A 144,179-nucleotide genomic window follows, 5' to 3' on the forward strand; every position below is an offset into this window, starting at 1 on the left:
CGATTTAATGTCATGACGTTAAATGAATTAGTGTCGCTACATCAAATAATTAAGGTCGTGTAGTAATTCGAATTACTACACTACGTAAATAATTACGTAGTGTAGTAATTCCAATTACTACACTACCTAAATAATTACGTCGTGTAGTAAATAATTACTACACGACGTAATTCCGAATTACTGCTCAACGATTTAACGTCATGACGTTAAATTTAACGTCATGACGTTAAATGAATTAGTGTAGTGACGTTAAATCAACCAATGAGACCGTTCGTTATATGAGCGCAATGCGAAGAGCTGAGACTACAGAGTATTGTACAGGAACGTACCGACAGGAAGTTAGTTGGATGTTCGACATTTGATATTCAAACTGTGAAGTTGGTTTGATATTCAGGTTCGATATTCAAACGCCTGTGAAGCTGGACCAACATTTGATATTCAGATATATTCAGGGGTTTTGAAAGCTAAGGGGTTTTACAGGTGCAACACGTCTCGGGCAACCATAACAACACTGGCGTGCCCAAGTACGAGGACATTTAGGGGACAAACGTCAGTGAATAAAAGGGCAAGAATTTTTTTTTCGAGGGGCCCCCAGGGATACCCCGACGGCCTAGCCGGGGTAACGAGTATCCTAACTTGTAGAACTTGACTCGGGCAACCATATAAACACTAGTTTGACCCGGTGCATGCACATTTAGGGGGCTGAAATTAACAAAATTAAAGGAATAAAGGTCTATTTATCGCATTTTGTTTATTTTTTTTCCAAGGGGCCCCCAGGAATATCCCGACGGCCTATCCGGGGTAACCACCTACCCTAACTTGTAGAACTTGACTCGGTTACCCGGCGCATGCACATTAACGGGGGGCTAAAATTAACAAAACGGAATATTTCAAGCATCGGGAACCACGTTCCTGACTAATCTCTTGGTGCCGCCAGTGGATAGAGTAAAAAAAAAACAAGGAAAGAGAGAATACATAATAGGAGAGAAAGAAGCGAAAGGGGGAGATTGGAAAGAAAAGGAAGGGGAACGGGAGAGAAAGAGAAGGGAGAACGGAGGGGTCATATCATTGTATGAACAGGATGTTTTATGATTGTGCCCGAGCATTATAGGGCGAAGCTCAATGCGTGATAAGAACAAAAAGAGGGGGCACACAATGGCGCATGCAGCAAAAATTTGCTTCGTAATAAGTCTCGAGCCAGCGAGAAAAAAACACACCTTTAACTTTGAGATTGATTTTGACATGGTATGCATAAAATAACGTATCTTTCATCCTTCGTTCCTTTCTTTCCTTTTATCATTTCCTATTGTTCTCAGTTGTAGAACATTTTTTTTTTTGGGGGGGGCAGTACTATGCGGATCGGGTCCGTGGCAATGACGGACTCGAATATTGGTCAAGCTTCACAGGAGTTTGAATATCGAACCTGAATATCAAACCAACTTCACAGTTTGAATATCAAATGTCGAACATCCAACTAACTTCCTGCCGGTACGTTCCTGTACATTACTCTGTAGTCTCAGCTCTTCGCATTGCGCTCATATAACGAACGGTCTCATTGGTTGATTTAACGTCACTACACTAATTCATTTAACGTCATGACGTTAAATCGTTGAGCAGTAATTCGGAATTACGTCGTGTAGTAATTATTTACTACACGACGTAATTATTTAGGTAGTGTAGTAATTGGAATTACTACACTACGTAATTATTTACGTAGTGTAGTAATTCGAATTACTACACGACCTTAATTATTTGATGTAGCGACACTAATTCATTTAACGTCATGACATTAAATCGTTGGGCAGTAATTCGGAATTGCGTCGTGTAGTAATTCGAATTACTACACTACGTAATTATTTACGTCGTGTGGTAATTCGAATTGCTACACTACGTAATTATTTACGTCGTGTAGTAAATTGAATTACGACACGACGTATATCCGTGTTTTTGACGGTCTCCTGCTTCCATACATTGACTAGCGATCACGAGGGAGACAATAGAAAGTGTCAGGGGGGGGTACAGGAGATTGGCTAAATGGAGGGTTCCGTGACGTTTGCTCCGGCGACAATTGCTCCATTAGTATACATGCACGTTCAGACAGACATAAAATCTAACATAAAAAACTACTAATAAACCTATCTTCATTTTTATATTAGTCTGAACTGACCAAAAACTCTATTACAATCCTAACTCTTCTAACCCTCTCAGATACTGAACCCGGAGCAAATGTCGCAGGAGCAATTGTCGTGTCACCAAATCGAGAGAGGCGTAGTGTAAGGCAGAGGGGGTGACTGACCGAGAGAATATAGAATCGAAAGAGGGTAGACTACGAGAGGGGGCATGGAGCGAGGGGGAGTGGCTAAGAAAAAATATGTAACAAGCAATATACTTGAAGATCGATGTGGATTCCCGGGTGTGAATTCTGTTAAAATATTTTGGAGGATCATTGGAAACAAAATTGAGTTGTTGTTTTTTTTACAGACTTGTATCAATTGGATACGATTATCTGCGTCTGGGCCAATCCCGAGGGGGGGGGCACTTACATTGACGAGTGGATACCATGCGCGACCAAAAAAAAACGTAGAAAGGATGGTTTTTTTTCAAGATAGGGCACGTTACGTACGTAACGTGATAAGGTTGTCAAAAACACAAAAATAATGAAAAAAGGGTATCTATTTTGCTAGGAAAGTTACATGTTTAGGGTCAAATTTGCGGGGATGATAAAACAAAATTAAAATGTTTTATAAAGGATATCCTTTTTGCCCCAACACTACTCCGATTTGCGCGAGGTGTGGAAGGTGCATGGGGTCGTACTAAACCAAATGATGTGTTAAGGTAAAACCGACGACTGAAGGACCCGTGACATAACAATAAAATATTCCTGTACCTTTTCAGGGGTTCATTTCAGGGAATAATTGCCAAGAATATCGTTTTGTTTCCAATACTTGTTAAGGGTACATACGAGTACTTCACGTTCTCAGCCGATCGAAACCGAACGACGCTGGTATTGTCAGAGCTGAGAACTCGGTCAGTACTGACAACTTTTAGTCCATGTAGCGACCAACAAATACTTTCACTTTGCTCATACTCGTTATTACGTAATATATTTTTGGTTCTGGGATTCCCCTCTCTCTTCCAGGTCGATATCAATGACGTCATTGAAAGGGATGGTTAGAAAGCTTTATAGTGCACCGACAATGCTTCTGTATTATGGGAACATGTCAAATGACACGTAAACATTTTGGTGTGATCCGGGGGGGGGGGGGGCAGTCAAATGTATTGCTGTACACGTGCGTTACTAAATTCTAAATTATTTCCATACACCCCCTAAACTAGTTTTTCTATGTGTGCAAAATAAACCGCTAAACAAGTTTTTCGTGGGCTTTATTTCCACATTTTGGCCCCTAAGCAGGTTGTCGCCAGAATATGACCCCGGAAAAAAGCTTGGGGAAAAAAACATAACCTAAACACGTATGAATAGTCTAAGAAAAAAAAAACTTTGGAAAAAATAAAACATACCCTAAATACGTTTGACCCTGCGATTTACCACTGACCAGTCTTTCAAAACCAAGCTTTAAAAAAATCGGAGTTTTGATGCGAGGCCCTCGTCCAAAACTGAAAAACACCCCTTTAAACGCGCTTTTTGGTCACGCATGTTTACAGCAATACATTTGACTGCCCCCCCCCGCGGTTTTGACAGAGGGGGTTCTGCATGCGTTAATTTTCATTCAAACATTTTTCTTCTTCAAAATTTACGCAGATCCTTGATTCAAACAGGGGCTGATTCACCTTTCAAAGTACCGAGATAAGGAAGAAAGCGAAAAATGATATGAATATCTAGTTTCGTTATTGATTTTTTTTACATTTAGAAAATAACTTCATATCTTATCCATTTTCCTTGATTTCATTATCTTTTTTTTATGGGGGGGGGCTAGAAGACTTTCGCCCCCCCCCCCCCCATCTATACGCCAGTGTCTTACATTATATAAGCAGGCATCAGTATTACCAGTGAACCTATATAAAGTGCTTCACTGTCATTTATTACCTTACTCTAAAGGGGTATCCAGGGCACTGGGAACGATTTTTTTCAGTGGGGGTGCTGAATTCTCTCCTCATAGGTGGGGACAAAATTGGGTTTTCTATTGTTGTTTTACATACACACACAAAAACACAATATATATATATGTACATACACATGAGCAAGGCATTGAATCTACAATGTACTTTCATCCTGCTCAAATAAATAAAAATGTGATATATGCATTATTGGTAACTAGGTGTGCACTTGTTTAAATAAAAAAAACCCACTGAACTAATTGATCTAAGGATTGTTTCCCTAGGAAATATATATAATGCCAGTCACTTTTTATATGGATTTTTCATATATTCTGTCCTGAAAATTGAACATTTGGAGCAATGTTTGTAATCCTGAACAGATGCATAATTTATGTATCATGAATGAAAAAATGAAACAACTCTCATTCCATGTAGATTTAGATTAGATTTGGATTTATTTATTTCCGTTCAACACAATTTTCAAAATGTAAACAAAGTAACAAAGCATATTCAATAATAAATAATTCAGTGTAATAACATTTTAAAAATGGATAGTGGGGATGGGACACCATCAACTCACCTATTAAATATTCATGACGACGTGCATATTAGTGATTTCACAAAATATCAAATTAAACATTGAAATTAAATAACTTCACTATTTGTTATCAGATTTTGATAAAAATTTTCAGCATTTTGCTTGTGAATTTTCTCTATTTATTTAGATATAAATATTTTCAGCCCAAGGTGACCCTCTAAATAATGATAATAAAGAAATCAAGCTGCCAATCTGAATAAACATGTATGTTCTTCTTTAAATCTGGGCATTCTAACTACATTTTTTGTTATTAAAATCAATAAAGCGAGCGCGATGTGCGAGCTAAAAAAAATGATATTCCGATCTGAAAAAAGGTTGCATTTAAACAGTATTTTAAGTAATGTGAAGGAAAATTCTGAAGGGGGGGTTCCTACAAAACGTGTTTCATTTTATTACATTTTTGTCATTTATTATCCATACCAGATTTCCAGGGGTGCTGCCTATAGAAAAAAAAACACACGCAGCACCCCAATGAATTTTTTGGAGTGCTTCAGCACCTCCGCTTCCCAGGGCAATATCTATGACATACATTGGCGGCGGAAGCCAAACAATTTAGGGGGTGTCCACCTGAAATTTTGGGATGGACACAGGTAAAAAATTTGAAAGGTTATCAACCGAAATTATATGAGTTGCTAAGCCAAAAATTTCTGACAAGCAAAAAAAAAAGTCATCAACCTAAATTTTGGGGGGGGGACAACACAAGTTTCAGGGGGGGTCCACGTGAATTTAGGGGAAGACGCAGGAAAAAAAGTTGACAAGCAAAAAAAAAAAAAAAAAAAAAAGGTTATCAAAAAAAATTTAGGGGGGACCGTCCCCCCCACCTAAAATTTAGGGTGGGCGGACACGTCCCCCCCCCCGCTTCCGCCGCCTATGATGACATATATATTAAAAAAAAAACCTTACCTATCATATCATTCACAGCCTGTCGTTCTTGACGGTTTCACATCCTCCTCACAGTCATTAAGTTGTGGAGTGGACCTACCGCAGGGCTCTGTAGGCGGGCGGACCTTTTTTAAATTTACATACGCGGTCTCCGCCATATTTTTTCAAAATCGCCCTGTTCATTACCATATTTATGCCGATGATATGCAGGTTTTTGTCTCTTTTCCACCGGACCAAATTCAAGCTTCCTAAGCTTTGCGCACTTTGGAAAATTGCGTTTTTGCTATTGATACCTTGATGAAATCGAATTCACTGCAACTGAACCACAGTAAATGTGAGTTCATGCTTTTTGGCTCCAATTTTCTCAATTAAGTAAACTTAACATAGACTCGATTTTCATTGCCGGTAATCATATTACTCTCTCTGATTCATGCCGCAATCTTGGTGTCATTTTCGATTCCCAAATGTCAATGTCAAATCAGGTCACAAGTATTTGTTAATCTGTCCCCTATCAACTGTGTAACATTGGTTTCGTTCGAAAATATGTAATTCGTTCTGCAACAGAGAAAGGTGTGCACGTCTTGACTTTGGTAATACTCTTTTCGTTAATATACCTAACTCTAAAATTACCCAACATCAAAATTCAGCACCTCGCATTGTTTCTCTGTCAAATAAACACGATCACATCACTCATGTTCTTAAAGACTTCCATTGGTTGACCATAATGGATCGCATGGTTTTCAAAATTCTAATTTTGGTATATCATATCATAAATGGATCCGCACCCGATTCCCTTACAACTAGTCTCTTATACACCACTTTCAACCTGCACGCACACTGCAATCTGTGATCATCTCAATCTAGTCTCTTACATATTCCACTATCCAAAAAAAAATCCTGGGGCGATCGAGCCTTTGCTCATGCCGGACAAGCCCTGTGGAATTCACTACCACAGGAGCTGAAGAACAACTAAATTTGCACTTGTTCGCAAAGACAGACATTTTTCCTCATGTAATTTACCTTTCTTGTAGCGCCTATGGCATTTAATCAAAATTGAAAAGACGCTTTATAAATCATATGTATTATTAGTTATGCATATTTATGCTTAACCAAAGCCCTTTGCTGAAAACCTTCCAATTAAGTGAAATATTATGCCTACATAGGCTGCTTGAGTAAAACCTAAGGTATTCACACAAACATGCGGAAACAAAAACTTCATATATCAAAACCTCATCAAAAAAAATTATATGATAAACAAAACTTTATGCATCAATGAAAACCCTTGACTAAAAACCTTTTACTTGACCAAAGCCCTATGCTAAAAACCTTATCTATGAGCAAAACATTGTCTACAAACTTGACCACAAGTTTACGTTCAAAAACTTCATAATTAACCAAAACTTTATGCTAAAAAACCTTATGCTAAAAACCCTTATACCTGAGCTAACCCTAATACTAAAAACATTATGCGTAAAACCTCATGGAACCTTGTACTTAAAACCTTATGTTTGACCAAAACATAATGCCTGACCAAACATTTACTTACAAACCTTATGCTTGTAAAAAAAATAACTTAAAAAAACTTGTGCTAAAAACCTTATACCTAAACCAAAACCTTATGCTTGTCCAAACTTTGTGCTAAAAAAAACCTAATGCTAAAAAAACCTTATACCTGAACACAGTCTTATGCTTGATCAGCATCTTATGCTGAAAATCCTTATGCTCAACCGAAACCTTATGCTTAAAAACCTTATACTCAACCAAAACCTTATGCTTAAAAACCTTATACTCAACCGAAACCTTATGCTTAAAAACCTTATGCTCAACCGAAACCTTATGCTTAAAAACCTTATACTCAACCGAAACCTTATGCTTAAAAACCTTATACTCAACCGAAACCTTATGCTTAAAAACCTTATGCTCAACCGAAACCTTATGCTTAAAAACCTTATATTCAACCGAAACCTTATGCTTAAAAACCTTATACTCAACCGAAACCTTATGCTTAAAAACCTTATACTCAACCGAAACCTTATGCTTAAAAACCTTATACTCAACCGAAACCTTATGCTTAAAAACCTTATACTAAACCAATACTTTATGCATGACAATACTTTATATGCTTAAAAATCTTATACATTACAAGACCTTATGCTTAAAACCCTTGGGTGTTATTCTGAAATCTCAATTAGTCTGAAATCTCAATTAGCAATCAATTAGCGTTTTGGTATATCGGCTTTTTTACTACTGTAAACAGAAAGCTGATTCTGCATCGGCAATTTGCGCGCATTTTTATTCCTTTTCCATTATACGGATCTAGCGTTGTCTTTGTTATGACGTATATTGTTGGTGCGCGGATCATTCTAGGTGTTTGCCACGCGAGCTGTGGCAACGTGTAAAACGAGGTGCAAGATAAACCAAAAGCCGATTCTGCATCGGATTTTGGTCCAAAGAACAATCCCCCTGGAAAAGAAATGCAATTTTTCAAAATTAAATACCCTTTTTGAAGTAAAATTCAATGAAGTCAATTGAGCGTTAATAGAGCTTTCAGAATACGAACGTGGAGGTCCATTGGCGCTTCATTAAATGGGGGACTAACGAGGAAAGTTATGAGGAGACTTTTTAGAAGGCCCCCCCCCCTCCCCCGCATGCCTAAAACTCATGCTTAAGCATATTGAAGCAAAATGTTTTGGTATAAGAACCTTGAACTTAACCAAAACCTCGAGCTTCATAAAGCCATATGCGTAAAACTTGATGTTTCCATACAATCGTAAGCTTATGAAAACCTTGAAAACCTTAACTAAATATATACCATACACTCAGGCAAGGCATTAAGTTTAATGTTATGCCTTAAAACTTTCTTAACTTATGGTAAAAATATGATGGGTAACAAAAAACCCATGCATAAAAACCTTATGCTTAAAAGCCTTATGCTGAAACGAAAACATCATGCTTTATTAAGCCGTGTGTATAAAATGATGTTTGCATATAACATTAGGTCTACTAAAACCTTATGCTTAACTAAAATCACACACTCAACCAAGACATTAAGTTAAAAAAAATATGCTAGAAAACTACCTTAACTTAAAAAAACCCTTGTGCTGGCTAAAAATACAGTTAACACTCTTAACATTCTTTGCTATCAAACCATATGCTTTTTGCTATGTATCGTTATAACAGAAACACTATGCTTAAATCTTTCCACTCTAAGATTTTCTTACCATGCTTACTGTTCATTGATCCTGACCACCAAATTATGGAAATGCTGCGAAAATTTGCTCTAAGGTAGTGTGAGATGCAATCTTAAATTTACTAGAATATGAAATAATAACTCAATAGCTTTTAATTAAGATGATCAACCTACTCCTACTAATCCTATGTAAAATATAAATCCAAAATGTTCAAAGGCGAGGAAGTGAAATTACCGCGCTGCTCAGTATAGGGGAATGTTTTTTAGCAGTAAAATTAATGAAGACATCTATACCCCCCCCCCCCGCTGCGTTCGGCTAAGAAAAATTCATATTGCTACTTGTCTAAACTCATGATATAAATATCCATAACACCGAATAAAGAATCACTGAAAAAGGCTAGGTCAAATAATTTATATGTTATAAAATGAATAGCGTCATCAATCGTTAGTAAAGGGCATAGGACAATAATTGTGAATGTGCTCATAAGGTGCAGATTTTTTTTTTAAGACGTCTGTTAGTTTTGGATTTTTCGGGCATCCTTTTTCATCTTAACATGCATTCTCATCCTGGCACGTTATGGCCATCCCCTTAAAAAATGACATGCTTTCAAGTTACAAAAAAGACATTCAGGGTCGAGCCTACTGAACTAAATAAGTGGGATTTACCACAAGAGCATGTACGCGTCAGGTTGGGTTTTGACTACATCTATGTGCATCTTGTATATATATGCGATACGCATTGAAAGAAAAATCTGTTCTAGGGGAAAACAGTCCAAAATTTGATACCACTTGCACTGCTGGAAATGGCAGAAAGTAATGGAAAGTATAAGGATATTATTTAAGATAGCAGTACAGATTGAATATCAGTTGAAGGGACAGATTGAAAATTTTAAGAGTATTTTACGTAGTCTACCAGTCTTAGTCGTGAATGATGAATTAAAATTTTGACGGAAAATAATGTTTAAAAAATAAGAAAAAATGTAACACATACAATCAAAGAGTTTACTTAAATATTTGAATGTCTCATATATAGCAAGGTACCTGAATTTGTTTTGAAAGTGTGCGTGTGTATGTGTGTGTGTTTGTGTGCGTGTAGGGGGGGTGCTGAGCCAAATGTGGGTGGCTGATCATGCAAACAAATCAAGTCCAACTAAGTCCAACCAATGGAATAGTCTTCTACCTGAACCTCAAAACATAAACTCCCATTGGCGGCGGAAACCAAAAAATTTAGGGGGAGTCCACCTGAAATTTTGGGATGGACACAGGTAAAGCCCCCCCCCCAAAAAAAAAGGTTTATTAACCTAGATTTTAGGAGTGGCTAACCAAATTTTTTTGACAACAAAAAAAAGAAAAGGTCCTCAACCATAATTTTAGGGGGGATAACACACGTTTCAGGGGGGTCCACGTGAATTTACGGGGGGACGCAGGAAACAAAATTGACAAGTAAAAAAAAAAGGGTTATCAAAATAAAATTTTGGGGGGACCATCCCCCCCACCTAAAATTTAGTGGGGGGCGTGTCCCATCCCCCGCTTCCGCCGCCTATGTAAACTCCTTATCAATTATTAATAAATAATTAAAATATAACCTTTAAGTCCAACTGCAGCTTTAGTTTCCAATAGTAAATATCTCCGATGTCAATATAAATCATTATGTTCTTTGTATGTATATTCCCTTCTTTCTAATGATGTGCGTACATTAATGGGGGTACCCCGGGTAGAAAGTATAAACAGAGTAAAATTAACCAAGCAGAATGCTAGGAAAGTGAAAATTTCATCAAAATCTTATAACTTTAAAGAATTTATTGAATTTTAAAACTAAGCAGTATTTTGTGAAAACAGTTACATGCACGTAGTCATTAATAGGCCTATCCATTAGGTGGGATGGTGCTGTCGCATCCCCACTTTCCCTTTTCTTAAGCCATTACACGAAATCATAATTATTTCATGAATGATATGTTTCCCTTATAAGTTGCAGCAATTAATATAAGATTCATCAAATCAATTGCTAATCCAACTTCTTTATTTTTTGGAGGAAAAACTTTGAATAAACACAATTTCATACAATGAAGTAAAAAAGAACATAAGTTTGCTTATTGGATATTCATGAAGACATGCACAGAATATTGTTTCAGCGAAATAATGCAAATCTTTAAAATGTCAAAAATTGGTTATACCTTTTCCGATTTTGATCAATTTTTTTTTAGTGTTCTATTCATCTAAAAAAAAAATTATATTCCAATTTAGGGGGATCCCGCCCCCCTAAATTTGAGGTTAGCGATGGACCAATCTTTTTATTTTGGGCTTTTCTAATATTTTACCCGTGTCCATTCCACAATTTCAGGTGGACCCTCCTAAAAATTTTGGGCTTCCGCCGCCAATGTCCCGGCATCTTTCATTTTCCAGGTAATACTCAGGCTTAATGCTCACGATCGTCACCAAGTCAAGACCGGACCAATGTGCCCCCCAAAAAAGTAGAAAAATGATAAATTATTTAAGGACAAAAGTTAACGATTAAGGCACTTTTCTGCCTAAAAATTGTCATTGTCAAAAATGAAAAAAAAAATCGCTCCTGACGGGGCAATTACATAATCATATTAAGCCTCGCGTCTTTTGTTTCTTCTAAATAATGTTACATAATGTACATTAATGTACATAATGTACATTATGAACTTCGGTAGTTTGTTAATTAGTTCATGATTACAAATGAATATTTCCTGGAATTTGATGTTCAGAAAATATATAAAGAAAAAAGAAGATTTTGAAGGAGTCATCCAAAAGTAATTCCCAGCCATACAAAACATGCAAAAGGAGACACATAAATCGAGTAATGTTTTAAACTTTTAATGATTTTCAGAAAAGTTTTAAATTGTTAGACAATTAAGCTTGTCATATTTCTTTTTCCTCCAGTTACAAAATGTGAAACGTATTGCCTATGCATGGATAATCAGGGACTATCTCTTACGCTGATGTCAGAAATGATTTGCATAGAATGGGGATTTAAGTGCTTATCGACGTCTGCCACGTCAGAACAGTAATGACTTTTTTGAATTTGAAAAGACATTCATTAAAATTTCTTTTGTTCCTGTTGCTACGGTTCTTCTGCTTAATACACTTCTTGTTCTGACAGGAATTTCTTGAAACTTATGATGATTGTGCTCTCTCGCGTTGTCCGTGTATGTAAATGTACATAAATAAATGTTTCTGAAAGGATATTGCATGAAAAATGTAATTTCTGGTATTTTGAGTCAATATAAATGTAAAACGTAATATTGATCAGACATGAAAACCACATTCCGAATCGATCGTTTTGCACGTAGACTTCATAAATTCTGAGTATAGTCTTTCGTATAGTGAAACTGAAACTAAAACTGAAAGTGTTCTGGCATGCCTGGTAGTAGAAGTAGTAGTAGTAGACTAGTAGTATAGTAGTAGTAGTAGTAGTAGTAGTAGTAGTAGTAGTAGTAGTAGTAGTAGTAGTAGTAGTAGTAGTAGTAGTAGTAGTAGTAGTAATATAGTAGTAGTAGTGGTGGTGGTGGTGGTGATGATGATGGGTAGGCTATGCATGTAGGTGCCGCGAAACCGCGGCACCTACTTTTTTCCAAAACCATGCACAAAAACGCAAAAATGACCATACGATTGTGATTTTTTTGCATGGTCAGCCCCCCCCCCCCCCCTTTGAAAACCGTTCCGCGGTCCCTGGCATGGTAGTGTAGGTGTATATAGTGGTGGTAATAGTAGTAGTGGTGGTAGCCTGAGTAGTAGAAACGATAATGCTAAGCTTTTCCCCCTTCCATTTGGACGTTTCGGCGATACTATAAGCTAGAAACAACGTGCACATTTCCACTCAGGTCTCAGCTCCATATCGAGTTCAACATGACGGAGATTTAACTTTATTTTCAGCAGAGTTCGTTATCTCAGGTATTCTGAATAAAGTCTTTGTCATCATAGGTGAAGGAAGTTTAGTATCATTTTAATTTAAGAACATAATTCCTAAATGATTATTGTACTGTCGAATATTTTGATCTAATCAATGTTGTTAAATTGTTTCTTGCTCGTGTGTTGTTCAGGTTTATATATTCAGTCCCACACACCCAACTTCGTGTGAGCTATTCTAACTTGGAGAAAGAGACGCATAAAACTTCGCTATTCAATTCATGACATGTATTCGCGTGGTTACTCTCTAAAGTCAGACCATTGAGAGAATACTTAGGAGATCACTTGGATGCACTCATTCAATGAATAAGGCTAACATTGTTCATTCAGCCAAAGTTATCCTGAAATAAGACAGTCTCCTCTTTTCTCGTGTGGGTGTGATCACTCTAGGCGACACCCCAATACTTACCCGGGCCGTGTTAAAAAACTGAGACTCCACTAACGCGCGTTTGGGCCGCTCTAGCTTAGAACTAAGTGATTTTTGCGATTTTTTTTTTAATTGTATACATTTATAAGATAGGTGTGAATAGTAAAATAATGTTTAATCGGTACTCACCGGTTCTTTTGTTGCATTTCCAGACCACTTCTCACAATTCTTGGCAAATAGTTGCGGTAAATTCAGCCGCCATAGACAGGCTAGTCATCCATCTTTATTTATAAATGGAGCGCCCTTTACGATAGTTGTTAATGCCGCGGAGAAATCGTTAGGCATTTTGGCCTGTGTTCAAGGCGTTCTTTCTGTTCTATTTTTTATATTGGAGATTGTGCATTTGTTGAATAGCGCCGTCTACGTCAGGTATGAGATCGAGCGTATACATCTCTATGAGTGTATTACACTCTTCCAAAATAATTATGATTCCGACCTAGAATCACGGCCGTCACTAAAATGAAGGGAGGTACAAGTAATCCCCCCGTAACGGACCGTGACCCGGACGAGACAAAGCGTTGGGGGGGGGGGGACAGCAATGTCTGTGAAATGCTGTGCCCCCCATGCTTTCTCTCCTCCGGGTCACGGTTCGCCACTTAATCCCCCCCTCCATGGCCTAAATGCCCAAGGAGATGCGTCTCTTTATAAAAATTGTAGGGGGTACAATATCAAATATCCCCTACTATTTTTGGTATTTTATTATTGAAAGAAATACATAAATCTAAATTTGAATGAAACATGTATTTTGCACCAGACGACCTGACTATGGGGTGATAAACCTTTTTCTAGCCTCTGGCCCCCCTTTGGGCAGAGTTTTCTGCCCTTTCGCCCTTTTTCTCCCACTATTCTGGATTTTGTCGGTTAATTTGCGCGGCCGTCGGGGGCTGGGGATTAGGAAAAGCGATGAGACGAGAAAAAAAATCGAAGAGAAAATAGGACAGAAAGGAGGTAGAGAAAGAAGAAAAGAGAGTAAAGAGAGCAAGCAAATAAAAAAATAATAGAAAATTTAAGGAAGGAGAAAATAGTGAGAAAGGTATTGGGGTTGGTGAGATTGTCTGTATCCGTGTAAAAGAAATACTGAGTATGAGATGTTGTCCGTTTCAGCAAATTAATGTCTGCCTGTTTTACAAGAGCGGGGTTTGTTGGACTGTTCGCAAAAAATGACAAGCTGATGGAATCGGAAAATGTTCCAATTACTTCATGTTACCGATAGTGATAGCGGTTGAAGGTAAGTCGCACTCTGACGCTCTAAAACCAGCGGGGGTGGGGTGGGGGACCTGCCCCCTAAATTTGATTGGGGACGATCGCGCTAATTTTTTTGTTGATAACATTTTGCTGTTGCTTGTCAAAAATTATCGGTCCCAACCCCCTGTAAAGCCTTCTTTTGCTTGTACAAAATTTTTGGTGGTCCCCTAATTTTGTTGGCTTCGTCCGAAAATAAATTGTGTTCTTTAATTGTCTTTTATATTCATTTTAGGAAAAGAATCCCAAATTTTCAATTAATAAATTGTCTATGTAGTTATCCTGTTTATAAAAAATACTTAGAATCTGCGTTTCTCTTTATATGACTTAAGACATTGTATATTATAAAGGTTATAGGATAGACCCTGTCTATGTATGCTCGCATAAGTCGGTTAATTTCATATCCATTTTGTTATTGATATAAAAAAAAAGTCGGAAAACGTAATTTTTTTAGCTCGCGCGTCGAGCTGGTATAATTTTATCTGTGATATATATTTTAAATGATATTCATTCTATTTTACGCTTCACAGCAATATATTAAACGTTGCAGCACGCGCTGCGCGCCCGCATGAATTAATGATATTTATCTTGTTTATTGGATAGTTCTGGTTATCAGGTGAATGATTTAAATTACCGTTACACACTGAAATTGTTTTGCAAGTGAAAGGGGATTTTTTACCCTGATAATTTTTTTTTTTACTAAGAAAAATCATTAAAAAATCAGAGGTTTTATTTGAACAAAATTAGAGTTAATAAATTTTCGTATGCTTGATTTCTGTCGTCATAAACGAGCTAATGCTCTATATTTTCCAATTTTAATGATCTCTAATGACTCACCTTTTTCTTTTTGGAACGGATATGAAGTTCTATTGATATATTGAAGGTACAGTGAATGTCATTAGCATGTATTTATAGAAAATGACATTTCCTTTATTTTTTTAAACATTAATTGTTTCCGATTTGAAGGAAAAGTGCTCGCATATATAGGCCTACGTCATCACTCAATTATCACTTTTTTTATTTTCTTTTGGTCAGGAATGGATTTTCCTTAATGCATACCAATTTCTTATACCATTGTTTATGCTATTTTCATAATAAAGTTTTAATGAATTCAAATTTGCACTACTTATTTTATTAAAAGACAAAATAACAAAACAACATCTAGTCATCATCATCATCATCATCATCAACGTCATTATCATGGCCATTACAACCATCATTATTCCGCCACCATCACCATCATCACCATAACCACCATCATCATCATTGTAATCAATCAACTTAATACAAACAATAAAAACACGTTAGTCAATTTCATGTGCTTCTTTCGTTGCAGTGGTCTGCTGTTATGGCTTGCGTTCGAGCAACAATGCTTTTCTGCAATTCACTATTTTTAATCCAATTTTATTTATGAAAACAAAGTTTTCAGTTCAAATTGTGCTCTCTTTAATGATTTGCAAAAATAATACAGACCTTTAAACTATTACTCAGCATTTTTAAAAGTATTTTGTACATTAGAAATACATGGAAAAAAATCGCAGACATAACAACGAACGACACAGTGTTGCTTGGATCAAAAAATAATATGCATCAACATGATTACACACATTTTTTTTCCTCATTATGCAAATAAAACACCTTTTCTTTAAATTGGGTTGAGAAGAATAATTGCTCTTTTAATATGCGTACATTAGGCAAAATTTCATAACATAAGATCCTCTTGAAAACTAATCTGAACCCTTACAAAAATATAATTTTTATTTAGACTTTTTTCATCCAGTGTCGATGATATACGTGCTAGGTAATCCAAATTGTGACAGTAACAACACATTGTACGGAATTGAAAGAAATGCGGGGAGGCAAAATAATTATGTGCATAAAGAAATGATTAACCCAAATGACGCATGAATATAAAATTCAAAAGAGAAATCACAGCACAAAATATATTTACTTCATAATTATGTCCACATCAGAGTTCATTTAAATCTTTGTGTTCGTGTCAATGTACTCTAAAATATAATTCACCTACATATGCTTTAATATTAATCTGTTAGGGCCTATATGAAGTAGGAAATAAATGTGAATAGAATAACAGCATATCCACGAAATTGGAATTAATTATTAAAAACATTTTTATTTCAGAAACACCATAGAATAATGTTTTATTATTAAAAGGTCAAGTCCACCTCAGAAAAATGTTGATTTTAATCAAATAGAGAAAGTCAGTCAGGCAAAATGCTGAAAATTTCATCAATATCGGATTTGAAATAAAAAGTTATGACATTTCAAAGTTTCCCTTATTTTTAACAAAATAGTTATATAAACATGCTAAATGAGAGAGTCGATGATGTCACTCTCTCACCATCTCTGTACTTTTTTATTGTTGGAATTATACAATATTTCAATTTACGATTAGGACCTCCTTGCCTGAACCACAAAATGTTAAAATAATGGAATTTCACGTGTTCAGGGATAAATGAAACTTCATTTCACATGACAATGTCGAGAAAACAAAAATATTTCATCTTTCATAAAATTAGATACAAAAGAAATAGTGAGTGAGTGATGTCATCAGTTCCTCATTTGCACACCGACCGAGATGTTCATATAACTGTTTTGTGAAATGAAACGAACTGTTAAAATGCCATAACTTTCTTATTTTACATTCGATGTTGATGAAATTTTAAGTGTTATGCTTGTTGAATTTTTCTCTTTTTATTCTTTTATACTTGTCCTTTAAGGGGGATACTCTAATCGAAACTCTTAACACTTTATCTTAAAATCGCATTTTTTTGTAAACTTTGTGAACAACGCAAAATTCATAATTATCTCACTTTATAAAGACAAAATGTAACAGCCCATGCAATTTTAAGCATATACATAAGGCATTTTTATATACATGAAGCATAAAAGTAGCACCCATAAAATGTTTCACCGTATTATGCACAATGAAAAATTGTGGCTAATCATATTCCAGGTGCTAAGGCAGTGCTTCACACAAAAGAAAAGTCTGCGTTCACCATTTTCAATCCTTAAAGGGGTAGTACGTTTCACATAGTTTTACTCTAGCAGGGACGATATAACACAAACTTTCTTATCATGTGGATATGAATTAAATTCAACAGTCTGGGTAATTAAACTGTTTTTGGTAGAAGTTGTCCTTTGTAACTCTGTCAAGTAGAATACCGCATGATTATTTGATATAGAAGAGGAAATATCTAAACATAATTACGTCTGAACCCGCTGGGCGGAAACAAGGGCCATCAAGGCCAGAAGTTTTTTACTTAACAGTGTTAGGGTTAATTGTTCATTATCGGGTAAAGACTTAATGTAGTTCAAAACAATTGACACATCCCACATACTACTGTACCTAGGCTTAGGGGGATTTTCATTGAATATCCCTTCCATTAAACGTACGACAAAAGGGTGTTGACCCACTGAATGCATCCCAATGGGTGGAATGGCAGAAGATAAAGCAGATCTGTAAGAATTAATTGTGGAATAAGCTTTGCCTGAAGAATGTTCATGGGCAAGGAAGTTAAGTGAACAGGGATCAATTTGTTGTTTACAACACCAATCACACCATTGATTCCATGCAGATTGATATTGTTTAGACGTTCCTTGTCTCCAAGATCGGGCGAGTAAGTTGGCAGCTGATTTTGAAATGCCTGCTGCATTCCATTGTCTGCCGAGAGTATCCAAGCGGCTAGGTGCAGACTTACTGGATAGTTGTTGGGGCGACGTAGTTTATTGGGAGAAGAAGGGGTTGGGCAACCAGCATGTGGAGAAGAGAAGGGAACCAGGGTTGTGCTCTCCACATCGGGGCTATGACGAGGGCCAGTCTTGTTTGGTCTGCTCGAAGTTTGAGAAGGATTCTAGGGATAAGGCAAAAGGATGGAAAAATGTAAGGAGAAAAGAATTCCCACGAAATGGAAAAAGCATCAATAATATATGCAAATGGGTCGTACTTCCAAGAAGCATATTTTGGAAGTTGTTTATTTTCAGATGATGCAAACAAAGCAATGTCAGGGGCAAACGTGGTATTGATAATGCTATTAAAAATACAGGGGAGCAGGCTTAATTCCTTGTTCATGTCCCTCCTTGAAAGGACATCAGCAAATGAATTATCTTTCCCTGCCACGTGAGAGGCGGAAATCCAAATTCCTTATTTAATGCACCAAAACCAAATGCGTAACGCTATGTCATTTAAAAAGGGTACATTACCTCCCATCTTATTAACATAAGCGACCGAAGTGCTATTGTCAGAGAAAATACGAATATGGATATCCTGACATTGGCTACATAAGGTATGTAGTGCTTGTTCTATTGCTAGCAATTCAAGAGCATTGATATGCAAATCTTGTAACCCAGAAGACCAAAAACCTTGAAAGAATTATCTGAATGACGCACAGCTCCCCAACCTGATGTGCTTGCATCAGTGGATATTGTTATGGAAATCATAAGTCTCACGGGCGGGATTGAAAAGCTCAAAGGGCCGGATCCGGCCCGCGGGCCGTAGTTTGAGAACTCCTGTCCTATACACAGTCGAGCACTATTAGATATTGCAGTATATCACTACCTACTTGCTTACCTATATATATATATATATATATTCATATATATTCTATTTCAATCTGATAAGCGGATATTTTGAGCAGGATTAAAGAACGAGTTATGTATCGCTATCATGCTTGCTGATTTTTGTGTGTCATTGCAATCATATTTTATTTTTGCACATGCTGAATTATGGGGGGGGGGCAAAACGATATCCCCCCAATATTGCTAGGGCGATCGCCCCTGCCGCCCCCATGATCGACACCTCTGAATATTCTATTGTATATCACCATGAATGACGAACACATAGACCCCAACCAAATTATGTTTGATAAACATTCAACCTTTAACCTTAAATTAGTAATCCCTGTCAGCAGGTTCAAAGTTATATAGCAGGGTGAAAACATTTAGTGCGAGATGCCATGGTGAAGTAATTTAAGATTTCATATATATAAGTGGGTGGGCACCATGCAAGTAAAAAGTAAAGTTTCATAAATTATGACAAATATTTTCTTATGTAATAATTATGTGACGCAAATTTTTCTTATCCCAATATGTTTCTCTCCCTCTTCTCATTTCCCCTAGTGTTTTTTTGACACCCAATTCTTTCTAATTTTTTAATAAAAAGGGTGAAAAAAAGAACACGAGCAAGACGAAAATTGGGGGAATTGGCGAGGACAAGTAGCTGAGGGACCCCCCCCTCTCTCTGTAGTATGACACTCGCATACACAATGTTTCCACTCTTCCCGAAATTCAGAAAATTTCAAGTTCATGAAATTTTTGCTTTTTCCAGGAAAGGTTCGGGAAACGAAAAAATTCCAGGAAATTTCGGGAAATCAGAAAATTACAACCAAACAACAATTAAACGTAGAAACTATCAATTTCAGGTAACATTTACGTAGCTCAAAATTTTCCGCTCTCGCTCCGCGTTGGCATTTGTAATAGATGATTTTTTAAAGAGGACGTGAACAAAAAATAATGCTAAATAACTTGATTTGGGCAACCTAGGCCGAAATTAGGCTCGCTGTATTAGTGCCCGATTTTTGTTTAAAATCAAACTTGAAAATTCCAGGAAATATTTATGAATGTGAGCAAATTTTGGCTTAAGTTTCGGGAAATTTATTTTGGAGTTGTGGAAATACTGCATATACAAGAGAAGAATCTTACTCATCAAAATATTGCGTGCTCAAAGCGCAAGCTGACATTGTTTAATAAAAAAAGAGACACGAATTAATTAATCTTATTAATCATTCCTGAACTTACCAATCAAATCATAGTGGGAATTCATTAACAGCATAAAATGCTATCTCAGCATTATAAAATAAGGCGAGCGCAGCGCACCGAGCTAAAACTTTGTTTATCCCGATAAAAAACTTGAACATTTTAAACCATTTTCGGTAATCATGAAAAACATTGAAATTTCATGGGAGTTCAACCGGGGAGCTAAAATCCAGACAATGAATATTTTTTTATTAATAGACTTTAAAAAATGTAAACCCCATTTGATATTCGATTGAAATTCTCGTTAAACAGCTAGTAAAAGCGGGAAAATAAAGTACTTTGTTTTCTCTACCATCATAATTCTCTTTCTCTTTAAATCTTCCTTTTTGGGGAGAGTATTTTGGTAAAAGAAAAAGATAATTGCTGGCTAGTGGGTGGCGAAATTTGAAACGTTGTTAGTCGAAAAATTCAAGCTGGCGCTGTTTAACTTCAATTTCTTTCACCTAAATTCGCGATGAATACTAGCACTATCAAATATATAATTATTAACGTCTGGCGAAAAGAATAACAAACCGATCAGGTGACGAGAACGCGTATCACTTGATCTATATTCAGCTGCGATCGTGCGTCAGAAGGGAAGAGCACCTGCCAAGAAAATCAGGAAAAAGTCGTCAAAATGTAAGTTTCCCTTAATATCTTTAATTTCATTGTTGTTGGGATCAAACTATTAACAATTCTGAATTATAATTTGAAAGAAAATTGTTTACAGAGAGCGTACTTGTCAAATAATATCGAAATATAGTGTGAGTCAAAGATTTCTAACCCCGCATTTCCACTGATGTCGCCTATGAGGTCCATACATGTAATGTTTGGACCTCATTGGTACTAGGAGTGGGTGTGATCACTCTCACTCTAGGCGACACCGCAATACTTACCCGTGTTAAGAAACTGGGACTCCACTCACGCGCATTTGGGCAGCCCTAGCTTAGAACTAAGCTTTCTTTCCGTAAAAAATCTTTATTCTTATGATTCAATAAACGTTAATGAATATATAATTACTCTTAAATCGGTACTCACGTTCACCGGTTCTTTTCTTGAATTTTCTGCCAAATTCCCACGCTTCTGGCAACAATTCTGCCTACGATTCTGTCGCCATAGACAGCTGTTCATGCAACTCTATTTATAAATGGAGCGCCCCTTACGAGAGTTGTTAATGCCGCGGAGAAATCGTTAGGCATTTTGGCCTGTGATCAAGGCTTAGCTGTTCTATTTTTTTTCATATGTGTGAGATCGAAATCACAGAGAGTAAACACTCTTCCATATGGAAGAGTGTATACTCGCTGTGATATGATCCCGATAGGGAGGCGCAACACCCCCACCCACATGGGTGCAAATCCCAGGGCCGGGGGACATGTACCCCTCACCCAAAATAGTAGGGGGCACATTATGAAATATCCCCCTACTATTTTTGGTCATTTCATTCAAAATCGAAATAAAACATTTGGAAGAGACGATCTTACTTTTGGGATGCCCCCCTTTTTTTGCTTGTTTGCTTGTCAAATTTCTTTTGGTTAAGATGAATGACCTTCTTTAGGGGGTGATAAACCTTTTTTTTTTTTTTTTTGTTTGTTTGTCAAATTTTCCAGCCCCTGGTCCCCCTACCTTTGGGGAGAGATTTCCGCCCTTGCAAGTAGACATACTCTTGATATTGTTTGCGAATCTGCACGGGCGTCGGAGGCTGGGGGATGAGGAAAAGCGGTGAGACGAGAACAAAAATAGAAGCGGAAAAGAGGACAGAAAAAAGTGAAAGAAAGAAAAATTAATGGAAAATAAAAGGGAAGAGAAAATAGGGAGAAATGTGATGGGTAAAAAAAATTGGGGAAAGAAGACAGAAAAAAGTGAACGAAAGAAAAATTAATGGAAAATAAAAGGGAGGAGAAAATAGGGAGAAATGTGATGGGTTACGTCGAGATTTATGTGCCCGTGCAAAAAGAAATGAGCAGAGGTCGAGATGTTGTCAGTTTGGGCAAATGCCTGTCTGTTTCTCGGACTGGTGCCCGTGTTGCAAAAATTATTACCGTAAGCTGATGGAATCACTGCTTCATACCGACAGTGACAGGATTTAGCGGTTGTAGGTATAAATCGCGCTCTAACACTCTAAAACTGTGTTCTTTATCAAAAAGCTGTCCTTCATATTCATTTTCGCAAAAGAATATAAAGTTAATTTAAATCATTGTCTGTAGTTATCCTGTTTATATTTAAAATACTTAGAAATTGGGTTAGGTTATAAGGTTACCAAATTATCAGGGCAGAAAATATATATTTTTTCTGATTTTGCGCGTCGAGCTGGCATTATTTGATCTGTGAGATTATGTTTTTGATGACATTCATTGTGTTCACAGCAATAATTATTAAACATTGCGCACGCCCGCCGTGCGCCGCATGAATTATGTAGATCAGTGAATAACTTACCGCTACACACGAGCAGTTGCATAATATATACAGAGCAACTGCCCATGTTTAATGGTCCATAATATACCGACTTTTTCTTTTTTGGAAAGAGTATGAAGTTATCTACTGATATACTGAATGTACAATAAAAGTCATTATCATGTATTTCTTGACATTTCATTTACTTTTTTTCCATCCCATAGCTGCTCGCATAGACCTACGCCGTCACAAATAACAAAACAAAATCTCACTTTTTTTTCTTTTTTGGTGGGGGATGGATTTTCCACTGGATACGCAACGGTACAATTTTTCAAATTATTTTTTTCTGCTATTTTCATAATAAACTTTAAATGATTTCGCCTGTGCACTATTATTTTTTTTAAGACAACTTAACAAAATTACATCTCGTCATCATCATCATAGCATCGTCACCAACTTCATTCTCATCTTCATCACCACTACCACCATCATTATCATCATCATCACCGCCACCATCACCACCACTATCATCTTCACCAAGATAATTTTCATCATCATCATCATTGCCATCATCGTCTTTCTTTTTTTCTTATTTTTTCCCCTTCCCTTCTTTTTTTCCTTTCTATTTTCCTCCTTTTTTAGAGGGGCATACCACCACGCCCCCTCACTGGATATCGGCCTCTAAATATGTTTGTTGTTGTATATAAGTTGGCGGATGCCTCATGAAATGAAATAAGAGAAAATAAGGAAAAGGAAACTAAGAAAAAAAAAGAAATGAGAAGAAAAAAGAAAGCCAAACAAACAAGAAAAAACAATATCAAAATTTTGTTGTAAAGTCTTCTACGTCAGTTTAATAATTATGTTTTCAGTGAAATGAGAACATAAAAGAATTGAAACAAGTAAGAAGGGCTATACATCGTAGCAAAGAAATAGAGGGAAGCTCCGAGACAATAAAAAGGGTGAGAAAAAGAAGACTTTGAAAACCTCACAACACGTACGAGCATAATAAAAAAACTGGAATAAGCGAGGACAAGTAGCTGAGGGACCCTCCCCCTCTCTCTCTATTTATTTATCTATCAAACTCGCATATACAAGAACTTCTTACTAATCAAAATATTGCGAGCAAAAAGCACGAGCTGACATTTTTTTTTAAATATTCAAAACTTATAGAGAGACGCATTTTAAACATTATTCATGAAACTTATTAATCATTCATTTCCAATCATTCGATTGCGACAAATGATCTGAGAATTTAGTGTTTTTAGGAATTCATTAAAAGCATAAAGTTGTATCTCAACATTAAAATTATTAAGGCCTACGCCGTCACAAAAAAACCCGGGGGGGGGGGGCCACTTACATTGACGAGTGGATACCATGCGCGACCAAAAAAAACGTAAAAAGGATGTCCTTTTCACGATAGGGCACGTTACCTACGTAACGTGATAAGGGTGTCAAAAACACAAAAATAACGAAAAAAGGGTATCTATTAATTCGCTAGGAAAACCGTCGTGTTTAGGGTCTAATTTGCGGGGATGATAAAACAAAATCAAAATGTTTTATAAAGGATGTCCTTTTTGCTCCAACACTTCGTGTTTAGAGTCCGATTTGCGCGAGGTGTAGAAGGTGGGGTCGTACTAAACCAAATAAGGTAAAGCCGACGACCGAAGGACCCGTAACAATAAAACATTCCTGTACTTGTTTAGGGGTTCATTTCAGGGAATATTTGCCAAGAGTATCGTTTTGTTTCCAATACTTGTTAAGGGTAGGGTTTCACACGCCAATACTTGTTAAGGGGTGCATTTTCAGAATATGGAAATTACGTGTTTAGGGTGCTTTTCGAGACCCCATGGTCGCGCATGGTATCCACTCGTGAATGGAAGTGGCCCCCCCCCCGGGCAAAAAAAAATCTTACCTTTGAAAAAGATTGGTGGGGGATGGATTTTCCTCGAACGCATACCAATTTTTTTTCTGCTATTTTCATAATAAACTTTAAATGAATTCAACTTTGCACTACTTAATTTTTTCAAAGACAAAATAACAAAATTACATCTCATCATCATCATCACCACTATCATATATCACCATCATCATCACCACAACCGTCACCACAACCATCATCATCACCAAGATAATTTTCATCATCGTCATTGCCATCATCATCTTTTTTTTTCTTTATTTTTTCCCCATCCCTTCTTTTTTTTTCTTCCAATATTCCTCCTTTTTTTTTAGAGCGGCACACCGTCATGCTCCCTCACTGATTATCCGCCTCTATATGCTTGGTGTTGTATAAATTGGCGGATACCTGAATGAAATACTGAAGAGAAAATAAGGAAAGGGAAAAAGTAAGAAGAAAAAGAAGATGAGGAGAAGAAAAAAAGAAAGCCAAACAAATGAAACAAAACAATGTCAAAATTTCGTAATAAAGTCTTCTACGTCAGTTTAATAATGATGTTTTCATTGAAATGAGAACAAAAAAGAATTGAAACCATAGGCGGCGGAAGCGGGGACGTTCCCCCCTAAATTTGTTGTTGACCTTTTTTTTTTTGCTTGTCAATTTATTTTCCTACGTCCCCCCTAAAATGTTTGGGTTGAGAGCCTTTTTTTTTTTGCTTGTCAAATTTTTTTAGGTTGTCCCCTCCTAAAATTTGGGGCTTCCGCCGCCAATGATTGAAACAATGAGGTAAAAAGGACTACATTATATAGTGTAAAGAAATAGAGGGAAGCTCCGAGACAATAAAAAGGTTGAAAAAGAAAAAAATGTGAAAACACAAAGCTCTCACAACATGAGCATAATAACAAATAATAACAAATAAGCGAGGACAAGTAGCTGAGGGACCCCCCCCCCAACTCTCTCTCTCTAGTTATCTATCTATCCGACTCGATTATATAAGAGAAGAATTTACTAATCAAAATATTATGAGCAAAAAGCACGAGCTGATATTTTTTATGAATATTCAAAACTGATAGAGAGACGCAATCGAATTATTCGATTGCGACAAAATTGATGATCTGAGAATTTATTGTTTTTAGGAATTCATTAAAAGCATAAAGTTGATCAGCATTAAAATATGGCAGGCGCAACGCATGAGCTAAAGCTTTATAGGCATACACCGATAAAAAATTTTAAGTATTTTTGGTAATCATGAAAAAAATTGATATTTCATGAAAGAAAGCTCAAATCCCGAGGAGGAATATTCTTATGAATTGACTTTAAAAAAAACTGTGGTAAGCCCCATTTAATATTTGATTATAAGTCGAATAAAACAGTAAAAGCTGAAAAACGTTCGCGTGATATTTGGCAACCTCCCCCCCAAAAAAAAAAAAAAATAAATAAATAAAAAATAAAAAAAAGTTTTTAACTATAATAATGATCGAAGGTAATTTTGTCTCGCGTAGAACTGGACAAATGAAAAAAAGATTGTCACTAAAGAAATGAAGGTAATTTTGACCCACGTAAAATTTGGCGAGCCCCCCCCCCAAAAAAAAAGGAAAAAAGGTTTTAACAAGCAAAAAAAGGCTAAAAAAGAGAAAGAAGAGACAAGAATAATTATGAACGAAATATCCCCATTACAAATAATGCTGTGATCATCATAAGGGAGGGGTCGCATAACTAGTATGAACAACGTATTTAATTCCAAAATATTTACTACAAATCTCAATAGGGGGATCGGGCAGAAATGCTCACCCCCACCCCCACCCCCCCGATCCGCCACTGATTCCAATCAATAATGACATTTATCTGCAATACTGATACTTTGGAATCAAGATACTGAAGATTGATACGCTTTACATAAATTATGAACGTCTGACAAAAAGATAATCTACCGATCACCTGACCGATCAGCTGACCAGTTCGCGTATCACTTCGGAGTTGATCACTCGTCGCAGCTGTGTGGAACGCTCACCGAAAATCAACAAAAAGGGCCTGAAATGTAAGTTTAATGATAATCTATTTTAATTTGAACTACTTAATTAATACTTTTAATGTCTCCCCACCAAATGAAAGTCATATCACTTAACTCCAGTTTGTATTAAGGCGTACATTTACCAAAGTCTTGGGTTGGAAATCAGAACAGCATTGTCTAACCCATATTTTTGGGTAATGTCGCCTATGAGGTCCATACATGTTAATGTTTGGACCTCATTGGTACTAGGAGTGGGTGTGACGTGTGTGCGCTCAGTTATTGTGTACAAAGTCAATGGGAGATGAAAGAAGTCGCTGACGAAACGAATGGTAATGAATGGAGTGGTGACTTAAACCAGGATAATGCTCATTGTTCGCTGTTACTATTCCCTGTGTGACAAAGCATTACAAAATGCCCTCTGACTTAAAAAAAATAGAATTGAAAATGATATATGGTAAACAAAAATTGGAAATTTACGTTCTACCAGAAGCTTGTTTTTTGCCCCCCAAAATATCGGGCACATAAAGTTGTGCAAGGCGATCAATTTCGGCAATTTGAATCATGCTTATTGCTTGATTGTTGAGAATAAAACTTGTATCAGCTGGGCAAATGCTGATTTTTATTATCAATAATTATAAAGTAAGCAGTAAATAATAATTTACTTACCAAACGGACCTCTGTCTGCTCTAAACGTCCGACATCTTTGCTCAGCGTCAAAAACGAAATAGTCAATAGGGCGAAATGTTTGATGTTTGGGAGAGTGCCATATTTGGAAAGGTGTCAAATGTCCTCCCTTGGGGAACCCCTGCCGCATCCAATCTTGCGAAAGATTGAACATTTGTGATCTCACCGGCAATATTTCTGGTGGAAATCACTTCCCCTTACAACTTACAAGATTTTTTGGGTCACTGATCTTTTGGAGTCCATAATTAGCGAGGGTCATAAGAATCTGTGAAAGTTGAAATCGTAGATTTTATCCCTGGAATATTATTTTTGAGCAGCAACCTGGATCTACTGTGCGTGCAGTTCAATAGCAGGTATGTTCATGTATCTCATGCATGCAAGACCCCTGAAAGTGCGGGTCCCTGTAGTTGTTGGGAGGGAGTTGAAGTCATTTTCGTCCGATATTTGGAACCGTCTGATGTTTGGGGGTTTTACTCTAACAGTGAACAAATGCTTGGATGTAGAAATGACTATAAACAATAGCAAAGTGTATGGCCAGCTCATGGTAGCTACCGCCTGGGGGGTCACTTAGCACAGTGGCAAATTTACAGATCGGATAGCATAGCATTCAGTGCTTGTAGGTGTGTACACTTATTACATGACATTGTCCAGCCACTGCCACGAGCCAATTGATGAAAATATAGTAAGCATGTGCAGTGCAAGCCCTCCAGACTGCCCCACACAGTATTCCATCAAAACAAGTGTGCAATTCTCTATCACCTCGTACCAAAATCGACCTAGATTTTCACTTTCCTAGTAATACATGTAAGCACTTCAGATGCGCGAGCGAAAGTGCGGGCAGATCAGCTAGGCATAGATACTTGTTTTGCAGTGAATGGCGAGTGCATGTTGTTAACACGCAGTTCGAATGACCTTCCTCCGATCATCTCTTCGGCCGGGTGCTGGAGCGGCATTCAGAATAGCTTGAGAAAACTGAATCAGTTTCTTTGTTTATTTCACTGATTTTGATTGTTAAAAAATTCTGTTGGCTGCTTCGTACTTCTTTGGCAAACATCAAAAACATACGACCATAGTTTCACTTACCATCAGGTGATGGAAAGACGTCATGTTACAGTAACACTGCTTCTAATATTGGCTGGCTCCTCCAATGCGTCTTTGAATGTCTTTCACAGATATATTGCGCTATACAAATGCAGTGCATCATCGTCATCATCTCCTTCACTTGAAATTGCCTACTCTTAATCATCGGATCTTACCAAAACTCAGTGAGGAATGGAATTGTATTGGCGACTCCAAACGAACATCAATTTTTTGGGGGGGTCCTTTTCTGACACCACACTCTGTTCAGTGTCAAGTTTCATGTCACTTACTCATAGAGAATACACCTGTCTTTCATTTCATGATGCTTGTTGAATAAAGTCATCTTATATAAAAAAAAAAGTTTTAGGAGTACATTATTTCAGTGAACGCATGTAATACTTCCGTGTTTCGAGCCTCTCCGCAGAAGTACTTCCAGGTTGTAACAGCCTCCACTTCCAGGGTCATTTCGCGGCAAGTTTTGAATCGCACAACAAGCAAGATGGCTTACAACAAAGGTAAAAATATTTCTGACATTTTTATATAAAAATTTGATTTTTAAGACATGTTTTGTTCTATTTTATGCGTTGTTCTAAATTAACACCTTTTTGCCTAATACTTAGTTTCATAAAAGTTCCACAGCAAGTTTTCACATTATTAGGATAATTTAATTGTAAAACTAAAGCAAAAAGAATAAAGTCTCTTCTCTATTTTACTACAGGTACAGGTCAGCAAATAAGGAAGAGGAACAATTTGAGGACTTTTTTCTGATTGGACGCTTATTAAAGATGTCTAGACTGCAGGAACTATGCATGTATAGAGGTTTCTTGGAACAGTCAGTCTATCAAGTTGCTCAACCGTAAAGAAGTCTTTCTGGTATGGAATCACTGAGATCATTCATTAATGAGATCAAGTTTGATAGATATGATAAGTTATGAAAGTACTTGATGTGAGACATGATCTTAGGTGCTAAGTGAGCTACTTAGGGAAAGTGTGGCACAAGGAAGGTCACTAGTCGTGCGTAAAGTCTTGCGTAACTTTACGAACAGCTTTATAAAACAACCACTAGGTATGCGCATTATATTCATAAACATGAAGAAAGGCATATAAGTATGAAGTCAAATAAATACTAGATCTACTTATATCCCTTAAGTCCATAGTAAGATGCAGACATACCAACTGTTCCATTTTTAGAGTATTTGTTCCTCTGTTTTTGTTATAAATACACCAATACTTTTTTTTGTATGATTTGTTACTTTGAGTCCATAAGATGGATAATGTAAAGTAACAACCGAGTGATCCTTTTAAGCTTGTATACTTCATACAAGTTACACAAGCTTCAATGCAGAGGTATAAATATGAGATGTCTTACATCTCATTTGCATGATATATTCAGATATGCATAATTGATTGTCAGCAATTATGTGCATATTTAATAATATCAAATAAGCAGTGTATATGATCACCAAAGTGATTTTATCATCACTGCATAACTTAATGAATTCATCCAATCTACGTAACAAATCCCCTGAATATAACATTAACGAACATGTACTGGAAATGCATAAATGTGTGTTGTTAATACATGTATGGCCAATCAAAAAGTGATTCATTTGCTAATTTGCATAATTAACTTGAGGTAACGACTGTAATACGGAGAAATGCCACTTGGAGATTCCCAAAATTTGCAAATTTCATTAAAGTAACCAGGAAAAAGATATATTATGTAGATATCTAATTGGTTTGAATTCCTCCAGTAATCGAGTAGAAAAGATATTGAAATTTGCCTAATTAATTGTATGCTAATTTGCATATCCATGAGAAATTCACACAAAAAATTATCAGATGGAGAAATGCATAAGCTTCAAAATGAGTACAAACATGTATGTCCTTTTATGAAAAAATAAAAATCATGCATTGCTAATTGTATATTTGAGAGCATTTTGTGAAAGTTTCTATAAATTCGGATAATAAGAGCCAGCAATTATGAATTTCAATTTTGAGTGTTGTGAGGTGTTTGCAAATCTGACTCGCCGATCGAGCAGGGTTGTCTTGACCGTACAAGGAGCTGTGAATGACGTGATGGGCGTCAAGATTAGTCTGGGTATTCAGACACATTGGGTTTCATTTGTTGTTATTTTATAATCACGATTTGAGCTCTGTTATTTATGAAATTTTAATTGTTATTTAAAAATTATTTTGTAGAATTTGTGTGAAATAACTATTAAGAGCAAAACTGAGTAAAATACAAGAATTTTTTTGATAAGGGATTTTTTATTTAAATGTGTCTGAATGTCTAGAATATGGTATTGTTAATGGAAGTCATATTTTCTAAATGGCACAGAAATACATGTTTGAGATATGTTACATAAATTTGATATCTGATAATGGACCTTTTTAATGGTGTTAATTATTATTTTGAAGATATATTTCATGAAATTATGAGAAAACAGATGATCGAAATCAGTTTCTTTTTTTTGTCCAATAATCCTAAGAATATTATTTTGATTCTCTTTGATTTCAAATTTTATTAAAAAAATTGACAAATATTAATGTCATTGAAGTTGTTATATTCCTTTTTTTAATGTTTCCTTATATAAAATTCAAATTTATTTATTTCACCGACCTATCAGTAGGTCTACATCTTATTTTTTTATTTTTTTACATCCAATGACTTTCAGTATTTTTATGATTTTTACTTTTGACTTGAATTATTGTTTTCCTACTCAGGTTCAGAACCCTCTTGTCTTTGGCTTACATTACAAGTTACTTTGGGAACTGACGCCGGTCGTGAAGACTTGCTGTTGACATGCAGAACGAGGATACAGATTTACAACTTGAGGCTGTCCGTGATGGCGGTGGAACTCCACATCTGCCATCAACGTCATCGTCTGATTCATCATCCGTTCAAGGTATGCTATACATTTTTTACCTTCTCATTATGACTCCTCTCTCACATTTTTTTTATTGCATGTATTGTATTTTGAGTCTTGATTACTATAATTTTTCTCTCATTTTTTGTTCGGAATGCAGCTCCTCAGTTGGCAACCCCAATTCAGCCTGACTCTCCACATGATGAAGAATACAAGGGTGATCATGAAGCAGTCGATGGCATACAACATAGAGCAGTCGATGATACAACTCAACATCATGCCTCAACATCATTCTCGCATCCATCACCCCTTCAAGGTATGTTATGTTTTCTTCTCATTATGACTTTTTTCATAAGTGTTCAGTAGTCTGTTTTTATTTTCCCCTTTTAGCAGTGATTTCATTTTTGTCTCACCTGCATAGCAGAGTGAGACTATAGGCGCCGCTTTTCCGACGGCAGCGATGGCGGCGGCGGTGGCGGCGTCAACATCAAATCTTAACCTGAGGTTAAGTTTTTGAAATGACATCATAACTTAGAAAGTATATGGACCTAGTTCATGAAACTTGGCCATAAGGTTAATCAAGTATTACTGAACATCCTATTAGAGTTTCATGTCACATGACCAAGGTCAAAGGTCATTTAGGGTCAATGAACTTCATGTTGGAGGAATCAACATCAAAATCTTAACCTGAGGTTAAGTTTTTGAAATGACGTCATAACTTAGAAAGTTTATGGATCTGATTCATGAAACTTGGACATAATAGTAATCAAGCATCGCTGAACATTTTGTGCAAGTTTCAGGTCTCATGATTAAGGTCAAAGGTCATTTAGGGTCAATGAACTTTGGCCGAATTGGGGGTATCTGTTGAATTACCATCATAACTTTGAAAGTTTATGGATCTGATTCATGAAACTTGGACATTAGAGTAATCAAGTATCACTGAACATCCTGTGCGCATTTCAGGTCACATGACCAAGGTCAAAGGTCAATGAACATTGGCCGAATTGGGTGTATCTGTTGAATTACCATCATAACTTTGAAAGTTTATGGATCTGATTCATGAAACTTGGACATTAGAGTAATCAAGTATCACTGAACATCCTGTGCGCATTTCAGGTCACATGACCAAGGTCAAAGGTCAATGAACATTGGCCAAATTGGAGGTATCTGTTGAATTACCATCATAACTTTGAAAGTTTATGGATCTGATTCATGAAACTTGGACATAAGAGTAATCAAGTATCACTGAACATCCTGTGCGAGTTTCAGGTCACATGATCAAGGTCAAAGGTCATGTAAGGTCAATGAACTTTGGCCATGTGGGTTTTTTTGTTGAATAACCATCATATCTCTGTAAGTTTATTGGTCTAGTTCATAAAAAGTGGACATAATAGTAACCATGTATCACTGAACATCTTGTGCGAGTTAGAGTAGTTTTCAAAGTCAGCACTGCTGCTATATTGAACTGCGTGATGCAGGCGAGACTGCCAGAGGCATTCCACTTGTATTTTTTATATGCCCGTCCTAAACGGGACGTATTATGGTATTATGCTCGGTGTCTGTCTGTCAGTCCGTCCGTCCATCTGTTAACTTTTCCTTGTAACTTGATAACTTCCATTTAACTTAACCTAGGCTCATATAATTTGGCGTGTATAATACTAGCATGGATCCCCGGAAGCCCCTTGCAGAGCTGCCAAGTAGTACGATTTTTCCGTATTTCATACGGAAATCAATTTAAAATACGGCAGTACGCTTTTTCATGATAAAATACGGAAAAAAAATTGTTCGCCCTACTATAGCATCTGGGAGCTTTCGGGCGGAGATGAAAAAATGGCAGCCGTGTGTTGCTGCCCTCTACGTTCAATGAGTTATGCTTTCATCAAGGCTTTCCGATTAGAATTTTCGATATCCTGGCGAATCAATGCGGGTGACAAGTTCCGAGCGCATGCTCGTAGCTAGTTTACAAGCGCAAAGCAGCGGCTCAAATCGCGATATTTTGCGACTGGTAAATACGTCTGTAAGGATGATGACGTCATCCAAGATGGCAACTTACGTTGACCGACGGAAGGATCGAAGATGACGATGTTTCGATCATAATTTGAAACGAATTAGCAGTAACTGCGGTCTAAGGTACGATATTTCTGAATTTCATACATTTTTCCGTAAATATGGATGCAATTTCTTTTTCATAATGTGACATTTTATGATTTTATGTGCAAAAAAAGATCGGAAAAAAATCAGATTTCCGTCGAATGTTCGATCTAACGTTACTGCTAATACGTTGTCTGTACGTACGGGCCTCCAAATTCTTCAGTCTATGCATTGGTGAGTGAGCCAACGCAGTTCAGCGGAACAACCAAAATCTAGACTGAAGCTTTCGGTCTCGTGTGCGACGGTGTGGGGCGCAAAATAATGTAAGAAGTGATCGAACTTTGCCATTATGCATGCATATTTATCTCATGGTAAAAATACGGATTTTTTTGTCAAAATACTGATTTTGGGGGATAAGAATACTGAAAATGCAAAATACAACTTGGCAGCTCTGCCCTGGATCTTGAAGTCAAAAGGTTGAAGGTCAAGGTCATAATTACATGCTTTATCTTACCCTTCTGCAATCTTTGTAAACGCGACAACTTAAGTTAAACTTATCCTAGGCTCATATGGTTGGTGTTTATTATACTAGCATGGATCCCAGAAATTCTTTTGATTTTGAGGTCAGAAGTACAAAGGTGAACTCGCTACCTTCCACTTTCCTTGCTTGACCAATAACTCAATTTTCCGCAATACAGGCGGGCGTACTATGTGCTCGCCTTAGCGACACTCTTGTTTGTCTTATTAAATTTATTTCCTTGTATTTTCTGAATGTAGGTCCCCAGTTGTTAACCCCACACCAGCCTGACACTCCACAGGGTGATCATGAAGCAGTCGATGGCATGCAGCAACAAGCAGGCACCAGTTCACAACAAGAGGATGAATCCAATAAAAGTAAATTTGCTTAACATTTTCAAAACCATATAAGCAAAAATGAATTCTCAATCACAGTACTCGTAATATATTTTTGCCATATGAGGTGCTTCTTATCAAATCAAATCATTTATTTCCACAATAATATAAAAACACTACCAATATGTACAAAATAAGGAAACAAACATAATTGAAAATGAAAGTGAACCGAGTTATTCAAACATATTACAAAGAAATGTACATTATTGTGGGGGAAGCCAAAGAAGTCAAAATTGGTCTTAAAATCAGGCCCCCAACATAAGATAAACAGATATATCAAAGATACAGCTTAAATCATTTTTTTTTACCAAAAAAAAAACTACGTTAATTAATGCAAGAAAAAATCTTTAAACACGTGATGAAAGTGATGTGATGTGATTTTCCAATACTTTATTTCATTTTTTAAAAATAATTTATCTTTCTCATTTTTGATTTGTGCAGGCATCGGTCCATATTCCACATCAGCTGGCATTTACAAGACGACTCTTGAAGCGGATCCCCAACATGTACCCGTAGTCGGAAAGATAAAAAATGGAGTGATTATCGAACTTTACTTGTACATGACTATGACTCTTAAATTATCTAAGAGTGCATTAGCGAAAAACGTTGTTTTGTTATCAGGATGTAACACAGTTAAATATCAAAATGTGTCAGCTTTGATATATAAACTAGTACAGGCATACAGGAAGGTGAAGAGGAATTCGAAAGGAGATCGACAGAGACGTGAACTGGATCAACTTTTGAACAAAGAATTTCTTCTTGTCCGATCAAGAGGACCGAAGACCCCAGACACACCAAGAGAGCAAAGGCTGAGAGAGACTGTGTCTAATTTGAAAAAGCAGACCAAAGGTATGAAAAGGAAGCTTGGCATACAAGAAACTCGTATTGCGGATTTGGAGACATCTGTGGTGCGAAAAGATGCCCTTGTAGAAAGACTTGTTGAGGAAGTTTCCGAACAGCAGGCTGCTGAAAGTGGAAAACTTGTTCTAAAAGCTCAACTGAAAGAGCTTGAAGGGAGTCACCAGCCACTGCTCGAGAGCCTGCAAGCTATCACCATGAAGTTTAACCCAACCAAGGATGAGCTCACCAAGTACAAACAAAAGGATGACGATGCTAAGAAGCAACATGAAGCGACTGAGGAAAAAATGATGAAAGTGAAGAGCAGAGTAAACCAGTCAGAACATCGGAACCTCAATAAGAAGCTTAAACGAAGAGACGAGAGCTTGGGGAAATATCGGGGTGAAGCGCAGAGAGCGCAAGAAACTATAGAAGATCTGAAAGATGAAATTGAAACCACAAAAGCTCAACTACAACTCAGCAGAAAATCTTTTGAGGACCTGGAGACAAAATGTGAAAAACTTGAGACCCAAAAGAGAAAGCACTACAAAAGTTTGTGGAAAACAAAAAGAAATCTTGGTAAATGCGAGGAACAAGCTAACCAACTGGAAATGGACAATCTCCATGAGAGAATCCATTTTCTTGAACAGAAAAATATAGAGTTGCAGCAGTTGATGAACCTCATGCATAATGACAAGATCCAGACATTTGCAGATGGAAGATTCAACGACTCTGTACATCTTACCATCATGGAGCTACTTGCATGCAATGTTTCCATCAGCAAAATCGACACAGTGATACGAACTGTTCTTAAAAATCTTGCCGGGAAAGAGGTGGATCGCCTCCCCTCAATGGAAACAAAGTCCAGGATCCTATCAGAAGCAAGGCACCTGGCTGATGTGGAAGTAGCCAGTGCTATGAATGCTAATAGGCCAGGAGATGCCATAGGTAACTGCATCCACGGTGACGGAACGACAAAATACCTCAAACAGAACCAGGAGTTGCAGGTTACCTTACCCGATGGAACTTCAAGAACCATGAGCCTGTGTGAGATGGCAGGTAGGGACACCTCAGTTGTGTCCGATTCGTTCACAGCCCAGGTGCAAGAACTGGCAGATAGTATTTCTACAGAAGCATCAGAATCAACAAATATTACCCAAAAAATAATGACAACTCTAAAGAGTACAATAGCCAACCAAGGTCCCACCGTGCCGCAATTAAGCGACAAGCTCCGTTTATTGAAAGAGGAGCTCCTGCCGTCAGTTTTTCGTAAATGGGATTTGCTGGAGCAGGAAGAGAAGGCAACGTGCCAGCAGTTCGCCACTTTATACTGCAAGATGCATCCTTTGATAAATTTTGACGAAGAGGTTGACAAGATACTCAAAGCGTATGAAGACATAGCATCTGGTGGGAAAACCATGCACACACTTCTGACAGGAGAATCTGGGGTGCGGCGCCTTATCAGAACCGGGAGTAAGGCCTTCCACCATCGGGGATGCGAGGAATCTGGAGTCGAGGACTCTTTCTCCTCCTACATTCGTCATGAGTTTGACTCTGACAATCTTTTGGTCGACTATGTAGGCAATAGGGCTTACATTTTGTTCGAGGGAGCTGCGGTAACGTTTTACCATCTCCAGCACTTTCAGAACTTCGTGTCCATTCTCCCAGAGCCAAACAACCTCCTTCGAGCAGTGGCAGAAGATGCGGCAGACAGAGTTTATGAAGCAGAGATGCGTGCTCTTGGGATTGTACACAAGATCATCACTGAGCCCTTCTGGACTGCTGTGAAGAAAGCAAGGAACATCCTCGAGCTGAGTGATGTTCTGCATCATCTCCAACTTAAGTTAACAGCATGGAAGGATGATGGTGGTGACATGTTGTCTGGTGAGTCAGCGGTGACAGGCATCTCTCCAGTGAAGGACTCTGTCTACGAGAAGCTCTTCATTGACAAAGAGGATGCAGACAAGCATGCCATCTGTGTCCAGGCCTTGGAGCTGATCTGCTGTGCAATCCTGCAAAAATTGGAACGACAGTGCAAGGATCACCTACCAGGGGGCAAATACTGGAAGCCGTCCGCATCTTTCGAACAGGCGTTCTTCAAAGTACCATCAACAAATCTAATAGGAGAGAGAGATTTTGCCATCTTAGACATACTGGTCAGGCAGAAGCCATCAGCAAGAGTGATTAGCCTTGAAGCCCTGATAATATGGACCAACAATAAGACGGCAGCATGGTTGGAGGATTTGGATGAAGAAAGACGGACGGAGCTCATGACCGAAGCCAGGGCAAGAGCTCCAGCTGTACTAAAGAAGTACAAAGAAAGGATGGTCTCAATAAAGAGTGAGAAGTGGAGGCTTCTCCAAGAGAAGCAGAAAAAGAAAGAAGAGAAGACTAGAAAGCAGGTGTCTGAAAGAGTGGCTCTTGTCGACACTGTCATCAGCCAAGGTGGTATTTGGAAGAACAAGGAGAAAATTGAGGAGGAGCTTGAGAAGATGAAAGATGAAGATGAGGAAAGTGTTCGAAGGGCCATCTACATTCAGCTCTGCTTCCATCAAAGAGTGCTCCGTTTGAAGGGACAGCCTGAGATTTTTCAACTCACTACGACTGTGGATGGGGGAAAAAAGACATTTACAACCCAAGAAATGAAGGAGCATCTCCTCATGGTTGTCGAAGGAAATGACGTTTCTTCTTCAGATCCTGATCTGTTGGTGAGTCAACTTACAGACGACAATCAGTCTCCTTCGCATCAAAGAAATCCAAAGTTTCTTGCCTTGAAGGGAAAACTTTACCACAAAATGGAGTCGGACACGAAAAAACGGGAAATCAAAGCTTCAAAGGAGCTCTTGGAATCCTTCCTTCGCAATCCCGTTTCACTTGTAGGGAAAAGGATCAAACACAAGTGCTGGAATGAAGATCGTACTGAAAGCATGTGGTATGCTGGAGTAGTGAAGAGCATTGTTTGTGAGGATGTAAATCCTTTGAATACAGAATATGCTGTAGAATATGATAAACCAGATGATGATGAAGAGGATGAGGAAGAGCAAGATTGGGTGTTTGACCTACTGCAAGACCTAGAAAAGAATGACTTGATAGTAATGTGATTGTAATACAACGTTTAGTACAAGCCATGTTCATTAAAGGTAAAAGACAGTACATGTAGTTGCAGCAAACACATATTTTCTTGGAAAGTCTTTTGAATCAAGGTTCATTGTCAAAATATTATGCATTTAGATCTAGTACAATAATGTAAACTTATCTTTCAATAATTCTGATGACAGAAAAAAGCATACGTGGGACAGTGTATTAATACTGCTTCAAAAAATACCTGACGTTTGATGGAATTCCTTGCTTACATGTATTTTGCTAATTTTTCAGCAATTAGTCATTTACTTCCAGAGCTAGTTGGCACATCTTTTTTATTCATACTTACAAACACTTTGGTGGTAATTTCATTGGTCGAACTCATTTTGAGATCATTACCACAACTGGTATTTATCTTTTATCCACTGGTATTGATTCTTGTAATGTGAAACTTGGGAGTTGAGAATATTTTTATTCCACAGATCAAACTTTAAAAAAAATATAATTGCTAATTCCAGTAATGATGATATAGGTGAAGATAAATAATAAAAAAGATATTAACTAATCAACTCAAATCATTTCTGTAAGTCACAGGACCTTTTGAATTAATACCATGCATGTACATTTACATTGCACTTGTATATATTCATCAAAGTTTACATGTATTAACGGTTCATTGAAAACTCTCATTGCCTTGTTTATCATATTAAAGCAGAAACTATTTTTATTGGCTGAGGCCCGTATTCTGAAGGCAGGTTTAACTTAGACCACAGTGTAACTCTGAACTAAAATTATGGGAGCCATAATTCAAAAATTCTGTTTTTGTTGTATAATATGTATTATGTCTTATGTTTCTTATGTTTGCTATTTTGTTTCCTTTTGCTTTCATAATTAAGAAAAATACTTCAGTTATCATACCCAGACAATTAGAAACAATTTGGGTGTCATATGAGTTGATAAATTGAATATGTACTGTTAGGGATTTGTGCCCCTAGGGCTCTCCATAGTTAAACCACAAATCTTTAAACCAGGGTTTGATTTAAACCTGGGTTCAGAATATGGGCCTTAATGTCCAGTGAAACAACATAGAGAAAAGCAGAAAATCAAAATTTTCTTAGAACATTGACATCGTTTTCTGTTCTCACATGATTGTCATGACATTTTACGGATTATGAATGTTTTTTATTCAGATTTCAAGTTCCATTATTCAGATTTCAAGTTCCAGTTATAACTTTCTGTTTGTTAAAACTTGTGTAAAGGACTGGTCCCACTGGCCGACGGACACAATGTATTCATAACGGATACAAGGTACAAGCAAAATTTCAGGGTGGCTCCATCCGTTTTCATCCGCCCCAGACAATGGACAAAATGGTCGAGCAATGAAATCACAGTGGATGGATGCTCAATGGATATAGAGCGTATGAAACACGTATGCAAAGAGTACACAACGGATACGAAACGTTTTCCAATGGATGGCAAGATTCTTTTCCGTTTTACGTCCTCTCTGCATCTGTAAAGTGCAGTGGTACCAAGCCTTAAGGGTGAAAAAGCACTTCACATTGGAAAAAAGGAAACAATATAATTGTGAGCATATGTAAATTAAATCTTCATTACATATCATATATCATAACGCATCTTGTATGGATTCAGAGGTATGACCTTATAAGCATGAAGCTGAGAGTGATTTGAGAGAAGAGAATATTATTGAGATGTGATGAATGTATTTGTTTTATTGTTATTTTATTACTTTTGCCATTCCATTGATGCTAGGACTCACCAAGTAGTTCATTATAATTGGAGTAGACTGTAATGTACAGTCTTAAATGATCACATATAAGACTTCATAACATGAATTGGCACATGTATTTACATATTTTTATGAGGTGACAGGGGCAGCGGAACGGCTTTGAAAGGGGGGGGGGTGACCATGCAAAAAAAATCATAATTGGATTTTACATTCCCCCCACAAACACACACACTTCTGCGACCCTTTGGGTGATGTGTTCTGTACAATGGATTTCCATAGCAAGGTATTATGACAAGATATTTGCCGGAATACCTCATTATGATGGGATAGATTGTAATTAATAGGATTATTTGTGTGGAATGAAGCAGTGATTGATGAAGTGACTTTGAAAAGGTGTAACATATCGTGGCTGATATGTCATTCAGGTTCTTAGGCTACTGCTAACAAAAGGAGAAAAAGGTTATTCAGAAGTTACTTTCTTGTTTTTATTTGGTAAATTAGTGTATTAAACATCTTTTTGAATTAATTAATAATAAACATTCATGAATATTGATTGATAATTTAATTTCTAATATTCAAGCAAAAGAAATCAGTCATGTTTTCCATGTGCACAAGTACCACATGACAATTACCCCCGAAATAGGGTTAGGGGTAGATTTTTGGATAGGGGAAGTTGCCCTAGAACCAGAGAAAATCTATGCCAAATCAGTCTGAATACTTTAGCCCCCCCCCCCCCATTCCCCATTTTTCTTAATTCGCTCATCAAATTTGAAAAATTACATTAAAAGGCCATTTCTTTTGTCTTCATTAATGATTAGTAATTTTGAATATCAAAAATTTGTAGACAAGTATCACAATGATGAACAATGACTGTTACAAGTCATGTCTATCTATCTATGCCAGTGACCCAACTCTTTTGTCTTGGTCATGAATCTTTTCCTTTGTCCATAGTAATGCAGTGCAGTTGGCTATTAGCACATTTCCATTTGTGTGTTTCATACCTTACATAACTCAGTGTTAGGCAGCTTTAAATAGACTCTCTTCCAAGTTCTAAATTCTGATCCCTATTCAATGCTAGGATGATTCAGAGGTTTCTTGCAAAGTTTTTGTTAAAAGCAGGTGAATGCAATATTTAAGGAGCTTGGGTTTAGATTGGAATTTTTGTATGGGAGGAACCCGAGTTAGATTTGATAGTTGTCACTTGAAGCTTAGGAATCGGGGAGGCAAGACCTCCGAGTTCTCTCTAAGAGCAGCCACAGCAGTTAGCCTGCTAGGGTTTGGTAGCATCAGCTAGGCCGACAGGGTCGGGCGACGACAGCATTTTTAGGCTGTTCATATAGAGACGAGGCGTGGCAGTTTCTTATATTTTTCTACCTATGTTGCACCACATTTGTCTGTACTGGACATGGGCTGCTCCGGTCATCCAAGCTTTCTTGTCACCAGTTAAACTATGGCGAGAGGTTTAAACCCGATGTAAACTACAGTATGATGTAAAGTCTACACTAGTCAAGTTGAGTCAGTCAAGGCGAACGTCGAAGGACTTCGGCCATGTTAGACGGTCAACGAGTTGATTCCAATATTCCAAAGGAGTTCTTCAGATCAGGTTCCATATTTTAAAGAAATGAAGATATAGAAGTAAAAGAACTTTTGGACTTTAAGTAAGCAGTAACAAATTAAACTGTTTGGTTATATTTGGATATATTGATCATTTATATAATGAATCAATCAGGAATAGTTAATGGTTGCATTACTGAATTGTATTGCAAGGTATGATCTCCGTTGAATTTGATGATTGTTTTATATTGAATTCTTTTCCATATTTTATGTTTTGAAGTAATGTAATTGTTGTTCCAAGGAACACTTGACCTTGAAGATTGAAATTAAATTTAATTTCCTTAAAATATTGTCTCCATTGTTACTTTGAGTTCTGTATTTAAGAAGTTGCCACTGGACCAACAAGTCATCACACCCTCCCCATGGCTGTGACAGACTAAGTAGACAATATGTCAAAATCATTGCACAAAAAGACTTTCAAAGATTTCCGGTAAATGAAAAGCATGTACATTCCCCATAAGCTAGGTATGGTATTATTCATGTGCCATGCTCAAAACAAAGAAAATAATAAGATTATGTAATTGTCGTGTCCACAAAAAGCCCTGATTTTATATCACAAAGATGACAATAACTCGACTTCTGGGTGTCGGAATTTGAACATTCAAACAGTTTTGTGAATCATTGTGAGCATATAAAACATCCTGGAAAAGCCTTTCCTAATTTTCACCTGAAGTGTGAATTATGAAAGGTATTCTCAGAGGATCTGTTTTCTCACTGATACCGCACAGGTAGGCAAATTTTGATTACTTCTTGCTTTTCCGTCAAAATCTTACGAAGTAGCGTTGATGTGGCATCGTGTTCGTTGGAGTTTGTAGAATCTATCGGAACATGCACAAAGTCAATTGATTTTCGGGTTTCGGAGCATTGCGTGAATATGCATGAAATTGCTTATTCTTGGTAATTTTTTTACTTATACTGGAGCGATACTATCACAAGCGAAAACCATTAGTAGAAAAGTAGGCTGGATATCGTTATCGCTATTGATACTTTCGGATCTGGATTATTTTTGTGACCACTTTATCTGCGCAATGAACCAATCAGTGGTCTCCAAAACACTGCTGTGAGCTGTGTAGAGCTTGGCTGTGTGTCACACAGTCAATGGGCAACCTTTCGATGTGTGCTGTGGTCGTGACCCCCATTTTCAACCAAAATTTCTGTTTCAGAGCATCACCAATTTAGACAGTTGTAGAAATTCGTTTTTTCCCCTGTTCCAGAGACTAAAATTTGTGGTTTTCAAGGAACAGTGCCCGCTCATACTTGGCGCAGCCCAGTGGCAAATTGCCACCAACTTCCAATAACAGCAAAAGCACTGCGGGCGATTCGGACGCAGCAGATTGGTTCATCACGCAGAAACATCATGGCCAATATCATGCCTATTCATGCAACGCTCTGAAACACAGAATTGACATGTATGCCATTCCGGAGCATTGCATTTTTAGGAATTGTTACTACTAGAGCAGTTCAGGAGACCCCCATTTTAAGACCAAAGTTAAGATCCAGAGCTCCCAATTTTTGTTTTTTGGTGCGGCACATACATATCATTTTATAATTCGGTTACCCCAACCCCCTTCTCTGTCGCACTAGAGAGGCTAATGTAGTTTTGCACCGGCAGACTTCAAGCAAATTTCTCCACCAGAAAATTGCAGAAAAGTAACATATACCAAGTGGTCGCATACAAGAATAGACGAAGGTATGCCCCAAACCTGGGGCCCGTTTCATACATTTCATCAAAAGAAAGTGTTTTGGCACAAATTGACTCAGTATAAACTGTATAAACTATTTCTAAATTTGTACTTTTTATTTCCTTTATTAAAAGGTATATTCTGACAATACAAGTGAGCCAGTCACACACCACTCAGCGTTCCCATAGGAAGAAGTAAAGAATATGTCAGTGAGAGAGATTCCTAGTAAACGTGTTGACTCTGTGAGGTTTAGCACGTACAGCAGTGAAGACCTGAAGCAGTTGAGTGTGAAAGAATTAACTAATCCAAGATCTTTTGATGACCTCGGACACCCAACCTTAGGAGGCCTCTATGATCCTGCTCTTGGTAAGTCCACAAAGTCTCTGTATGGTTTAGCATGTAAAGCAGTGAAGGCCTAAAGCAGTTGAGTGTGAAAGAATCAATCTAAGATCTTTTGATGACCTTGGTCAACCAACCTTAAGAGGCCTCTATGATCCTGCTCTGGGTAATTCCACAAAGTCTCTGTATGGTTTTGCATGTAAAGCCGTGAAGACCTGAAGTAGTTGAGTGTGAAAGAATTAACGAAACCAAGATCTTTTGATGACATTGGACACCATCCTGCACTAAGTAAGTCCCTTTAGTCTCAAAGACTGAGGTATGGCATTCAAAGCAGTTCTTAAGATCTGAAGCAGTTGAGTGTGAAATATTTTAATTCAAAATCTTTTGATAACCTTTGACACCCAATCTTAGCCTCAATGATCCTGCACTAGGTAAATTTATGAAGGGTCAAAGACCTGAAGCGGAAGGAAAGAGATTGCAATGCCACATGATTTATAATACTTTCTACCTGTGTGTAATTTGATCCAAAATAACTCTTTTCTGCCGAAACACTAGAACATGATGAATATGTTCAGTATCTCATTGATATACGTCTTTAATCGGCAGTGACGGATATGATCATGCATGCTTATACAGTGGCAGTCAGCAATCTTTGGGTGTAATTTCTTTCGAATCTACACTCGTGCCCAGAACAATAGAGTGATGAAGCCAGAACAGTGGATTCTCTGGACCATTCCTTAGCTGGCTCAAGTGTAAAAATATGTGCCTGTGTAGCGATATCCGACTTGAGTGAAATGCTCCGGGGGGGGGGGGGCCTTTTCCATTGACGAGTGGATACCATGCGCAACCATAGGCTCTCGAAAAGCACCCTAAACACCTATTTTCCATATTCTGAAAATGCACCCGTTAACAAGTATTGGCATGTGAACCCTACCCTCAATAAGTATTGGAAACAAGACGATTCTATTGGCAAGTATTCCCTGAATTGAACCCCTAAATGAGTACAGCGATATTTCAATTGTGTCATGAACGGACCAGTCGTCGGTTTTACCTTTACCTACATCATTGGGTTTAGTACAGCTCCACCTCGCACAAATAGTACACGTATTGTTGGCTCTTGGGGCAAAAAGTACATCCTTTATAAAACATTTTATTCTTGATTTTTTATACCCTCGCAAATTTGATCTTAAACACGTAGCTTTCCTGGCAAAAATAGATACCCTTTTTTCATTATTTTAGCGTTTTTGACACTCTTATTATGTTACATACGTAACATGCCCTATCTTGAAAAAGACATTCTATTTATGTGTTTTGTTGGTAGCGCATGGTATCCACTCGTCAATGTAAGTGGCCCCCGCCCCCGGGGAAATGCTCCTATTCTCTGTCGTCTTCTGCTGCATTCACTTTGAATCTTTCACCTGTGTCTTATAGGTCCAAGCGATCGAGATGAGCTTTGTGGAACATGCAGCTTGGGTCAGTTCCATTGTCCAGGTCACATGGGTCATGTGACCCTGCCACTTCCTGTCTTCAATCCGCTCTTCTTTCCACTTGTCCGTCAGGTAAGCATGCATTCAACCACTCACCTGTGTCATTTACATAGACTTTGTGTAGGGAATATTCAAAGGTAGAAGGCAATGGGTTAATCTGTTGACTTCAGTTTCAAAGATTCAATTTTTAAAATTTATTATCAAAATCCACACATGTATTTTTGCCGGATTTTTTTTTTTGTTGTTGGATGGTTATATTTACTGGATTGGTACAATGTAGTCAATTTCAAGGGCTAGATCTAGTCAAAACTATATTTTAACTTACGCTCATGGCCTTTGTGTTCGCACAAATGCACCTCTGTCATACTTCATTGCAATATGTAAATTCCGGAATTCCAGGGCGCGCAAGTCGATTGGATGGAAAGTTGCACCACTTGTAATTGGGAGTTGCAGTGCAGTGACCAGTGTGAAGATGTTGGATTGGATATCATTTTTTCCCGAAATTTTGTGTTTTTTGTAACATGCGTTTGTCCGTCTTTATGGCAAATACATGTAAATTGTAAGTAACAGATCGCGAGAGAAAGTGTCAACGATGCGAATGATAATGTCTATCCCCGAGATTATTCTTCACTCAAAGATGAAGCCCTATATCGGGCGCCACGTGCGCAGCATTATCATTCTGCCTTGGTCATGTACGTTTTCACTGAAATGAGTCAGTATGTGTCTTTTATTCATGAAGTTACAGTGATTTAAGTGTGCATTTTTCTTCTAAAGGTGCTCTCAAAATACGACTTTTGGACATGATTTTTTGAAAAAGTCCTTGCCGTGGGAGGGGGTATCCCCCCTCCCACACCCTCCCCCCGCTAGGTCGCTTCGCTCCCTCGCCGCTGGCTCCCCCCTATTTCAAAATTCTGGATCCGCCCCTGTTTTCAATTTTACAAAACAAACACTAATTTTGAAAATTACAGTGAGACACAAAGTTACAGGTCCAGTATATAATATATAAATAAATATAAATACGAAATACAGAGAAAAAGATATAACGATAGAAATATAGTGGACCCCTTACAGATAATAGTAAAGAAACATTAAAGGAGAATTAAACCATTTGAACAAGATAGCTTGTGTGAAAACAGAAAAATCAAAGGAACAGATCAACAAAAGTTTGAGAAAAATCGGACAAATAATGAGAAAGTTATGAGCATTTGAATAGTGCGATCACTAATGCTATGGAGATAGCAAATTGGCAATGCGACAAAGATGTGTGAAGTCACTTGTGAACAACTCTCCCCATTACTTTAGTATATATTTCACTTGAATTGCCTCTTTTATCACATCTATTCATAGATCATGTGTTCTTTCTACATGAGGGCATGTAATACATATTTTTTAAGAATACATCATGGATAAAGAGTTTGCATCATCATAAGAAAAAGCAAAAAGAAACATTTTGAGGGTATTTTATAATCCACCAAAGGGAAAGTTGTTCATCAGTGACATCACACATCCTTGTCGCATTGCCAATGGGAGGATCTCCATAGCATTAGTGATTGCAATATTCAAATGCTCATAACTTTCTCATTATTTGTCCGATTTTTCTCAAACTTTCTTTATTCTTATTCTTTGATTTTTCTGTTTCTACACAAGCCTATTTGTTCCAAAGGTTTCATTCCCCTTTAAAATACTAAGGTCACATTCTTGAAAAAATTATGGTTAACAATTTTCATGTTGAACCCTAAAACATATTTGATACATATTCAAAACAATAATTGACCTCTTATAGCATAGGTAAATTATGTGTTTTTTTTGTCCTTTGAAAGTTTCTTTACACGATGTTTAGATATGTAAATTATACAAGGCTCAAGTGAATTTAATATAATTAAATAAAGCAGCCTATCAAAAGGATGATGGTTATCACGATGATTATCTCCTCTCCCTCCACCCTGCCTTCATCTCTCTCTCTTCTCTTTCCCACTTCCTCTGACCTCTCTCTCTCTCTCCCTCCTTCCCTGTAGCTCCTTCATGGTAGTTGTTTAGAATGTAATCACCTGCTCGCCCCTCGGTGGACCCTGTGTCTGGTAGTCCACCAGCTCCGTTGCTTGGATCACGGTTTGTTGGGCAGCGTAGGAGACCTTGCTGAAGTGGCCAGTCAGGTCATCTCTGAATCGGATGATGAAGGATTGGCTGATGAGATGGAGACGACTCTAAGAGAATATGTGGATAAGATCCTATCTGGTAAGCACTTTGTGATATGATGATGATGATGATGATGGTGATGATGATTATGATGATGATAATGATGATGATGATGATGATCATGATGATGATGATGATGATGATGATGATGATGATGATGATGATGATGATGATGATGATGATGATGATGATGATGATGATGAAGAAGACGATGATGCTGATGATGTTGATGATGTTGATGATGAATCAGATAAAGAATTGGCCGATGAGCTTGAAACACCTTTCAAAGAATATGTAATAAGATCCTTTCTGGTAAGCTCTTTGTGATGATGATAACGTTGGTAATGATGATAATGATAAAAATTATGATGATGGTCCTACATTTCCACACCTCCATTGAATGTATCCCTTATCATTCTTATCCCATAGAATTAAAGAAAGACGAACCCTGTGAAGCACGTCATATTGAGGAGTGTCGACGTCAGGTCATCCAGTCCTTCATACGTCAGCACATAGCGTCACGCGGTAGGAAGTGTCCTCTGTGCAAGAAACCGGTCCGTGAGATCCGTCCTCTCCATAATAGCGTTATCCTGACCAAGGTGAACAGTGGTACTGGTCAGGGGCTTCAGATGGTCTATCTGTCTCCTCATGAAGCTAGGAAACATCTCAGGAAACTGATGCAAAATGATGGTAAGGAGTCAGTTACATTCTTCAATAAATACAATGGCAGCAGGCTTATGTTGTCTTAAAGGTAAAAAAGAGAGTAGTTGCAGCAGACAATTATTTCTTAGTCTTTTAAATTAAGGTTGTCAAAATATTATCATCCATCTAGATCTGGTACGTAAATGTAAACTTTGTTAAATCATGAAATCTTAGCTCAAAATTGATAATTCTGATGATCACTAACACAGAAAAGCATATATGGGACAGTGTATTAATATTGCTTAAAAAGTACCTAACATTTGATGGAATTCCGTGCTATTTTTGCTAATTTCTTCCAGAGCTATTTGGCAAATATTTTTTATTTATACATACATTATTATTACTTGTTATTTGTACTGCGCTTTTCCCATTAGGCCCAAAGCGCTTACAATGAATAAGATGTAATATTCTAAAAACTACAAAGTATTAAAGAGATGAGTTTTTAATAACTTTTTGAAGATTGCTAATGATGGAGACTGTCTAATTATTAGTGGCAGGTTGTTCCAGGATTTTGAGGCCGACACCGTAAAGGTTCTATCACCAGCTAATGTACGAGTTAATGAATATGTGAGGCGAAGGTGATCACTGGCCGATCTAAGAGCTCTAGTTGGTCTATATAGATTAAGGCAGTTACTTAAATACTGTGGAGCCTGTTTATTCAGTGTTTTGTAGACAATCACCAGTAATTTGAACGTAATTCTCTGTTTAAAAGGAAGCCAGTGAAGCGAATTAAAGAGTGGTTGGGAAGGATGATCCCGGGAAACTTGTAGAATTAATCGTGCTGCCCAATTTTGTAATCGTTGAACACGGACTAATTGATTAGAGGGAATTGTAGAAAGGAGCCCATTGCAATAATCAATACGAGACAGAACCAATGAACGAACAGCATTGTGACAGGCAGACTGGTCAATAAACCTTCTGATTCTAGAAATGTTCCTTAAATAAAAAGTGACTGTGCTACAGATATGAGAGATATGGTACGACATTGACATGCGGGAATCAAATATGACACCAAGGTTTCGTATTTTTTCTGATGGTCTAATGAGTGTACCATCAACATCAAGTTGAACATTTGGAAGATTGCGCAAGTTATAAGTAGAGGCCGCAACAAAAAATTCAGTTTTATTATCATTAAGTTTCAGTTTATTCACTATCATCCACTGTCTTATGTCTGATATACAATTCTGGAGTTTAACCAGTGCATTATTGAGAGCTCCAGGAGTCTTCGGATCAAAAGAAACATATAATTGTATGTCATCAGCGTAAAAATGATAATTGATACAGTGATTTCGGATGATATCACCAACTGGAAGGGTATATATTGAGTAGCCTATGGGTCCGACTATTGACCCCTGAGGGAGTCCAAATTCTAGAGTTATGGGATTTGACAATGTGCCATCAATATCAACTTGCGAAGTCCATCCAGACAGGTATGATTGAAACCAGGATAAGACTGTGGACCTAATGCCTATTCTATTGAATAACCGGGATATGAAAATGTTATGATCTATTGTATCAAACGCGGCAGATAAATCTAACAGCACCATGAAAACTACATTATTAGAGTCGAGAGAAAACATGATGTCATTTTTTACTTTGATCAGAGCAGACTCGGTGCTGTGACCTGGCCTATGAAATGGCCTATAGGCAGATTGGAGAGGATCAAGGATCAAGAATATTATTAGTTTCAATATGATCAGTATGATACATACACTTTGAGGGTAATTTCATTGGATTCTGTTCGAAATCATTTCCAGATCATTACCACAACTGAAATTTATCCTTATACAAATCCCCTAATCTACAGAGATCTCTAAAGGCAATATTAGGTTGTCCCATGTTTCATAACTCTAGAAATAAGCCTTTTCTGATATATCAATATTTTTACAATTTGAGACACAAAGTTTTAACAGCCGAGTGACCATATGCGGTAAGCAGTAAAACCTTATCTCCTTGTTTGTTTGTTTCTAGGTAAAGTATTACGTCATATTTTTGGAGTTCTTGATCTGCCTAGCATGCATGGTGAAGACTCTACCATAGATCAGTTCTTCCTAGAAGCACTTCCAGTCATTCCCTCAAAGTTTAGACCGGTAAGATCTATCTCTTCTCTTCGTAATGGTGGTAATTTGTATACGCCCGTCCTAGACGGGACTTTTATGGTATCATGCTCGGTGTCCGTCCATTAACTTTTCCTTCTAAATCAGGGTTGGCGGATTTAAATCACGTTGATTTAAATCGTGATTTAAATCGCGATTTAAATCACCATGATTTTTTTTTTTTAAATCATTGATTTAAATCACTTCCATTGAAAAATGTACAAATCATGGACAAAGTATTTGTTCAATGCAGTTTTAATTCTTCAAGTCAACTGAAAAACTTTGAATTAACTTTATATCAATAAAAGATCAACAAAGTCTTCATATCTACTTAAAACAAATTAAAATCAAATTAATAAAATCAGGTAATTCCTTAAAAACTACAGATGTATGTTGTCAATAGGTACTCATTTTTTGTAAATTATGTCGAGTTTTTCTTCTGAAATTTTACATTCTTTGTCAGTTATTATTAGTCAATTTCTTTCTTAACATAAAGTTTTTTCATAATCCAAAGACTTTCAGAGAGCAGTTTGTAAAAGAAAATATATAATATATAAAAGTCAATGAGAAAAGGTTTGTTGGCAGTTTTCCAGTTTTGATCCTTCGCCTACACACAACTACTTTTGTCATGTAAATACCTGCATGTAATCAACATATTTAACATGCCTCTTATTTTGTATTGTTACATTTATCATACATTTGATGTTTTAAATAACATAATTATAAAAATCACAATAACATAATGTAGTACAGTCATAATTTGACTGTTGAGAAAAGCTTTCTCTTATAAACCGTTTAAGTCACTGCAGCCCATTTTATGTTCAGTGCTACAAATAATGGAAGTTTTGTATCTGCATGTAATAATGGAAAGAGCTCTATAACAACAATTTGCAAAACTCAGAATAAACATTTAACACTGCATTTTAATGTTAAGATGCAGGTACTTCAGTTACAATCATTGGCAGTTGTAAGCTGTGTCTCATTTAAAATAAAATACTTCTTTTTGTAATACATATGTTGTAATTTAAGCAGTTTTGCAGTTTCTATCCTTTAAGTTAAAAGTAAGTAGATTTTTTTTCATACTTCATGGATCAAACAGATTTTTTTGTAGAGAATATGGGAATAAAAATTGTAGATTAATGTAAAAAAATCACAGTAACAGAATGTAGTATAGTCACCCTTTGACAGTTTGACTAAGCTATCTCCTATATTGTTCTCCAAAACTGAGAGTTTTGCATCTATATCTGTAGCAAGAGAAGAGCTTTTTATCAAACTAAAAAGATCCTAAACATATACAGTTGTAGTCTCTCTTTGACTATTGTAAAGCTGTGACTAATTGAAAAAAAAATCATTGATTTGAATTATTTCTCTTACAATATACATGAATACTAGTAATTGGCAAAGGGTTTGTTGGCAGTTTTGATAAGGGATTTTTTTCTCTTGGATTTTTTAAATATTTGAATGAAAAATCCCAGAGGGGAATTTTCTCTACTCACTGGGAATTCCCTATGGAATATTCCTTCATAGGCCTATGTATGATAGAATTAAGTTCAGATACATGATTCCTCAAATTTATTTTTAATTGTCCATTTTTACTGGATTTTAATTACAAAATATGTGGTTAAGAACAATATTAGGGGTGAAATGTATAACATCAATATTGATGTCATTGTAAGAGTAAGGGGGGGGGATAATTACCCTTTTTTTCGAAGGAACTTTAAAAAAATAAAAAAAATCTGATTTAAATAAAAAAAATCTGATTTAAATCAAATAAATCCGATTTTTTTTATTTTTTTAAAAAAATAAAAAAAATCGCCAACCCTGTTCTAAATGTGATAACTTCAGTTTGACTTAACCTAGGCTCATATAATTTGGTGTATGTGATACTAGCATGTATCCTAGGAAGCCTATTGATTTTGAAGTCAAAAGGTCAACGATCAAGGTCACACTGACATGTTTTCATCTTACCCTTCTGACGTCCTTGTAAACGTGATAAATTTAGTTTAAACTAATGTAGGCTCATATAATTTGGTGTGTATGATTCTAGCACAGATCCAAGGAAGCCTATTGATTTTGAGGTCAAAAGGTCAAAATCACATTGACATGTTTTCATGTTACCCTTCTGAAGTCCTTGTAAACGCGATTACTTCAGTTTAACTTAACCTAGGCTCATATAATTTGGTGTATATGATATTAGCATAGATCCTGTTGATTTTGAAGTGAGAAGTTCAGAGGTGAAGTCACCATCTTCCACTTTTTCCTTGACCAATAACTCCATTTTCCGCATTATAGACGGTCGTATTATGTGCTTGCCTTAGTGACACTCTTGTTATTTATGATGTCAGTAAAATCTGTTCTAGGTTTATCTTTATCTTACTTTGCGAACATTCCAGATTATGCTTGTGACTCTAGGGATTTTTAGCCTGAGATGTCAATGATGATGATGATAATCCACACCATGTATATTGCGCCATACTTGTTTTAGAAATATCCATATGTGCAGGCTCATCCAAGTTAGCTAACTACTGCACATATGCTGAAATATATGAATCTTGAGGGGAAGATTTGAAGAGTTCAATGGAACACAACACAGCAACCTGTGATTGATAATTGCAATCTAACACATAATTCAATTATCAACACTTTGATTCCCACATTCCTAGTACGTGAAATATGATAATTATTAGACAAAGAAAGTGATTAACAAATGCATAGTGATATTTGTGGGGGTTTTATGCCTTGTTTTTCGAGTCGTTGTTTCCGGTCGTTACATTATGATGTCATTCTGCTCAGTGCGGGACGGCATATACATTTACAACTGACATCTTGGGGTGATTACTCTTACAGAGTTGTGGTTCTAAATATGGTATGCTTTGTCTGCAGTCACCCAATTTAATCTGTGGGACTCTGAGCCCACATTACATGCAGTTGGATTTTATTGAAACATGTGTCATAGCAAAATCAGTCTTCAAAAGTTGAAATAATCAATCCTTGTTCATTTCCAGGTATCTACTGCGGGAGACAAGACCTTTGAAAACCCACAGACAGGTAACCTCTCCAAGGTCCTCAAGGATTGCCACGTATTGCGTCTCTTGCTGCGGGCCATGAGGCAATCTACCGGCCAGGAAGGATCCCTCAATGAGGCCGTCAAGACTGAATTTGAGGTCGACTCAAGAGACAAGGAGAATGAAGATCAGGTGATCCAGTCAAACTATTTCTTTAGCTCGTTTATTTTTGCAGAAATGGTTTACGGTGGGTGCGCTGTGGTCTAGTGGTTCTGACTCTCGCCTTTGATACAGAGGGTCGTGGGTTCGAGTCCTAGCCATGGTGTGTTTTCCTTCAGCAAGAAATTTATCCACACTGTGCTGAACTGGACCCAGCTGAGGTGAATTGCTATGGCAGGATTACGTCCTTGCATGCACTGAGCACAGGTGATGGTAGCTCAAGCTCAAAGCCGGGTTAATGATAGCAGCGCTTTGCTTCCTCAAGCAAAAATCACCTTATAAATGCAGCTATTATTATTATTATCATTATGGTACGCCATGTGAAAAGTCCTGGAATGGACTAAGAGAAAGTGGATAGAGGTGGAAATGCACTAGATAGGCGAGAAAGTAGGTTAGAAATCAAGAATATTTTTTCAAAATGAGTGTAAACCTTAAGACGACTGTAAACCAAAAAAACTAGTAGACTGTAAAACTAAAAAAAAGTAGTGAGCAAGATAAGGGGCTTGAGTCGGAGGCTTGCTGAAGTTGAAGAGATGAGAGAAGATTGCCTGGAGTCGGCAAGTATAGTAGTGGAGTAGAGCAGGAGCCGGAGAGAGACTAGGCATTTTGGGCAGGTCTTATACCTTTCTAGGACTTACCACATATTGTATAATGAAGTGACCATAATTTGCACACATTTTTAAATTTATCATGAAGTTGATTTACAATTTTTTTTTAAATACGGCATTTTACACAAAATTAATTAAATCATGAATACCAACGGAAAGCCAGCTCCTAGAGTCATAATCACTTGACAGAATTCAAAAGCTGGTATCACGATCTTATATTACTACATGGCGATTGACAAGTACAGGCTCGGCTGAAAGAATGTCATAAAAAAGTGTGACCTTAATTTGAACACCATAGTTTTGCCAAGCTTTAGAACAGAAATCAAACAGATAAGGTAATATAATTGTATCAGATGGAGGTTAAATTGCCATAAAATTGGTTGGTATCACATTTTACTTGATAGACGATCTCTGCACGCAAAATGGTGATTTCTTGTCTGGAAGTCTGGATCTTCTCGGAACAGTCGCAAAAGATGATAAAATTTGTTTTGCCAATATTTTCACAAATGCAGACCTTGCAACTTCATCTCATTTATTTCATTAGTCTTATCTGGGGGCCGTCTTACAAAGAGTTGCAATTGATCCAATCAATCACAAATGTTTTGCCAATATTTTCACAAATGCAGACCTTCCAACTTCATCTCATTTATTTCATTAGTCTTATCTGGGGCCGCGTCTTACAAAGAGTTGCAATTGATCCAATCAATCGCAATTCTTGAAAGCCAGCAAAGTCAACATTACATGTTTGTTCGAAATATTTCAAATATATGAAGTATATTTATACATTTGTTGTTTTCTTGACTATTCAGTGTGCTTCATTTTGTTTTCAAAGGACATATTGTGCAAATTTCCTGAAGAAAAAATGTCATTGATGGATTTACATAAACAAGAGATTGATCGTATCAATCGTAACTCTTTGAAGATGGGGGGCCCTGCTCTGATCAAGACGGTAATTATGAGTAATGGTAATTATTTTTTTTTTTTATTAGAGCATCTTGAGTGCTGTTCCAGGGAAGACTCTACCGGAGAAACTTCAGAATGCTCTGACCCAACTTCAGACCCATGTTAACTGTGTCATTGACAGTGACCTTGACAAGGTTTCTACTGATAAAGCACCAGGCATCAAGCAGGTCTGTTAGATGATGATAGTGGTGGTGGTGGTGATGATGATGATGGTGATGACGATGGTGATGGTGATAATGATGATGATGATTATGATGATGATGATTATGATGACGATGATGATGATGATGACGATGATGATGATGATGGTGATGGCGACATTGATGATGATGATGGTGATGATGATGGTGACATTGATGATGATGATGATGATGATGATGACAATATTGATAAAGGAGGTGATGGTGATGATGAGGGTGATAGTGATAATAATGATGATGTTGTCGATGATGATGATGATGATGACGAGTTTCGGCTTATTTGATGCTGACTATATTCCCTCTCTCTCTCTTTCTCTCATGATCCTCAGCTTCTTGAGAGGAAAGAGGGTCTCTTCAGGAAGCACATGATGGGCAAACGAGTCAACTACGCAGCCCGTTCCGTCATCTCACCCGATCCTTACATCAACACGGATGAGATTGGTATCCCGGAGGTCATTGCAAAGCGCCTGACGTACCCCCAACCCGTGACTGACTGGAACGCCCAGGAACTCAGACAGATGGTGATGAATGGACCTGATGTTCATCCTGGGTAAATGATCATTTGATATTGACTTACTATTATGAAGACACTACATACACTGCATCCCCTCCCCCTCCAAAAAAAAAAAAAACAGGAAACAGGATTGCCAGTTATTTTTTTTAACAGACCCAAACAATTTCTGGTCTTTCATGTACATCATCATAAAGTTTAGCTTTTCCTCTTTCTTTTGATACCAAATATGATGTGGATATTCGAACACACAACCTTCTTCTGTTTACAAGGCGAGAGTCAGAACCACTGCACCACGGCTCCTCCATGCACCCCTCATAGAAGAGGGGTGTATGAATATTATGGGCCCTCATCATACAGCTGAACATTTACAGGGTCATTGTGACATATTTTGTCTCGAGTTAATCAATTTAAAGACAGAATGCACCACTATATGGTGGAAGAGCCGTGGTGTAGTGGTTCTGACTCTCGCCTTTTAAACAGAGGGTCGTGTGTTCGAATCCCACCGCGGTCTAGCGTCCTTTGGCAAGGCGTTAATCCACACTTTGCCACTCTTGACCCAGATGCTAAATGGGTACCCGGTAGGATGCGAAAGATATTGTATGTTTGATTTTGCCAGCGCCATAATGTGGCTGCGATGAATGCAAGGAATGCTCCCCAGGGAGTGGAAATTTTGCACTTTTCGTGCTTGATTGAAATGAATCCAATGACCGGGGTAATAATATGCTGTAACGCGCTTTGGGCCATTCTTGGAAAAGCGCTTTATAAAAATTGGCTATTATAATTATTATTATTATTATATACATAACAAAAAAAGGAGGTCCCCCCCTGAACAAACATCCATAATTTTTTAACTAGGAGAAATTAAGAAAATCTGATTACATGTACATGAAGGTCATTTTATTGGCTACCACATGAAAGAATATGAGAGAAAATGTTTGTCATGCTTGAGTGAACACAGTAAGAAGGCAAAAATGTCACTTTTCAAAAGTCACAAGATTGATATGACTTTGTTACCATGTTTTCGGAACGAATTCGAGATTCTCAATATGGGAAATGTTAAAACGGCTTGAAAAGGGTGCTTTCTATCATACGAAACCACTGGGGTTGAACTTCACGGTTGAATGAGCACGAAGCTAAATTTGCCAAAATTGCATTTATCACATAGTTCTTTTGATCAAAATGATCAAATATGGTGACGTTTATTTTTTAGAAAGGTATCTTCAACAATATTCACAATTTCAGGGTTCAATGAACACGTTATGACAACAAAAAATTGCATTTTTCAAATTTGTTGTCAAATATCTTTCATTTTGCACACTAAAAAATATCGTATTAACACTTAATGTTATGTTTATGACGAATCAACATGTTTCAATAATTCTACGGCATTTGATTAATCATTCACGCTTCATTGAATACGTGGAATGTGAAAAACATTTTCTCGTTTTCGGATTAAAATTCAATTGCTTACTTCGGATTTCTGTCACAGATGTTTTTGTCTCACCTGCGAAGCAGAGTGAGACTATAGGCGCCGCTTTTCCGACGGCGGCGGCGACGGCGGCGGCGGCGGCGGCGGCGGCGTCAACATCAAATCTTAACCTGAGGTTAAGTTTTTGAAATGACATCATAACTTAGAAAGTATATGGACCTAGTTCATGAAACTTGGCCATAAGGTTAATCAAGTATTACTGAACATCCTATTAAAGTTTCATGTCACATGACCAAGGTCAAAGGTCATTTAGGGTCAATGAACTTAGACCATGTTGGAGGAATCAACATCGAAATCTTAACCTGAGGTTAAGTTTTTGAAATGTCATCATAACTTGGAAAATATATGGACCTAGTTCATGAAACTTGGACATAAGGTCAATCAAGTATCACTGAATATCCTGTATGAGTTTCACGTCACATGACCAAGGTCAAAGGTCATTTAGGGTCAATGAACTTTGGCCGAATTGGGGATATCTGTTGAATTCCCATCATAACTTTGAAAGTTTATGGATATGATTCATGAAACTTGGACATAATAGTAATCAAGCATCACTGAATATTTTGTGCAAGTTTCAGGTCTCATGATTAAGGTCAAAGGTCATTTAGGGTCAATGAACTTTGGCCGAATCGGGGGTATCTGTTGAATTACCATCATAACTTTGAAAGTTTATTAGTCTAGTTCATTAAACTTGGACATATGAGTAATCAAATATCACTGAACATCCTGTGCGCGTTTCAGGTCACATGACGAAGGTCAAAGGTCAATGAACTTTGGCCGAATTGGGTTTATCTGTTGAATTACCATCAAAACTATGAAAGTTAATGGATTTTATTCATGAAACTTGTACATAAGAGTAATCAAGTATCACTGAACATCCTGTGCGAGTTTCAGGTCACATGATCAAGGTCAAAGGTCATGTATGGTCAATGAACTTTGGCCATGTTGGGGTTTTTTGTTGAATAACCATCATATCTCTGTAAGTTTATTGGTCTCGTTCATAAAAAGTGGACATAAGAGTAACCATGTATCACTGAACATCTTGTGCGAGTTAGAGTAGTATTCAAAGTCAGCACTGCTGCTATATTGAACCGCGTGATGCAGGTGAGACGGCCAGAGGCATTCCACTTGTTTGTATAATTCATTTGATTTGATTTTTATGAAAATCTCTACGTGTAATGCTTCAACGAGCACAAAATCTTTGAAAATTATGTAAATGAGAACAAAGTTCAAGGCCTTTGCCCCACTTTGTGCGATATCAAATTAGCAATAATCATCCATGAAACAAAGCCTCATTTCACTATTGTTAAGAATTTGTTTTTTCTCCCATAGACATTGTGTACAATCTTGTGGCACATGTTTAAGGATAGGTAACCACTTGTTCAAGATGCCGTAACTTTTTTGTTAACGCGTTTTGAGAAATGATATATGGCAGTAATGTTTGATAACCTTTTAACGTAATTCTGAGGAAAAAAAAATTTGATCCGTTAATTTATGGATGAGTGAGCACACTTGAAAGGAATCTTGCCATTGCCAAAGGCACGTTGTGAGGGGTTTTAAAACGGAAATTGGGATGAATTCCATTTAAGGTGTAAGATGATCGTTACCACACACACGCAAACATCCCTATACACAATCTGCACCCTTTTCACATTTTCATGGTTGAGCAAGCATACTTGAAAACTTCGAAATAAAGCAAGAAATGATAACAACAACTGATATGGCATTAATGCATTCTTTATTTACTGACAACTTATCAGTTGATTTTAATATCGTGTGTAACCCCCACGACTGTTGATGACGGCTTGGCACCTTCTCCTCATGCTGTCTAGCAGCCCGGTGACACGCTGTTGTGGGATCGCAGCCCATTCTTCCTGGACAATCAACGAGAGAACAGCGAGTGTTGTGTTGTCATTGACCCGGGCGTAAACTCTTCTATTGAGTTGATCCCAAAGATGCTCAATTGGATTCAGGTCGGGAGAGTTAGCGGGCCACACCATCCTTTCGATTCCCTGCTCTCGGAAGAAGTCGTTCACCGCCCTTGCTCCGTGTGGACGTGCATTGTCATCCACTTCTTGGCAGATCTTGTACCTCGCCAGTTTCTTCACATTTCTCCCTAAGCTTTCGAATGGCTTTTGGAGTAACATGTACTCTCCTTTGCCACTTCCTTGACAGGGGTTCCTGCTTGCAGAAGGCCTATAGCTATGGCAGGATGTTGGTTAGAGAGACGAGGCATCTTTCTTATAGGAAATTTAAGCAGGCCTAGTGTTAAGCTTAAAATCTTGTGTAAGAGATCAGCTTGCTATGAACATTGTAAGGTATTGGGGATCGGGGACTTGTAAAATTTCTGAAAAGAATAATAGGAAACAAAACGAGTGCAATGTTTTCTCTAAAAGATGTTTGCATTTTACCTGGGAAATATGCTTGAAATTGGAAACATAAGAAAAAGGGCTTAGTGGCGTTTCCTATCAAATGTGATTACAAAGAATCAGATGGATTATTCGTGATAGAAGACAATGGAGACATGCTGTTCGGCATTTAAAACAGTGGCGGATCCAGGATTTGCAAATCGACAAGGGGAGGGAAGACTCCAAAAAAGGAAATTGCTAACATTTTCCACTTTTAACTGAATGGTTTCCAACTCACAGAGAGGGTGCTTCCTCAGGTCGCTATTACGATTTGCCACTGATAATAAATGTGATCATTCAACCATGAAAGCGGGTTATCAACATTTTTGACAGGTAGGTCAACTCATAGACTGTAAAAAACACAATCACCAAGAAAGACACCAGAAACACATTGTTCCCAACTTTGTGCACTTACACACCCCCGAAATGACTCTTGTGACTTTTGAAAATGGTCATTTTGAGTTTAATCTTTGATCACTCATGCATGCCTCAACCGATCAATCTCATTTTTCCACAGTAGTTGCGTAATAAGTGTTAAATTTTACCCCTGAAATTTCATGTCGAAAAACTATTTAGTTAAAAAGTTAAAGCATTTTGTTTGGGGGGACTTACTTTTTTTGTTGTGTATATTTAGAGGCCCCGTCTTACAAAGAGTTACGATTGATCCGATCAATTGCAACTATGGACGGCCAGCAACGTCAACATCTACATGTATTACGCATGTTTGTTCAAAATATTTTCTAACTGTGATGTATTTTTATGCATTAATTGTTTTCTTGAAAATTCACTTCTCTTTGCATACAGAGGACATTGTGCATACTTTTCGTAGAAATTCACCTGATGGATTTCCGTAGAGTTATGATTGATTGGATCAATTGTACATGTAACTCTTTCTAAGACAGGGCCCAGGTAGTAATTTAGATTAATGTTGTTTTTTGCAGAGCTTTACTGATTGAGAATGAGGATGGGTCGCAGGTCAAACTACGAGCAGATAACCAATCGCAGAGAGAATCGGTTGCTAAGAGATTGCTTACACCGAGTAACATCAATAAACAAAACATTGGATCAAAGAAGGTATGTATGTCTTTTAGCATTTAATCAATATAGAAAAGAAGCTACATATATCATGTGTATTTTTAATCATATGTATTATATGTATTGATGACACCTTGTTCATTTTTTTTTATAGTCCTCATACTAAGAATGATGCCATCGGATTGGTTAAAAGTTAATCATGTGATAGAGCTTAGTTCACTTGCGGGGATGGAACTTCTGTGGGTGTCTTTTTCATTACTATAGCCGAAAGAGTCTCAACACATTATGGATAAGAATGAGTTTGTTTTTTTTTTTTATATTTTCCAAATTTTATTGGTTTTCAAGATTTTTTTGTAACATTCCAAAACAACAATCATACAGGAATTACATAATTGTATAACATGCCTCAGTTGTTATGTTTATTTAAAAAACAACATTTAGATGGTACATATAAATGGGCAGTTAGAGTTAACCGATGGGGGTGTAAACAAACAAAAAAACCTACAAAGATGAGATTTGCAACTGTAGCTGATGAAGAATCTGAATGAACACCCAAGATTAGGTCACCATTTGTGTGTAAAATCATGCTCAATTTACAAACGGCTTTATAAAAATACCAATCAGGTGGGTGTTTCATAAAGCTTTTCGTAAGTAAAGAGCGACTTTAAGAATGACTGGTGAACTTTTCTTACGTGTTAAATAATCACCAATGAATGTTAAATGGTGAATATCATTTACCACAACAAAGGATCACAAGTCATTCTTAAAGTTGCTCTTAACTTACAAACAGCTTTATGAAATAGCCCCCAGGTCTGATAAATTCTTTTTCCTGGCATACAGGTGACTCTCCACATTAGACTTTCATTCATATTTTATCATTTCCAAATGTTTTTGATAGTGACCATAATTACATTTATAATTAAGTAATGTTTTTATTAATTCTACTTCAGTTTTGCTTTATCATTTGATATTTTTTTCACCATAGGTTCATAGACACCTTCAGACTGGTGATATAGTGTTATTGAATCGTCAGCCAACACTACACAAACCAGGCATCATGGCTCATAAGGTAATTATGACAGCTCAATTCAATCAGAATTTGCTTCAACCTTCATTTTGTACTCTGTTGGAATTGTTAACTTTTAGTTTTAAAATTATCTTGTTGGAGCAATATCTAAAGAATTCTTTCAAAATTCAATGTCAAACTTGGATTATGTATACATATGTATATATTGGAGTGGCAATGATCAGATTAGAGTTTTGAGTATAAAGGTGAAAGGTCAAATCGGTTGTTAGAAAAATATTTTGTATGAAGAGTTATGAGAGGGTTGAACTTCAAACTTGATTCATGTACCCATATGAAAGAGATGATCGGGGGAGTGCAAAATTTAATTATGACTTGAATGCCTATTTGCATGCGTTAAAAAAGGCAAGAGGACACGCACTCCTGCGTATTGATCAATACGATTGCGTGTTGCATATCATGTTCACATCTGCATTTAAGTGTGACTCTGTGTTATACTTAAATCTTTGTGAAACACCCCCAGATTAGATTCTGGGGTCATAAGGTCAAAGGTCACAGAGGTTGTTGCATAGATTGTCTAATCTTGTTCGTAGGATAATTTAAGTGTATGAGAGTTCAACTCAAACTTTGGTGCATTGGCTCATATGTGACAATGATCTGAAGAGTATTGGGTCACAAAGTTGGACAATACAGAGATTATTCTTTCAGGCTCTTAGAAGTTCTGTGCGTAATACTTCTTTTATCTGAACATGAAGGTGGCGTAAATTAAACTAAAACTATTTTTTCATTGACCAAGCATCATTTATAACCTGTTGACCATCCTGAATATATCTCAAAGTAAATTTACCCTGTGTGCTTCTTGCTATCCTGTACCTTCAACTCGACAAAAGAATGGTTGCGGAAGGTCTGGTTTGGAAATCACATAAAAGCAGGTGTACCTCAGGGATCATATATGTCTCCATAGCTATTTGCTACTGTATTTGATGTACCATCCATTGCTCATATCCACAGGTCAGAGTTCTTCCTGGGGAGAAGACGCTGCGTTTACACTACTCGTCATGTAAGACGTATAACGCTGACTTTGATGGAGACGAGATGAACGTTCACTTTCCTCAGAACGAACTAGGCAGAGCAGAGGCACTCACTATAGGTAGGGCTTTTAACTTTGTTAGTTTATGTACTGTGTAAATGCACAATTTACAATTATTATGGCAAGTTGTTGTGAAAATTAGTGAAGTTTAGGCCACAAGCAGTGCTTTGACCATTATCACATTGCTCATTGCCATTCTTATCATGTTTTAAGCCATGTACCTTCAAATGGATAGACATTTGTTGGTTAGTAAATGAATTAATTAACATGAACTGTCATTGTTATTTGAATACCATTCTCTTTATATTGTTTACTTTTCTCCTATGATGGACACCATCAACTAGGCCATGGTTTAAAAGAAGCTATCCGATATATTATGCATAGATATTTGCAAATTGTATGCATAGAAAATAATAAATGATTCAAATCCTGGAAAATCAATGTGCAGTTCCGGTTTACTATTGGTAATCCTGGGTGCATGTGTTTTATTTGCGACAATATATGCATATTTCAATTAAGAGGCTATAATGTGATTATCATTTATAATCCCTCTCTGTCTTCTTTTTGGACCCATCTCACGGCTGGCGAGAGGGGTGTACTTATTCATCATAGTGGAAATGGTGCTTTTGAAATATGTTTCATTATTTTTTCTGTATTTTGACTATTACCCTATTGCAGTGAGCACCAATCATCAGTATCTTGTTCCTAAGGATGGTACCCCTCTTGGAGGTCTTATCCAGGATCATATCGTCGCGGGAGTTAGGATGACTGTCAGAGGTAGATTCTTTACAAGGTAAAAAACATCATTTATTTATTTAAAGGTATAGGTTAACATTTACAAATGTCGTACAAGTATTAGAAATAAATCCTGAATTTTGATGTGTGTTGTCTATAATTTTGTTCATATGGATTTAAAAAAAAACAGGAAGAAAGTTAATTAAATTTGTGCAGACACTTTCAAGACATCTGACTGAAAATCACCATTTAATTCATCACCCGAGGAGTATATGGCATAAAATTGAGATGGTGTTTCTGGTCACTTTTTTTTTTCACTTTGTAAAGCACTTGATTATGATTTTCCAATGAAATTTTCAGGGCTTTATTTTTACAACTCATCACAGACACAGGGGCCAAATAGAGCTTGCAGCTCTGATTTAAAATTTAAATAAGTGTTAACCAATGCCTCAATTCATATATGAAAGTTTCATTCATTCTTTCATTCACTCATTCATTCATTCATTTTGTTCTTTCACTTGATTAATTCATTTATTTTATTCAATTCATTCATTCACCCATAAGTGGATAATTGGTTGTACTTGCATTTATTCTTGCTGTACAATAATTACAGAGTATTATCACCTGTATCAGACATCTGAGCTTGTCATTTACAAAACCGTATTGCCCTACATTTTCTGAATATCGGGAAGGGTAGGTATATTGTTTGTATTTTCCTCGGTCTCAATGCGCGTATTTACTTTGCATGCAGAGACGAAGCAAAATATACCTTTGTATTTTCCCTGGTCTCACATCCGGGCATTTGTGGATGCGTATAAAGAGATACGCTTCATAAGGATCTGCCCACCAACAATATACGTCATAATAAAGACAACGCTGAATCCGAGCGCTTGCAAGTACGTCATAATGGTTAAGTGCAGAGCCTAGACCGATATTAACATGACACAATAGAACTCTATTTTTAAAAGAAATATCCCCATTATCATGATTTTTGCTCTAGATATCTGATTTGGATGATAATAAAAATATTGACTGGCTCTTCTTTCGGGGAACATCAAATATATTGCCCTTAAATGACCCATATTGCCCTCGTCTAAAGACTCGGGCCAATATGATTCATTTGCTGGCAATATATTTGATGTTCCCCGAAAGAAGAGCCAGTCAATATTATATAAATATTCCACCATTGATAATGAAATGAACATAATATACAGATATATTTGTTCAACTATCATGGTACCCACTGGTTTGAGCTGGTCACCAGTGGTTCAAAGTTATTTCCTGATAAAAAAACAAACAAACATTTTCAAGGCAACTAGTTCAAGGCATTAGGATGTGTAAATTTAAAAGAACACAAGATAAAACAAATATTGACTAATTTGACAAAAAAAGCAAGGGGTACTAAAAATTGAAAAAGAAAGAAAACTGCTAATTTGATTGTGTCTTTTCATCCTCTATAAGTATGTTGATTGACTTAAAAACAAATATAAACAAATTATTCTTGACAAAGCATTATTGGTTTTTTTCTGTAAAGGCTTGAATACCAACAGCTTGTTTACTGCTCACTCACTGATAAAGAAGGTCCTGTCAAGTGTCTTCCTCCGTGTATGATAAAGCCTGCCCTCTTGTGGTCCGGGAAGCAACTGATCTCTACCATCATCATCAATACCATACCAGAGGGATGTAAACCGCTTGACTTTGTTGGGAAATCCAAGATCACAAATAAGGTTTGTATTTTTTTAATTTTCGTATGTAAAATGATACATACAAATACATGCACAAAATAGTAGTGGTCAAAGGTACAATACATTATGAAGTAGTAAGGATAAAGGAGTGAGAAAATAGTTGAAAGCTTTTCTCTTTCAACCAGAAATGCCTATCAAATTTGAGAAGTGAAATTATTCCCTGCTAAAAAGAGCGGGAGGGGGGAGAAGGAAAGGGAGAAGGAGGAGAAGGCACTATCATGGTGGTTTTAGTACCATATTATTTCTCATTTCTATAGACTATTGCTAATAACATACATGTATACCCATACTTTTCCCCAATTCATTGTTTTGCAGGCCTGGATAAAAGGCAAGCCGCACAAACCCAAAGCTGGTGGTAGTGCCCTTGTTGGTCTCGACATGTGCGAGTCTGAGGTCATCGTAAGAGCAGGGGAGCTTCTCTCTGGTGTGCTGGACAAGGGTAACTATGGACCTACACCGTATGGCCTGGTCCACTGTATTTATGAGGTAAGGCAAGCTAGAGATGATGATAAACGTTTGGATGAAGGCAAAGTAAAGGGGATATCTCCCTTTAAATATTGGTTAGTTGCAGAGACCTCTTGACAATGTCTCTAGGCAAGGTGATGAATGCTTTGCCCGACAGTCGAGCGGATGTTGCTGCAAAGTCTCCTAGTAGCCACTGCAACATATTTGAAACACCTTGCAGATGTTGCTGCAACTAAGCAAAGTCTGCAGGATGTTGCACCATCTACTTGGAGCAATATCCCTGCGACTGTCTGGCAAAGTGCTTGTCACCTAGCCTGAAGACATCACAGAGATGTCTCTGAGGTGTTGCAGAGACGTCTCTTTGGTTAAACTGAAGAAAAGTTTACGTTGGAGACGTCTCCTTAACTGTAGTCTGAGTCATCTCCTTTGGTGAGATCAGGCCTTAATAGAGTACATATCTGTCTAATGAATTTGCTTATTTTTTATTTATCGAAAGCAAATCACTTGTTGATCTGGCATTTTTGTCAGATGACCAATGCTGAATGGTGAAAAACCATGAAATGCTCTCCTGCAGAGCTTTTTGTAAAAGTATTTATCAAACCTTTCATCCAAAGTCTGTTTTATCTTACAGTTACCACAGTAACAGTGCTTCTCAGCCAATAGAAATGAAGGGAAGTTGTCAGATGTGACAAAAATGTTTATGAAATGCTTTCCTTGCTTCCTTTACAGCTTTATGGAGGTCACATAGCTGGTAAACTACTGAGCCATTTTGGACGTCTCTTTACAACATTCTTACAACAGCACACCGGATTTACTCTCGGACCAGAGGATATCATTGTCACAGAAAAGGTATGAAAAGTCAAAAATTATTATTTTTATCCTAAGATAGATATAACATTTGATGATTTGACCATTGGGCCAATTAATTACATCTGTAATAAAAGCATGACGTGGTAAAGCGAAAATATAAAGAAGCAACATACAAAATACAATTTAAAAGATATCAATTAACAGTTCAACAAAAAATAATAAAAGCTGCAGTTATTGGATGTGGGACCATCAAAGGCTAGAGGCCTATCAAAACTAATCCCCTTAATAATGAAAAAAATGATAAAAACTATACATCTATGTGTAATAGACCCCCCCCAAAAAAAATAGTCTATTGAATGAATGATTTTACTTCTGATTTTAAATTATTCCATATAAAAATGGCATTCATTGGTATTCTTAAGCGCAGACAGATAAAGAAGTAAAAGGGTTCAGAAATTACTAATACTGCAGGTTTTTGCTGCAACTTTTACCTTTAAAAATATGAAAACATGTTTAGTAAAACAGCAATGCAGTATGTAACTTGTGTAAAACTTTCACATAATCATAAATTAAATACAAGACATTTCGCAATGCCAAACTTTGTTGTGCCAAAGGACAAGTAGGATAAGAAGAGAACCATTTGGAGAAACATTCGCTCATTTGCAGGAAGGCATAAAGAAATTTAAAGTGATTCTCAATTGTGTTTATGCATCATGAAATTATGTCAATGCATCTTACCATTGTGGTCGTTGATTAGATTTTGATGTTGCTTTATAACAGGCTGATGAGGACCGTCGTGAAACACTGGATAAAGCTAAAGACTGTGGATCAGAGGCCGTTGCAAAGGCATTGGGTGTAGAGGACTTTGCCGGTTTCCATGCCAACAGACTCGCAAAGAAATATGAAGATGCCCACAGGTAATTCTGTCATTATTAATTTGATTGTTTTGTGTCAAGAATCTTAAATTATCGTCATATCAATGCATATTATTAAACCAGTCTCCTTGTAATTAGCGAATTGCTATATTAGCTGTGGTTGATTTGTCCATGATGGGTGGCGGGGCCAGTCACTCCTAGGTACATCACTGGAGCAGTTGCTAAAGTTTCTGCACTTGTTAAATATATAAAATGTCACAAACGAGTTCAATAATCATCCAGTTGTTAATTCAGCTACAACGGTTCCATGACAATAACTCCGTTGGAAAATCTGCGTGCGAAGCCAAACGTAACTATATAAACCCTGATCCTAATCTTTACATTATTCTGAATCAAAAACACTGACAATCCTAACTCCAACCCCATGCCCTGTGAGATATTAAGACCGGAGCATGTCATGTCGCCACTACACCACCATTTTGCTGATATGACCGGGTGTATTGATTGTCGTCATGATTGTTGCTTGATTTGTACAAGTTGTGTTTTTGTTTATCACCATCGAGCATCGAAATTTCCATTTATTGGACAATAAATCGAATGTAATCTCATCTAGTAAAAAAACATTGATCAAGATTTTGATTTGGGAGATTAATTGCTATATGTGTTTCAGAAAGCCTGATGGGAATGATTTGAAGGAGATTGATAGAGAGATGAAAACGAAGACGGACCATTTCAGTAATCATGTCGGAAATACCTGCCTGGGGTCTGGGCTGCTCAAGCATTTCCCTGATAACAATCTTCAGCTGGTGGTCCTGTCTGGTGCTAAGGGATCTGTGGTAAGTAGGTGGGATGAGGAATAAGTGATGATGGTGGTGGTGGTGATGATGATGATTGATGATGAACAAGATGATGATGATGATGGTGATGCCGATGATGACAATGATGACTACGATGATGACTACGATGATGATGATGATGATGCTGATGATGACGATGATGACTACGATGATGACTACGATGATGATGATGATGATGATGATGATGATGGCAATGACGGTGATAATGATATGTTTCCTTGGAAACGCTTCACTGAATATCATCTTGCCTCTCCAGGTAAACTGTCTTCAGATCTCCTGTCTGCTTGGTCAGATTGAGTTGGAAGGCCGTCGTCCACCCCTGATGGTCAGCGGTCGTTCTTTACCATCCTTCCTCCCGTATGATACCAGTCCTAGGTCCGGTGGTTACGTGGCCGGTCGGTTCCTGACAGGGATCAAACCTCAGGAGTACTTCTTCCATTGCATGGCCGGTAGAGAGGTGAGGATATCTTCTTGTCCTTCATTTTGTAACCTGTCACCCCAAAACTAAAACCCCCATTCCACGGAGAGCAAGACCTCTGAAAGACTGCTCTAAGACCATGAAACTTGCTTGATCTTACAAAGGTCTTTCAGTGAACTTTCAAAGATCTCGTAGGTCTTTCATGATTCCTGATAGATCTTTCCATGGTCTTCGTGGTCCTCTTGAGTCCCAAACTTTTTTAAAGGTTCACAACAGTCTTTCAGGAAAAGTGGTCTTCTGGTGGTCTTGTAGCTGTCTTTCAGGGGTCTTTGAGGGGTCTTTCTGAGCGACTCCACAGAGATTACAAATTTCAGTGATCTTGGAGACTGCTGTAAGACCTTGCCAATTTTTTATCTTTCAAAGGTCCTTCAAAGTTCTCCCCTCTGTGTGATGGGGGCCTGCCAGGGAAGGTTCTCTGAAAATAGCCAAAATAACATAAGGTAATGTGGTACCCCATAAGCCCAATATACAAATATGATAAGGGCTTTTGATATTAATCTTGGAAATATCTTCTACCAATTTCAGTGATTAGTCTAAATGGCCTTATGTGGGTAGCAAAAGCCTATGAACTATGCCTAGTAAAAGAGTTTGAAAACCCTTTTTGGAATCCTCCTCCTCAGGAAGTAGAGAAAGTGTAATACATTTTGATGTATTGAGCATTATATATGAGTAGAATATCAATTTGTTATTATTTGGATTCTCTCAAGCCGAATGCTGTATTGTTTTTATTACTTCTAGGGTCTGGTAGATACAGCAGTTAAGACTAGCCGGAGTGGATACCTACAGAGGTGTATCATCAAACATCTTGAAGGATTGGTCGTCAATTATGATCAAACAGTAAGTTACATCATTCAACAGATATTCAAATACATTTGTTTTGGTTATCAATCATGATCAAAGTAAATTCAATTCATTCATTTATTTCAGATGTAACAACATAAAATGTACAAGGTTGAAAAAACAGATAGCACCTCAAAAAAGCTTACCCTTGTGCAAGGTGCTCCCTTACAAATAATTGTTAGCTACAAGTTTCTCCCTTACAAACAATTGTTAGCTACATCTGCACGCAGACAATTCAATACATTTTTTGTTATCGAAACGATAACGAAAACATTCTGCAAAGAATTGTTCAGCCATGATGATATGGCATCCCATAGTCTAACTGAAACTGAAATAAAAATGGCATTCATTAACCCATTCTCAGCTTTCATAAGGCCATGAATAATTTGCTTTTGTTCCTCAAATTGGCAATGATTTTTGTCTTGAATTTATAGAGGAAGCAAGACATGGGTGCCACTTTTCATCCTGTGGCAATGGCGGTTTTGTCAGCTTTGAAATCTTGACCAATATCAAGTTTTGAAATTTCATCAGAACTATAAAAATATAAGGACCTGTTGCATGAAATTTTGACAAAATGGTAATGAGTTTCACTGATTATTTTTAAAAAGTGTCAAGTCACATGATCAAGTTCAATGTCATTAACAGTCACTGAAATATAACCTTGTTTTGGTATCTACACCAAAAACTTAACCAAGGTTATGATTTGGAATGCCTCTATCAGTTTCACCTGCATTACGCTACTCAGTAACAGCAGTGCTGACCTAGAAAAGAACTAAGACAAATAATTTTTTTAATGTTTATTTGATGGTAAAATGCTTTGAACTTCTTCAAGATACAATGAAAAACTGTTGATTTCAAGTGAAATGTCTGGTGCACTGTATAAAACTTTTATCATACTTCCTATACCTGTTCCATTCTAGGTAAGAGATAGTGATGGCAGTATAGTCCAGTTCCAGTATGGTGAAGATGGTCTAGATATATCCAGGACTCCATTCCTACACAAGGAACAGTTCCCGTTCCTTTTACAGAACTCCAAAGCACATCTCCCATCAAGGTCAAAGAACTCTGCACTGTCCAGTGACCCAAGTCAAGCTGAGAAACTCTTCAGAAAGGTTAGTCCAATTGAGATTATAGAAAAAGGAATTAGGTCATGGTGTTTCAATTCAATGCAATCAAGACTTATTGTAAGTTGCAGTTGATCATGAATATAATAATAATAAAATTTGTTCGTAATTGAGCAGTAGTGTGGTAAATATTGGTAGCATTTGGGGTCAGGTCAGGTCTGAATCCTTGTCAAAGGGTGGTGGGTTCTAATTAGCATATACCCTTATTGTGCTGCACTCAACCCAGGTGAGGTAAATGGGAACCTGGCAGGAATTTATTCCTTGAAACATGGGACGCACAACAGGTGCTGTGCTAAAGCCTGGGAAATTATGCTGCATTACATAGCGTGTAGAGGCTTCTAATCAAGTATTAATGATTATTTTACCTCCATAAAGGATGCTTCAAGGTAAGGTATGATTTTGATTTCCAATTTGGTACATTTTTTTACCAGATCAAGAGATGGAAAGAGAAGCATTCCCACCGTCTCCGATCCGAAAGAAGATCTCCATTCCTAGAGTTCTGCAATAAGGAATATGCAGCCATCTTAGAACAGATTCAGTCTGATGAAGACGATGTATTGAAGGCTTATAACAAGGCTAAGAAAGAGATCATTAGGAGATGGAGGGAGGTCACTGATAGGCATAGGTGAGTTCATTTATCAAATGAAAATAATGCATTGAAGACTTGTAACAAGGCTAAGAAATAGATCACTTACTGGGCGTTGTGATGTGCGCCTGTAATCCAAGCTATGGGGAAGTTACAAATTGATGCAGAGGTTCGAGCCCTGGTCACGTCTTTCGGATGGTGACGTTAAAGGTCGGTCCCAGACATAAATAATCATATCTGATTGATACACGTCTGACAAAACTCAAACACACCCACCCACTTGCATACTAGTAGGCCTATATAACATATTTTCAGTAAAAGCCCTGATGTTAAATTATGAGACACACCTACTCGACTTTAAATCCTAGTAGATATCCTATATAATAAAAGACATATCAAAGAAAAAGAAAAAAGAAAAAAATATTTTAATTTTTGTTTTAAAGAAAAACGTTAATAATATAATATGATGGCGAAAGTAGTCAAATTGACTGGTTGCCAAATAAAAAGAAGAACCCCCCCCCAGAGATGGAGAGAAGTCACTGATGAGCATAGGTGAGTTCATATATCTGATGAAAGTAATGTATTGAAGGCTTGTAACAAGGCTAAGAAAGAGATCATTAAGAGATGAGAAGTCACTGACAAGCATAGACAAATTCATTTATCTGATGGAATTAATGTATTGAAGGCTTGTAACAAGGCTAAGAAAGAGATCTTGAAGTGATGGAGAAAATTCACTGATAAGCATAGATGACTTCATTTGCAACTGAAGTGGCGACCCTTGGTAAACTATGATACTTCTATTATCATCATCATTATTGTTATTAATACTATCCTTGACCTTTGTATTGCTTCACAGGTATGAGAAGAAGACGGCTCCTTGTCCCGACCCTGTAAGTACTCAGATGAGACCAGACAGACATCTCGGTGCAATCTCAGAGAAACTAGAGTCTCTCATCCATGACTATCTAGACTCCAGGTTACCGACATCAAAGGATATAGATGGGACTGAAGATGAAACCAAACTGAAGAGTTTGATGTATAGCAAGTATCAGAGAGCGCTCTGTGAGCCGGGGGAAGCTGTGGGTCTCCTTGCAGCCCAGGTTAGTAGTAGCACTGAGGACTAGAGGTGTTAAAGAGTATCAGCATGCATATAGCTACAGTTTGATCTTATGTTGTGTTGCAAGATTCTTGCAATTAATTTTAGTTGCAAGTCAAAGTTGGGTCACAAAATGAGTCACAAACCTGGCAATTGATTAGAAATTTGTGCGTGATTGCTTGTCTGTTTCTTGCCTCAAAAAGAAAAAAAATTGTTACAGTTGATGGTAATTATTATTGATTATTAATGATTATTATATTATTTTATCATTATTATTATGATCATTAATGATTAGAATATTATTATTAATGATTGTTAATGGTGTTGTTACAATTGATAATATCAATTATAAATTAGAAACAAATTTTTTTCAATTGATTTGAATTATTTCTTGCAACACCCCAAAGTAAGAAGAACAAGCTTATTAAACATCTCCTGTTAAGATTCCATCATGAATTGGCACATGTGGGACTGACAAAGAAAGTATGATGCAAGAGTGAATGATCAGAAATAGAAATTATTTGATATACTTTCTTTAGAAATTAATACAGAAATAGAAGTCGTTTGATATACTTTCTTTAGAAATTAAGGTGGTATGAGGATCAAGAATGCTACTTATTTGCCGCTAAAGTAAGAACAATAACAATGTACCTCAGAATATTTCTAGAGATTCAGCGCTATGTAATGTAAATTATTATTAGATTATTGTTAAATTATTATCATTATTTTTATTCTAGATGTCGGGAGACAGTCTTTTGGTTTCTGTAATCATAATGCACTATTAACCAACAAACTAGAAGATGATATCTATTAAGAATTTTATTATTCCTCATCTAAGTTTTATGATTTCAAGGGTTCTAGCAACAACACTTTGTAAATCTTATCATAATCATTCATTTTGACTCTTCTTATTTTGTTTTCTATAGTCCATTGGAGAGCCTTCAACTCAGATGACACTGAATACGTTTCATTTTGCTGGTCGTGGTGACATGAACGTAACACTGGGTATTCCCAGACTCAGGTGGGCATTATGTTTTATTTCGTTTAGCCTTTTCCCTAATACAAAATTGGTAGCAATATTCACACATGATTATAAGGTGTTTATTCTCAAGGATTGGTAACCTTACAGCCCATATTCTGAAGTTGGGTTTAATTCAAATTCTGGTTTAAAGTTGTGGTTTATCTATGACAGCCAATAGTTGCATAAATCTCTAACAATATAGTATAAATGTATCAGCTCATTTTTTGCTCGAATCATTCTTAACTCTTTTGGAAAGATAAATAAGATAACTTTGTTCACCATTCAAGAGTTAGGAAAGAGCACAGTAAGCATAAGAAAAAAATGCAATGTAAGGAAAATTTTGACATGTTTGGCTTTCCATAATTTTAGACCAGTTAGACCATGGTCTAAGTTAAACCTGATTTCAGAATACGGGCCCACAAATTTAAACCCTGATGGCTAATTCCCGAGTCTGGTTCACACAGACTTGCTGAAAAGCATTGTGAATAAATAAATTCTATTGTAGCCAATTTCATCTTTGAATCATTGTAGCCACTGTAAGCAATTTTATTAAATTCAACTTTATTTACACAATTAAGCAATCATAAATAATTTATTGGTTGGATTGCTTAACTAAGCTAGTCATACAGACTTTAGTGCCATTCAGAGATGGCACTACGTATGGATTATGGCCTAGCTGAATTACCGAGAATTATACTCACCTTAAAGAGAAATTCCAGTAGTTGCAGTAAACACTGATTTTTTTTCATGAGAAAGTCTGTAAAACAAGGCTTAATTGTCAGTATATGATCGAGGATCTAGATCTGGTACAGTTACATTAACTGAACTTTGTGAAATCTTGAAATCTACGCTGAAAAATGTTCACACCTAAGATCCCCAACACAGATAAGCGCACGTGGGACAATGTATAATTATTGCTTAGAGCGTCGGGCCAGATGCTCTTCCCAAATCCTGTGCTTATTTGCCGATTTCTCAGCAATCACACAATTTCTTCCAGAATCCTTTGGCACATGCATTTTATTCATACAAACAGACACTTTGGTGGTCATTTCATTTGATTCTGTACGAAATCATTTTGATATTGTTACCAAAACTAGCATTTACCTTTAATCCTGGGTCAGTCAGTCTTACAGAGACAAGATTGAAGACTCAGATTAACTGTCTATTTTGGACTCGGTGATGGTAGCAGAACTTGGTATCTTGGGATCGTCGTATGAACTTGACTGTATGTATATGCGTGATGAGTGGTTGCGAAGAGAAGTGAACTGTAGAAGCGGTGAACATGTGAATCGTCTTGTTGCGGGTTGATCTGTGCGTGTGGAGGGTTTTTTGGGGGGGGCATGGTGCGCGCACGGTTGAGCGTAGCTTTCGAGCGAAAGGTGTATTGTCGCACTTCGCATGGGCGACCAAGCTCCCCATATTCCCCCCACCGTAAAAATAAAGGGGAGATTAATTATTGACTCCTATATACAGATATATGTATGAGGAATGGAACAAAAAAGGTAACATTAAACCATTACATGTAGCGCCATCCCTTCAGAAATAGATTTTTCATCTTTATTAATCAAAAGAAGTTATACATTCAACCCCAGGTCCATGGTGTAGGACTATAACAATATAATCATTATGTCATTGGCAGGGTGTAATACATAGACGATACATACATGACATACATACAATAATAATACCATACAAAGATGCATACATGAAATAGAAAATGAAACTTTTAAAAATCTAATTTGAATAAGAGAGTACGTTCTATAACAATAACGGTATATAATGATATTTTAACATACTAAGAATTTTGTTTGAGTTCTTCATTAAACGATAATAATACTTAATTTATAATACATTCATATGTTGTAATAGGTTATATGGAGTGGTGTAGGCCTAGTAAATTTGCAATATACCCTGTGTCATTCCATTGTGGTTCATTTTGTGTGTTGTAGATACCATAAGACGTTACAAGGACTAGTCTACTTAATGTCTGGCATATGTGTTTGATTTGACCTTTCAGGTTCTTTACATTAACCAATTGGAACATGGCTTTAAGCGTTGCTCTATTCTCTTCAGAAATGTGGCCTCGTGAACCTACTTCGAAGCACCATAAAGTACATTTGTTCCAGAGTGTCTTAAGTCATTTACCAAGGGTGTGTACTTGTTCACCTTGTACCGGTGACTATTGGTCATGTTCATCTCGAACGGAACTGTCAATTGGAATATGAATATTTCTTTTACTTTTGGCCTATATATGACTAGTTCTGGGCGGTCTGTTGTTGGTAATATGCTAACTGGTATAGTTGAGGCACTAGACGAATTACCTGTCAAGTCTACGTTTACGCACAGTTCCCCGTGTGACACTAGTTCCGATAACGTTATTACTTGAAATATGTAGCTCAATATACTATCATGTCTCCATGTATATCGACCTTGAGTCAGCATTGTTTGACAATGGTTCAGTACATGGTGGAGGGTTTGTGTGTTGGAACACAGATCACATTTACCTGATACCCTCTTGCCCCATCTTTGAAGGGTTTCAATAAGTGGGTAGAACGTCAATAGAGGCCCTCACGGCAAAACTTAATACCCTTCTTGGAAGATTGTAAATGATACTTTTCCAGGATTTATCAGCATCTTGTTCATTTAGTAAATTCGAATATTGACCTTTTACTACTAGTAATTTAATTTTACAAGCCCATTTTCAGTCTCTCTCCTCTTTAACGTTGGATTTGACAACCTTTCTCAGCATTTTCCAATTACTATCTTGCATTGAACTCATGACATTCTCAACGGTAACAGCCGCATCTACGTTTCCATAGGATTTGTAGGTGTAAGTTATTTTACTAACGATATAATATCTGGTCTAGTTTGGCTCGGTACGTTGGGAAAACTTCTCAGTCCTTCTCCACCACGATACAGACAGAATACAAACGTTCTCTGGAGAGAGAAAATACTGCATCGCAGAAGAGAAGAAACTAAGACCCCTCAAATACATAGATAGGCTGTGACCTTATCTTTTAATCACCTTCCAAAGAAGAAGGGCAAGATTTTGGACAGAGAAATAAAACATGAGACAGGGGCCACCAAAAAAAATGAATAACATACCCTATTACCCTAACAGGCCATACAGTAGTTTTGCATTATATGTGGCTTGGGCCACTATAGTGGCCAAGGGCTGTCCCCGCAGGTTGCCCCCACATCACCCAGGCTCTCAGGTGAAGTCACCGTCATGTCTGGGCGAGGAGGGAGATGCGGAGCATCGGTCTCCAAAATCAGCCGATTCGCGGGAACGGCCCTAAGGCCTTGAATCTGATCCATTGTGAAGTAATCTGCCATCCCAGCAAAGCCAGAATAAAAATATGGAAAGGCAGCGGTCCATTTTCCGGCTTGCAGCGCATCGCTGGAGAAGTTATGGATGTGTATCCTTTGGAGGGGGGAGCTGTGTTTTTCAAGAAGCCAACGGGCCAAAGTGTGCGCTGCGTATGCGGTATTATTCTTTGAATTGCCCTTTAGGAGTAAGATTAGGACTCTCCCTTGGGTCCCCTGACCAAAGAGTCACAGAAAGAGCGCCTCCTGGTCAGGCCACCACTGGAAGTTGACAGATGCGGAGCATCGGTCTCCAAATTCAGCCGATCCGCTGGAACGGCCCTAAGGCCTTGAATCTGATCCATTGTGAAGTAATCTGCCATCCCAGCAAAGCCAGAATAAGAATATGGAAAGGCAGCGGTCCATTTTCCGGCTTGCAGCGCCATCCCTGGAGAAGTTATGGATGTGTATCCTTTGGAGGGGGGAGCTGTGCTTTTCAAGAAGCCGGCGGGCCAAAGTATGCACTGCGTATGCGGTATTATTCTTTGAATTGCCCTTTAGGAGTAAGATTAGGACTCTCCCTTGGGTCCCCTGACCAAAGAGTCGCAGAAAGAACGCCTCCTGGTCAGGTCTCCAAATTCAGCCGATCCGCTGGAACGGCCCTAAGGCCTTGAATCTGATCCATTGTGAAATAATCTGCCATCCCAGCAAAGCCAGAATAAGAATATGGAAAGGCAGCGGTCCATTTTCCGGCTTGCAGCGCCATCGCTGGAGAAGTTATGGATGTGTATCCTTTGGAGGGGGGAGCTGTGCTTTTCAAGAAGCCGGTGGGCCAAAGTGTGCGCCGCGTACGCGGTATTATTCTTCGAATCACCCCTTAGGTGTAGGATAAGGACTCTCCCTTGGGTACCCTGACCAAGGAGTCGCAGAAAGAGCACCTCCTGGTCAGGCCACCACTGGAAGTTGACAGAGAAGTCAAAGCCGAGTTCGCTTACTCCTACAACCAAGGGGTTTTGAAATAGGGCAACCAAACGCTCCCACTGATCCTCTGTGTACTGAGAGGCCTGTTTAGGGTGTATTCCTACTGCTAATCTCCAGCACCCATCCCTCTTGTATGGGGGGCTGTGAGCCAGCACGCAGGAAAGAAAGCTGGGGTCCATAAAGAACTCGGGGTCACAAACGTTTAGGACCCCACCAACAATCTATACCGGGTGCTTTGTGACCACGCTCTTCCCCTTTCTTTTACTGTACCAACCACACCTGTCTGGGAGTGGGTGGAAATGGCTATCAAACCCTAGCTGAGGCGGGGATGGGAGCTAGGAGCAGGGGCGGGGCATCCAATAAAGAGACATCTTCTCGGTTGAGGTAATTAAGGAGACCCCCCCCCTTCCTCCCCCCTTACTACGGAAAGTACCGGGTTGATTGAATTGAATTGAATTTATTAACAAACTTCATTAACATGGCATGAATATTTTGTTTGAAAATATATACAGTGGTAACATAAACAAAAACATTCATAACTGTATGTCATTTAAATCAGTAATACATCAATACATAGATTTCCAATTATTATAAAGATATACATCTATATACAAAGAGGAATGACAAATTGAAATTTAACATAAAGAATGTGTAGCATAATACAATATGTATAAGTTATCTAATTATCGAATAGAAATCAGGAAGTAAATAAGTGTATAATGTTATATCTTTGGTAATGGTGGCTTTGGTGGATTTTAGATAGCTTGAATGGAATTTGAAAAGAAGAATGTGCTTGATGTTAAAACTCACCCCTTTTATTTATAATCGCTTTGAAGAACTTACAAAAATTGAAAGGTACCGGGTGTAATGGGACCCTTGCTGCCCCTTGCAAACCCTCTTCCCCCTCCCCATTCCTTTGGATGGCAGGGGCAGGACCGGGAGTTTCCTTTAGGGAATTAGGGGACAGTCGAGCACTATTAGATATTGCAGCATATCACTACTTACTTACAATTAAAAAATCATACATACAAATCATTGACATTAAAATATATTTCACATATGGGGGGGTCAAAGGAAGCACAACTGCTTGTAATAATGTGGGGTATGTTAAGATGTCGAGGGATATTTTTGTCGATATTTTTTATAAGTATGATGGAATGCCATTATCCATATTCATGACATCTGAATCTATATCTAACTACATATTTTTGTAATTGCATTGTTTTTTAAGTACGTCACCAATTCTACTTGACGATAAGAACTATGTGTTGTTGGATTCCTTTGTAATATAAATGCATTCTTTATCATATTTATAAATTTTGTATCATGCTGAGAAATTCATGCCTGCTCTTCCTTTTGCTCACCTCTATAGCTCTTTTTTTATTCTCTTGTCTTTTTTTTCCTTCTTTAAGCCTTTCCCTTTAAATAATAATAATGAAATTACTATTTCTATAGAGCATAATACACAAAGTCTCTGTGCTTCACATATACATGAATGAAATATCTCAACTAAATATATACAATATGGTCATTGAAAAGAATAGATTACAATGGGATTAAATAGTTCAATACATATACAGCATGGCATAAAATCATGCAATTTATGGTAAAACATATCTTATGATACAATAACTTAACTCTTGACATTATTATTACAGTAAAACATTATAAGACAAAGACACAATCAATTCTTTAACTGGTACATTTTATTCTTGTGTGTATTATTGTTTCTTTTATGTGTACAGACATATCCCATCACAAGCCCCTGGGGGGCATTTCATCAATATTTTTGTCCAGATCTGACAACTTTCCTGGATTCTGATTGGTTAAGAAGCACTGTTACTATAGTAACTGTCGGATAAAACAGGACTTGTCGGATAAAACGTCCAAGTCCTTTCATGAAACGCTCCCCAGGTTTCTCCTGTAACCATTTACTATCAATTCTTTGTGTGTTTATAGGGAGATTCTGATGGTAGCTAGTGCCAACATCAAGACACCAAGTATGACGATACCATTCATCAATCCTGACATATCGGCGAAGAAGATTGGCAGGATACGGAGGCAACTCGGAAGAGTTCATCTGTCTAATGTAAGTTGTTCATAAACTTCTTATTCAGGGTTCCCACAGTCATGGAAAATCCTTGAAAAATTTGTGGTCCTGGAGAAGTCAGGGAATTTGGAAAATTTGTGAAAAAGTCATGGAATAAGCTAGTTCGTAGTTCCTTTCTGCGCAGGATCAAAAGATTCTACGCATGATCAGAAGAAGGTCATTTGTACTAAAGTGACATGGTGCTTTAAAATCTAATGAGATAAGCACCAACTTTGATGTCTTGATTATTCATATATTCTTTTGAATTGTCGTTTTCATTTACATCCACAAAAAACAACAATGCTTCCACGAACGACTGGTATTTCACAGTTTGTCAAGTACATTGTGCAACATGCTAAGATATGCATTCAAAGTAGGAATGCCACAAATAACCTTTTTAAAGTGTTCATTTGTGTGCTATTCTAGTCACCTGGTCTATTCAGTTTCTTCACCCTGCTATGTGAGGCAAGCTTACGTAATATCGTGCTTTGAAATCTGCCTATCATGATGAAAGAAATGAAAGGTCATTTGACCAAAATTGCCCATGAAGTAACTACGAACTGGTCTATTGCATTTACTACTTGGCTATGGCAGCTTTCCTGTTTGTCGTGTCTCGCAACTCTCATACACTGATCATACTCTGCTATTGTAATTGGTGTTCATGATTTCCATTTTCCCCAGTTTTGTGACATCCCAAATTCTACATAACTCCCGGGACGTCACGGGAAGTCATGGAAAGAAGCAGTTTAGTCATGGATAAGTCATGGAATTCTGTTTTTAAATTTCTGTGGGAACCCTTCTTATTCTATCATGACATCTCTTGGGAGGGTTTTCATGAAGTGACTGAAATCTGTGCATCTTATTGGCTGAGAGTAATTGTATCACTTAAATTCTCCATCAAAATGCTTCCTAAAATACCCCCTCTTATAATAATTTGTAATTGGTTTGGTGCCACTTGTACCTGGCAGGGAATAAAGCAAATTGAATCGCTTAGACCTTTCGGTCTCTCCTCTCAATAAAAAAAAATTGGGGATGTACATGTAGACCACTACACAGGGACTTATCAAAGAAAAATTTAACAGTGTGATGCATTTGTAGGTGTATGATGCAGTAGTTTGATGGTGGTTTCTGAAGAAAGCTTCAAAGTTGGTTGATATTAGACATAGTTGGTCTGGTCTTGAAAGGAATATATCCAGTTTGACTCCATCTTCTCTTGCCAATTGCATGGATGCACCTGCCATATTTATATGCACTCTCTCTTTTTTTTACCAAGATTAAATTAATGTTTAAGATGTTTTGTTTTTGACACTTCATTTTTAAAAATGGAAAATTGAAAAGTTTTATATTATTTTACTTTTCACTTAATGCGCTAAATTGTTTGTGATTTCCAGGTTTCCAAAATATATTCATATTTTTTTCTTTATAAGAATCAGATTTAAACATCCAGATTGAAACAACAATAACAGGAATATATGGAAACTCAACATAGAGTGTGAAAATGTATACCAATAGGAAAAGATTCAACAATGTGTGATACATTTGAGGGTGTATACTGCAGTAGTTTGATGGTAGTTTCTGAAGAAAGCTTCAAAGTTGGTTGATATTAGACATAGTTGGTCTGGTCTTGAAAGGAATATATCCAGTTTGACTCCATCTTCTCTTGCCAATTGCATGGATGCACCTGGCATATTTATATGCACTCTCGTTTTTTTGTTTTCGACCAAGATTAAATTAATGTTTAAGATGCTGTGTTCTTGAACTTCATTTTTAAAATGGGAAATTGCAAGGTTTTATATTATTTTACTTTTCACTTAATACGTTGAATTGCATATAATTTCCAGGTTTCCAAAATACATTCATAATTTTTATCTTTATAAGAAACTGATGAAAACATCAAGATTGGAAGAACGATAACAGGAATATATTGAAATTCACCACCAGAATGTGAAAATGTATACCAATAGGAAAAGATTAATGTTAGTGTAGTTTAGGGATAATAACCGACATATTTCTCTATTTCCTCTCTATTTCTGATCCCTTTCTTTCTTGACAGGTGCTTGAAGATATAGACATCTGGGAAACCTACGAGTTCCCCACAGCACAGTGAGTCTAATATTGAATTTCATTCCTAGAAATCTAGAGAATACTTTCTCTATGATCTACTCTTTATATAGATTATATATATTAAAAGGGAGAATTGTACAAGTTTAATGCAGTAGGGCAATTCCATCTACACGCTGGAGACTGACCCTGCATATATGTGGGCTGGAGAACTTGTTATCGTGAAATCATTCGTCCTCCAATGGGATAATACGTATATCCTGTTATTTGTGTGACCAGGGGCCCGTTGCAGCAAGAGTTGCGATCAACTGCAACTCTAAACATCATTCGCAAGTCCCGAATGCGCGTTGTTGATTGTTCGAAAATCAAATTGCGTGTTATTTTTAGAGTTGCGATTGATTGCAACTCTTTCTGCAACGGGCCCCAGGGCCCTGTCTTAAAAATAGTTACGATTGATCCGATCAATCATTACTCTTTGTAAGACGGGGCCCAGATTTGTTCCTATTTTTTATTTCTCATGAAAATTGTTTTGAAATAATTGGAGTCAGATGGGGAAAAAAGGTTAACTATTTCATAGCATTGCCTAGTAATGAAAAAAGTAAGTTTTTAATTGAGGCATTACCGTATGAATCTCTCTCTAAGTGATCTTTTCACAATTTAATACGTTAAAATATTTAGTGTGTCCAACTAGGAGATTTCACTGAAATGAAAATAAATACCAGTTATTTTCATATTTTATTTTATTTGATATTTCATTTGATTCTTTTTATAAGGAATATTGTGTTGTGCATATTGATGCATATGTCTGTGGTTTGCTTTAAGATAAGTAATTTGTTTTGTTTTCATTTTTTTCAGTGATCATTATCGAGTTTACAAGATCAGACTCAACTTCTTGCCTCATGTAGATTATAAGGTAAGACGACAGAGCTAAGGTTAGTCTAAATTTTCTTGCCTCAGATGGTGTGTAAAGTAAGTCAATGAACTATGGGCTAGTGTAAATGAATATAGAGTATAAAGTAAGTCAACAGTGTTTTGGCTCATGTAAATTGAGTCATATTCTTGCCTTGCATAGAGTATAAACTAAGTCAACAGAGTTTTGGCTCATGTAAATGGGGTCATATTCTTCTCATACAGTATAAAGTAAGTCAAGAAAGTTTTGACTATTGTTTTAGCTCACTGTCCTAAATTTGTTACATTTTGTTTCAATTTACCTTAAGGAATTTCCAGGTCTCTTTTAGTGCATTTTATGCATGAATTTTCCCCACACCCTTGTTTATTTATTTTTTGCTGGTCTGTCTTTGTTTCAGGATGATCATAATGCAACGCCATCAAGCATCTTGTCTTACATCGAAACAACATTCCTAAAGCAGTTCCTAGAAATCGTCAAGAGGAAAATGAAGGATCTCAAGAAAGCAAAGTAAGTATTTAACCCTTTCAGAATTTTCTTTTTTTACAGCAGTGTAATTGATATAGTGCCAGTGATTGCCAATTGTTGCGTATACATGTAATCCAATCTATGTGGGGGAAGTTGGGAATCGATGTAGAAGTTTGACGTTAGGGCCCTGGTAACGTTTTTTCGGACGGTGATGTTAAAGGCCTGTCCCAGAAGTAAAAGAATTGCATCTAATTGATAAATGTAGACCTGTAAAGACTCAATAAGACACATTGTGATGGTGTCGTGGTCTAGTGGTTACGACTCGTCTTTCAATCAGAGGGACATGGGTTTGAATTCTAGCCATGGCATTTTTTACCTTCAGCAAGAAATTCAACCTTTTTAGACTACTGTATTTTTGGATGTTGTTTGAAGGTTTGCATGGTGGCATGTACAATTGCTGATGTGGTTTACGGTACACCATGTGGAGTGATATAGAAACAGTGGATAGAAGAAGAGAAGAAGTGGATAGGCGAGAAAGTGGAGATTTGAGAGTAGAGTATTCTTTCTTGAAAATAGTCCTGAAAAGGACTGTAAACCAGAAGGAATGTTGAGTGAGAACAGCTCGAGTAGTAGAGCTGATGAGGAGATGCTGGCTTGAGCCGGCGAGGAGAGATGATGGGTAGTAGAAAGACTCGACGTTTCGGACAGGTTGACTGTGGCATTCTGTGCGTGTTGGTCGGCGGACTCGTCGGTGACGAGTCCGCCGACCAACACGCACAGAACGCCACCATTGATTTACCTACCACACCGCCGACACACACACACGCCGCCGTCTACTCACCGCGTCCGCATACGACGCCCACTCGTTTCCCGCCAAAACCGCCGACCCACGCACAGAGTGCTACCTACGACGTCAGCCCGCCGTGACCGCCGGCCTAGAGCTTTCCCCCACGTCCGCACGCACGCCACAAGTACCACCGCACGCCGAGCGAACACTCACTCCTGAAGACAGACAGTCAACCTGTCCGAAACGTCGAGTCTTTCTACTACCCATCATCTCTCCTCGCCGGCTCAAGCCAGCATCTCCTCATCAGCTCTACTACTCAAGCTGTTCTCACTCAACATTCCTTCTTGTTTACAGTCATTTTCAGGACTATTTTCAAGAAAGAATACTCTATTCTCAAATCTCCACTTTCTCGCCTATCCACTTCTTCTCTTCTTCTATCCACTGTTTCTATATCACTCCACATGGTAAACCACATCAGCTACTGTATTTTTGTTAAAAATAATTATTTTTTGTTGATCATGTTCTAGCTTTGCATTATCCAAGAAATCTAAGTCCGACTTAGTTGGAGGGGGTGCTGCCACCACCCGAGGTGAGAATGGAACAGACCCAGACATGCAGGAAGACAATGCAGCCTCTGTATCAACAAAGAGAGAGTCCATTTCATCGGAGGGGAGCGGGGATGAGGAGGGTGATGGTACAGCGTCTAAATACAAGAAGAAACACGAAGAGGAGAAGGAGTATGATGACGATGAGGGAGGAGAACTAGAGATGGAAGGAGAATGGGAAGAAATTATAGATTCAGGTGAATATTATCATTATTATTATGTGCTCTCACAGCACAATTTCAATATGCACCCAACACTGACACATTCAAGAAGAAACTTAGTCTCACTATTTTCGAGTTCTGCTCTGATAATTATGATTATTTATGGTGGACAATTTCTCTTGTTATGATATAGATTATATAGTTGTATGCAGCATGTGTTTGAATGATTTGTATAAACAAGACATTGAAATGTTGGTGTTAAGTGCTCATTAAATCCCATTATTAGTAATAGTAGTAGTAATAGTATTAGTAGTATTAATTCTCATTTATTTAGCCATCAAATACTGTAAAATATCCAATTCTTGGATAGTTCATCAGCATAAAATGTATTGTTATTCATACAATTTTAAAATGTGGAAACAGAACAGACCCTTGGTTGTCATTTTATTGGATTCTGTACGAACTTTTCTTTTTGGAATTGTTACCACAACTGGCAATTATGTTGAATGTCAAACTTACAATTTTCCATTCCTAATTTGTACTGTAACTGAAGGTGATGAAGGAAGCGGTAGCAGTAAAGCAGATAGCCCTGCTACTCCTGAAGGAGAGGATGATGGGGGTGGTGATGCTGATGATGAAGCGATTGCAGAAGACTTACTCTCATCCAAGCCAGAGGAATCATCACCATCGTCATCTAAGAAGAAGAAACGACCAGTGAACATCAGTGATAGGGAGAAAGAACAGAGAATACTGGTTAGTTCGATCCCATTCTCATTAGTGGGGGCATCGTGGTCTAGTTGTTGAGACTCTAGTCTTTCAATCTGAAGGACGTTGGTTCAATTCCAAGCCATGGCTTGTTTTCCTTCAGCAAGAAATTCACCCACATTGTGCTGCACTCAACCCAGGTTAGGTAAATGGGTACCGGCAGGAAGTAATTCCTCAAAATGCTGTGCGTACCGGAATCGGTAGACTAGCTTAGCCGAGGTAATATTGAGCGCCTTGAGCACCTAGCAAGGTGGATACGTGTGCTATACAAATCCTATATTATTTATTTATATAGTCTTAAAACTAATTTACTGGAAACTAGTTTAACAAGTAATAATAAGGCTTTAAGCGGTCTTGGAATCGTTCTTCCGATTGGTTTGGAAAACCACCTCGCGATGTAGTCTTTGCCCTGTTAAACTGGTTTAAGGGTAGGTGAGGACACAACCATTCTTCAGGAATCGTTCTTCGCACGTGATGTGTGTAGAACGCCTGCAGTGCAGTTTCAGATTTCATGCGAAACTGAGAGCGTTCCTGTTAGTGGGCGATCAGATGGAAACGCCGGCGAAGCAATCTTCCAAACTGGTTTCCTAAACCCATTTTCACTAAACTAGTTTTTAAAAAGTAACCTGAAATCGGGTCATAGAGTCAGATGGGCATTACATGCTGAGTTGATAATTATTTGCTGACTGCAGACATTGTGAAAAAGCATTGGAAATACCTGTATTCTTTGGGGGGAAGCAAACTCTGATGTGCTGGCAAGAAATCCTTTGGCCAAGCCTGATCGGTCTCAGGCCGTGTTTATGCTTCCACTTTTCAGGCCAGAATCAGCGTTTCCAAACGTGGTTAGTCCAAAACACGGTTGCGTCCATGCTTACTTTCATTTAAACGCTGTTTCAAAACGCCGATCGTAAACTCACAAAAAGGTGCGTTTGTAAACGTCGTTTGACCAGAATCAGGCTTTCTGGGGAAGCATAAACAGAACCACGATCGTAAACGTGTTTAAATGACGTCATTTGGTACATACTTCCGGTGAGATGAAAATCTCAGTCGTATTGCTCCATGCTTATCTCCACGTAAAAACAACAATCGGAAAAAAAAACTTTCGAAAAAAGGCGCGCCCAATTTGACCTCGCTTTACGATGCGAAGCCAGCTGGAGATCATGATTTGCTCTGAAAAGTTAAGCATAAACAGCACTCCCAGAACCACGTTTATGATCGGCGTTTTGAATCGACGTTTGAAATCGCTGATTCTGTCCTCGCAATGGAAGCATAAACACACCCTCAGACTTCTTTCACACTAGCGAAAGGGAGATTTTACCATTTGTACATGCGCATATGAAGGTCCTTTGAATCACTGACACAAAACTCTTTAACCTACCGCACACTACACGATCCAACTACGATGCAGTTGTTGAGTACTGCACATTCCGATACATTTCTTGCTGAAATGTTAATGGTTCTATATGTGGACCTTCGAAAATTATTTTCAAGGTATGTAACAATACAAACTTTTGTGTAATAATAATTATGTCCTTATTTCAGGCTGCAGTGAACATAAGTCCAATGATGGAGATGTATGACTTTGATGCTGATGAACAGTTGTGGTGTGAATTCAAATTCAAGGTGAGTTAAGAGGTTCTGTGACATTTACTCCTGCGATGAGGGCTCCTACTTCAAACCAAACATAAACCCTAACCTCAAACCTTACCTTAACCTTAATCCTAATCCTCGTATGATTCTGAATAAAAAACCCTATCACAACTTTAACCCTTACCTTATATCTTTGAAAATATTAGCCGAAGAGCAATTGCCATGAGAGTAAATGTTGCATTACGAGCAAGAACACCTATCTAGCGTGGAGAAGGTTTATGGTTCACCATGTGTAATATGAAGAAGGGAAAGGAAATACAGGCAGAAAAAATCGAAATGGTAAGAAGAGAAAGGATGCAAAAGAGAACTGTAAAACGGATGAGATGAGCTGAATATGGCTTGAGTGGCGATGGTTTGAGAAGTAGCAGGATGAAGTGAAGAGAGGTTACTCAACGTTACAGGCAGGTTGACTGTCCGTCTTTAGGAGTGCCCACTTCGGAATATGGCAAGTCAACCTGACCAGAACTATATGGACTTTCTGAGATAAAACATCTACCCATCCCTTTTGCAAAGCCCCTCCCAGATGAATGTTTAGCTATAATATCAAATGGCTTTGTTTTATCAGGTGGGTGTTTGATAAAGCTGTTCAGGAGTTGCAAGCGACTTTATGAATGACTGGTAACCCTTTCTTAGGAAGTGAATCAACACCTATCAAAGTCTGGTGTATTTAATTTACCACAAGAAAGGGTCACCAGTCCTCTGTAAAGTCGCTCGCAACTTACATAATCGTCTTATGAGACACCCACAAGAAAACCAATAATATTCAACTTGATTATCTCATACTGAATTTCTCTCACCTATTATTGTCACCATCTTAGGTTGAGCTGACTGATAATAAACTAGACATGGCTTCATTGGTGGAGGCAGTCTCAAGACAAGCCACTGTCCATCATGTACCTGGGATCTACCGGTGTCTTGTGTCTGGTCAAGGGTCTGGAGAGACTAGACTGCTCACAGAAGGAGTCAATCTACATGTGAGTATATACGCTTGGTTTCAAGCTGATAAGTACGTGTAAGTAATGTTGTTTGCAGCAGAAAAGGGGATTGAAGTTTACAGCCAAGGTCTTCACTCATGTGGAGCAGTTTCAGGGGGATAGGCCGGGTGGGTATTTCATAAAGCGGTTCATAAGTTAAGAGCGATTTTAAGAACGACCAGTGATCCTTTATTGTGGTAAATGGTATACACCAAAACGTTCATTGGCGATGGTTTAGCACATAAGGATCAACAGTCATTCTTAAAGTCGCTCTTAACTTACGAACAGTTTTATTAAACACCCACCTGGCTGTAAATGTTTAGAATTGGGTGTAGACGTTCAGAACCAGGCCAATAATACATTGACTTCAGTGGTGCTAAATATGTATTCATGAGGTCATATTTGGGGCCTCCATTAAGTTAGTCCCACTAAATTTGGATTGCGGCTGCTTTTCAACATGTGCCGCCAAGGTATGGTATAAAAAAAACACTAAAATGCAAAAAAAGGGGGTTTGTGACTCCATCGCTTGGGCAGTCCAGAGGGGGTCAGACATACATACTGTGATAATAGAATTGCCCATTTTGGAAATCATCAATCTTTGGAATGATTGTGCCTTGAAATGTCAAAGACATTGTTGATGCATCTTGTTACTCTATAAATCAAAATTCTGAATTACCTTTGTATATTGTACAGGAACTCTACAAGTACGACAAACTACTGCAGCTAAACAAGGCTTATACTAATGACATCCATGCCATGGCCAATGTATATGGGATAGAAGCAGCTTGCAAAGCTATCATCAAGGTAAAATATTTTGTTCTATTTTTTTCTCCCTCTTTTTTAAGGAGACGGAATCATTTTGTTCACATTTTATCGTTATAATCTATCTATAAGCAATGATACAAAAAGTTATATAGTATGCCTAGCAAATCTTTTGGGGAAATACTCCTCTATTTAGTAGAGAAAGATCATATATTGTGTGTGATAAAGTGATTATATATCAGTGACACATTTGGAACCGTTGCTATGATGTATTTTGCGTATTTAAAAGTGGGATATCACTATTAGTAGTACCGTAAGTAACGGTGTATTAACCGCACCTTTTTCTTGGCGGGATAGAAGCAAAAGTCGGGGGTGCGGTTTATACACGGTGACGGTTCTGAGCCAGCCCGCCGTAACCCCTCCCGTACATGTTCGATGTCTGCCAGTTCACAACACATCGGGTGGCCGGGCGTAGCCGCCCAGGCAATGTCGTTTAGAGGGATATGAGCCGTGGGTAATGGAAAGCGATTATTACAATATTGATTAAATGTTGTCCATAACAAACGCACCCACCTTCATGACACTAATTTTGACTTTATTCTCAATTCAAAGTAGTGAAGTTCCCTGGCTAATTTAAAAGAGAAGCCAAGCATACTCGGTAATATTTTGTCACCGCTGAGCGAGAGTTGAGTGAGCTTAGAGATTGCGTTGTAATGTGATTATAGTGCGACTTAAGCTGGCGCTATTCAAAGTCCCGTTTCGCGCCAGCTTTTTTTTTTTCCTTCCTGTTTGCTTTTCATAAGATACCATGTAAACCACGCACGATACGAGAGAGACGGCACGAAGCCGTAAAAAACAGGAAAAAATGTAAATTTCTTTGTTTCTCGAACCTTTCTGTAATCCCGTATCCAAAATTCATGCTAAGACATCAAATTTCTGAGAAGTGATTGTGAGGTTGTGATGCAAGAAATGTGAATGTTTCTTCCTCCTACGCTGGGAAAGACACAGATCATAATTTGATAAGATGTACTGGCATGACTGGTACATCGTAGTTTGCAATGTAATGGCAGTGCTGTGTGTGTGTGTACACTGTGACTGTGACTGTGACTGTGAGGTGAGTGAGTGTGTAAGTTGCCAATATTGTCAGGACCGTTCTTTCTAACATTTGTAGATGAATTGATCAAGAACAGGAGATTTCCGCATACCGGTAATCTCTTTGGATACTTTGAAATCTTAAAAACTTAGATTTTGTTTCTTCGTACCTCAAATATGCATGTAAATGTGAGAGGAATTTTTTTTTTTTTTTTTTTAGTCCAAAGTTGGGGGTGCGGTTAATACACCGTTACTTACGGTATTCTTTGCAGCATTCGATTGGGTTTTGGAGATTCAAGACTACATAGCAGTGATGGTCAAAAGTGATCGTGACTCTATGTAGTCCTATTTTGCAACTTTAGCATGTTAAAGTGTGCATTCATATTCCATGTCAAATCTCTGTTCAACTTTCAACATTCTGTTTTATTTATTTTGTACAGTAATCTTTATACACATATCGGTCAGTTATTTAGATTTCTCTGTAATATTCTGCAATGTGTTATTTATATCCTGTAGGAGGTACGTGATGTGTTCTCAGTATACGGCATCACAGTGGACCCTCGTCATCTCTCATTGGTTGCGGACTATATGACCTTTGAGGGCGTCTATCGGCCTTTCAATCGGATCGGTCTGGAGTCCAATGCCTCTCCGTTGCAGAAGATGACGTTTGAGAGCTGTATGAAGTTCCTTAGAGAGGCAACCATACAAGGTAGGTTTGTTTGTTTATTTATTTACATGTGACCAAGTCACATGTATGACCATTGTATTTTGCTGATTCTAAATATCTTCATTTTATTTTTACTATTAGTGTTCTGTTCTGGATGGGGTTGGGAGGAGGACCTGTGGGTTATGGCTATTAAGTTAGCCTTTTCCATACCCAGGCAGCCTCTCCAACTCTCATCCAGGTCTTATTTTGTACAAGTTTGATTGATCTTGTCTCTGATCTGTTTGTATTCTTTGTTTTTTGAAATGCCAAATAAAATAATAATGACATGTATTTATTCATGTATGTACTCATTTATTTATCTCACCTGCGAAGCAAAGTGAGACTATAGGCGCCGCTTTTCCGACGGCGACGGCGGCGGCGGCGACGGCGGCGGCGTCAACATCAAATCTTAACCTGAGGTTAAGTTTTTGAAATGACATCATAACTTAGAAAGTATATGGACCTAGTTCATGAAACTTGGCCATAAGGTTAATCAAGTATTACTGAACATCCTATTAGAGTTTCATGTCACATGACCAAGGTCAAAGGTCATTTAGGGTCAATGAACTTTGGCCGAATTGGGGATATCTGTTGAATTCCCATCATAACTTTGAAAGTTTATGGATCTGATTCATGAAACTTGGACATAATTGTAATCAAGCATCACTGAAAATTTTGTGCAAGTTTCAGGTCTCATGATTAAGGTCAAAGGTCATTAGGGTCAATGAACTTTGGCCGAATCGGGGGTATCTGTTGAATTACCATCATAACTTTGGAAGTTTATTGGGCTAGTTCATTAAACTTGGACATTAGAGTAATCAAGTATCACTGAACATCCTGTGCACGTTTCAGGTCACATGACCAAGGTCAAAGGTCAATGAACTTTGGCCGAATTGGGTGTATCTGTTGAATTACCATCATAACTTTGAAAGTTTATGGATCTGATTCATGAAACTTGTACATAAGAGTAATCAAGTATCACTGAATATCCTGTTTGAGTTTCAGGTCACATGATCATGGTCAAAGGTCATGTAAGGTCAATGAACTTTGGCCATGTTGGGGTTTTTTGGTGAATAACCATCATATCTCTGTAAGTTTATTGGTCTAGTTCATAAAAAGTGGACATAAGAGTAACCATGTATCACTGAACATCTTGTGCGAGTTAGAGTAGTATTCAAAGTCAGCACTGCTGCTATATTGAACCGCGTGATGCAGGTGAGACGGCCAGAGGCATTCCACTTGTTATGTCTTATGTATTTATCTATATATGTATTAAATTTTTTCCATTTATTCATGTTTTGTTTAATACAATTGATAAAAACAATGGAGCGTAGTCCTAGTTGAAAACTGCTAGGTGCTACATGTAGGTTGAAGATTCCTGAGAGGAAAGGGGATAAAGGAAAAGGATTATAGATGGATAAGGGGCCGTTGCAGAAAAAGTCTCAATCAGAAGCAACTTCAGAATCATATGAAACGTAACAGAATTTAAAATTTATATTGCAGCTTGCATTCTTTGTATTCTAAGCAATTTTCTCATCTGGTGGGTGTTTCATAAAGCTGTTCGTAAGATACGATTGACTTTACGAGCAACTGTTGATCCTTTCTTGTGCTCTGCGATATCCCTATGTAATTGAGTTATGACCCAAGAACATGTTCCAGTCATGCGTAAAGTTGTTCGTAACTTTACGAACAGCTTTATGAAACACCCCCCTGGGCTCTGTTACACAACACTAAACAATTGATTGTTGAACTGATTGAATTGATGGTATGATCAATGATGTAGTATGATCAATCATGAAAATAGCAAGCCCCACAATCAGTTGCTTAGCATTATATTACAGGGGCCTGGTGGGTGTTCTTAAATTGTTTGAAGGTTTGAATTTATCTTTATTCCTCAAATTAGCAACTATTTATTTTTATAAATAAAATAAAGAATGCAATTTCTCATGTTTTGATACTACATCATCTAACATTAAACCATAGTGGTTCACAAACTTGTTGAAGGTTTAGATTGTTTTTTTTATTCCTCAACTTAGCAACAATTTTTACATGTGACTAAGAGCTAAATCCACTTTAATGAATATGTGGTGAGCATGATTTACCCCGAGAAAGGATCGCCAGTCTTTCATGAAGCAACTCGTTATATACGGACTGCTTTGTGAAACACCCACCTGGACAGACTTTATTCTTTAAATGTTGATTATATAATTTTTTTCAGGTGCAAAAGACAATCTCCAGTCTCCATCAGCAAGGCTTGTAGTCGGCAGAGTGGTCAACGGTGGAACAGGGTGTTTTGATCTCATTCAACCTCTCATGTAGTAATACCTCATCATCCAACATAAACCTATAGAGGTTTATAAACTTTTTAGAGGTTAAGAGCAATCACTTATTCCTCAAATTGGCAACAATTCATTTTGACCCGGAAAAAAAATACTAGAATCTCATTTGATCTCTCAAGTAGCAATACTTAATCTTCCAATATTAACCCAAACAGGTTCACAAATTGTTTTATTTAAAAACATATCTCTTTAATGAGGAAAATTTGCTGTGTAGACTTAAATGAGTATGAAACCTTTGGAACAATATAGCTTGTGTGAAAACAGAAAAATCAAAGAAACAGATCAACAAAAGTTTGAGAAAAATCAGACAAATAATGAGAAAGTTATGAGCATTTGAATATTGCGATCACTAATGCTATGGAGATCCTCAAATTGGCAATGCGACAAAGATGTGTGATGTCACTTGTGAACAACTCTCCCCATTACTTTAGTATATATTTCACTTAAATTACCTCTTTTATCACATCTATCAGAAGATCATGTGTTCTTTCTATAGGAGGGCATGTAATACAGATTTTTAAAGAATACATCATGGATAAAGAGTTTGTATCACCATGAGAAAAGCGACATTTTGCCGGTATGTTACAGTCCATCAAAGGGAAAGTTGTTCACATGTGACATCACACATCCTTGTCGCATTGCCAATGGGAGGATCTCCATAGCATTAGTGATTGCAATATTCAAATGCTCATAACTTTCTAATTATTTGTCTGATTTTTCTCAAACTGTCTTTGTACTTATTCTTTGATTTTTCTGTCTTGACACAAGCCCATTTGTTACAAAGGTTTCATTCCCCTTTAAGTAAAAAGAGCTCTGAACAAGCGCAGCTGAATATATTCATATAAAAGCTATTTATGATCCTTTTGTTATGTGGTATCTTTGAAGATGAATGATCATTGTATGTGATTTTTTAATGGTGGAAGTAAACACTCTCAATGATGAATGTTTACAAAAATTGTTTTTCCATGATGCATGGTATACTAATGAAAGTATCATCGAAATGCTTACAATTCATGCTTTGAAATTATGGTAATTTGATATTTTAACATGCTTTGATATTATGGTAATTTGATTTTTTAACATTTTTATTCATTTTTCATTGAAAAAAATATGAAGATTGGTTTGTTTATAACTCAAAAAGACAAATTAATGATTTTTCACCTCCCACTTGAGGTATAGAACTGTCATATTTATTAATATATTATTGATGATGTGGAAGAGGTTCATTGTGGTGAAGGATTTAGTAGATGAAATAACCAGTTGTCTCATGATGTATCAAACGTAGTATATATGTTTGATACATCGTGAGACAACTAGTTATTTCTTCTACTCATTGTTATTATTATCATTGTTTTTTCCAGCTTGAATATGCAATCTCGTTCACTGTGTAGTAGCCGGAAATGTCTTTAAATTAATTTTCTTTGCCTTACAAAAACTGTTCACAAGTTTTGAGGCTCTATTGTCTCCAAATAGAAAGTGTTTTTAGACACAGATGCTATTTCAGTCAAAACCGCTCTTCATGGCCGCCTGTCTGTATAGTGAAACCTTTAGTGGCCACCAAAATTGCCTCCTATTTGAAAGGAATATGTATAATACCATGTGAGTCGGAAAAATGACGCCTCACAGATCCCCAATATAAGGAAAAATATGTCATGAACATATAATCATTATATATGGCTGGAAAGAGTATGTTCTCCCAAATGATTTGATACCATATTTATGTGGTATGTGTTAATGCTTCGATGATCAGGAGGTATTCTTTGCAGTGATGTAAATTTTGATTCGCACCAAAGTAAGGCATGACTGCAATGAATGAATCCACATGTCAATGTGATAGTCCTACAAGGTTTTTCAAAATACCTTTTCTATAAATGACATAATTGTTTAATTAACACTTATCAGTATCAATTCTCAAGCTAATTTCATTGAAAAGGGATTAGCAAATATGTTAACTAACTCATTTAGGATTATGACTTAAGTGGCATGTGGATTCATTCATTACAGTCATGCCTTACTTTGGTGCAAGTCAAAATTTACATCACTGTAATGAATACCTGATGATAATCCAAGCATGAAGACATACCGCATAAATATGGTATCAAATCAGCCATATATTGATTATGCGTTCATGACATATTTTTTCCTTAATTTGGGGTTGTTTTTTTTACTCACACGATAGAACCTGTTTATAAAGGTCACATGTCTCCAGTGGTCATTTTTTTGCTTCGTTTTGATGGTCTGTATAGACAGGGTTGACTGTAATACCAAATAGGCTGTATTAATGCCTCTCCCACCAAATGATGTCTGTAATCAATGATAGTATTGACCCAGACATGAACTCAATTTGTCTATATTAAGAAGCTACTAGTCCATGACCTCTTGATGAACTTGTTTCCCTGTATGCCATGTAGAAGTGACCTGTATATCGTATTGGTTCATCTCATTAAAACCAATCTGTTTTAGAGGTTATGCTCAGGTGAAGGTCACATGCAGGCATATAATAGTCATGGTCAATTAATAATAATAGCCATTTGTATTGCGCCATCTATCTAGAAACAATCTATTCCGAGGTGCATTGTTATTATTATTACCCCGGCCTTAGCTCGAGCTGCCTTTCAGCGCTCGTGCATTCAAGGAATTAATCCTGCCGGGTACCCATTCACCTCACCTGGGTCGAGTGCAGCAGAGTGGGGATAAATTTCTTGAAGGAAAACATGCCATGGCTAGGATTTGAACCCATGACCCTCTTGTTTTTTACCACTTCGCGCCCACAAAAATGACAAACAGTGTCCTTTTTCTGTCCTTTTTTTTGACAGCTTTTAATGATAATTGATCACTAGAAATATAGATGTTTCTTTCATGGTTTAGGATGTCAGAAAATCTTTCAGAATTGGTCCTTCAGCACATGTAAAGGTGTTTTCTATGTACAAAAATAGACTGGAAAGGAAGAAATTTTTATAGTATCATTAACAAATTTTCTTTTCTTATTCATTGAATTCCAATATTAGTATTGGTAGAAATTGTATTTCTATCATTTTTGCCCTTATTGAATATTAATTCAGATATACGTTCACACATTTTTTTATATTATGTTATTGGGACAGTCCTTTTGAAGAGGAAAACAAAAAATGACTTTTTTTTTCTTAGGAAGGTCAGTATAATACAATATTTACTTTTCTTTCCTTTTTTCTGATGATTTTTTTTCCTGGTTTCATGGAAAAGACATTAAATGTGACATTTTCCATACTTAATGACCAATCTTGATAAATGTACTCCATGATTTGAACACTTTGGTAAATACACTATACATGTATATAGAATATATCAGTAGTGCGACCTTATGAAGACTAATTGCAAAGATTATTGAGGGTAATACCTTAAATCCGTCAAGATTTCTCTGAAATGGTCTATTATATAATGATTTATGCCATTGCAATTTCATTATGATGGGAATGACTATAATGTAGCTCTACTAATTCATCATACAGGATTAGTAGCTTGTGATACTATGCAGTCTTACTGAGCAAAACGTACGCTTTCTGAATGTCTTCCAAGAAAATGTGAATACATGTACACTATTGCTCGTCTTAAAATGCAAAGGTCTCTTTTAATATGAAATGTCGAGTCTTTTGACTTTGTGAGTAAACTTTATGTAAAAGGGATACATGAAGTGATGATATCAACAGCAAATCAGGTGACAGTGAAAAAAGATGTATGATTCATTAAAATTTATTGACGAAAATTAATTTTTGAAGTACAAATAAATATTTCTGTACAATACAAAGCAGTCTGTTTTGTGGTCTTATTATATACTGTGATATTAACTTTTAAGATATTAAACAATTGAAGCATGAATTTTGTACCACATACCAGAAAAGTGACAATAGAATCAATGCCAATGTGACTATTTTCTTGAGGGGCACACCCCCAAAGGTAAATAGTCATCTACACAGGAGGCACCTAGTTTAACTAGCGTGGGAATGGTGACTCTTACTTGTGATAAAATATACATGTATATAGCTGACTTTGCACCTGAGAACGTGTTCCAGTCTTGCATAAAGTTATTATAAACCCGACTTCAGAATATGGTCCATCGTGTCAAATTTGTAAAATTTGAAGTATTTATATTTCATATCATAAAATGCAAAGTAATAAATGTGTGGCATTGATTCTGCATCTTTCCTTTGTTGTGCGTATAAATCTTTTGGCATACAATGCAGGACTTAACGAAAATGCCCTTTTTGAAAATATTGTTCATAATTTCCAAAGAGAGTAGCATTTCTATATCAATTTCATGAACAACAAATATCTGGCAAAAGCAACTGTCTCATTCTCGACCAAATATCGATGATGTGCATAAGGCATGATGAACACTGCAAACTGAAAATTACAATGAATTTCATTGTTCCATTTCACATAGAGTGTCAACACTAGCTTTATACCTTTGGGGGAAACCAATCAAGAACTACATAATTTCAAAGCCACCATTTGTTCTCTCAGAAGCTGAGGTGTGTGATAATATACATCTGTTTAACTATGTACAAGTGAATTCAAACAAAAGGCATTTAGATTAACATTATTTGCCTACTCTTGTTTATAGACGAGCTAGGGGTGACATGATAGAGACCTTTAAGATTCTCCTTAAATATGACCCTGATGTTGCCCATGTCTGCAACTTCTTTATCTCACCAGTACAAGGGGTCATGCGCACAAGCTTTTTAAGATTAGGGCTAATAAGAACACACGTAAGAACTTTTTTACAATGAGAATCTGCAACTTATGGAATAGTCTTCCTGAGCTTGTAGTAGAGTCTAAGGATGTATTACAATTTGAAAAAATGATTGATTTTTGGTGGTGTAATACAGAATTTTAAAGTTGATTATAAGGTTCCTCGCCCATACCATGCCAATTCTTTAGACATCATTGTTTATCACCAGGAGCTGGACACCGAAGAACAGAAGATCCTGCATCCAAGACTGAACCTTATGTAACCTCATACATGATGATTCTAATGTAACTGCTCAGGTGAGGGTGTCATAAAGCTGTTCATATTAAAGTTCTGAGCAACTTTTGGAACGACCAGTGACCCTTTCTTGTGGTAAATTACACATCCCTCAGCCCCATCTCACAAAGAGTTACGATTGATCCGATCAACCGCAACTTTGGACGGCCAGCAATGTCAACATCTACAATGCAAGTTTGTTCAAAATGTTTTATAGATATGTATATTCATACATTCATTGTTCTCATGAAGATTCAATGTGATTCTCTTTGTTTACTAAGGAGATTGTGCAAATTTCCGAAGAAAAAAAATATGGTATAGATGGATTTCCCTACAGATTGATTGGATCAATCTTAACTCATTGTAAAATGGGGCCCAGATTTTGATTTAGTTCCCAGGAAAGTGTTTCCAGTCACTTGTTAAGTCACTCTTAACTTACGAACAGCTTTATGAAACACCCACTTGGTAACTTAGAATTTGGTTTTTTTCAAAGGAAATGCCCTTTTGTGGTTTCGGGAAGAATAATATAAAGTTTCCACCATGAGAGAGCTATAAAAAAAGTTGGTCGGGCAATACAATCCTTGGGGGTTGGTCTTATTACGAAATAGAGACAAAGGCCCTGTCTTACAAAGAGTTATGATTGATCCAATCAATCTTAACTGTATGGAAATCCATCCATACCATAATTGTTTCTACAGGAAATTTGCACAATCTACGTAGTAAACAAAGAGAATCACACTGAAGCTTCAAGAGAATGGTGAATGTATGGATATACATCATATCTAGAAAATAATTTGAACAAACATACATTATAAATGTTGATTTTTCTCGAAGTCCATAGTTGTGATCGATTGGATCACTCGCAACTCTTTGTGAGACAGGCCCAAGGTTTCTGTGCTACATTAAAGGCACCAGACCTGGGTCCTTATTCTGGACGGGGTTTGGTTTAAACAATGGTCTAAACTTTGACCAGTGACCACAGCACTTTTGTAATATTGGAATGTTAGATTAAAACTCAAGTATAATTCACATTACTGACCATTTACCAAGGGTTTAGGCTGGCTTTGAAAAATGGTTTACATTTAAACCAGAGTTCAGAATACCAAGTGAGTGTTTCATAAAGCTGTTCGTGAGTTAAGAGTGACTGGTGATCCTTTCTTATGGTAAATGGTATTCACCATTAAATGTTTATTGGCGATGGTTTAGCGCGCAAGAAAGGATCACCAGTCGTTCTTAAAGTCACTCTTAACTTACAAATAGCTTTACGAAACAGCCCCCTGGCATCATCTCATATAACTTAGGGATGATAAAAACGTGACATACACAAGGAGAATTTCGCCCAGGAGACTAAGGCGCAGCGAATTGCACAGCACACGGCGGCCACATCAGCAAGGCCCACTCCTAGAACATCTATGCGCAAACACGATTGTCTCAAAATCCTCTTGAAAATCAACAAATAAGTATCTTTAAGTGAGATTCATTCACTAAGAGTCTCTTAATAATGTATTTCTGTTATCATCTCTTTGTTTCTCTATGATGGAATTTCAGCTGTACTGTTGGACTACCGTTGACAGTGGAGGCGCTGTGACTGTCGTTATTATTCCTCATTGAGTACTTGCTCATCTCCGAGTTGGCTCTCCTTTCATTCTTGGCCAGTTCTCCTTTACTGCCCTTTGCCGACTTCTCTCTTCTCTGCAATTATAAAACAACAAATCATGATTACCTCAATTTAATGTGATAAGTTGAATATATTATAAAATATTCATCATAAACAAGAAACAGTACTTTTTTATCAATTTCATTTCACTTCATTTTGTTCATTTCCATATCCAACATTCAAGTTTGTTCCATACATCTTGATATAAAAAAGCAATAAAACAAATAAATATATATAGTCAAGATAATCATACAAACAGGTTGGAATAGAGGAGGCTGCTAAAAAGCAGAGCTTATAGAGCGCAGCCTCCTATTAAAATATTTGTATAAATACTATAAACCAACAAACACAAGTACAACAGGACGACCACCTGAGCATACAACCAGTTAGAAGTATATTTAAAAAGAAAGAAAAAGAAAATGAGGAAAAGTGAGTGAACGAAAGCTTTAACCCACAAAAATATATTTATTCTTTTCTTGCATTTTAAATCTATATAAATGTAGCTCTTGTACAAATAAGATAAGATGGATGAATCTAATAGATGAATATAGATGAATCTAAATTGAAGTCTTATCTTTTCTAACAGTATTAGTTATTGGCACTTTGACACTTGTCCGAACTTTCTCATTCTTTCTTTTCCTGTGTGCCTCGGAATAGAATATTTCTAGATAGATGGCGCTATATAAATGCCTATTATTATTATCAATATTAGCTGACTTACCCTGAATTGATTAACAGTTGATATATTAGCTGCCGGCTTAGGTGTGATTAACGATGAGAGTTTGTAGTAATCAAGAAATGTCTTCACTAGATTCCTTCCAAGTTTCATGTCTGAGAGATATCGTCAAGGAAGCAATACTTACATGTATATGAGAAAAGCAATGGGTACAATACAAACAATCTGAAGAAAAAATAAAACAGAGCTATCATCAGAGACACAAAATAATACACTGTTCATTCAAAGATTATCCCTGAGAATGCATGGGTATGTTAATAACGGTATATTTACCCAGGGTAGCCACTTCAGTTCCGAAAACTGTTCTCCCAGCTATTATTATTACCCGGCTAAGCTAGGCTACCTCTTCAGGTGCACTTAGCTTTTTGAGGAATTACTTTCTGCCGGTACCCATTTACCTCACCTGGGTCGAGTGCAGCACACTGTGGATGAATTCCTTGCTGAACGAAATTACGCCATGGCTGGGATTTGAACCCACGACCCTCTGTTTCAAAGTCTGGAGACTTATCCACTGGGCCACGACGCTCCGTGTCGAGTGATGGAAAAAAAGAAGAATTAGAAAACTTTCAGCAAAAAAATCCTCTGCCAATGCTTTCGACCATGACAAAGGAAGCAACTCTGGGTCCCTTAACACAAAGATTAGCGTTTGATCGTATGCTTGATTTTCACGATTGATTGTACATTGTAGTCAATGCAATCGATCGTAGAAAAATGTTCTACGATCATTGCTAAGCTTTGTGTTACAGGCCCCTGGTTGGTCTACAACCTGGGTCCCACAACAGAAAGGTTAGTGATTAATCATACGCTTTATTTTCATGATTGATTGTACATTGTACATCAATGCAATCAATAATAGAAAAATGTTCTACGATCATTGCTAAGCTTTGTGTTACAGGCCCCTGTTTGGTTTTTTGTTGCTGTTGTTTTTAGTTTCAAAATTGAATTCTTTCTCGATATGGGATATTTTCTGTATGCTATACATGATGTGAAAGGAATTCGGGTTACATAGCCCAAATTTCTGAAATAGAGATGTTTCAAAAGCAGTATCTCGAACTAGTATCCTGAGAATACTTGGCTGAGAATATGGTAAATAAAGTTGTTTTAGAAACACTCTTCTAAACATAATAATCTATAAATTCACTATATCAAAGAATGGAAAATGTCTCTCAAAGAGTTTAATTAATATTATATGCTATATGCTATTTCCTTTATTCTTAATCATCTCAATAATTGAAGAAATCCATCCATTTTGGCACATCATAATAGTCAAAGAAAACAATTAAACTACATGAAGTATCTATACTCATTACTTCTGTTACAATGCTTGCATTTTTCCTTTGTGCTTGATTTCATATCTTGTCAGCCATATCAAGTTCATGGTAATATAATTTCACATTAACAGTACTTGATTTTTTTTTCAAAAATACAGGTCAATATCACACATTAAGGTAGTATTTATACTAAAACTAGCACATCAATGATGTGGAGCTCATCCGGCATCTCGCAACACAATTTAACACAATTTTAATTTCAGCCCAGTTGACACTGTAGTGAATTATATTGGTGACATAAATTGAGGATATAGAATTGAAATTGATGAAGAAATGACATAGAAGCATTTTTTGTGATCTATGAATAAATTTCATATGAATTAAGTATTAATTATTATCTAGTCAAAATTTCTTAACTCTGTGTAGAACCTTGGTGAACCTAATGTAGCTCTCAGATGGAACAAAAATAACCAAAATCAATCAACAAATAAGTAAGCAATTTTTGTGAGTTTTGAAAATATATGAATAAATAGCAGATTCAATGAGTTTCAAAATTCTATGTTTAAATTTTGTATCACCACCTCGAGCTATCATATAAAGCAAACAAAACTGAAATTGATCAACAAATGAAGAAAAAACATTTTTTGTGATTTATGAATAAATTTTGCATAAATTAGAATAATTTTCCAGACAAAATTTCAAAATTTTGTGTACAAGTTTGGTGAACCTCATGCAGCTCTACCAGATGGAAGAAAAAAAATCAAAATCTGTCAACAAATAAAGAAGAGGAATTTTCTGTGATTTATGAATACATTTCGCATAAATTAGCATAAATAATTTTCTACTAAAAATTTTCAAAATTCTGTGTAGGAGTTTGGTGGGCCTCATGAAGTCTACCGGATGGAAGAAAAAATATCAAAATCTGTCAACAAATAAAGAAGAGGCATTTTCTGTGATTTCTGAATAAATTTCGCATAAATTAGCATAAAAATTGTTCTAGTCAAAATTTCAAAATTCTGTGTAGAAGTTTGGTGAACCTCATGAAGCTCTACCAGATGGAAGCAAAAAAATCAAAATCGGTCAACAAATAAAGAAGTAGCATTTTTTGTGAATTTTGAAAAATGCGCATAAATTAGCATATTTAATCAATTTCAAAATTCTGTGTAGAAGTTTTGAATGCCCCACCTAGTGCTATCATATAAAGCAAACAGAATTGAAATCGGACTAGAAATGGCGAAGTAGTAGCATTTTGAAATTGTGGACAGACGACGGACGCCACGGCATAAGCTCATCTTGCCCTTTGGGCCGGATGAGCTAAAAATTAAAACAGGTTTACATACAAAACATATAAGTTTATACTTAAATGTATACAATCAAACATCTAAAAATCAATTATATATCATCTTTTCCCACTTCTTTCTCCTCTTCATTTTCTACTTGCCTGTTATCAACACAAAAAGTGGAAACACTTATCAACTTAATCAACAGTCTGTTATTAAATAACCCAACAAATATGACAAGCTTACATTGCATGTAATCAAAAGTGATAAATGTCTGTGAAATCGACAAAAGGATTAAAAGTGTTTTTCATCTCTCGACTGAATGATCGTAATTATGGATGAATAATTAATTTTTCATTTGAAATACAATGTATTCATAATCAACAGTGCTTGTGATGAAAAGTCACTAAAATCTAATTATTCGAGCTCGCAGATATCCTTGATTAACTAGTTCAGTTTTCCAATACAATAGTAACATGAAGGGGGGTCACATAGCCATATGTCTGTGGGCTGTTCAAACCCCATCTCATTAGGCCTACCTTTTGAAAATTTAGGATAGCTCAAAAAGAGCTATATAGTTTATACAGGGTTCCCAGCTTTTCAAGAATACAAAATTACCTGATTGTTCCCTTATGAAGTTTAAAGTGTGGAGCGTTGTGGCCCAGTGGATTAGTCTCCGGACTTTGAAACAGAGGGTCGTGGGTTCGAATCCCAGCCATGGCGTACTTTCCTTGAGCAAGAAACTGATCCACAATGTGCTGCACTCAACCCAGGTGAGGTAAATGGGTACCGGTGGGAAGTAATTCCTTAAGAAGCTGTGTGCGCTCTGAATGCCTAGCTTAGCCGGGTAATGTAGGAGCCCCTTGAGCACCTAACAAGGTGGATATGTGCGCAATATAAATACCCTATATCATTGTTATTAAAAATTCCCTGATAATTATTTAAACCAATTCCCAGTTTTGCATGTTTTCTAAGTTGTTGCGGTGAATTACATGCATTTTCAGTATAAAAACAATACCAATGTAAAACTAATGATTAGTATTACTACACAGGCATGTAATGGCCTCCCTTCTCCCCACACAGTCATCCTTTCCTCACCTTATACAGAAAGAGGTTGATTCAAGGCATTCCTAGTACAAATCATTAGATTGCAACACACTATGTTAAAGGTAAATGCCAGTTGTGGTAACGATCTCAAAATGACTTTTTACAGAATCCAATATAATGACCACCCAAGTGTCTGTTTATATGAATAAAAAATTGTGCCGAAGGATTCTGGAAGAAATTGTGTAATTGCTGAGAAATAAGCGCGGATTTGGGCACTTCCGTCGGGTCTTTATTCCAGCAATATAATATACACTGTCCCACGTGTGCCTATCTGTGTTGGCGATCTTCAGTGCGATTGTTTTCAGCTTAGATTTTATGATTTACAAAGTTCACTTTATGTAACTGTATCAGCTCTAGATCGATGATGATATAGTAATACTTAACCTTATTTTTACAGACTTTCTCACGAAATCAGTGTTTTACTGCAACTACTGTAATTTAGCTTTAAAGACGCCACTTTGATATGCAACAAAATATAACAGAGTCTGACCGACTGCCGTGCTTTTCGACTTTTGGGCCGATCAAAACTCCCTGATTTTTCCCTGACTGGAAAAAAGTAAAATAATTTTCCCTGATGGGCTGGGAATCCTGTTTATAGTTTTGATATACATGTAAGTGGTAACCTTCTGCCTCACAAAAGTTCTGTAAAGAAATATTTCGGACAGTATGGAGTTGCTACCATATTGCCGTAATGATAAACACACATTTTCTGACCTGTTCTCATTTTATTTTTATTTAGGAAGACAAGGTTTCAACAGCCCACCAACAAATTATATACGATTCCATTCACTTGGCATGAGATGTAGATTGAAGCATAATACATTCAAAAGCAGCATATTACAAGAAAAAATAATTTCTAATTTTTTTGGAGCAGTAGCAATTTTCAACTCTGCACAAAAATTGTAATCTTCCCCAAGAACTAAATACAAGGCAAAAGCAATTTTGTGCCTCGCCCACTTATGAAAATAACCAGAAATATCGTGATTTGCGAGGGCACGCAAAAGAATTATATCGAAACTTCATTATGAAATGACTGGGACGACTGCAGCATAACATGCAGGTCGCCTAAGTACATCTACCATTCAAGTTTTGTTGAAAAGTAACTTATGGTTGCCGAGTTAGGTGTCATAAGAGAGTCTTGCATGTAAACTTTAATGTTGACCTGAAATGACCTTTGACCTTACCATGTGACTGCAGCATAACATGCACGTCCCCCAAGTCTATCTAACATCCAAGTTTGGCTGAAAAGTGACTTACGGTTGCGGAGTTAGGTGTCATAAGAGAGTCTTGCAAGTAAACTTTAATGTTGACCTGAAATGACCTTTGACCTTACCATGTGACCTCTGACTGCAGCATAACATGCACGTCCCCCAAGTCTATCTAACATCCAAGTTTGGTTGAAAAGTGACTTACGGTTGCGGAGTTAGGTGTCATAAGAGAGTCTTGCATGTAAACTTTAACGTTGACCTGAAAATGACCTTTGACCTTACCATGTGACCTCCAACTGCAGCATAACATGCAGGTCCCCCAAGTCCATCTACCATCCAAGTTTGGTGGAAATGCGACTTACAGTTGTGGAGTTAGGTGTCATAAGAGAGTCTTGCATGTAAACTTTAACGTTGACCTGAAAATGACCTTTGACCTTCTCATGTGACCTCCGACAGCAGCATAACATGCAGGTCCCCAAGTCCATCTACCATCCAAGTTTGGTTGAAAACAGACTTACGGTTGTGGAGTTATGTGTCATTACAGGTTTGTGACGGACGGACGACGGACGACAGATGGACAACGGACGGACACCGGACAACATTTGGATCCCTAAGTCTCGCCTTCACCTCTGGTGGGCGAGACAAAAATGGATTAAATCATTTGAACTTTTTGGATATTAACTATTTGTTGAACAGATATTTGTTGAACACATTGTACATCCCCTTCCTAGAAATTATACAAAATTGTGCTTTACTTAAAACATAGATGTTGTTGAACAGTAACACAAAGCTTAAGCAAAGCTTTAATATTGACTGATCATGCATTTGATTTTTACAATTCATTTTACACAATTTATTTTACATTATGGTCTGTCCGTCTGTCCGTCCATCTATCTATCTATCTATCTGTCTGTCTGTCTGTCTGCCTGTTTATCTGTCTATCCATCTATCTATCTATCTATCTACCTACCTACCTACCTATCTGTATATCTGTCTACATCTATCCACCCATCTATCTATATATCTATCCCTCTATCCATTTATCCATCCATCTATCCATCCATCCATCTATCCTATCCATCTATCTATATGTCTGTCTGGCTATCTATCTATCTACCCATCTATCTATCTATCCATCCATCTATCCATCTCTTCCATTCTCTCCCTCTCTCTATCACTCCCCTTTGTTCTCCTCTCTCTCTCTCTCTCTCCCCTGAGCAACAAAACACATAAAACACACATGCACAGGAAGTGCAAAGATAAACTGACAAGTATCAATTACCTAATTGGACTTAAAAAAGACAATAGAGCCTGTTCAATACCCCATGTCCAGTTTGTATGGGCTTACTTTATGACTAATTTCATCGGGTAAATGATTCCCGAGTAATTGTCTCATCATCAACATCATCTTTCAGGCTATGCGTTGTAATCAAGGTCGTATTGCTATCTCTTTCCGATGAGTGCAGCGTGACCAGACTGCGGGCTGTTTGTTTACATTATTATGTCTGGGTGAACGCACTTTTGACACCAGCCGCATCTCTATTCGTTTGCTTTGCAGCGGAGATACAGGTGGTAAAATGATGATGATGATGGTGATGTTGATGGTGATGATGATGATGATGATGATGATGATGATGATGATGATGATGATGATGATGATGATAATAATAATAATGATCTTTATTGATACACCAAAAAACATTAGTTGCAGCCAAAGGCTGAATTGCAAATGCTTGTACAAGGTAAAACAAATTGACATACAAGTTGACAAATATACAATTAACAAACAAGGTATATATGGATAAAAAATGCATATGAAACAGCCAGTCAATACACAGTAAAGAGTGAACTCCATTTGACCTTGCAAAGGTAACAAGAAACATAAATTAGTGGGGATATGGAATTAGGTTGATCAAGCAGCATAAGACATCAATAGGTATTTAACACATGTGGAACATAAAAAGGTAGAACAGGGGAAAAGAAATGAGTAACTGGCATGATGATGATGGTGATGATGGTGATGGTGGTGATGATGATGGTGAAGATGATGGTGGTGATGATGGTGATGATGATGACTATGATGATGACAAATGATAACAATATACATAATAATATTGATAATTCTAGTATGGATAATGATGATCATGATCATGACGATGACAAATGTTGTATATATATTTTTGCAATCACATTTACAAATTTGCATCATTATATACCTGTGGCCAAAGTGATTGACCAACATTTTTAGATTAAAGAAATACTCAAGTCCCATTCTACATTTTTTCATTCATTCAATTTCAATTCCTTATTTTGTAAATATATATTCTTTGTAATTTAGAATTATATGAATACATGCTTAATATCTTACGTACTTTTATGACAAGCAATGAATCAATACTCTGAAAAAGCGATTAAAAGGATACATGAATCTTCATCATATGGGACTACAGTAGACGATGAACTGGGTGTATAGCAGAAGAAAGAGACTTCTAGTGTATAACACAGAGAATTCTCATCCAGTATACCTCCTAAGAAACGACGTCCTGTCCCGGCTTTCACCGAATCACGGTTGAACGACGTATTCATCTGAAAATAACAAGAATTAGATATTTGATACTAAACTAAAACAGAATGAACAGACATACTACAAGAAGATTCTTCATGATGGAGGTAAAATAAAGTTTTGAGGTATAAGGAAGGGAATAAAAGCTTCTAGATATTAATAAAAGAAATGTACACCAACATGCATCAAGCAGTTCGAAATCTAAAAAAATGTAAAAGGAAACAAATAAGAATAAATCATACACAACATTTAATTCATAAACAGTTAATTGTGGCTAAGTGATAACAAGGTATATTAAAGGAAACCAAAACCCAAGAAGAGAAGTAATCTTATTGGAAAGAGTAAAATGAGAGAAACAATTTATAAAAAGTTTCATCAAAATAGGTTATGAAATAAGCAAGTTATGGACGATTCAAAAAGTCTTGTTGTACTTTCTATGTGGATCCTCAAATTGGCAAACGTGTTTCAAAATGGCTGATTTTTATGGACAACTCTCCATTTGTTTTGTACACATATTTTCAGATTTTCCCCTTTATTTTACATATTTCACATTGACCTTGACATATATGGTGTGGATTATATTTTCCCATGACATATGTTGTGCTCAGAAGGAGGCAAGATGCAATTTGAAAGATAATGAGGAAAATCTGAAAATTTGTGTACAAAACAATGGAGAGTTGTCCACAAAATCAGCCATTTTGAAGCACATTTGTCAATTTGAGGATGCCCATAGGTAGTAAAACAAGAGTTTTCAAACTCCCATAACTTGCTTATTTCATAACCGATTTTGATGAAATTTTTTTAAATTGTTCCTCTCATTTTACTCTTTCCAATAAGATTGCTTCTCTACTTGGGTTTTGGTTTCCTTTAAATTTTAACTGATATGGGTGTTGATTTAAACTACATGTATGTAATGGATTATATTTTTTCTTATTCAAATATATGAATTATATTGGATCAAGAAAAAACTAATGTATTTAAGAAAAAATAACAGGGAGCTGGATGGGGTAAAATAGACAAAAGAAAATGGGATTGGAAAGAACGATCATATGATACAGAATGACAAACCAGATAGTTATGCGTAGTGGCCTATGAAAAAAAATATAGTCTGAACTCTGAAGATAACAGAATGAAAAAAAGTCTACCAAACCAAGAAAGATTCCAATATTGATTTCAGCAAAAGGTGGGAGGGGTAGGAACCCCATTATTCCATTAATGTCAAAGGAACTAAATTATTAAGGAGTTTCATCTAATCAATATAACAAAATAAGATGGTAGAAAGATAGGGTAGAGAGGGGGATGCTGTATGGAGAGGAAACAGGAAACAGAAGTGAAAAATATTGTGAGAGAGAGTGCTGGAGGAAGGAAGGAAGGGAGGGGGAGGGAGGGAGGGAGGGAGGGAGGGAGGGAGGGAGGGAGGGAGGGAGGGAGGGAGGGGAGGGAGGGAGGGAGGGAGGGAGGGAGGGAGGGAGGGAGGGAGGGAGGGAGGGAGGGAGGGAGGGAGGGAGGGAGGGAGGGAGGGAGGGAGGGAGGGAGGGAGGGAGGGAGGGAGGGAGGGAGGGAGGGAGGAGGGAGGAAGGAAGGAAGGAAGGAAGGAAGGAAGGAAGGAAGGAAGAAAGAAAGAAAGAAAGAAAGAGAATCAAATTGAAAATATCAAATGGGAGAAGTGTGAGACTGAAGAGAGAGAGATGTGCAGATGAGATGCGAGGAGGGGGAAATCAGGGGGGGCAAGGAGATGGAAGGGCAGAAGTGGGGAAATATTCAGAGATGGCAGGAGTGAAGAGAGAGGGAGAGTGAAGGAAGAGAGGAAAGTGGGTGTGTCATTAGTGGGGGAGAGAGGGGAAAGAAAAGGAGAGAAGATAGGGCAGGGGGAGAGAAGAGAAGAGGTGTGAAACATTTTGAGATGAAAGACAGGACGAGGGAGAGGGGATAGTAAAGGAATAGAATAAAAAGGGAAATAATGAGAGAGGGGAGGGGAGATAAAGAGGGAGGGGAAAGGAGAGGGAAGAGAAGAGGCATGAAACATCAAGAGATAAAAGAGGGAGAGAAGATAGTAAAGGAACAGAAGATAGAAGTGGGTATACATTAAGAGAAGAGAGGGGGGAAAGAGGGGAGGAGACAAGGAGAGGGAGGAGAAGAGGCGTGAAACATTAAGAGATAAAAGAGGGATAGGGGGAGAGAAGAGAGTAAAGGAACAGAAGATAGAGGGGAAGAGAGGAGGCGGCGGCAAGCAGAGGGAAGAGAAGAGGTATCAAGCATTCTGAAATGAAAGAGGGGAAGAGAAACAAAGGAAAAGAAGATTGAACAGGGTATATCATAAGAGGGGAAGAGAGAGAGGAGGAAGACAAGAAAAGATGGGGCAGAGAGGGGATAAAGAAGAAACAGATAGAAATGTAGAAAAAGTGAGAAGAGTCAGAAAGAGATATGACACAAGAAGAGAAAAAGAGGTTAAGAAAGACACATATATGGGGGTAAAGATCAGAAATGCAATGCACAAAGATGCCAAGTAATGGAGTGTTACCGAGACCATAGAATCTCATCAAAGACCACAGGCAGGTGAGACAAAAACATCAACAGTTCCGACACACGCAAAATCAATGTTTGCCGGCAACCCGATAGCGCATCCCGCGCCAAAATTGGGGCGCGTGAGGCCGGGAGGTGAATCCAAATTGGCATCACCTTACCGGCAATTAGCCCGCTACGCCTCCCAAAAATAGGACCGGGGGTGATGGGCGACCCCGGGCTGGGTTACCAGACATGGGTTTACGGTGGTGGGTAGGTACTGAAGGAGCGTAGCTCTACCATAACGGGGGTATCATCATCCAGCCATACCGGTATCTATCGGTCTCAATCTCATTTATGTGCTTTAACCCTGTTAGCCGTACGATGGGGGGTAAGTGGGGGATCCATAGACAAATATGTTGAGTGAGGGTGTCTATTTCACACCCCCGGGCTGGTAGAAGGGGTGCGTGGTATGATGAGCTAAAAAGGGCTAGAATGGGAGTAAAGTGGATGGCATAGTACTTTGACTAGGTTTGGATCGATGACCATCCATATTTGGTTTAAGATTCATGTTTCAATGAGAGCGAGGAATAATAGGTTGATAGTCAGCCGTCGGTGTGGGAGATCTAGCCGCACAGGTAAGGTTATCAGGACAATTGAATGCTACTGCACTCTCCTCCTACAAGATACTCAATGGCCCGTATTCTGGAGTACAGTAAACTGTACGCTTGAATTATGGGAAGCCAAAAATGTCAAATTTTGTTCCTATTGTATGTTTCTTACGTTTACTTTGGTTTTTCCTCATTCTGTAATGGTGATGAGGATGATAACTGTCATATTTATCCTAGACAGTTGATTTGTGTGTCAAATGAGCTGATGAACCAAAACTCTTAGATATTTGATTTTTTTTTTAATTCAAACCAGAGTTCATAATATGAGCCGATAAGATTTAACAAACTTGCTCATTCTCTTTCTATATTCCAGTTTTGTTACAATATGTTAATGTTTTATACTAACTATAGGACCCCATTGGAAATAAGCCTTTCGGCTTTCATGGGCTATCCTGTCAAGGTATTCTTCAATTTCATTGTAATCTCTTGTGATATTCTTAACGAATAAAATCAATCAATCAATTTCTCATCCTCATGATAAGTTTTCATCTTAAATATATTTTCAAAAGAATCATCTTATAATCATTCAATCGTTCCATGAAAAACATAAATGCCTTGAACCATTATGTAAAATGCTGTTTCTTCGCATAGAAATTCGGAAGCATAACGCACTATGCCTGATCATTCTAATGGGTCTACCAATTTATCAGAAGTATTCATAAAACTGTTGCATCATGGGTAAAGATCCAGGCAAAATATGAGTATAGCATCTTGAAAATTACTTTCATTGTCTATAGCATATCAGCTTTAAAGATACCTAGGAAATTCAAAGATCTCTCAGAAATAACCTGCTTTCATCACTATATTCAAATATTGAATTGAAATAAACAGGTACTAAGATTTTAATTGAGGGGATGAATAGAAATTGTTTCAACACATTCTGTCAATACAGAAAATGCCAGTGTTAACATAACACCAGCCCGGTATCTAATCAGTCCACACCAGAGAAGCATTGAAACAACACCAGTTTAGAATCAAACCAACATTGTTTTAACACTAATTGGTGTTGCTTAAATGCCTATCTGGTGTTAGCCTAACGCCAAACCGGTGTTGTTTCAACACTTTTCTGGTGTGTTTTGGTATAGATACCAGGCTAGTGTTAAATTAACACTGGCATTTTGCAGAGCATGTACTTTGAATTGTATCCATAACAATATCTAATTAATTTGCAAAATACTTCATTTTCAGAAAAAAAATGTTGGGAAAGACAACTTTTATTAGCTTTATTCATATATGAGTTGAAATTTGTTGAAAATGTTGAAGAGTTTATTGCATTTTAAAAGGGCAAGGAGATGCTACATTATAAAAAATGGAGACCTTTTACTAATTTTGAACTAAGTTGAGGCTTGCTTTTATTTGTTATGTATCTAATGATGTACTTTATCTTCATTACGATGAAAACTGATCAGTTTTCATCGTAATCAATGTATCTTGATGTATCTTGTTGTACACGATAAATATTGTATATATTTTGTTTTATTGAAGCAATAAAGATTTTTTTTTAAATGTTGGGAAAAAGTGCTGAAATTTGGCAGAGTACAAGGTTGTGGTTTAAAGTACATTTATTCAAATTCGTTTACAATACACCAAGTGGTTTTTTACACATACTAAAATAAAGAGTTTTAAAACCATTCAAGAACTTTAATAAAATCATAGGATGAGTCATCCAGGATACTTTCCTACATTTAATCTAAGTAACACAGAAAGATAAATCTCAAGGCCTCCGTACTTCTCAGATTGTATCTTATTTGATGTAGATCAGAAAACATTACGCATTTAAGAAGCAACAGGGTTTTTTAGGAAGTCCTTGGGAAAAAATAAAATAGATAAAAAGAGAAAAGTTTGTTGAGTCATGAAGTTTACCTTTACTTCACAGTGAATGAATGATTAATACATGCTCGACATCCTACCAATGGCATCTAATCAACAACATACGCATCAAGTTTATCATTCAAAGACATTAAGAAAGGGAAGAGGATGAGGGGAGAGGGAAACGACAAGAGAGGTAAGATCGGCACTCGCTTTACGAAATTTACACCTCAGCGAGCAAACCACCTTCTTCTTGAATGTTGTGAGTCATCCAAAGGAAAGGTAAACTTTTCATGAATTATGCAATAAGATGGAAAAAAAGCTTTGGAATGATGTTCCGTCATCATCATCATCATCACCATCAACTGAAGGGGGCACTTTGGAGGTACGATCTCCATCGGAATGCTTGGAATACATCAAGTGCTGCAAGACTCTCTCTCACATGAGGTGTACGGGTTTATGCTCGGATGGACATGACCTTAAACTTTTGGCTATGACTGTCGAAGAAGGGGACGGGAGCTAACGCAACCAGACGTACAAATTTCATCCAATGACTCAAACGGATCTCAGCCGTGACATCAGCAAGCTCTGGTCATGCATATTCATGGGGATCGACCGACCGGCGGAGGGCCGGTGTTCCAGGCCGAGCCCCGAGGATGCGTGTACTGAAGGAATTCCTAATTAACCGTTGCTAAAATGCAGCCCACGCAAAACCCCTCGATAACCTTGGACCAAACTCGTCATACATGCTCCAATCAAAGTATTACAAAGATCCCTCTTTTTTCTCGTGCGGATCTCTCTCTCTTTCTCTATTTCCCTTCATTTATTTCTCTTAAAATTTTTTGTTCTTGGGTTTCCAGTCCACATGTCTCATCACTTTCCTTTTAATCTCTCTATCACTTTTTCCTCTCTTTCTCACTCTCTGCCTCACCTCTATTTCTCTCTCTGCCAATCTCTTTCTCTCTCTCAATCTCTGTCCACCCCAATCTCATCCTGACCTTCAGTTTCATTGATTTACCCTTTATCTCTCGGTTATATACTCTTTTTCTTTTTTCAAATAGTATCTAATCAAGTCTTGCCATCTTGTCATACACTTTTCTTGACCAACTTATTCTTCCTACATATATCCTTTTTTCACATTTCCTTTACACCTCTTTTTATATTCTATTAGAGAATTAAAACATCTTCAGATATCCCCTGCGCCCTCCCTCCTTTCCTTCTCGCATTCTTTCAATCTCCAATCCCTGCTGATTGCTGCCACCTGACTGGGTTTTCTTCTATTCCTCTAATCTGATTTGTTTCTCGTAATCAACTCACAGCCTTTATCATGCCGTCTATTCAAATGTCAAGGTCATTCTCCCAAAATTCTACAGGTGATTTTGGCTCTCTTCGTGTTCCTGATGAAATCAAACTTTCAACATTTTTCCTTCTTTTCCAGCTAAGACACAAATCAGCCTCCTCGATTTCTACACCTTCTAAAGCTTAGAAACCATGTTGAGCGGTGAAACTGAAATCTTTCCCAGAATAGAAATAATAGGAATTCTCTTTGTTTACTATTTGCAAATTTCTTGTAAAAACAATTATGGTACTGATGGATTTCCATACAGTTAAGATTGATTGGATCAATCATAACTCTTTGTAAGACGGGGCCCAGTGCACCTTCTTACAATCAGTTACGCAAGTCAACATCTAAAATGCAAATTTGTTCAAAATATTTTCTAGATATGATGTATATTCATACATTCATCAAGATTCAGTGTGATTCTCTTTGTTTACTAAGGAGATTGAGCTAATTTCCTGGAGAAAAAAATTATGGTATGGATAGATTTCCATAGTGTTGAGATTAATTGAATCAATCGCAACTATTTGTATGACAGGGCCAAGCAATCACTTGCTAAAAATATTCAATGAATTGCGAGACTTATAACTGATTTTAGGATTCAAAACAAACTTGCGATTGATTGCAAGTCCTTGCAATTCCCCCATAATTCACAACAATTCAAATGATTTCAGTAGCTTATAAATTGTCCTCCATGAAAATCACCTACAAATCACTTCATGAATGTACTATTAATTACACACGAATGAGGCTTACCATCGAGAAATCATCGGCGTTGGAGCACATGAGCTTCGGGAAGATGGCCTGTTTCTCGTACCGGACTGGGTCATCGTATACATTACCATACATGAACCCATTCATCAATGTCGAGTGGGCATGAATGTCAACGTAGAAATCAACCTCTATATTCTGTCAAGATAAAAACAAATCAAAGATAGTCATCGTTTAATTCTATTAAGTTCCAGTTTTAAAAAATACTTGTAAGGTTAGAGTGTCCACAATACAAAAGTCACAAAATTGCAGGGAACTTGAAAAAGATGGGAAATTCACAGATTTTCTCAATTTTCAGGCCCCTCACACTTGAATTGTAAAAAAAATTACAATGAAGTGAAAATCAAAGCTGAATTCAATAAAACAAAATCATGCATTGGTGTAAATTCTGCATATCAAATTTGTTCATACTGTTTTCAGTGTTAATTATGAGTTTGTCAAGGTTTTATAAGCATACTGCAGTGTATATTCATGAATTGGAGACACCATTCTTATTTTGCTTTCTAAACTAGGTTACAGGAAACTGGTTCGGGAAACCAGTTTGGAAGATCACTTTGCTAGCGTTCCCATTTGATCAGCTGAAACTGGTTTTCAAAACCACTTCACGCAAGGTAGCCTTGTTGCTATGGGAACGTTGTTAGTGGGGGTGACATGTTTCACGCAAAAATTCAAAACTGCAGCATAGATATTCCTCACACTGTGTGGAGTAGCACGCTCGAAATGTGCGAAGATTGCTTCCCGAAGAATGGTTGTGTCCTCACTTATGCTAAAACCAGTTTAACAAGGCAAAGCGATCTTCAAAACTACATCACAAAGGGGTTTTCCAAACTGGTTTGGAAGATCGCTTCCACGACCTCTTTGACCGTTCTCATTACATGTTAAACTAGTTTCCAGTAAACTAGTTTTTGGGTGGTAATGAGAACTGGGTCTTACTTTTTCTTCGATTTTCCCTATGTACAATTGTTTTCTACATGGAATAACAAAGGCTTTGCATTCGAGAAGAAGGAAGAATGGGGACTCATTATATGGTAAATAATTCATAGATAGGGGAGACACCAAGAAAAGCTGAAGAGCTTTATAAAGAACTGCCAACTGTGAACAAAGTTTAATACAACTTTTTCACTTTCCTGGGAAGTACAAGATTTCCTGTTCGACATTGTTAAATTCCAAAATAATACTAAATAATACAACACAGTGAGAAAATATGGTGGGAAAGTTCAATTATAATATCTATTCTTTGTTTTCAGATACATTATGTATCATATTCATTCCCCTAATCAGTAACAAATAACAAATCTGGGAAATTTAAATTGAATATGTTGTGCATATCTTAATACATGGCGATCACCAATAAGTTTTGAGTGAATTTGAAGAGCCAGAAAAATATATTCAAGGGGAGATAAAGTTTATTGGGCTTGAATTAAATTCTAAGTAAAATATAAACTGAAAACCAAGATCCCGATCAGGTGGTGAGGCCCTGTAACATGAGCTTTAGCGATTGATTGTTGTGCTGACTTTACGATTGATTTCATGGTCTATTGTGCATGATTAATCATAAGAAAATAACCAGTGTTACGATCAATTGCCGTTAGCTTTATGTTAAGGGGCCCTAAGATCGGTTGCTGAACCTACCGAGTTAGCGTTCATATCAACTAGGAGTTGTTTAGTAGCATGTAGAGTGGGGTGTGCCCACGGAGAAGGCTCATGCCAATGGCGGTTCAAATCAAAGCCCATCAGTGAACATCTACAGAAAAACAAAGAAATAATTTCTAAATGACAAATTCTAAGGTACAAAAAGATGGCATTAACTGTCATAGAGGGCTAATTTAGTGTTAGTAATATATATCATTTATTCTAATTTGGTTCACTCTTTCGTTGTTACCTTCGATATTTTGTATAGCCTCCTTTTAAACTGTCTCCCGTCTCTCCTTTATACTATAGTTTTGTAATATACGTATAGAAACTAAGTTACAGGGGCTTGCCTCCCATACAAGCTTCGCTTTTCTTGGCAAGCCCCTCTGTTCTGTTTTATATAGTTATTATAGTCAAAGTTACTTTAATTTGCATTAGTTCTCATTGTTTATACCTTATTTCGATTGATGTTGTACTTTAAATTTGACTATGTATTGTTTGATTATGTTGTGCTTGCTTTGTGAACGGAAAATGAATAAATCTAAATCTAAATCTAAATCTAAAATCTAAATAGGCCTATCATAAGACTTAATACATTTTAGAGTTATGTCTCTGGTGTACAGACTACCATGAAAGAGCTCTATATGACAATTTTAAAAAATGTTCCAGTTAAGCCTACTCATGAGTCCTGTGTAGAGAATAGTTGTCAAGTAGATGCTTTAATCAAAGCAATTGATGGAGAAGAAAAGGAGGGAAGGTAGGGAAGGAGAAGAAAGAGGGGGAAATGGATAGAAGGACCAGGAGGGGAAGGCACAGGAGAAGGCGAAGAAGAAAAGAAGGAGAAGAAGAGGAAAGAAGTACACAAAAAAGAAGAAGAAGAAATAGAAGAAGAGGAAAGAAGAACAAGGGGAAAGAAAAGAAGAGGAAAGAAGAGGAGGAAAGAAAATGAGGAAGGAAGTAGCAGTGGAAGAAGAAAAAGAAAAAAGGAGAAGGAAAAGTTGGAGAAGGAGGAGAAGTAGAAGAAGAGGAAGAAGGAGTAGAAAAATTCTTTTTTTTAGTAGAGAAAAATAAAAAGAATTACTATGAAGAAAAAGAAAACATAGAAAATGACAACAGAAAATAAAAAGAAAAGAGAATGAGGTTAATTACAGAAGATAGAGGAAAACATTGGACAGCAAATGTATTAATTAAAAAATGTGATCGAACTACATTGCAGATCTTGAAAAAAATAAAATATAGAAACAAACACTGAAGAGTCAAATTCATTCAATTACTTCTGTAATTTGCAAAGTCATTTCAAGTGATTTATGAACCTAATTACTATACAGAGAGAACATATTTGCACTTTTTCATGATTCTTCTTTCCGTTCTTCCCGTTTATGAAGCATTTGGTGGGTTTTGTGCATGCATCCAACCATGGTTTAACTGCAGGCATCACATTTAATTTCTATGTATCACTGGCAGTGGGATTACTACACACTTCAGGTAACCCAAATTATGAATAATTCAACAGGTTTGTCTAAATACATTGCAAAAAGTACAGCTTAAAGTGCGAGTCTAATGTACTGTTTATCTCACAACACTATACCCTAATTATTGAATTAGAGTTTCAGGAACCTGTTCATGATTTACACATGATTTTTACGTATGACTTTACACACGATTTCACACATGATTTTACGCACGACTGGTGGCCAGTCCTTTGGGGAAAGGAGACACTCCTAGATTTATCCCATTGTAACATAAGAAGAGTGAGCTTCCTATAACCCTAATCAAATCTGGACAATAAATATAAACTTTGCATTCATATGCTATTTAAAAAAGCCCACAAAATAAGATTTCAGATTTAGCTGACAGGAATGATAAATTATTGAAAATCTGATTAGGCGACCAAGAACAAGTCACAAATCGTTCACATTCATTGCAACAGCCTTATGAAACAATATCAAGGTTGACAGTAGAACTCATTTGGAAATAACATAGAATTAACATTGAATGCACTGCAAACATAAAAAACATCAATTGTATCTATTGGTGGTGTTTCCCATCAGCACGATGCCAAAGTCAAATGATTATGACTTCAAAGAACTGAAAACAATTTCACAAACCAGTTTATCATATTCATTTATAAAGCCAAAGACAAAAGATTGCCTGTCATAGTGACCAGGCAAAAAACATCTTGGTAAATCTTGTTACTTTTCAAAGCTTACTGCCTAAATCTGCAAAACTGGGTAAGTTTTAATATTGCAGTGAATGAGGATTTCCAAAGCTCCTTTTTTTTAGTTTCCTGGGCTCTTTGGAGCTTTTACCCCCATGTAAAATTTCCCTGATAGCAGCAGGTAAAGTATGCAAGGTGAGCTCTCAGTATCGAAGCTCATATATTTCAATCGTTTGCTCTAACTAAATACCATTCTAAAATGCCTAAGAAATACAAAAAAAAAATCCATCAATGGAGGGGAGGGCAGGGGGGTGTGGAGAGGTAGGGCAGGGGAGGGGGCCTGGAGGAGAGGGAATGGGGCAGGAGGGGAAAAAAGATGTTATCATACTAACCTGTAGTTCCCGAGGTAGACACCATCTGGGTTGAGCATAGGAACCACTTTGAAGACGATGTGATCACGAAGAACCTTAGCTATGGGGTGCTGACTTAACAAGAAATCAAGCAAACCTGAAAAAAAATATATGTTTAAATAAAAATACAATTTTTCCACAACTGTTACTTTTCTGATATTATATTCAATAAGATCAAATATAAATTTCTTAATGGATTTAATCTAATTCTATATTGTATTCTTATCAAGGGTGGTTGTCTCGACAATTCTGTTTGGTTTATTATGACCATTCTATTCCAATACTGATGTGTTCTTATTTTAATATTGTATATTATATTTTTGATATTATATTTTAGTCTTTCATTGCTCAAGTTTAATTAAGTTAAGTGTTCATGTAATTGTACGACATATGTACGTTTTATTGGAATTAAATAAATGAATTGAAATGAATATCGAATTTAATCTGATTTTTTTGTCATCTTTGTCTTGAATTCAAAGATGAAATTGAACCTGAAGAACAGGTGTAAGATTATGACAAGAGTGAGAAGAGAAAAATTCTACAATGGAAGGATCATATCTCATCCACAGTATGGGGAATATATGAGGAAAGGGGCTTTACGCAACACTGTAAAAACGCTGTTTAAAATTTTAAGCATGTTGTTTAAGCCCGTCACTCAACAACTATTTTTTAATATTTTCAAAACTGTTTTAAAAATTTAAACTGTTTCAACTTTTTAAACAAGTTGTTTCAAATTTTTAAACAATTACAAGCAAGTTTAAACAACTTGTTGTTAGTGTGACAGGCTTAAACAATGTGCTATTTTTTTTTACTGTGCAAAGTTTTTGAAACTTTGGCAATTACTAGGTAAACAGAAGTTGGTCGGCAGTAAATGATAAAATAAATATGATATTGGGATGCTGATGCATGAATACAATAAGAGACTAGCAAAATAGGCCTATTCAAGATCATCCATTTTTCTTTTTATACTGGGCAGTGAGGCGATTTCAAACTAGGAGTAATATGAGAGAATATTATTTATTTGATGATCATGATAGCAATGATGGTTTTCATAATTTTGTTATGTCACCAAATTCAATAGTACTGAGGTTACATGAATAAAAAAGGATTTTGAATCAATGACATTCAAAGAAAGTTTTTCAATAGTTTGTGAAATTATAATTGATTACTTTGCCCAATGAGTCATGACTTAACACTAATGCCACAACTTCAAACAATATTCAGTTCAATGTTAAGTTCATTAACTCGCGACATTCGCACGTCATTCTTTTATTCCATTACAAACTTCATCATGTCATGAAAAGTTCTGAAACTCATGAACATTATGATTGACTACTGAAGGTCTTATGAGGTGAGTCACCACACTTTGTATCATATAGATAGTTAGTAATCAATTAAGATGTAATATGAGTCAGAGAATAGATACATGGGGGAAGCCCTGCATTGATGAAATATTGCACTAATGTTTTTACTCCAATGTTTCTCCTACATGTATATCAGAAGGTCAAATGACAATTATTTTTATGGATGAAATCCCCTTGTAATCAATTTGTATTTTTAATTGATAGGTAACACATGTCACTCAAAACATCACTCTTTTATAATTCCCTCTAATATCAGCTATTTGTACTACCCTCATCAATTTCTCACATATACACTCTAAAAACAACAAAAAGGTAAAAAGGGTGGGATAGGAGTGACAGCATTTTCCAGACTTAAACATTTCTCCTTGGCAATTCAAAATGGTGATTTACCCTTTCCGTCCTTTCATTTTTTTTATAAGCGTATGTTCATTGTGTATTAACTCAATAAAGAGGTACAGCTATCAAACAAGCATGTATTTTCAGAGGAGAAAATTAATAGGATATCAATGAAGTTCTATATATTCAACAGATTGAGTTTTGCAAGTATTTATAAATTAGCCAGAGAGGAAATTGATTTTTTTTTTAATCATTTAACTGAAATATGCAGAGGAAATGGATATAGAAACAGAATAATTGAATCAATTACTACCAATGCCAACCAATCTCTCTATATCTATGTAGGCCTATATTTATTTTTAATCTCATTTCTGTGACATTATATAAATCTAATACCATTTCCTATAACCTCTATACGTCCCAGATTACTAGTATTTTTGCATCATTCACAGCTTAAACTCTCCATCTCCCAAATTCCCCCATCTCCTCTTAATTTCTTTCCAACTCTCCTCCCATTCCCATTCTTCCTCTCTAATTCTTTCTGTCACTTTCACCTACCTCTGTTCCTCCCTCTCCCTCTCTCTCTCTGGCCCATATTCTGAATTCAGGTTTAATTCAAACTCAGGTTTCAAGTTGTGGTTTAAGTATGGAAAGCCAACTGTGACATATATCACTAACAGTAGAGATATAATATTTCAGCTCATTTGACTCTCAAATCATTCTCAATTGTCTAGGAATTATGAAAAGATAATTGTCTTCACAATGAAAGAACCAGGAAAGCGCAGAGTAAACATAAAAAACATACAATGCAATGCAAATATTGACAATTTTGGCTTCCCATAATATAAGTACAGAGTTAGACCATGGTGTAAGTTAAACCTGACTTCAGAATACGGGCCTATGTATCTGTCTCTCTTTTCCTCTGTCTGTCACTGTCTCTCTCTCTCTCTTTCCTCCTTCCTCTGTATCTATGTCTCTTTATCTCTGTCCCTGTCTCCCTTTGTCTTTCTCTCTTCCTGTACCATATGAATTCTACCTCTTTTCTGTATCAAAACAATTTATGACTTATCCACATTTTTTTTTCTCTCAAACCAAACAAGTACTATTAAGATTGGCACCTGTAAGCTATATGATGAGTTATACGGATGATGACTACCCCGTCTATAATCACACTCGCTATCATATACCGAGATGAATAATTGATTAAGAAACAATCAAACGCATTAATCCTATCACACGTTGGTCCTATGTTGGTTGGGATCAAGGCCATTTATTCTAATCTTGAATTAACAGGAAATGACTGTCATATTTTCCATGTAGCTTCCACTGGCGCAAAGATGCGTCGCACTTACGAACGGCAGTTTCATAACTAAGTAATTTCACCTTCACATTGAGGTCTGATACATTCTGTTTGGTGTTTCTAATGTAAAAAAAAATGTTATGAGGTTGGTTCCGTTTTATTCTGGAATAATCCTTATAGCATGTAATTTCGATGGGACCATTACCCTCCCCCAAAAGTAGAAATTAAAAAGAAAGTGATTAATTACTAAATAAACACATCATGTATGAAAAAAAAAAATTAAAAATAAAAAGGGTAAATGAAAATCGAATTCATGAATAAATGACAACAAAAAAAAATTGTTTTTTTAAATCTTAATGACAATAAAACAAAAATTTAAACTTAAAGAATATGGAGAAATTACAGCCTCTTGATAAACTTGGCTTCTATTGACACCATTGGTTCAATTATAGTAATTATACTTGCTTAATACTTACTTTGTCAGAAGTCTCTAAGCGCTCTACAGTATGCAGCATAACTACCCTGGCTTTAGCAGTGTAGCTCTTACGCGCACTGCGTTTCAAGGAAAAAATTCCTGCCAGGTACCCATTTACCTCACCTGGGTTGAGTGCAGCACATTGTGGATCAATTTCTTGCTGAAGGAAATTACGCCATGGTTGGGATTCGAACCCACAGCCCTCTGTTTAAGAGTCCGGAGACTAATCCACTGGGCCACAATGCTCAATTAGAGTACAATTATATGATACTCTTTGCGGCAAGAGCTAGACTTGAATGCTATAGAACAACCAATCATATGGGGGTGTAATGGTTTAGTGGCAACCACTCTCGTCTTTCAATATCGAGGGACGTGGGTTTGAATCCAAGTCATGGCATGTTTTCGTTCAACAAGAAATTTACCCACATTTTGCTGCACTCAACCCAGGTGAGGTGAATGGGTATCCGGTTGGATTTATTCCTTGAATGCTTTAGCGCCTATATGGCGGCTCAGCTATGGCGGCTCAGCCGGAGTTATAATATGATACCAAGTATCAAGGGCAGTAGAATATATGCAATTAGAGTAGTTGCGCTATATAAATGGACCATATTATAGTTATCATTGCTATTATCATTGAAATTTGAGTACATCCCTTTAATGCAAAGAGAGTATCAATGCATGTGTTGGCCGATAATTAATGTGTTAAGAGCGCAATTTTACTACGAAGGCCAAGTTTCCCTAATAAGTAGAGTACCGGGCACAATTTCCCTCCCACATTTGGAAAACAGGGCAAACTTTCCCTCATCCTAGCATCTAGAATATGGGGAAAACTTTCCCCTCCTATTGAGATTACTGGGCAAACTTTCCCTTATCCTCATATTTAGATTACAGGGCAAACTTGTCCTCATCCTTATACTTACAGTATGGGGCAAAGTTTCCCTCCTATTTACCTTAAAGGGCAAACTTTCCCTTCTCTTCATATTAAGATTACAGGGCAAAGCTGTGTGCACCTGAATAGGTAGCATACATGTAGCTTAACCAGGGTAATAATAGCAGGGCCCACTGGGAGAACAGTTTTCAAACTGAAGTGGCTACCCTGGGTAAATATACCATTATTATTATTATACCTTTCCCTTATCCTTATATTTAGAGTATGGGGCAAAATTTCCCTGATATTTAGAGTACGGGATGCACTCACCTTGACAGACATATGATGCTGGTGTTTCTCCAGGATGAACCCTGGCTGTGATAAAGACTACTCTCTGCTTTACATCAGGGTCAAGGTTCTCTGCAACAATGACAAAAATGGCAAAAACTGATGATTATCATTAATATATTAAGATCTATTAATTAGTTAATCATGACAATTGCTACATTTGAAAAAAAGATATGGTTTTTGAGGAAGTGATTGTTATCCGGAAAGTAGCTTAATTGTTCAAATGTCTATTTTTAAAGAATAAGATACCCTTACATGTACGTCGTAGTGGCACCGATTAAACCGGCTCCAAACCAACCTATGGTGCATCACTGATTGGTCTGGAGTTAGTTTCATCAGTGTGTCAAGGGTGTGAGGGGAAAATAACCAAAGTTATACGGAATCATGCACAGATGTCATACAACCATACCACCTGTGTTTAACCATAAAAGAATGAGTACACTATGTGTGTATATAAGACGGTCATGGTAAAAAAAAAACGAATTTATGGACGGAGGTGGGAATCATTTTACCAAGAGAATATAAATCATTTTGAAAACATCTTCTTAAATAATCTCTCTGGTGTACAAATAACAGAATTAACTTGAGTCAGGTTGTATCTCAGGCATTAAAGAAATATTTCAACATTGAATATTTCCAACTCAGAAACCATTTAAGATCTACTGCAGATACAGGATGTACCTGACAAGAAGTACATTGGCTCAAGAATGGCTCCATCAGCCAGACATAATGCTTCTTATTCATGAATGCACAAATCATGGTTTCTATTACTGGTGAAGAAAAGATATGACAGGGGATTCACTCCAGTTACACAAACAGCTAATAAGAAGATGTTTCAGCACCCCAAACAAGAAATAAAATCCACCCTGCTGATCGTCATAATTTGCTCAAAGCTCTCTCTCTTGAGAAAGCCCTGCCTAGTCGGTAAGTGTTGAACCAAGGTCGGATGGGAGAGGGGTTTCATGCCAACCGAGAGTGTTCATCACTTCCTTTGGTCCCACGTATAGGGAAAAGGTGATGGTATGCAGAGGGAGGTGCTAATGAGTAGGAAGCCCACGCATGCGAGATGATGGAATAAGAAGCCTGAACTTGAAGAGAGCTACCTGCAACTTATTTGGAGGGTCAGCCAAGCGGAAAATACCAAGCAGCTTCCCAAATTGTTGGGCGCACGCGTCAGTGGAGTGCACTTTCTTCTTGGTTGATGAGTCGTGAAGAATAGCTTGATATACCTTCCCTTCTTTCCCTTATCTCTCTTTTTTATTCCTGTCTAGGTGCTTTCAGACCAATTAAAAAACTGAAAATACCAGGTTTTCTCTGATCAGGAAATTCACCCTGATCTACCCCAATCAAAATATGCCAGGGTTTTTTTTGCTAGTGTGAAAACAAATTACTCGTAATATTCCCAAAAGAAAATACCCGCTTATAAGAGTAAAAACTTGCCTAAATAGTGAGAACTTTCATAGAGATATTTCCGAAGTCACAGGTATTCATCGTAGCAAGTATGTTAGTATATTGCGTGCAGGCACTATAAGGCACTTGAGTTTCTAGCTTGCCTTAACTGGCAATTCTAAATCCCACACCTAGTCTGTTGTACTCGCATTGTACTTCACATGCTCATAACTTCAAAAACTTAATAATGATAACATGCAACATTTATATAGCGCTCAATCCAAATGTTTCTAAGCGCTGCATACTATTACCCTGGCTTTGACATGGCTATCCTGATCGGACGCTCAAGCATTCAAGGAATTCCTTCCTAACGGGTACCCATTTACTACACCTGGGTGGAGAGTGGCAAATGTAGATAAATGCCTTGCCAAAGGACGCGAGTGCTGCACTGGGATTTGAACCCCGGATCTTGTGATTCAAAGTCCGGAGACTTACCCACTGAGCCACAACACCTTTAAAGTGGTCTAATTTTGGATTCCACAAATTGACAGGTATTTTGATGAGTGGGTATAAAAGCATCTTCTCTCTTTCTCTCTCTCTCTCTCAGATCCCAAACCTAGCTCAGATGAGAGTACGGATGAGATTGCTCGGTAGAGTGAAAGGTGGAGGTATGCTTAAAGTGAACGAGAAGAGAGGATAGAAATCAAAAAAGGACATCAAAAAAGGAGGGGAGTGCAACAAAAAGAGAATTGGACAAATGAGAAGAGGGAAATCTAATAGCTATTTATCACCATATGAAAATAACTTATAATCCTTATCAAGATGAATGCAGGCAAACAATGTAACCATAAAAAGTCCAATGACAAAGCATTAAGAACAGAGAAGTCGAGTAAATATAAAACAGTAAAAGGGATAAAAGTTATAATCGGATGCAACTTATAAACGGGTCGTGTGGTTCAGTGGTACAGGTCGTGTGGTTCAGTGGTTAGAGCATTGGACTCATAGCCGCAAGGTTGTGAGTTCGAATCCCAACTCTGCCATTGTCTCCACTTTGATAAAAAGGCCCGAGAGTGATATCTGTCGTCTATAACGTCAGCCACTATGACTGATTAACCTAGACGTAAAATGTTTCATAGGTAATTGGTTATATACCAGCTTGGCGTTTACCAGCAAAATGCTGCCCTGCCGATTTCCTACGGGAGTTACCACAAACAGAAACAGAAATTGTTAATACCTTGTATCTGAATTAAAAAATAATGATAATTAGAGCAGCTAAAGAAAAGGTTCATTCCAGAGTTCTAATGTAAGTGGCAACTTTCTTTAACCTAGAAAGTGTTCTCTGTGTGAATTTGGAGACCGTTTTCAGACAGTGTGCAGTTTTGACCATTGCCATAATACTCAAATATAGCTTCATCTGTAAAAGCTCATCTGATTGTATTATTATCATTCACGGTTTTAATTTAAACAATCAAACAAGTCAAGAAGACACTGTCTGACTGTCAACTGTCTTTCGAAACATCCTTGACACAAGATCTTCATAATTTACCATGTTAATGTTTGGCTGATCACTATCCACAGCCGACATGAATTCAATTTTACATGAAGTCATCTCAGAATGAAAGAATAAAAAGCAAAATTATATTACAAAGAAGAAATCATTACATACAGTAATATTTGCCTTGAGCTTTGACCTGGTGGGTACTTCATAAATCTGTTTGTAAGTTACAAGTGACTTTGTGAGTGGTGATCTTTCCTTGATGTAAATTATGCGCATAAAAATGTTATCTATGTGGATTTAGCTCATAAGAAAGGGTTACCAGTCTTCATTCATAAAGTTGCTCATACCGTACAAACAGCTTTATGAAACATCTACCAGGTAATACCCAAGATGTAATACGGACCTGGGCCCCTTCTTACAAAGAGTTACGATTGATCCGATCAATCGTAATTCTATGGAAATCCATCTCTGTCCTACTTTTTTATGCGAAAAATTTGCACAATGTCCTCTGTATGCAAAGAGAAGCGCAGTGAATTTTCAAGAAAACAATGAATGCATGAATATACATCATAGCTAGAAAATATTTTGAACAAACATGCATTATAGATGTTTACGTTGCTGGCCGGCAATAGTTACAATTGATTGGATCAATCATAACTCTTTGTAAGACGGGGCCCTGGACCCCATGACATGAAGCTTAGAGATTGATCATAAAGCTGATTCTAAGATCGATTGCATTGATTAATGTGTATGATCAATCAAGAATAGGAGCCCCACAGCCACTATCAATACCATTATACGCTATACAGCCATTATCAATTGCTATGTTACAGCGCCCCGGTCACGTTCTTTCATGTTTTAATGGGAGTTTTACTTCAGCCTGCACTATAATGTATGAAAAAGGCTGTCTTGAGGAGGCAGACTGTAGGGTATAGAGTAGAATGAGATCATGAGAAAGACACCATCAGAAATAGGAAGGGTTTACATCAATCTTAACACCAAGTAAACCCAAGGGTAAGGTTAGGCTGAAAAACAACACACTCTACGTCTCCGTGGCACACAGCAGCACCCAAACCCCAGCCAGAGTGAGGGCTACAGCTAACCCAAAGGGGTCATGCACCAATTCAACCCAAAGCAGATGAATTATCAAACTTGTAACGGCAGCCATGCGTGCCGTGCCTGTCTACATTACATGGCAGGGAGAAGAGCTCCCTCTGGGGACAAGGATGGGACCCTCCGCATCGCATCCTCAAGCACTAATCAAACTCGGTGAGGACGGCAAGCCTCTCCGAGGTCGGGGCACTTGACTTATTTCATGTCCGCTTCACGGTCCGACTTCATTCTACCTGTCCTGAGGAAGGATAGAAAGACAAAGTTTCTCTTGGAGGTGTTTTTGTCATTCTTCTGTTGAACCCGTAGGGAGACTCACCTGTGTGGTAGAGTGCTCCCCAGGGAACTGTCGGGTCATTGCATGAACTTTCCCTGTACCTCAGATACACCACTGGAATTCAATGACTAACAATCAGGCTGGGGGAGGAGTCTAGATACAGTCATCCAAGTGATAGGAAAAGACTGACATATTTACTTCATATGTTTCATAAGTGAACATGTTTTAGTGTCAAGTTAACATGGATCTGCTTGTGTACATACTTTTCCAATTTTGCCTCTGAGGAAAAAGCATATTATTGAAAGAACCACACTTTTATAACAAAAATGAATGAATGAATGAATGAAGGATGAATACATAAATAAATTAATAAATGGATGGATGGATAGGTGGGTGAATGAATGAATGAAATTGAATGCATGAATACATAAATAAATTAATAAATGGATGGATGGAAGGGTGAATGAATGAATGAATGAATGAATACATACATAAATAAAGTAATAAATGGATGAATGAATGAATGAATGAATAAAGGATGAATACATAAATAAATTAATAAATGGATGGATGGGTGGGTGAATGAATGAATGAATAAAGGATGAATACATAAATAAATTAATAAATGGATGGATGGATAGGTGAATGAATAAATGAATGAATGAATGAATGATTCTCTCTATCTGCCCACCACTATCACCACCAAAACTCCACTTGTCAGGTACCTTGTACCTTGTAGTTCCGTTCCCTGAAGACCTCCACCAGGAAGGGTAACTCAGGACTGACGAGAGTGGGAGTATTATTACTCTGTTTTGCTTTGTTGCTGGTTTTGCATGTTTAGTTTTGCTTTAAGTATGTCAGTGCTTTTGGAGGATACCATATCCGCTGTGAGATTATTCCAGTGGGAGATTGCTTCAGGGAAGAAGGAAGGTATCAGAGCATTCAATCTCAAAGAACAAACACAAACAATCTCAATCTCACCGAACAAACACAAACTAACAAACCATCATGACACAGATATCAGCAGTAGATATGAACACAGTATAAAAGGGGTGGGTTTCACAAAGATATGAATGTGACTTGAAATCACACTTAGATTCCCATTTTCTTGTGGTACATGTACCATTTGTATACAGATGAGGGCTTTAGGGGCTTCCTTCCCCCCCCAAACAAAAAAAAAAGGGGGGAAAGAAAAGGAAAGAGGATGAAATATGGCAATATTTTCTTAACATTATGGCCCATATTCTGAAGTCAGGTTTAACTTACACTAAGGTTTAAAGTTTAAAGATGTGGTTTAAGATAGAGATACTAGAGATATATTTCAGCTCACTTGGCTCTCAAATCATTCATAATTGTCTAGGAAGTATGAATAGATGATTGTCTTCACCATCGATGAATCAGGAAAGAGCACAGTAAATATGAGAAACATACAACATGATAAAAATGTTGACACTTTTGGCTTCCAGTAATTTAAACACAGAGTTAGACCATGGTCTAAGTTAAACCTGACTTCAAAATACGGGCATATCGTCGCACACACCACGAACCGTCCTCTCTGCGCACTTCGATGCGAAAGTTAAGCGCACTGTATCTATTCCACGAACCGTCCTCTCTGTTACGTTGCCCACTGTGGCGTAAATAATTAACTTCAAGAAAATATAAAGATACGGGATGAAACTTTGGAACCTGAACTTTTTAACAAAGACACTGGTAAATAATTTGCTCTCCTAGTAGGTGCACTTATTGCTGGTTTAAAAAAAACCTTTTCTTTAAATGCGTTTTCTGCAAAAGTAACTTTCGCATAGAAGTGCACAGAGAGGACGGTTCGTGGTGCGTGCAACGATATGTCAAAATGTATTACAAGATTAAATTTTTGTAATGAAATATACCAGACACTAAATTTCAATAATTTTAGGGTGAGGCCACCCCCCTATGGGGCACGTTTCTAGTGGACTAAGCTTTAACCCATATAGGCAGGGCTAGATTGGAATTTAGCTCTTTCTATAATACAGGGGCTAAGGGCAAATTTAGCTCGGAAGAAAATGAGTGTGCCTTAAAATCTGTAGTTCATAAGTTCAACCATTTCTTTCCTTATCCACATGAATGCCCATCTGACAAATCTCTTCTGTGAATAGTAAAATCTAATTCTTGACATAAAATATATAGGCCTACTCAAACTACATCTATCCTGGCCTTTTAAATACTCCGTGACCATACCATAATTTCTCTCCCAATGTTGAAAGGGTCTTTATAGAGTATTTTTTTGTCTAATATGCTATAGCACCGCTGGTTGAATTTGATGGCTGGGAGTTTTCTTGATGTAACATTCTACTTCCAGCTAAATTAGTCTGGAGTAGTAATTCCTCTTGATCCTCAAAATTGATGAACTGGCTATACGGTGACTTTCCTAATGGACTGAAATTGGAACATTTTTCACTCCCTACAGAGAGAGGTTCAATATCATCATCTAAAGAATGCTTGACTGCAAATTATGAATATTTGACCCCTTACCAATGCCAGATATGGGTGGCGGTTATGAATATATTAACTCATATTTGCTTCACGATAATATTGAATTCGATGCTCCAAATGTTAGATTGATAAAAAAGGTCCTCATATTACAGAAAATAGTGAGAATTGCAGCCCCATACAAGCAAACAAACACACCTCTAAACTTTGTTAAGTTCAAGTGGCCAATGCAATTGATCAGATATGATTCTTATACCACTTATCTCTTAAGCCCAGTGCCATCTATGAGATTCACTGCAAGCCGAATTTCAAAGAAATTGTAAGAACATTTGATATGGACAGTCCAACCAGTTAAATCTTAGCGATCAGCGTTCAGAATAGTGGTAGGACTACTAAAGTCGAAATTCAGTCGAGTTCGAGCCTCCCTGTAGGAAATAAAAGCAAATTCAAATCCAAATTATAACGTCATCATCGGCTGTAATTTTAAGTCAATTAAGATTTTAATCCAACCACAGGGCTTGCAGCAAAGCAAAAACTATGATTTTATTATTCCTAAAATTATGCCAAACTTCAAATGAAATAATTTTACTTCTTGGAATTTTTCCGTTTAATGCAAAATGCGATATACTACAAAATTGGATCGCATAGTGTGCGCTGGGCTTATCCTCCCCAATCCTTCTCCTCTCCTCTATTCTTCTGATGTTACCCCTGCCCCCCCCTCCCCCCCCCCCCTCTGCTAACAGTTTTTCTCTCTACTCCCCAATTTTCCATTTCCTCCCTATCCCATTTATCTCTCAAACCTTCAACATCCCTACCTTCTCTCTACCCCTCTCTCTATTCATCAGACATGATTCTCATACCCCACCCTGCCCCCTTCTCCTACCCCCCCAATCTATCAATCCCTTATATAAAGGTTAAGTGATCAATGCCATTAATTAAACATGATTATCATACCCCACCCACCCACCTTCTCCCTACCCCCTCTATTAATTCCTCCTATAAAGGTTCAATGATCAATGCCATTCATCAGACAGGATTCTCATACCCCTTCCCCTATTCCTTCTCCCCACTCCCCCTCCCCCTTTCTATCTACCAATCCTTCCTATAAAAGTTAAGTGATCAATGCCATTCATCAGACATCATTCTCATAACCCCTTCCCTCCCCCTCCCACACACACACCCGCACCCCTTTCCCCGTTTCCATTCTCCTATGTGGGTAAAGTGATCAATGCCATTCCTCAGACGTGATTCTCATACTCCCCCTCCCCACCCTCTTCTCCCTACCCCCTTTCCCTCTTTATCAATCTCTCCTATAAAGGTTAAGTGATCAATGCCATTCATCAGACATGATTCTCATACCTGAATAAACAAAACCGAAGACTGCAGGAGACTTTTTTCATTTCTTAAAAGAAAAAAAAAGACCTTGAATTTCCCCATTCCCTCGAGACTATAAGTCCATTCAAGCTTAACACAACCTACAAAATTTCAAGGTTGCATCGTTCCTCATTCTCTTTTTAATGATTTTTGTTGAACTCTCTCAAAATGTCCCAGTTTGTCGAGGGATCTAGAATGTCAGTTCAAAAGGCTAAATCTATGACATCCCTTGGATTCAAAGGCATAAAACCCATGGGGATCTCTGCCTCAGCACCTTCTCTCTGGAATAATTGGCCGTTGAATTTAAGAATTATAACATCACTGTAGACCTTCAAATCTAAACTGAAGTCTTTTATCTTTTTTAAACAGTATTAGTTATTGGCACTTTGACACTCATGCAACCTCTGTCATTCTTTTCTTGTGCGCCTCAGAATAGAATATTTCTAGATAGATGGCGCTATGTAAATGCCTATTATTATTATCATTATTATTATATCTTTAAATGCTAAATTTATGACATTATTTGAATTCAAAGACTTAAAACGGAAAGGGGGCATTATCATAAAGCTGTTTGTTTGTAAAGTTACGCACAACTTTACAAAGAATGTAAATATAGCAAGCAAAGAGAGCAGAGTTCTTTGATAATTATTCATATAAATAGCTAAATTTGAAATATGTCGTGTTGAATGTTAACATTTTATAATATCAATATTTTTCATTCAAAGTATTCATGTCTGAACAAAATTTCTTAAAGTAAGAAGCATCAAACATAATGGAAGAAATATGGTAAGTGAAAGAAAGAAGTAATGATAATAATAAATTATAATTTGCAAGACATGTATTTCAAATTGCCTCTTAGGTGTTACGATAAAAAATGTAAACTGGAAAGAATAGAGAGATGTGTATATAAATATCTAATTTAAAAGATTTTTTTATCTGAATATTCCTTTTGTGACCAAAATTCTCTTTTCAATTCTATCTAATGAAAAATATTTCAAAATGGGTTAAAAAATACAAGATCTAGTGTTTCTGACTCGTCGTTCAAACAGACGGTCTTGGGTTTGAATCAAAGTCATCACATATTTTCTTTCAACCAAGAAATTTATCACACTGCTGCGCTTGACCCAGGTGAGGTGAATGGGTACCCAGTAGGATCAATTCCCTGAATGCACTGAGCGGCGCTGAAAATGTGGTAGCTAGAGCTAACAAACAATCACGAAAATGATAGTTGTGCTTAGTATCCTCCAGCAAAGAGTGTTGATAAAAATCCAGCTATCAATACTCTATCGAAATTAGAGAAGCAAGTGGAAAGAAGATATTTTTTATCAGGTTTCAAGAGATAGTAACCATGGCTAAACCCCCCCCCCCCCCCGAGGGATACTCAACCAAAAAAGTAGTATGTGCCGCGGGCGAGACAAAAAAATTATTGTAAAAAGGAGGGTCCTCGGAACGGGCTTCGGAACTACAAATGTTTGTGAAAACGGGGGTCCTTGGAACGGATCGCCAGCGTGTTGAGTGCCTATGCATCCCTATGGAACGGGCATACGTGCATGCAGCTAGCCCGGCGACACGCCCACTGGGTGCGCTAGCGCAGAGACGATGGTCGGACAGCACTCTGCAGCCACTTTTCACCAAAATTGCAGCTCATTGTAGCAGATCAATGCGGCTGGAACGCCGTAACAAAAAATATGCGAAGCTTTGGAGCGGATTTCTTTTTCTCGATAATTGAAAATGCTATTCTTTGGAGCAGATTTCTTTGTTCTTTTTCTCAATAAGGGGGTCCCTCCGCGGTACATACACTCTATGCATTATATACTGAGTGTCCCCCCCCCCCCCCCGGTGCTTAACCCCAATAGACAAACACGCACAAAAGAGTAGGAAAACTTAGGAAGAAAGGAGTAGCAATAAAACTTTTGAAAAATATTGAACGTTGGCTTAATTTAACCTAGCATTTAATAACTTGAAAAGGAAACAAAGATCTATGTGAAGGTCAGTTCGTATGTCTACACGTCATAAGAGTCTTAAAGACCAAGGTCGCACACATTCTCATTCTCTCTCGCACCAAGCTTTCCTTTTCCTTTATGATAATAAAATCATACCTGGGAAGATTCTTACTACTATCTACTACACACTCTCTCTCTCTCTCTCTTGTTGACTTTCAAACTCTTTTCATATATCTCATGCCATGCATGCTTCTGACTGCACTCCTTGCGTCTCTCTCTGTCTGTCTCTTTGAAGCTCTCATCATGGTCTAGCTCCCAATCATTTCCCCAGTACATGGTTTTGATTTTCAGCATGGCTGGTCCTCAGACCCAGGCCGGTCAGAAAGAATCATGTCCACCTGACCAAGCCCTGTTCATGAATCATTAACAGCCTTCTGACAACCTCCCTCCCCCCCTCCCCTGCTATCCTCTTCCTCCGACCTTCACCATCTTAACTCACCTTCTCTCGCTCCTCCATCGAACACTGTCGATCTTCACATTCTCAAAGACATACACGCAACCCTGTGAGTTCTATGTGTTTTACAGCGATTGAGATTCATATTCCATTCCATGATGCAAATTATTGTTTAGAATCATCACATGATGACATGATTTTGATAAATCATATAGTGCGGAAATAAGATGTTCAGACAAAAGTAGTCAAATTCTTAGAAAGCTGTGAGCAGCGGAATCAGTAACCAAGCTTCGCCAGGGTAATGTAGGAGGGACTCCAGCACCTAACAAGGTGGAAATGAGCGCAATATAGCCCTAAGTACCCTATATTATCATTATTACAAAAAATCAAAAGGGGAATGTGATTATAGAAAATGAAAGAAAGATAAGAATAGACAAAACAACAAAAGGGAGAACAAAAGAACACAGAGAAATACTGCACATACACACAAACACACACTTGCACATTTATCAATCGACAATCAGGGGGGGGAATGTGGGGTGTAAATACAAGAATACTGAGGGAACTAAAGTGATAAAACTCTCAATGAGAAATATATGACCTACTTTCTTCGAGCTCGAAATCCAAAAAATTCATTAGCATCAAACGGGTTAAGATACCCTATACCTCCACGACTACATATACCTGCCGTCCCAGACACAACCGAGAAGACGATGCTATTTCCAGACAAGTTTTGTGGTCAATACTGAAGCGGAGCATCCTCAATGTGATTAGTCCTGCCTGGATGACTCTTACAACCACTTCTTGGGTCCGAGAGGAAGGGCAAAAAATGATATAGGCTTTCTACTGCAAACTATTAAAACCTTGGAAATCTTCACTTGAATTATGTATATTCATCGAAAACTATTAGATATGGTAGGCTCAAAGTAACTTATTCTTAAGAAGGCCATAGTTTTTTCTTCTGTACTTTTCAAGGGGGCTTATGGTCCTTACACATGTACCATACTCGTCTGTTCTAACCCTCATTGATATGATACCTGGAAAGGCATTTAAAATATTCTTTTCACCACTTCCAAGCTGAAGAGTAACAAAGCCTTCATTAATCACTGGTATTTAACAGTAGCCAAAACTATAGTCAAAATGTGCCAAAAGTAGACAATAAAACAAAGAGAATTTTTAACCTTTAACCATGATGTACTATTCTAGTAACCTGGTCTCTACAATGCCTTTCTTTCTTAGAATTGGAATGCTTTGCCGGGTTTGCTTACACAACATCTTCCTTTGAAAAATGTAAGTGCTCATCCTAATGAAAAATTGTAAAGGTCATTTGAGAATAGTTTATCATGAGCTAACCGTGAACTGGCTTATAAATAACATGACAGCCATCCATGATCAGGCTGTACCTGAGGGGACACTCCCCTCCCCTACCCCTCCCTCCCTTCTTCCCTCCTCCTCCTACAATCCTATTTACTTGTATCATACCCACCTGTTTAAATTCTGATTAATACGATAGCTTAAAGAGAAATTCTAGTAGTTGCAGTAAACACTGATTTCATGAGAAAGTCTGTAAAACCAGGCTTAATTGTCAGTATATCATCGAGGATCTAGATCTGGTACAGTTACATAAACTGAACTTTGTGAAATCTTGAAATCTACGCTGAAAAATGTTCACGCTGAAGATCACCAACACAGATAGGCACACGTGGGACAGTGTATTATTATTGCTGGAATAAAGACCCGACGGAAGTGACCGAATCTGCGCTCATTTTGCTTATTTCTCAGCAATTACACAATTTCTTCCAGAATCCTTTGGCACATATTTTTTATTCATACAAACAGACACTTGGGTGGTCATTATATTAGATTCTGTAAAAATTCATTTTGAGATCATTACCAATACTGGAATTTATCTTTAATAACATAACAGCCTCCCCCCCCCCCCATCCTTCCTCCTACAATCCTATCCCCAAATATCATACCTACCAGTTTAAACTCTAATTGATGCGACAAAACAGCCCCCCCCCCCTTCCCTCCTCTTAAACTCCTATCCCCCAGTATCATACCTACCAGTTTATACTCTAATTTATACAATACCGTAATAACATAACAGGTCCCCCCCCCCCCATCCCTCCTCCTACAATCCTATCCCCAAGTATCATACCTACCAGTTTAAACTCTAACTGATGCGACAAAACAGCCCCCCCCCCCCTTCCCTCCTCTTAAACTCCTATCCCCCAGTATCATACCTACCAGTTTATACTCTAATTCATACAATACCTTAATAACATAACAGGTCCCTCCCTCCATCATGGCACAGCGGAGGGGACCTTCCCCCCCCTCCATCACTCCCCTCCCTCCCTACCCCCCTCCATGCATACCTCCCTCCCCCTCCCCTTCCCTCCCTTCCCCCTACAATCCTATCCCTACATATCATACCTACCTGTTCAAACTCTGATTGATACGATACCTTAATAGATAACATGACAGCCATCCAGCATGGAACAGCGGAGGGTACCTCCCCCTGCCCCTCCCTCCCTTCCCCCTACAATCCTATCTCCACGTATCATATCTACCTGTTTAAACTGACAGCCATCCATCATGGCATATCTGAGGGGACCACCCCTCCCCCCCCCCTTCATCACTCCCCCTCCCTCCCCTACCCCCCTCCCCTCCCTCCCTCCCTTCCCCCCCCCCCCCTCCCTCCCTTCCCCCCCTCCCCTTCCCTCCCTCCCTTTCCCCCCCCCTCCCCTTCCCTCCCTCCCTCCCCCCTCCCCCCTCCCCCTCCCTCCCTTCCCCTACAATCCTATCCCCACATATCATATCTACCTGTTTAAACTGACAGCCATCCATCATGGCATATCTGAGGGACCTCCCCCTCCCTCCCCTACCCCCCTCCCCTTCCCTCCCTCCCTTCCCCTTCCCTCCCTCCCCCTCCCCCTCCCCTCCCTTCCCCCTACAATCCTATCCCATATCATACCTACCTGTTCAAACTCTGATTGATGCGATACCTTAATAGATAACATGACAGCCATCCATCATGACGTACCTTTGGGGTCTTGTTAACAACTAAACTTTATTTTACTACCCAATATCTGCTCCAGCCTAATTAATTCCCACCCATGTTGACAATATCACTTTGAATTCGCATCAGTAAATCCCAACGCAAACAGGCGAGTGTTTCCGCCTTAAAGGTTTATAAAACCCTCGGAACAAGTCGACTTTTGTGAAAACAGAAATATAAAGGAATAATAGCAATGGAAGTTTGAGAATAATTGGACAGGAAAGCATGAGTTTTTGTATGTCGAGATGACTAATGTTACGGACATCCACCCATTGGCATCGCCACTAAGATTTGTGATATCACACTTGTACATCTCTCTGCTTTATTCACTGAAAATATACCCAAAATATCTTTTTAGTTCATTCTAATGATAGTACGAACACTTTATCCATGATATATTTTCTGAAACATACATATCCCCATGGAAAGAACACCTAATCTATGGATAGACTTGTTAAAAATGAGGATTTAAGAAGAATGGGATACAATACTATTAAATGGGGGAGTTATAAAAGTATGACATCACACATCTCTGTTGCACTGCCAACGGGAGATCTCAACACTGGAATGCTTGTAACTTTCTTTTATTGTTCATCCAATTGTTCTCAAACTTTTGTTGATATTATTCTTTGAATTTCCTATTTTCACACAAGCTTACTTGGTTCAAGGATTTCATTCTCCTTTAACCAGACTCTGGTGACATTCATTTGTTCCGATGCACCGTACGGGATGGGGGAGATGGAAGCGAGAGGGGAGAGCGGGAGCGCAAATGACAGACACGATCAGATAGAATAATAGGTATGGTGTGTCGGAGGGAAGGAGAGAATGAATGATGGAATGAAGATTTGATGCGACTCTTATTGATGAATAGGTATTATTACAAGCCACTCGGTACATAAGATCTCAATGTTTATTCAATAATATTCAAGAATCTAGTGCAGAGCTCACCCTCTTAATAACCATAAGGAAAAAAGAGGATTCAAATGTACTTTCATCTTGAAAAAGGAAAAGGCATCATGGTTAGACTATGCAAATTATCAATTTAAACACTTCTGACTATATTGAATGATACATTGAAATGAACATGGAGCAAGGAACCATTGCCTCTATAGCCTCTATAGCATTAGTTAGCTAATCTCATCAATTTGGTCTTAAGGAGATGTGTTATTTTCTTGATAAAAAAAAACCCTCTTCTTTTGCTTATGGAAAATTGTATATAAACTGTACTTTAAGCTATGTTACTAGTATTTTTTTTATTTTGTAATGAGATTTCAATTGATGGTTTCAGCCCTGCTACTGTCCTCTATTTATAACTTGTGATTTTTTTAATTTTCATTTGCTTAAAGCTGCATTTGAAACTGAAAATTGTGAAAAAAAATTATTCTACATGTATATTAAATTAAGGAATATGAAGGGCACTTTATTTGGTGTCCAATAATCAAAACTCCTACCTATAATGAATTTAGATTTCACAATTGGCTGGATCATAAATGTATTGTTCCATCATTTTTCTTTTTTGATTTGTTGTTTTAGACCCCTGTAAGCTGGTTGAATGTCACATTAATTGGACGAGAGCAGAACACAATTACTCATGGATGAGATTAATACCACGGCCTTGATCCGACCACATTCAGATCCTACATACAGCCAAGGACAATGACAGATAAATAGAAATTTAATGAACATTTTGAACACCATGTTCAAAGGTTATTAAATTAAGAGTCCTTCAGAAATCACAAAAGGCAATTGTTATCAATACAAGCTTTAGGATAATGCTAGTCTGTGTTGTGTTGATGGGTACGTAATATTGCTATGTGCCCGGCAGGAGGCAAACAAAACTTTTGGATAAGACTTATTTTTTTCTTTCATTTTTTTTCAGATTATACTTTCGATTTGTCAATTTGAGAGTTTAAAATTTGCAATTTTTGGAGAGAGATTTTTCATACAAAATAACAATAGGGCAATTCCATAAAATATGTATGTCCAACCCCCTATATGTGGGGCCTTCAGGAAATTTTCTGTCTCTGATTTCTTGTTCTTTTGACAGTCAGTAATGTTCTCAAGGGTCCATGACTTGGTCAGTTTATGAAGTGTCATAAGACTAGAGAAAAATGGGGATCAGACATCCAAAAAGGTTGATTATTTTATGGAATTTCCCAATAGAGAATTATGCAATCTTTCTTGTGATACCATTCTTGAAACTCAACTTGACATCATTGTGATATATCGACCCAATAACAAACAGCATAGGCATAGAAATTTGTAAATCGTAAATAAAAGAATAGATTGAGTACAACATTGTAAAAAATAACATACTATGAAATAAATTTGATATAACAAAATCTATGAAACATCATTTAAATAATCATAGGTGAGTCCATATCAAGAACCCTCACCCATTCAGATGGGATTGCTTGTGCCATTCCTCGATTTTTTGTTAACATGTATCTTTAATCTTTTGATTTATACTTCCACGATATTGGATGTACAAAAGAATGTGGGAGTACCGCAATCATTAATTAACTTACATTTTTACTATCATAGCCAGCAAAAACATGGAAACAAATTAAGCTTGATAAATGAATAGTCAAAGTGATCGTTTATGGACTTGGCTCAATTTCTTGCAAATTAAAATTGCGGCATGTCTGGGGGAAATCTTATAATTCATTTTTGGTCATTAGATGTTATATTTGCTTCCAAGCAGTTTATTGTGCATTAAGTTGAAAGAAATGATGAATTCATGGTCATTTGTGGACTAATCACAGCCGTAAATCATAAGTTAGCCGCATAATGACTTAGAGCTTTACATCCGTCAAACATGTACAGTACACAATGGGAAATGAACGAGTAGTTAGCTCAAAGTCCTACAACACTTTTATAAGAAATAAAATGTATTTTCTTTATCTTTCACGATGTTGAATATTCTCACCATTCTAATTGGTTAAAAGAAAATATTTTTACTACATACCCTTAAAACAGTTCGAAGTACTCTTTTCTATGTAATTATTTTTTTCCACATAAAAAGTACATTTTCACCATCTGAAAAGTGTAAAAAAAAGGTTACCTTTTTAGCAATATAATAAGTTGGATTTTGTCATTCATGGGCAATATGATAACTTGTTGGGGATATGATTACCATTCCATTGGAAATGTTTTAAGGGGATATTCCAGTGAAATTACAAATATTGTGTCTCATACTATCAATTTACGCCCTTTGAGGAAAGAAGCCTCCAAATGACCAACAACATAATCAACTGAATTATTCCGTACATGTATGGACATGTATACAAACTGTTGCATGGGTTTAGAAAAATTTGTATAGGCCTACCCTATTAAAACAATTACATTTATTCTATATTTGTTAAAATCTTACAAGAGATTGATCCTTTGCTACAGAACATCCACACTCACGCATACAAGGGGAGGGATGCAGTAAACCCTACAACAAATTGCAGCATTTTGAGAGAGAAAAAGGAGGATTTTGTATGTGAAAAATGAGTATTTTCACCTTATTCATATATGTGTATAAAATTATTTGAAAAAAGGACTTTTCATTTAACCTGCCGGACTTTTTATTCTAAAAAGTATATAATACAAACAAAATATGAACAATTCGCATCAGGGGGGGGGTATATTTATCAGTCAGAAAGGGGCTAGAATAATTACAAAGTTATTCAAATCTGATAGTTACGTTCAAAGGGATGTACTTTTTATTGATGACTGGATTACAATACTTAGAATCAAATTTGCATTGATAAATATTTACCCCATACATGCAAATGTTTTACACAGAGGCATTGGAAGTCAGGCTCATACAATGAAAGTGGAGGGGCACCTATTGTTTGGCAGACAAAAGGTGCCCCTCCACTTTCTTTATATGAGCCTGTTGTTCTGCCACCTCTGGTTTTACAACCTTTTTTTGATTAAAGCTATGCATAACTTGTGATTGGTTTTTACCTTATTCTATTTGAAAATAGGTTGTTAAAATAGCAGTATTTGCTCAAACAAGAACAAAATATGTTCAAATCTAAGTTACATTGTGACTCAAATAGTACTAATTCTGCATAACAGGTGAATGTGTGGTATGGATTGAAAGTTTTAACGCCTGATTCCTGGCTTAATCAAATCTACGGATGTTTCTAGGGCTCCAGATGTGTTGCTAGGCAAACAATGCTACGACTCTTTGCTGCATAGATTGATTGTCGCTATGCTGGGCAAGCATTAGAAGACTATTGTATGCTTTAATGGTATTATAATAAACAACCTTTTCCAAGTATGCATACAAGCCAACTGTGAGGAATGTAGCAAATTCAAAGGAATAAAAATGAGGCAAATCAAGATCCAGCCTAGGGGAGGGGAAGGATGAGTTGCCCCCCCCCCCCATTTGAAAAAAATAAATATATTTTTTGTATTTAGTAATTTCCTTGCTTGTCAATAACTTTGTATGGGGGAAAATGTTTCCTACAAGTGGTAATACACTTCCTTACTTTTCCTTTTTCATGAGGGGGGCCTTGTTATTCTTTTTTTAATGTCCCCCCCTATCCATCCCTGCTGAATTATCTTATCCCTGACCTACAAATGTAAACAGATGAAGACAAAAAAAACCCTGCCACAACCTTGAAATGCAACCTTTTTCTTCTACTCCAGTAAATTACAAAAGAACATTAAAAAGCATTGGCTTAATGCCAATCTATGCAGTCAAAGACTATCCCTTTGTCTGATAAACAATCCAATGTTCAAAACAAAAGCCTGACTTTATTGTTAATTTCCTTCCATAAATCACACCTCCAAATTGACATTTAATGCGTCTGGCTGAAAATGGCAGAATGATCCGTTGTCAGTTTGCGATATTCCGGAGCGGACTAATGGGGAAGGACGGGGGTGAAGTCCAATGGGCTTATCAACGAAAATACGACCAAAAGAAAAAAAAAATCACTTGATTGTGCAAGAGTGAAATATGAAAAGGTAAATGACTGTTGCTAGGATGCTAATTAAGCGTAATGGAGACAGGAGATTGGAAGTCTGTGGGAGATGTGTATACACTGTCATCTGGTATTAACTATCAACAATAATAAAAACACAGTTAGTCAAAACTGTACTCTACACGTTCAGAGGTAGAAAGCGACACAGTTTTTGGTTGAAAGCAAGAGAGAGTGTTTATTAAACTATTGCTTATCGCTTTACAACTCAATAGAATGTAAATAAAGAGGCTTTTTAATAGAAGGAAACTATCATTTGTAAATAAATTTTTGGCATTACTCCTCAGTGTTTAAGATCGCGTGCTCGATCTGAAATGGTTCAAATTTTTTCTGACTTATGATTTTCATTACAGATCGAGCATGCAACCTTAAACACATAGCAGTAATGCTGAAAATTTGTTTACAAATCAATGGTACTGTTTGTAAACTTACCAGGTGATGTAATAGTCAGAAGATCCAGTCGCCTTTGTTGCTGATATAGAAAAGAAAGAAATCAAAATGTTTTCTTACTACTTTTGAATGAATGATAGCAGGTTTATGATGATCAATACCAGTGACATAGCTACTGTGGTTGCAGCTGTCACCCCAACCAAAGTATGGTAAAAGAAGGTAAACATGAGGAACAAGCAATGTCAAGATTTTACATTTTCAGCTTGCCACAATTTTGGCATGCATGGAGTTAAACCATGGCTCTACTTAAAGGATAAGTCCACCCAAACAAAAACTTGATTTGAATAAAAAGAGAAAAAATCAACAAGCATAACACTGAAAATTTCATCAAAATCAGATGTAAAATAAGAAAGTTATGACATTTCAAAATTTCGCTTCATTTCACAAAAACAGTTATATGAACGAGCCAGCTACATCCAAATGAGAGAGTCGATGATGTCATTCACTCACTATTTCTTTTGCTTTTTATTGTTTGAAATATTAAATATTTTGATTTTCTCGTCATTGTCATGTGAAATGAATTTTCATTCCTCCCTGAACACGTGGAATTCCATTATTTTAACATTTTGTGCTTCAGGCAAGGAGGTCCTAATCGTCAAATTCGTAAAAAATGAATATTGTATAATTCAAACAAGTGGAATGCCTCTGGCCGTCTCACCTGCATCACGCGGTTCAATATAGCAGCAGTGCTGACTTTGAATACTACTCTAACTCGCACAAGATGTTCAGTGATACATGGTTACTCTTATGTCCACTTTTTATGAACTAGGCCAATAAACTTACAGAGATATGATGGTTATTCAACAAAAAACCCCAACATGGCCAAAGTTCATTGACCTTACATGACCTTTGACCTTGATCATGTGACCTGAAACTCGAACAGGATGTTCAGTGATACTTGATTACTCTTATGTACAAGTTTCATGAATCAGATCCATAAACTTTCAAAGTTATGATGGTAATTCAACAGATACACCCAATTCGGCCAAAGTTCATTGACCTTTGACCTTGGTCATGTGACCTGAAATGCGCACAGGATGTTCAGTGATACTTGATTACTCTAATGTCCAAGTTTAATGAACTAGACCAATAAACTTTCAAAGTTATGATGGTAATTCAACAGATACCCCCGATTTGGCCAAAGTTCATTGACCCTAAATGACCTTTGACCTTAATCATGAGACCTGAAACTTGCACAAAATTTTCAGTGATGCTTGATTACTATTGTGTCCAAGTTTCATGAATCAGATCCATAAACTTTCAAAGTTATGATGGGAATTCAACAGATATCCCCAATTCGGCCAAAGTTCATTGACCCTAAATGACCTTTGACCTTGGTCATGTGACGTGAAACTCATGCTGGATGTTCAGTGATACTTGATTGACCTTATGTCCAAGTTTCATGAACTAGGTCCATATATTTTCTAAGTTATGATGACATTTCAAAAACTTAACCTCAGGTTAAGATTTCGATGTTGATTCCTCCAACATGGTCTAAGTTCATTGACCCTAAATGACCTTTGACCTCGGTCATGTGACATGAAACTCTAATAGGATGTTCAGTAATACTTGATTAACCTTATGGCCAAGTTTTATTAACTAGGTCCATATACTTTCTAAGTTATGACGTCATTTCAAAAACTTAACCTCAGGTTAAGATTTGATGTTGAGG

General features: G+C 37.3%; 3 protein-coding genes and 1 long non-coding RNA gene across 4 annotated transcripts; 2 read left to right on the forward strand and 2 right to left on the reverse strand.

Moving 5' to 3' along the window:
• Positions 1-17,486: 17,486 nt before the first annotated feature.
• LOC121424457 lies at positions 17,487-20,992 on the reverse strand. Its single transcript, XR_005971383.1, has 2 exons — positions 20,677-20,992; positions 17,487-18,203 (listed from the first exon to the last, which is right to left on the reverse strand). It is a non-coding gene; the product is annotated as an uncharacterized LOC121424457 (long non-coding RNA).
• A 7,936-nt stretch (positions 20,993-28,928) lies between these two features.
• Positions 28,929-38,911, forward strand: LOC121424143. The gene is made up of 5 exons (XM_041619742.1): positions 28,929-29,075; positions 30,930-31,111; positions 31,233-31,388; positions 33,941-34,057; positions 34,517-38,911. The coding sequence occupies exons 2-5, from the start codon at positions 31,009-31,011 to the stop codon at positions 38,011-38,013; spliced, it is 3,873 nt and encodes a 1,290-aa protein (XP_041475676.1). The 5' UTR covers positions 28,929-29,075; positions 30,930-31,008; the 3' UTR covers positions 38,014-38,911.
• A 1,609-nt stretch (positions 38,912-40,520) lies between these two features.
• Positions 40,521-92,949, forward strand: LOC121423678 (DNA-directed RNA polymerase I subunit RPA1-like). Its single transcript, XM_041619106.1, has 35 exons — positions 40,521-41,398; positions 43,171-43,402; positions 44,807-44,934; positions 46,878-47,097; positions 47,488-47,748; positions 49,732-49,850; positions 52,862-53,053; positions 54,678-54,818; positions 55,181-55,401; positions 60,204-60,336; positions 61,283-61,366; positions 62,333-62,471; positions 63,090-63,204; positions 64,681-64,873; positions 65,207-65,377; positions 66,086-66,205; positions 66,947-67,083; positions 67,712-67,877; positions 68,155-68,355; positions 69,115-69,213; positions 70,137-70,328; positions 70,772-70,965; positions 71,783-72,026; positions 72,949-73,043; positions 79,290-79,419; positions 81,473-81,522; positions 82,336-82,393; positions 82,788-82,897; positions 84,170-84,444; positions 84,962-85,161; positions 86,716-86,796; positions 87,642-87,797; positions 88,491-88,601; positions 90,168-90,360; positions 92,576-92,949. The coding sequence occupies exons 2-35, from the start codon at positions 43,240-43,242 to the stop codon at positions 92,674-92,676; spliced, it is 5,193 nt and encodes a 1,730-aa protein (XP_041475040.1). The 5' UTR covers positions 40,521-41,398; positions 43,171-43,239; the 3' UTR covers positions 92,677-92,949.
• A 5,033-nt stretch (positions 92,950-97,982) lies between these two features.
• Positions 97,983-123,570, reverse strand: LOC121424012 (cytosolic carboxypeptidase 6-like). Its single transcript, XM_041619584.1, has 7 exons — positions 123,486-123,570; positions 118,795-118,909; positions 116,245-116,356; positions 114,598-114,750; positions 107,381-107,543; positions 100,077-100,186; positions 97,983-99,390 (listed from the first exon to the last, which is right to left on the reverse strand). The coding sequence occupies exons 2-7, from the start codon at positions 118,830-118,832 to the stop codon at positions 99,214-99,216; spliced, it is 753 nt and encodes a 250-aa protein (XP_041475518.1). The 5' UTR covers positions 118,833-118,909; positions 123,486-123,570; the 3' UTR covers positions 97,983-99,213.
• Between the last annotated feature and the right edge of the window lie 20,609 nt (positions 123,571-144,179).

Source organism: Lytechinus variegatus, chromosome 11, assembly GCF_018143015.1.
Source record: "Lytechinus variegatus isolate NC3 chromosome 11, Lvar_3.0, whole genome shotgun sequence".
NCBI lineage: Eukaryota > Metazoa > Echinodermata > Echinoidea > Temnopleuroida > Toxopneustidae > Lytechinus > Lytechinus variegatus.

Excerpts from the sequence above, each read along its gene's own strand:
- LOC121424143 (XM_041619742.1), top strand. The coding sequence starts at position 31,009 with ATGCAGAACGAGGATACAGATTTACAACTTGAGGCTGTCCGTGATGGC. Across the intron at positions 31,112-31,232 it reads TGATTCATCATCCGTTCAAG|CTCCTCAGTTGGCAACCCCA; the intron begins GTATGCTATACA and ends TTCGGAATGCAG. Across the intron at positions 34,058-34,516 it reads AGAGGATGAATCCAATAAAA|GCATCGGTCCATATTCCACA; the intron begins GTAAATTTGCTT and ends TGATTTGTGCAG.
- LOC121423678 (XM_041619106.1), top strand. The coding sequence starts at position 43,240 with ATGTCAGTGAGAGAGATTCCTAGTAAACGTGTTGACTCTGTGAGGTTT. Across the intron at positions 64,874-65,206 it reads AATCCAAGATCACAAATAAG|GCCTGGATAAAAGGCAAGCC; the intron begins GTTTGTATTTTT and ends ATTGTTTTGCAG. Across the intron at positions 81,523-82,335 it reads TACGAGTTCCCCACAGCACA|TGATCATTATCGAGTTTACA; the intron begins GTGAGTCTAATA and ends CATTTTTTTCAG.
- LOC121424012 (XM_041619584.1), bottom strand. The coding sequence starts at position 118,832 with ATGCTCAACCCAGATGGTGTCTACCTCGGGAACTACAG. Across the intron at positions 107,544-114,597 it reads ACGCCGATGATTTCTCGATG|ATGAATACGTCGTTCAACCG; the intron begins GTAAGCCTCATT and ends TGTTATTTTCAG. Across the intron at positions 99,391-100,076 it reads CAACTGTTAATCAATTCAGG|AGAAGAGAGAAGTCGGCAAA; the intron begins GTAAGTCAGCTA and ends TTATAATTGCAG.